General features: G+C 44.7%; 2 protein-coding genes across 5 annotated transcripts; both read left to right on the top strand.

The window, feature by feature from the left end:
* The first annotated feature begins 2,066 nt into the window (after positions 1 to 2,066).
* Positions 2,067 to 102,115, top strand: LOC117354585 (oocyte zinc finger protein XlCOF6-like). 3 transcript variants are annotated; one of them, XM_033932357.1, is made up of 5 exons: positions 2,067 to 2,222; positions 2,679 to 2,805; positions 14,484 to 14,603; positions 56,312 to 57,658; positions 101,174 to 102,115. In XM_033932357.1, exons 4-5 carry the CDS (start codon positions 56,331 to 56,333, stop codon positions 102,030 to 102,032), a joined length of 2,187 nt encoding a protein of 728 aa, XP_033788248.1. In that variant the 5' UTR covers positions 2,067 to 2,222; positions 2,679 to 2,805; positions 14,484 to 14,603; positions 56,312 to 56,330; the 3' UTR covers positions 102,033 to 102,115. The 3 variants fall into 3 exon arrangements, with proteins under 3 accessions (XP_033788248.1, XP_033788246.1, XP_033788247.1); XM_033932355.1 differs by lacking the exon at positions 101,174 to 102,115 and adding an exon at positions 62,806 to 63,916 and having other exon boundaries at positions 56,312 to 57,747; XM_033932356.1 differs by lacking the exon at positions 101,174 to 102,115 and adding an exon at positions 62,806 to 63,916 and having other exon boundaries at positions 14,487 to 14,603; positions 56,312 to 57,747.
* On the top strand, positions 71,669 to 93,060 carry LOC117354586 (protein ZNF783-like). Of its 2 annotated transcripts, none has more exons than XM_033932359.1 (4): positions 71,669 to 72,074; positions 72,530 to 72,656; positions 84,361 to 84,477; positions 92,281 to 93,060. In XM_033932359.1, exons 1-4 carry the CDS (start codon positions 72,051 to 72,053, stop codon positions 92,382 to 92,384), a joined length of 372 nt encoding a protein of 123 aa, XP_033788250.1. In that variant the 5' UTR covers positions 71,669 to 72,050; the 3' UTR covers positions 92,385 to 93,060. The 2 variants fall into 2 exon arrangements, with proteins under 2 accessions (XP_033788250.1, XP_033788249.1); XM_033932358.1 differs by having other exon boundaries at positions 71,673 to 72,074; positions 84,358 to 84,477.
* Positions 102,116 to 123,319: the final 21,204 nt, after the last annotated feature.

The following is a 123,319-nucleotide window of genomic DNA, read 5'->3' on the forward strand; positions in this document are numbered from 1 at the left end:
CATACACAAGGCATACTTGCAAATAAGAGCATGCACATGTGTATCATACAAATCACAACGTATGGGTGAACCTGGGTATCAAAGAGCAACCCAAGGAGCATTGAACCGCTCCACACCAACAGCAGAAATCAACATCAATTATTCCCTAGAAATAAAAAGAGCCAGGGAAAATGCAGACATCTCAGGTCATAGCATTTTGAATGGAGTCCAAAAAAGATTTCAGGTCCGCGGTTCCAAGTAAGAAGTAGTGTGGTTATTGTAGGTCACCTTCATTTTAGCTGGATATAGAAGTCCATATTTGGCCCCGAGATCTTTCAGTTGTTGACGGTAAGATAAAAACTCTTTCCGTTTCAGTGCAGTAGATTTAGCGACATCAGGAGCTATGAAAAATTTCTTACCCTGAAAGAGCAGTTGAGGATGCGTTTTCGCTGCATTTATTATTTGTAATGCATGTTGGAATCTTAATATTTTCGCCACAATGGGCCGTGGCTTGGTGAGATGCATCGAGGTGTGTGAGGGGACACGATGGGCCCGTTCTATTTCTAGCGGACTGCAAACGACAAGCCAAGCGATTTCGGTAGAAACTCTGTTAGAAAGGAAATGGTATCTGACCCCTCCGCTGCCTCCGGTATCCCAATGATACGAATATTGCTGCGTCTGCCTCGATTCGACAGGTCTTCCAAGTCGCGCTGCAGCGTGGTCAGCAGCTTGTCATGTTTTTCCAGCAGCGTGCATTTCATAGTTAAGGAAGATGTTTGCTCTTCAAGGGCGTCTAATCGGTGTCTGGCATCAACGAACTGATCATTTAAGGCCTCAATTTTTGCTCGTACCGATTTTGTTGCATCTACCTGTTCCTGCATGATTTTCTTGAAGGAGCGCATTTCTTTAATGAGAATGTCTATTTGCGTCTCCTCGTGTTTCGCCGCCATTTTGTCAGGAGAGCCGGTTTCAGTTTTAGGCCGCTTACCGCTGGGCGGGATCGGGGTCGCGTCTCCTTTAATAAGTTTTGGCGGAGTCATGTAGGGCTGAAGCAGGACCGAATAAAGAAATTTTAAAACCAGCGTGTTAGGGAATGGTCACAATAAACTTGTAATCTGGTGTCAGTGTGGAGGAGCTACTACTCCATGCGACTACTCTCCGTGATCGGCAGGCTCCGCCTCCTCACTCCTCCTACTTTCTATAGCAGGTTCACAGTCTAAAGTCCCTCTTTGAGGGCTGCAATCCAGTTGGGTTTTCAGGATTTCCCCAATGAACATGCATTGAAAGCAGTGCATGCACATAGATCTCATGCATATTCATTGGGGAAATCCTGAAAACCCGATTGGATTGTGGCCTTCAAGGAGGGACTTGTAGATCTTCTCAGCTGCAGGGGTCTCAAACACCAGAGAGAATCTGAACACTCAGACTGACAATCAAATCCCACAGGAGCCCCTGAGAGGAGCCAGGGCTGGGAATGGAGCTCTGGAGATGGGCAGGAGAATGGCTGGAAAGATAAGAACATCATGATCCATCAAGCCCAGTAGCCCGTTCTCACCTGGCCAAAACCCTTACAGCTGATGAGACATTGGCAGGGAATAACCAGCAGGGGTCAGTCTCCACCATCCCTTCTCTAGAGCAGAGCTTACAGGCTGACTTGGTTCTTCCCCTCCCTCCTTAAAATCTCCTCCCCCATCCCAGGATTATTCTGACCAATAAGTGCCAGAATGAGCTACAACTCCTCCCTCCTCTCAGTGTTAGTGGACGGATCCCTTTAAACTAGTCTTCTACACCAGCTCTTTTCTGACCAATCAGCACTGAAAGGGGTGGAGCCGAGTAGAAAACACCGGGACCCAGATGCTGCAAAGGATTCCCTCCCAGTAAGACTCTTAAAGCAGCCTCAGTGGTACAGAAACTTCTCTGCATACGCCTTCGTATTCTAATGAGCTTTCCTTGTGACGCACGAAAGAGAACGCCCCGCCCCCATTTGCCATGAAGTGCCTCCTGCGCTGGGTGTTGAACATTACACGCGTCTCTCGATCAGTGTGAAGCCCCGCCTCCCTTTGTGATGTCATCAGACTGCGCCCAACAGGAAACTAACCTCAGTGCTGCAAATCTCACTTCCTGTCCTTTTGTTCCTTCTGCAAGAGACAAACCCTCATGCAGAGAAAGAGCCCCACCTTCATTTCTAATCCTGAAAACTACAAAAGCAGAGAAAAAAAATGCCTGCAGGAGCTTCTGCCCAGGTGGGAGAGTCCCCCAACTCTTTCTGCCCTGGGATGTTGCAGAGTCAGGACCCTGAGCAGAGCTGGGGCTGAGGAAAAGCACTTTGGGATCCTCCTGAGGGGAAGGAGAGAGATCAGGAGTCTCACAAAGGGAGATTTTGGCTGTAACTGGTTTCTAATGCTATAGTCCTTCTCTGGGACTGTGAATTATGTGCCTGCAAATTATATATACAGAGAAATCTCATTCTGCCCTAATGAGAGCTCTTCTGAAATCTATAGAAGCATCTTTTTGTCATGCTCAGCCCCAGCACTGGGAGGTCTCCTGAAATAGAACACTGTTCTGGGACTCTGTGTTATGTCATTGTAAATCTTGTATACCTGACATATTTTCCTCCACCCCAAGAGAGCCAACAGTGGGAAGCCTCTTCCTGGAAGTGCTGCAGAAGATGCTGAGTATGTTTCTGATTTGTATTTCAGATGCAGGTGACATTTGAGGAGGTCGCTGTCTCTTTCTCCCAGGAGGAATGGGAGTATTTAGATGAAGAGCAGAAGGAGCTCTACAGGGAGGTGATGAAGGAGAATTATCAGACCGTGATCTCTCTAGGTAAGAGATAAATTTATATGTTTATTAGCAGTAGTGTGCCATCATTATAAGGACAATTTTGATTTATGTTTCTCTCGTGTGATGAAAACAAATGAAACCATGAGGCCTTGTTGTCCTGCACTTAGAGGGCTGTAACTGGGTGGCATCACTCCAAGCAGTTGTAGCCTATTGCACTGAAGGTGAGGAAAAAGTTCAGTGTCTAATTATAACAGGAAATGTTAGTAGAAGTTGCTTTAGAGCAGTGGTCTCAAACTCGTGGCCCACCAGGTACTATTTTGAGGCACTCAGTATGTTTATCATAATTACTAAAGTAAAATAAAACATTTTCTTGACCATACGTCTCTTTAGCTATAAATTACAATATTATTATGATGACAGCCAAATGGAAAGATTTATAAACTATAGAGTTTTACCTTATGCAAAATTGTCATTTCTTTAATAACACATTAACTATTTTTTTCCTGAGGCCCTCTAAGTACCTACAAATCCAAAATGTGGCCCTGCAAAGGGTTTGGGATTGAGACCAGTGCTTTAGAGCAGTGGTTTCCAACCCTGTCCTGGAAGACCACCAGGCCAATTGGGTTTTCAGGCTAGCCCTAATGAATATGCATGAGAGCCATTTGCATATAATGGCCGTGAAAGGCATGCAAATCTGCTCCATGCATATTCATTAGGGCTAGCCTGAAAACCCGATTGGCCTGGTGGTCTTCCAGGACAGGGTTGGGAACCACTGCTTTAGAGCAGTGGTTCCCAACCCTGTCCTGGAGGAACACCAGGCCAATTGTGGGCTGCTCGCCCCTTTCAGAGGAGTGAAAGTAGCAAACCAATCACCCAATTAACGCTGGATTTCTGGGACAAAGTGGGGATACACTATTAGATAACAATTGTTATTCTGGATTGATGACCATTAGACATAATCCAAAATTTGTGCTTGGGATTATGTTTAGGGAGTTTAACAGTTGGGAAGCAAAGAGGTCAAATGACTACAGACAAGGGAACTGCGAGGAAATTTGGAATTTGAGGGAACAGTATAGTCTGAAACTGCTGCTTTGTATCCTCTCTTTACAAGTGAGTAGTTATATAAAGAGTCTAAGTTCTAAGTGGTCTTTTTTTTTCAAATAATGCATTTCCAAGTACCTCTACGGTCTTCAGTTCCAGTCAACCACCAGCCAAATTATTTGAAGGTTTATTTCTCTTTCTGGCTTTTATTCATCATCAGACCTTAATTTTTTTTAAAGTGCTTGTGCTCTATATTCTATGATAAACTTTTCTTATACAACTTTAAAACTTTTGTACTTAGCTTTAGTTATTTGGCTGGTGGTTGGCTGGAACTGAAGACCATAGAGGTACTTAGAAATGCATTATTTGAAAAAAAAGACCACTTAGAACTTAGACACTTTGAAGTTTATTATATGCCGTTGTGGATTGATGGTGTATATTACATAGACAACGTCATAAACAATATTGGGCTATTTCAATACATCAGTTATATAAAGAGTGACATGTTTAGGAAGCCACTAAAATTGAGGAAATCATGGGAAGGGAAGATGGGATAAAGGGATGAAGAAATGGACTATAAGGTATTCTAGAGAACTTATGTTACCATTTCTGAAGCTGTATCAGAGGAGAGATGGAAGATGTTGGAAGGACTACAAAGGTAATGGGGATTTTTATCATTTGAAGTGAACATGTAGTAAAGCCTGCAATTATTGGTCTTCAGTAGTTAAAACGGGTACAAGAAATTGCGAATGAAGTTCTGGAACTGAACCCATGATTTGCCTGTTGAGTGGGAAACGGGGCACAGACCGAGAAGACCAACTAAATATTGCAGGTTATTATCTTGTGGAAGCTAGAGCTGGAGAGGGAACAAGTTTCCCGTTTAGGAGGGAATGTTGAGGAAACTGCAGATCTCATGGATGGCTAAAATTGCAGCTGTGAAGCAACAGATCTAATTGAATCCTTAATTTAGGGACAGCACTATGTCTATATAAGTTTAAGGCAATTTACAATGTAAAGAGGCCATGTAGAACATAGGGAGCTTATAGTGGTCAGTTAAAATCTGCTAAAGACACGAATGCTCATGTAATAACAAGGGGCCTTGCTCTTTTCAGCCGGTGTTAGAGTTATACAAGATATACAATACACTCATTTATTCAGTATAATGCCATCCTTACAGTAATGCCAGTTCTTGATATAGTCAGTTGTACAGTATGAGGATGTTGTTGCGTGGATGATCCTGACGGTTTATGGTACAGAAATGTTATCAGTTTTCTTCTGAATTTTAAGATGAGAAACTACAGGGATAGTATGAAGAGTGGAAACAGGTGAAGAGAAAGGAAAAGTTAAATTTAGGTTGCAGTGTGATTCCTTTCATGCATTCTCAGGGCACACAGCGAGTACAGCCTGATTCAGAGATTTTGGAGGTCTCCAAAAGTGGGTTTTGAACAGTTTTGGAGTAAGACATAGTACCCACACCCCTAAAATAACTTAAATTGCTGCTTGGATTTTTCTCCAGATTTGAATTTAAAGATATTTTTATGCCTTTATAAGCTTAGTTTTGGCAAGGTAACCACTCAGATGGACTCCCCAGGGCAGGGTACTTCAAATTCATGCCTTATTTGCAGCGGATGTCTGTCCGGTGAGGGAACGTGTTCAGGTGTCATGCGGAAGGGGGATGAAATTTCATCAGCCAATGTTCCCTCGACCCCTCAAAGGGGTCCTGATGCCATTCCAGACAAGGGGCTCACAAAAAAAAAGTCAAAATTGGGCTCTGAGGTCAGAGCACATGCGTCTTCTGCTAAATGCTGTCGCTATTTGGCATCTAAGTCTTCTAAGTTCTCAAAGGTTCCAAAAAAGAATCGCGCAAGATGCTCCCTCTCTGGATGATGGATTTTCACCTGAATTTGTCAACATGATGTATCAGGTTTAACTGGCCAAGAAAAAGGTGCCTTCCGCTCCATTGCCAGTGTCTGTGCTGCCTGTGTGAATCCCTCTATTGCAGGATATAGGTCTAAAACCTAGTCTTCCCATGGCTTCTCCGTCAATTGCTCTGTTGTTTTGGCGCGGATGCATGTGATACTCTGACCATGTCTTTACTGATGCAGGCTGGTACTTCTACCACAGGGGACATTGCCGTGATCAGGATCCTAGTGGTCTCCAGGATCTCAGGGAGGATCCCGAAGTGTGCCGTTCAGCCCACACACCTGGTTGATCTAATCTTGGAATCTGTTCAGGAATTGAAGTTGGCCTGTGACTAGTCTGCTGTGGCGTCCTGTTCTCTCATGGGTGACGAGAAGCCGCAGACTGTTTCTTTTCCGGACCATCCTGATATTGTTGAGATGCTCACGGGCATCTGGGAAGTACCGGATTATCCCTGAACTGTGCTAGGGCCATGTCCAGACTTTATCCAATGGCAGCCACCTTCAACTCACGTTTTGCGTCCCCGTAGGTAGGTTCCTTGGTGACACAGGTCAGTAAGCACACTTCTCTGTCCAGCGATGGTGGCGTTATGCTCAAGGATACACAGGACTGCAGGGTAGATTTTATCCTTAAGCGTCTATCCGACTCAAGAGTGGCCTCTTCCTTTGTGGCCAGAGCATGTCATTCTAAGCTCCGCCATGATCCAGATACTATTGTGATCCAGGATCTTGTTATTCTGACCTCTGGTGTGGATTATATGCTCTGTACAACATTTTCAAGGTCTTCATTAAGCTCTCCACCTACTCCATTTTGGTGCATAGGATGTTTTGGAGCCGGCAGTGGTCCGGGGTAGTGCTGCCTGATTCACGATTCGAATCGATTCAATTTAAAAAAAAAAAAAAAAATCGGCATCTCGATTCAATGGCCGACCCTTCCCCCGTGCCTTCCTAAAGCAGGAGCTGCAGCACTGCCTCTTGCTGGCCGTCCGCTTCTGCTCCTGCTTGAGGGGGGAGGGTCGGTCAGAAAGGTTTCCTCTAGCTTTCCCACTCTTGCCTCCCCCAGCTTTCCCGCTCTTACCTCCCCCAGCTTTCCCGCTCTTGCCTCCCCCAGCTTTTCCGCTCTTGCCTCCCTCAGCATTCCCTCTCTTGCCTCGCCCAGCTTTCCCGCTCTTGCCTCGCCCAGCTTCGCTGCTCTTACCTCCTGTAGGCTAATAGGGCAGCCTGCAGGCTCGCTAGTGTTTTAGCGATCCCTGTAGCTGCCCATGGTCCTCAGCGGCACATTCTCTCTGCCGCGATCCTGCCACTGCTGTGACGTCAGGGGTAGGATCGCGGGAGAGAGAACGTGCTGCTGAGGTCCACGGGCAGCTGCAGGGATCGCTATAACACCAGCGAGCCTGAAGGCTGCCCTATTAGCGTTAAGGAGGTAAGAGCAGGGAAGGTGCAGGCTGCATGGGGAGCAGGTGTTCGTTTGCGGCGGAGAGGAGGAAAAGAGTGCCTTCGCCGGTGGGGAGCAGGCCTTCATGGAGGGAGCAGGCCTTCGCGGCGGGGAGGAAGAGAGAAAGTGCCTTAGTGGGGGGAGCAGGCCTTCGTGGGGGGAACTAGTCTTCACGGCGGCGACAGGCATTCAGGGTAGGAAGGCAGGCCTGTGCAGAGGGAGGAGGAAGAAGAGTTCCTTTGGCGGCGGGGAGGCAGGCCTGTGCAGAGGGAGGAGGAGAAAGGAGTAAAAGAGGGGAGGGGAGATGCCAGACCTGGGGTGGGGGTGAAGTGAAGGGAAGAAAGAGATCAAACCAAAAAGAGGTGGGAGGAAAGCAGAGGAGAGGTGCTGGACTAATGGGGAAAGAGGGAGAGAGAAATGCAAGACCACAAGGGGAAGGGTACAAGAGGGACAGATACTGCTCCAAAGTAGGTGGGCAGGGTGCAGGATGGCAGGAGAGATAGTAGGAGAAAGCAAACAAAGGGGAAGGGGATACAGGAGGTAAGGAAGAGAGAAAGAAGAAGCTGGATATGGGGAGAGATAAGATGCTGGGCATGGAGGGAGCATAGGAACAGGGACACAAGGGGGACAGTACTGGAGAGGAGAATAGGGGCACAGAAGAGAGATGCTGGATGAAAGGGTAGATGAGAAAAGGAGAGATGGTGCATCTGTGGATGGTGTGGTCTATCGCTGCAGCTGCGGGGGGGATGGAGATAAACAAAAGGAAAGATGCCAGAACTCCGAGGGAGGAAAGGGAAACAGAAGGGGAGGACAGAGATGGAAAATGGATGGTAGCACGGAGAAATGAGAGCCTGATCAGAAGACAACCAGACCAATATGGGACCAACAAGATTTGAAAAATGACCAGACAACAAAAGGTAGGAAAATAATTTTATTTTCTATTTTGTGATTACAATATGTCATATTTGAAATGTGTATCCTTCCAGAGCTGGTGTTGGACCGCAAACATGAGCTAGGATTTAATAGAGAGAGGAAAAATTATTTTTGGTTTGTTTATTTTGTTTACACCACAGGACCAGTGTGGGTTGGAGAGGGCAAAGGGAATGAAGAGACTATAAAATAAATCCACCAGGATGTTTGGAAAAAAAATCTACCCAATTGGGCAGGAAAATCGAATCGAAAAATCGATACAATAGGCTGAATTGAATTGAAATTTTTTTTCCTGAATCGGGCAGCACTAGTCCGGGGATTCCTCTTCTGAGGTGACCCTGAGAAGGTTACCCTTCAGAGGGCAATTGATGTTTGGCAAAGGTGTAGATGACCTGATGGCAAGTGTGCAGAATCATAAGCCCAAGGCCTTGCTGGATAATTGACCCCTGTCTTCTAGGGTTCAGGGGCGCTTTAGCTTTTGTCACCCCAGATGCTCATGTTACTACTTTGGGGGATCCACAGGGCAGTGCTCTGCCCCATCATGCAGTCAAAGATTCAGGGGTTCCCATCATCAGCAGCCATCAGGGAGCTGTCCCGCATTGCCTTTCAAGAAGCAATTCTGACGCCAGGCTTCTTGCCGAACCCCCAAGGATCGGGCGTCAGTTTTCAGAATTTCTAGTGGAATGGCAGCCATTACCTCAGACTACTGGATTCTGGATTCCTCCGGGATGGCTACAAGCTGGAATTCTGCCATCCTCTGCCTGAGTTTTTCCTGGATTCCCCGACCTGGCAGTATCTCCAGGTCCATTGTGGAAACGATCGATGTGATTCCTAGGTCCAGAGCCTACCTGTGCCTGCTGTAGAGCATCCTGATTGCCTGCTGGATCCACAGTGGGATTCACTGCAGGTTTACCTCCCATTCACGGTGAAGGCTTGGAGCACTCTAGCCTGGTGGTTGCGCCCATCTTCTCCTTCCAGGGAGCTCCCACTTCAGATCTCCGAGTGGGTAATCCTGACGACGGACGCCAGCCGGTTCAGGGTTGTTGGTCACTCTCTGAAGTGTCCATCAGTCACTTGGAGCTTCAGGCGCATAGACTGGCTCTCCTTCGCTTCGAGCAGTGCCTCCGGGATCGAGCTATGAGAGTCTTTCCGGACAATGTCGCTGCAGTGGCTTACATCGGTCATCAAGAGGAGATGCACCTGAAGTGAGGGCTTAGATGCACTACCTTCCCGCCCTGGCCCATGATTGGCTGTCTGCTGAGATGGTTTGCGGTCCACCTAGGCCAGGTAGTCCTTGCGGCGCCCATCTGGCTGAGACGCCTGTGGTATGCCATCAATCTGGTCCAGGGACTCTGGCTCCCCTGTCATCAATAACTACTCACACAGGGCCCGATTGTGCTTCAGGAGCCGGACTGCTTACGGTTTGGCTATTGAACAAATGATTGTAGTTTGCTGGGGATATTCTTTGGCCATGATTCCTACACTTCTGGGGAGCTGACGGAAATCTACCTTGGTGGTCTATGGAAAGGCTTGGAGATGCTGTTAAACGTGGTACACCCAGGGAAGATGGACCCCTCCGTTCCGTCGATCCCTCAGATACTGAAGTTTCTTCAGGTCGGACTGACTAAAGAGCTGGCTGTGGCTTCCCTTTGGGTCCAGCTTCCTGGTCTCTCCTGCATCGGTCTGCAGCTTCTGCGGGTCGCCCTGGCCGCCCATCCAGACATCGTCCATTTTTTGCGTGGTGCACTGTGGCTTCAGCCTCTGCTTTGTTTGCTCTGTCTGACCTCAAATCTCAGCCTGGCCCATCGGTCTCTAACGCATCCACCCTTTGAGCCCCTAGACCAGGGGTGGGCAACTCCGGTCCTTGAGGGCCGGAATCCAGTCAGCTTTTCAGGATTTCCTCAATGAATATGCATGAGGATCTATTTGCATGCACTGCTTTCAATGCATATTCATTGGGGAAATCCTGAAAAGCTGACTGGATTCTGGCCCTCGAGGACCGGAGTTGCCCACCTCTATCCTAGACCATTCCTCCTGATGTATCTCGCCATCAAGACAGTTTTACTGGTTGCCATTACTTCACATCGCCAGGTGTTTGAACTTCAGGCTCAATCTTTGCCATGATCCTTTTCTTAAGATCATGGATTCTGGTGTGTTTCTGCGCACTGTTCCCTCGTTTCTTCCGAAGGCGGAATCAGCCTTTCACATCAACCAGGAGGTTTGGCTCCCATCCTTTACCTCCTCTGGGTCTCAGGAGCAGGTCCGGGTGTTGCAGTCCCTTGACGTGTGCAGGGTTTTGTTAGGCTACCTGGAGGTCACAAATTATTTGGGTCTCCAATTATTTGTTTGCTCTGGTGGGTCTGGCCCGCAGGGGCAGGTCAGCAGTCTTAAGGCTTTTATTTCCAGATGGATTCTTAGGGCTATTTCATCTGCCTACATTGCAGCCGGCAAGAAGCCCCTTTCTTTCTGTGCAGGCTTATTCTACTAGAGGCACGTCCTCGTCTTTTACTGAATTGTCGGTGATTTCTTTGGAGGATATTATGGACTGCTACCTGGTCTTCGCTGCAAACTTTCACCATGTTTTATAGGATCGATGTGGCTGTTTTTGGTTCCTTTGTTTTGGCAGCGGTCTCATCAGTCCCACCCTGATTTTATGGGACTGCTCTGTTACAACCTGCTTGTCCAGGAATAAAGTGGAATTTTACAAGAACGAAAGTTGAGGTTCTTACCTTTACTAATCTTCTTTCTTGTAAATCTACACTTTATTCCTGGAGCCTGCCCAGGGCATTGCTGATTCACCAATCATCTGCCTTGACCAGTACTGGTAAGCTGAATTTCTGACCAGCCTTTTGAAGAATGCCATCTGACTATGTTTAGCACTTTGCCCTGGGGTTTCTAGTGCCCCTTTCATCAGTGCAGGGGAGGGGCTGAAGACTCTGAATAATTGAGGCTTCCTATAAGTTGTCTGGTGAGTATAGATAAACAAAACCACTTGTCCAGGAATAAAGTGTGGATTTACAAGAAAGAAGAATAGCAAAGGTAAGAACCTAATCTTTCATTGCAATCGCACCTGTGAGTCTATCTTAATAACAGAAAACTCAGCTTTAGACACTCTGACATTAGGTTCTGCTAGCTTTACTGAAGACTGATTAACAAAGCATACTGCTAGACACCTCTAGCGGCGGAAGGGCATAGTATGTCCAGTTTGCTCATGCTGTTCACATTCCCCAAACTTTTGGGTAGCACCTCGTATTAAAAATCTCTGAAGCATCCACAGGTTATAGAGGCAGACAGGAGCCCAGGACAAAGATACGGTAGATACTGGTATTTTCCACACTAGCAGACTATTCACATCTCAGATTCCGATTGGTGGTGATTTTTCACTTTGTATCTGATGAAAGTCTCATCTACAGTATTGATAGGATCCAGGGCCGGATGGCTTTACGGCAGAATTTTATAAACTGCTCTCAGGGCAGCTTAGTCCTTTTTTGAGGGACTATTACTCCCAGGTAATCCAGGATGAACATTTCCCTGGAGAAGCGAATGAGGCTTTAATCACGTCGATATTGAAGCCTGGCAAAGACAGTTCTGCTCCCGAGTCCTATCGCCCAATTTCTTTGCTGAATGTAGACATCAAAATTCTGTCTAACATCTTAGCTGATAGATTAGCGACCCTTCTCCCCGATGTGATTACATCCACACAAGTCGGCTTTGTACAGGGTAGACAAGCAGTACACAACGTACGTAAAGCATTGATAGCCTTGGCGCACACGCAATTCCATCACACTCCTATGCTTCTACTCAGTTTGGATGCGGCACAGGCGTTCGACCAGGTCAATTGGACGTACCTGTTTGAAGTGTTAAATTGTATGGGAATATCTGGCTGGTTCGCCTCAGCATTACGCACTTTATATTCCACTCCAACAGCAAGACTACTTGTCAATGACATTATTATTGACCCAATACCTATTGAGAGGGGAACTCGACAGGGCTGTCCCCTGTCACCCCTCTTATTTCTATTGTACCTCGAACCCTTTCTTCGCACAGTGGCTCAGGACCCCGACATAGTGGGTGTGGACTTCGGGACTCATTCACTCAAAGTGTTGGCCTTTGCAGATGACCTATTATTTTTGCTAACTGACCCCGCTCATTCTGTTCGATATTTATTGCAAGCGCTTGACGAATTCAAATTTTATTTGGGATTTACGTTGAACTACCAGGAATCTATGGCCCTAGCTAGCCCCCTGATACTACAACAGACCTGGAGCGGTCACTTCCCATTTACGTGGGCTCAGACTTCAATTCGCTATTTGGGGGTACAGATCCCCCGAGACCTTACGACCCTGTACACCAGCAATATCACCCCATTGCTTCAAGACACCTCACAACATCTACAGAATTGGTCCACTTTTCCCTTATCGGTGGCGGGCCGGGTAGCCCTTTTTAATATGGTGCTCTTTCCCAAATGATTATATCGCTTTCAGGTTTTACCTCTGCTGCTGTCCCATGCCCATAACATTCGTTTAACGAAAGAGCTACAACGTTTTCTATTGGGTGGTAAGCGACCACGTATGCCCTTGCTACGGATGTGTCTGCCCAGGGATAGGGGGGGCTATGGCTTATTAAATGTACGTTGGTATGCTATGGCTTGTCAGATGAGACACATTAATGATTGGTTTAGAGGAACATCTGATTTTTCTGCTACACCACTGGAGTTATCTTTGCTGGCTCCGTTCCATGTGAGCTATTTTCTACATGTGGCGGATCTGAGGATGCATCCATTGGAGTCTCACTACCCCATTTTTACGCCGGCCAGAAGGACATGGAGATGGGTCTGTAAAACAGCCAAATTGTCTTCTAGGGTGTCTTTATATTTGCCTATACAGGGCAATGGAGCTTTCCAGCCGGGCATGCAAAATGCCACCTTTCTTAGGTTGCAAGCACAAGGTCTACAATATCTTTTTCACCTGTTTTCGGAGGAGGGGAGCCTGGTCACATTTGCCGAGCTGCAACGAACTTTTGACCTACAGGCTAATGATCTCTTCGCCTATTACCAGATCCGTCACTATGTTCAGTCCCTCCCAGTGGCTGCTCTTACTGAAGTCTGCAGGGAGGCGCTTTTGGAACTCTTCAGCCTTTCAGCCAAACAGAGGATTCCTCTACGATTTCATATTGTGGGGATCTGGGATTGCCAACTAAGTACGAATCTGGATATATTAGCGACAGCGTGGGCTGAGGACTTGCATTGCCAGTTGACTGCTCAACAGTTACAACGGGTCCTGAAGAACATTCAGAAGGTGTCACCCAATATTACTCACTGGTAAATGCAATTGAAAATTGTTCTTAGACTTTACATTCCACCGGAACGTGCAGCCCGGATGGGGATTACTGCTTCGCATTCTTGCCCGAAATGCAATCAGGCTCACGCATCTTTGAGTCACATGTTTTGGGCCTGCCCCGCAATCCAACAGTTTTGGAGACATCTTGGTCTATATACCACATCGCTTTGGGGAAGGCGATGGCTTCCGCAACCGAGGGTGTTATTTGGATTTTATAATATAGCCTCGCCCAAACCCAGGGGAATGTCAGCATTTATCTCCAGAACCCTTTTGATGGGAAAAAAAGCCATCCTCACCAACTGGCTCTCCTGTGATCCCCCGTCATATGCACAATGGAGATCCCTAATGATAGTGCACGCAACACTGGAGAGACGCATGGTGGGAGACTTGACTCTTGGCCCGGGTCGCAAATTTTGTCAGGTGTGGGAGCATTTCTGGCAGGACCTCACACCGCATGTTCGCAGTAGACTTTTGAATCTTTAAGATTTTATTCCCACTCTCAGCTGTTGGACTGGCCATGGATTCTTGGGGAGGGGAGGGGAGGGGAGGGGAACTGATTATATTGTTGAAAATGTTATTTCCTGAATGGTACTACTGTTTGTATTTGCTTCTTACTGCTGGAATAATAAAAATCATTTATACAGTATTGATAGGATACAGGCTGCAGAAAGATGCCAAGAAATAACCTAATTAAAATGGAAAAGTAATCCTTACTGCACTAATTGAAGATAATCTCTGAAATTCTGATTCTTTGCTGGAAAGATTTCTTTGGAGAAGGATGTGGGAAAATGATTTTAGCTTCCTGCCCTTTCTCTATGCTCATATCAGTCTGAGTATTCTCAGAGAGTTTGTTTTACCTTATTCTAGATGTTCTGGTGTGAACAAGGAGACCTGCATGTTGTATAAGTGTTGAAGAAGTTTGCATATATTGAAATGAGGTGATAATACATTGAACTATTTAGAGTGGGATTAAAGATGAGTAAAGAGGTTTATGTTACTTTTTATGAGGTATAATAATTTTGAGAAAATTAATTGAATGCAATTTTCTTACCCCAGCAGCAGGTTCTCTATCCGTCACCCCTAAGATTATATCCCACATCGAACGAGGGGAAGAGCCGTACATCAGGGGTGAGCCTGGATCAGAGGAAAGAGAAATTGGGAAAAGCAGCTCCCCAGGTGAGTGGAGTAATAAGATGGACCGGGGTAAAAATGTCTAATCTAATCTAAACTTCCATTTGTGCGTCACACATACTTATACAGGCTCAAGGCGACAGATCAAGGAGGAAGGGGGAAAGTTGTAGGGAAGGGGGGTATGGAGAAATAAGAGAGGAAACCCAGAAGTAGGGGGGAGTTATGCAGAAACTAAGACAGTTAGTTGTCAAAGAGGTGAGTCTTCAGTTTTTTTCTGAATGTAGTGCAGTTTGTCTCTGTCCTAATAACTTCCAGTAGGTCTTTCCAGATAAGTTAGCATAGAGTGGAAAATTTGCTTGTAGTGGAGGTTTTTTGTGAATGGTAGATTTAGTTGGATTCTGTTAAGGATTCTTTTTGAAGTCGAAAAAACATTAGAGAATAATTGAATGAGAGGGGCAGTTGAGTTTCCGTATAGAATCTGGTGTAGGATACAAGACGATTTGAAAATTATTTGGCTAGCTGCTCACGCTGGCATTGGCTTGACCTCTGATGTCACTTCTGGTCCCGCAACCCGGAAAGTGATTTCAGATGGAGCCTGGCTGGCGTGAGCAGCAGGCTAGAGTAGTTGCTCGGCCTGGCGAAGATTTTAGGTTCAAACAATTTTTATTGATGCAAACAACAAGAACACAGTAGCAAGGCACCCCGAAGGTGCACAATACCAAACAAATATGCATCATATAAATAGTATAACATACAAGGACAAAATAAGAGGAATATCAACAAACTCCACCCCCCCTCCCCCCGCACACACCACTGAGAGCATGCAGTGGAAGGAGAGCAGAAAAGCATTCCGAGGCCCTGGACTCTGATGAGCCCCGAAGATGCCACACCACTCCCCCCCCCCCACTGAATCCCCTGTACCCTGTCCATAGCAAAAGCCCAGAACCTACCCATACCCCTCAATCCCACCCCAACCCCCTCACCCTCCCAAAGGTACTCCCCACCAATACTCATCAGTACTCTCCCAGCCCAACTTTCCGAGCACCCACTTTAGGACACCCATCTCAATACCGCGCTACGGCCCTTTGGATGCAAATCTTGCAAATATGGTTCCCAAATATTCAGAAACAACAACTTACGCTTTCTGGCCCCTCCCGCATCTCGCGCCTCCCAGATGGCCAACTGATGCAACTGGTTCCACCAATGCCAAAACGCTGGAGGGTCAGGGACCGTCCAGCATTGAAGAATACATTTCCTGGCCAGTAAACTCATCTTCCTGCACAGAGCCCGATTCCCCCTAGGCAAGTGGCCAAAAGCCTCTGGCAAATCCAAGACAAAGTGAGCCAGGGTACTGTGCAGGGCTCTCCCAATCAACCCGGACATGTAAGAAATTATACGCCTCCAAAAGCACTGGATGATAGGGCAGGTCCAGAAGGCATGTCCCAAAGTGTGGCCCCCTGACCCACATTTATGACACAGTGGTGTAGGGAGACCCCCACTATAATACAACTGTGTGCGAGTTTAATGTGCGCGTAATGTCACCCTATAGTGCGTTTCCCTCAACCAAGCACACGGGGTAACCCCTGGCGTCGCCCTCAAGGTACGGGCTACATCCCATTGTCCCAAATTAATTTGCAATTCCCCCTCCCATTTACCCCGGATGTTCTGGTAATCTTTGGCTGGTTGTAACTCTTGCAAGCTAGCATGAATGCTAGACACTGAGAGGGACCCCCCTTCCTCCCGAGCAAACAATTCCCATAGCCTGGCCCACATATGTAATCGCAATTGTGCTCTATTGAGGGATCCCACTTGATGACACGCAAACTGCGCGCCCCAGGTCTCCCCCACCTTAGCTAGCAAAGCAGCACGTGCCAACAACTCCCCATCATCCCCCAAAATATGTTCTAAACGAGAAACCCCTTTCGTTCCCCAGGACAGGAACTCTCTGGAGTCCCGTCCCGGAGGGAAGGCTGGGTTACCCCGCAAGGGCAAGAGATCTGTAACCGTCGAAACCCCACCCAGGGCTTGCACAAGCCACCGCCAGGCCGCTTGCAATGCTCTAAATAATATACTGGGTCGGAGAGAAGAGGGCAAGGCCCTCCGTGGACAATGCAAAAGCGCAAACACGTCATAAAGGTGCAAAAAATTCACGTTCCATCCAAAGAGGGGTGTAATTACTGGTCATATTCACCCAGTCTCCCAAATGGCGAAGCAAACACGCATAATTATAAACCCTCATATCCGGCAAGCCCAATCCCCCCCTCTGCCAATTCCCCAGCAATTGAGATATCTGCAATTTTGGTTTCTTGGCCGTCCAGCAAAAGCAAGAAATTCCTTTATAAAGAATGCGTAGATCTGTCTTCAGCAAACAGAGCGGCAAAGTCTGGAGTACATATAGCCATTTGGGAAAAATAAACATCCTAACCATTCAAATGCGCCCCATCAAAGATGGCAAGGCACTCCAGGTATCCAGCAGGAGATCCGTCTGTTGCTGAAGCTTATCCACATTAAGGCGATACAAACGGTGAACCGACATAGTCATCAAAGTCCCCAAATATACAAACTGGCCCTGCGCCCATGTCAGAGAGAACCCATTCCCCCACTGAGCCTGAACCGCCGCAGAGGATGCTAACGCCTCCGATTTATCCAAATTCAAGCGGAACCCAGCAAAGTCTCCATATTCTTTTATCAAGTCCAACAAAGCCGTCAAGGAGGGCAAAGGATCCGTTAAGTGAACTAAGATATCATCTGCAAATGCCGATAATTTAAAAGATGATGCACCAATATCAATCCCCCGTATAGATGGCATCGCATGGATATCCCGGATTAGGGGATATCCATGTTGCACAAACAACAACGGAGATAAGGGGCATCCCTGTCTCGTCCCCGTAGAGATAGGGAACCGGTCCGTTTCAAAATCCTTCAACACTATTCTAGCCTGAGGAAGAGCATACAATGTACGCACCGCTGATACAAAATAACCATCAAAACCATAGGCCGCCAATGTGTCATAGAGAAAATCCCACTGCACCCGATCAAATGCCTTCTCGGCATCAAAGCTAACCAGTACAGATGGGAGATCGCCCGCCGCCCGCTGTTCCAAAGACAGCAACAATTTTCATACATTTTTAGCTATGGTTCGACCCTTCACAAAGCCCACTTGAGCTTCGTGGATAAGGGAGGGTAGCACAGCAGCCAGTCGCTTTGCCAAGATTTTCGCTAACAATTTCACCTCCATATTCAATAAGGAAATGGGACGGTAGAAGCCTGCTATTTCAGGGTCTTTATGCGGTTTAGGTAACAGCAATATACGTGCCGTATTCATACCCTCCGGCAAAGCCTCCGCTCCAACCATAACATTAAACATCCGAGCGAGGGGCAGGACAATCTCCTCACCCAAAAGCTTATAAAATTTGATGCGCATGCCATCTTCACCTGGTGCCTTTAGCAGAGGACTATTCCCTATTGCCCAGTACACTTCCTCCGATGTTATTGGAGCGTTCAAACGCTCCCTGTCCCTCTCAGAGATACGGGACAATGTTATCCCATCCAAATAGGGGCCGGCCGCCACTCCCTCCTCTGACGGGGGGGGGGGGGCATATAGGTTCTTAAAATAGCGAAAAAATACATCACCAATCTCTGGGTCAGTAGTAACTCTCGCCCCCTGCTCATTCCTCAGGGCCTGAATCCTTCGGGGACCCGTTCTGGTAGAAACTAGGCGGGCCAGCAATATCCCCCCCTTATTCCCATATTTGTAAAGCTGATACTTATAATAAGCAAGGGATTTGCGGGCCCGCTGATGGAGAAAGGAATTGAGGGCCACCTGATATTCCATCAATTCCTGTTTGTGCCTGGGGTCACCAGTCTGGCCTCACCATCTCTGGGCTCTAGCTACTTCTCTCTCTAGACGCAAAATTTCCCTATCACGAGCTTTTCTCACGTGACTACTGTAACTCAGGGTATCCCCCCTTAACACCGCCTTCGCCGCTTCCCAGAATAAGACAGGGTCCCCTTCCGCATGTGCATTATGCCTCTTGTATTTGGCCCAGGTACCCAGCAACCGTTCCCTATAGTTCGGATCCCTATACAACGCTAGTGGAAAAACCCAACGCCACTTCCTCTGAGGCCCCCTTCCAGCTTGCCACGACACCTGAACCCAGGCATGATCAGAAATTGTATAGGGACCGATCTCCGCCCGCTCCAACTTCCGAAACATCTGTTCCGTTACCCAAATATAATCAATGTGAGACTGCGTGCCGTGCGCCCATGACATATGGGTGTAATCCCTTTTGGAGCCATGCAGTACCCTCCAGGGGTCGATTAAATCCAAGTTATCACTAAATTTTGGAGCTCCCTCTCCCCAGCCCGACGTTGAGCACCCCCCGGTCCCGTGCAATCCAGACTAGAGTCTCGAACAGCGTTGAAGTCCCCCCCAACAACCAGGGAGACCTGGGCATAGGGCAGCAACAAGTGGGTCAAGTTAGCATAGAAATCCGGATCACAATCATTAGGAGCATAGACACAGCAAAACACCATGCCCTGCCGTGCAATCACCCCTCGACAGAGCACATACCTACCCTCCCCATCCCTAGCCAAAATTTGTAGATTCTCTAGTAAGCCCTTACGGAACAAAATCGCTACCCCCCTGTGTTTCCCCGTAGCAGATGCCGCAACACACTCTCCCACCCACCATTGCTTCAATTTCATGTGTTCAAGAGCATTCAAATGGGTCTCCTGGAGAAAGGCCACATCCACCCTATGATGCTGTAAATGTTGTAGAATTTTTGAGCGCTTGATGGGGGAAATTTATCCCCCCCACATTCCATGTAACAAAATTAACCAGGATCCACTACCACTAACCACGCCACATACTCCACCCTCAAAATCATAAGGACCTGGCCACCCCAGCCCCTGACCAGGCCCCACCAGTGCATCAATGGACCATCCCAATCCAATACTGGGCCGAGAGTACCCTGTCCCCCCCACCACAACCCAAAGCCCAACCCCTTCCCCATCACGCACAACCCCCAAAACCCAACCCAAAACTACATCTCGAGACCATCCAAACAGATCTCAAGATCCCTGAGAAGGAAGCAACTCCACCATCCTAGCCACCCCAATACACTCCCCCAGCATCTCAGTAACACATCATGTACATGCAATGTATTGCCCACAACAGCTCTCCCAGATCCCGATGATTCGGCCTCCCACAGACCCTCCAAACTATCCCGCACCCATACAAGAACTTATTCCCCCCGCCCACCTCTAAACCAAAATCCACAACAATGATACTACAAAGATCAACCCAACCAACAACAATGTCCAGCAGACTTCTCATGGGGGCGGACCTGGAGGCTTATGGCCCCCTGCCATCCTGGCAGTTGCTCCTCTAGTTTACCGCTACCATCCAGAAGGGCCAGCCAGCTCCTCCGCTCGCTCCCTGGGAGGATCCCCTTCAGGAAGGTTAGGAGCGCCGAGTTCCCGCAACACCGACCAGGCCTCTGCCACCGTACGGACTCATCTCGTCACAGTCCCCACCGTCAGCGCCATGACAAATGGATACAGCCATTGATATCTGAGGCCCTCTCTGCGAAGATAGGTGGTCACCGCTTGCAGATCCCTCCGCTTGCGCAAGGTTGCTGCCGCCACATCCTGATAAATGTCCACCCGCAAGTTATTCCATTTGTAATCCCTTTACTTCCGCGCAGCATGAAATATATCCTCTTTCACTCGATAGCTGCTTAAGCACAAAACAATGTCTCGGGGCAAGTTAGATCTCGGACGTCCCAAAGACCGATGAGCTCGTTCTATTTCAATTTCCGGCACTCGCCCTTCACCCGCCAGAGCACTGGTGAGGATATCTGTACAAATGTCCAAAGCCGTCTGGTGGGCTTCCTGATAGGCCCCTTCTTCCGGGACCCCTCGGATTTGGAGGTTGCACCGTCAAAATCTATTCTCCAAATCTTCCAGCTTCATCCATATCGCCACCTCCTCTGTTTGGACCCCGGCCACCGCCTGCTGCACGGCAATAATGTCCTCAGTCATGGTGTTGACAAGGGCTTCCACCACATCCTGCCGCTTCGCCTGCTCCACCAGATCTCGTTTTAAATCCGCTACGGCCGTGGTAACATCGTGACGCAGGGACTGCAGTTCTCTACGAATGTCCAATAGCAATTCCCTAAGGCTGTCCTGCGTCTCCACGGAGCCTCCCTGCACATCACCGCCAGGTCGATACGGAAAAGCCATGCCACCCCCTACAGCAGCCTCCGACACCGCCATCCTGGTCGCCTGTGATGGACTGGCTCCCGCTGCTTTTAGGGCACTCTGCTTTTTCCCCGTAAATCCGTAGCTGTCCAACTTCTTCCTGGTGGACATCCTTTGCGCCCAGCTGCTGTCGGTGGGAATACAGGGGTTGGCTCACAGGGTGGGCGAGGCAGCAATCCCCTCCACTGGGGCAATCTCCCAGGCACTCGGGACGCTCACGGGCAAATAGGGGTGGCTAGGTCCGCCCGCCAGCAGAAAGGCGGGACGCTCGGGGCCCCAAGCTCACAACCAGCCCTACCGGTCTGGGCCATACCCCTGCCCCTCCAAAGACTGAGCCCTTCACTGTCAGAGCTCTTTGTGCCGGCTGCCGAGGCAGGGGTCCTCCAGGTCCTCCAATCTGGAGTCAGCAATCCCTTTGATGTATGAGGTAGTGAAATGTGGAACTTGCTTCATGTCAAGCCTCGCCTAGATCACTACAAAGGCAGGCTCCCTGCTGGTTCCCAGTTGCTCTTCCTCCTCTCCACTGTAGCACCAGGTCAAAACAAAGCGCGCTGGGGTGCTCTGCAGTGGACATGCACAGGCCGGTCCAGACCTCGGCGCCCACTTCCGCTCCTCCGCCAGCCAGGAAACCCAGACAGCCGGCACCATGCGCGCCACATGCGGTGGAGGCAGGCCGGCAAACCGCGCTCCGACAAGGGAGAGGCAGGATCCCGGCTTGATCAGCCGCTCAGGCGCCGACTGCCTGCACTACTCCGGTGCCGCACGCTGGAGGGAGATCGGGGCGGCCTTCGGGGAAGAAGGATCCTCTGGTTTAGGCTGCCATCTTCCCGGGTGACGTCACTTCCTCTTCCTGGCGAAGATTTTAAAGAAAGACGTGGGGGCGGAGAGGTGCCGGTGCCCCCCCCCAAGACAGCGCTTAGGGTGGTACGCCCCCCCCCTCCACTTACTTCTGTGCCCCAAAGAACTTGAATGGTGGCGGGAGCGACGAGGGGAGTGTAGCAGTAATTAGTTGGGTGTAATAAAATTGTCAGACAGTCAGTTAAGCATCTGTAACTCGTGTCTAGGGAAAGGGTCGACCCAAGCTACTAGCCAGGTTCAGATTTATGCAATCTTATTAGAAGTCGACCAAACATTAGAGAATAATTGGATGTGAGGGGCTGCTGGGTTTCCGTATAGAATCTGGTGTAGGATACAAGACGATTTGAAAATTATTCAGGATGACATTGGAAGCCAATGTAATTGCCTGATGAAGGTTGTGATTGAGTCAAATTTCTTTAATTTGTAGATTAGTCTAACTGCTGTGTTCTGGATGAGTTGTAGTTTGTGGATGAAAGAGGTGTTGATGCCAAGGTAGGCGGATTTGCAATAGTCCAATTGAGCTAGGACCATTATCTGAACGATCAGAGCCAAGTGGTGTGGGTGTAAGTATGATCTTGTGAGTCGCAGTTGACGCATAGTATAGATGGTCTTTTTCCGAAGGTTAGATATTCGTGGTTCCATTGGAAGAGTGAGTTTAAGTATGGCATTCTGTTGTGTGGTGCGGAAACCAATGGCTTTGGTCTTAGTGGCGTTCAGTTTCAGCTTGTTGTTCGTTGTCCAGGTTTGAAATTTATCTATATTGTTTGAGATTTTCTTGGCAATATTAGGATGGTTATGGGAATGAGGAGGAGGATGTTGTCGGCATACAACAGTACCGTTTCATCTTCCATTTTGATGTGACCCAGCGAGCTCATGAATAAATTGAATAGGATTGGGGATAATGGGGAGCTTGTGGGACGCCACAGAACGCCTTCCAAGGGTTGGAGTATGATTCTTGCCTTTTGACTACGTATTCACGATTTTGTAGGAAGTCGGCGAACCAATTCAGTACAGTTCCTGTTATATCGATTGCCTTCTATAGACACCTTTTGTAGGGAAAGCATTGGGGGTTCTGCCCCTTTATAGATAAGGATCAGTCACTTGACCTGTAAGGGAAGGCTTAACCTATGGGCCACACAATGTAAGCTCTGGAAAGGTGGAGGGAAGGTGTTTATCTTTAACTTCACATGTCAGAAATCTTGAAGCTCAAAACTGTGTTGTGAGGGAATCAGAAGGAAAGGTGTGTTTTGTGGTGCCAGATCCTGGGTTGTGACTGTTGTAAGCTTTGCTGTGTAATGGGTCTGTGTGCAGAAGCCTGGGAAACAGAAGGGTCTCTGGATGTCCAGCTGGCTGGCATAAATGCGAAGACCTAAATGTGTCACTTTAAGACATCACTTAGCGTAATATTTGCCTCTTTTTCCTCAGTGTGACTTAGATGCCCTTTCTTCACTTAATTGACTTATACAAAGTTAACCTTATTATGCTCAGTAAACCTTTCCATATCAATATTCCATACAGATCCCAGATCACGACCAGGATAAAGTTAGCAGAGCCTTTTTGCTGTCAGTAGGTGGTCACCTAGATCGCTTCTGAATATTGCTGGTAAATCCCAGTTCCACTCAAACTCCTACAGCCTGGACTATTCCTGCCATATCCAGATAATGCTGAGGTGGTATGCCCATATTTTTAGTGGCACTAGCGGGATAAGTACTGCTGGAAATCAAGTTTCATGTTTAATAATATATCACCCAGTGAGAGACCTTTCTGAGCAGTTTACAATAGAACTTTAAAATCACTCAGAAAGTTGGAAGAAAATATATCTGGGGATAGAAAAGAGCAGAATGCATTTTAGATTACTTGGCAACAGGACTTGGTTTTCAGTAGGCAGCATAGAGGCATGTTTTTGGTCAAAGGCATCCTCAAATAAGAAGATGTCGAGACCTCGTTTGAATCTAATCTTTGATTCTTCAGTGAAAAAGTTGAGGGAAATGTGTTCCAAAGAGTAGGGCCGTAACATTGAAGATTCGTGACCGTATACAGTTATTGATGTTGCAGAATGAGGGTATAACGAGTAGATTTGAGTAGGCCAAGCAAAGAGTCCTAGGACTGTTGGGAATTGGGAATTGGACGTCAAGAAAGGTATGGCCCGGTGAGAGGGACTTGTCTGGGTAGGAGCTTTGTTAACGTAACGAAGGGACACATTAACCAGCCTATACACACACACATACATATCAAAAACAGGTCGCACTCCAGAGATGATCATCGGATGGCACCCATAGACTTCTCAGCTTCCAAGTATGTAGTCCAAAGTTGCTCAAACTGTGTCCCCTTCGCTTTCCTCTCCGCTCCCCTCTTTCCTTCCCCACCCCCATCCCTCTCTTTTGCATCTTTAAATCTTCACCAGCACGAGCAGCTTCTCCGGCCAGCTGCTCATGCTGGCATTGGCTTGACCTCTGATGTCAATTCCGTGGTCCCACAACCCGGAAGTGATTTCAGAGGAAGCCAGGCTGGCGCGAGCAGCAGGCTAGAGTAGTTGCTCGGCCTGGCGAAGATTTTAAAGAAAGATGTGGGGGCAGAGAGGTGCCGGTGCCCCCACCAAGACAGCGCCTAGGGTGGTACGCCTCCCCACTTACTTCTCTACTGTGCCCCACAGAGCTTGAATGGTGGTGGGAGCGATGAAGGGAGTGTAGCAGTAATTAGTTGGGTGTAATAAGCATCTGTAACTCGTGTTTAGGGAAAAGGGTCCACCCAAGCTACTAGCCAGGTTCAGATTTATGCAATCTTATTAGAATGATGAGACCAGAATAGCTGAAACTGACTTTTTGACATTTTTAATTGATAAAGTGAGTAAAATAGCTGCAGTGTTTAGAGATAAGACGCCACCTTTGAGAGAGGATCACTTGCTGAGCGATGGTCTGAGTTCGACTCTGAGAGACAATCGATACATATTATTCAACAGCTGAATAAGACAGCATGCCCTTTAGACCCTTGTCCGGTTGGGGTTTTTTCAACAATCAGTGAAGCTATTTATTGAAATTAGTGACAAAGTTTCCGCAGAAAGGCATTGGGTCTAAGTCACTAAAGGAGCAGTGGATTGGCCACTCTTGAAGGATAGAGTAGATGGTAGCCTGTTGCAACATTTTCGTCTGATTTCATCTTTACCCTTTCTATTGAAAGTCCTTGAAAAGATTGTATTCACCAACTTCAGGATTTCTTGGAGAAGTCAGACCTTTTGGATAATGGTCAATTTGGATTTCAAATACATCATTCAACAGAATTATTATTGATTTCAACCTTAGATGTGATCTACAGGGGGCTTGATCAGGGTAAATCATTTTATAGTTTTCCTGGATGTCTCTGCTGCTTTCGACATAATTGCGCATCAGATTCTTTTACGGAGATTACCGGTATTGGGCATTAGAGGTACTGTATTACAGTGGTTTGCATCCTATTTGTCAGGGAGAATGTTTTGTGTGGAGATGGAATGGGCACTGGTGACCTGTAGAGTACCTCAGGGATCAGCAATATCGGCTGTATTGTTTAATATTTATCTGCTCCCATTATGTCAAGAAGTGCAGGTTCTTGGGGTAAGCTATAAGTTGTATGCCGACGACATTCAATTCCTGGTCCCGGTCGAGAATTCAATGCAAGACGCGATTACACGGTTAGAAAAATGTTTTGATGTAATCAAAGTGGATGGACACTAATCATTTGAAATTGACTACGTGTAAAACCGAGATACTCTGTGTAGATCGCCAGAAACTAGTAGAATTATTTCCATCTGTACGTAGAATTATTTCCATCTGTATGTAATCTTAACTGTTATCTTGAAGTAGGAGCGACAATGGAAGCAGTGGGAAACCAGAAGATGAGCTTTCCAGTGTTCTGCACAGGCTGTCATATGTTTGACTACTTCCCCTCGGGAGACAGTCATATGTATGCGGTCGGTGTCAAGAGCTGGAAAGCTTGAAGAAGGAAGTCAAGCGACTAGAGGACAAGATACAGGAGCTAGAAGGACTTTATACCACGGAGGACCCAATCAGGAAAGCTGATGACTTCATGAATGAGAGACACATCGAGGAGGAAGTCAGGGAACTCAAGAAATTCATTGAGGAAGCATACAGGAGGAGGGTGGAAGAAAACGAACCTCAGAGGAAAGATGAAGTTATACCAACACCAGCATGGAAGGGCGAACAAGTAACAGATGACCTCAAAGAAGACACCCACAGAGGAACACCACACGAGGGGAAGGAATCGGCTAGTCGATGCCCAGAAGAAGGAGTGAAGCACACGGAGGACATTGACCTGAGACCAAAGCGAAATTTGAAGAAGGGAAAGTCAGCGATCCTAGTGGGAGATTCGATCCTGAGGCATGTGGACAGCCACATAGAAGGAGGGAGAGAGGATCGACTGGTGACCTGCCTGCCAGGAGCGAGAACCAAGGACATCGTGGACAAAATTGGAAAGATCCTGGAAGGAACGGAGACGGAAGAGACTGCAGTAACGATCCACATCGGGACGAACGATGTCAGCAGAAGGGACTACAGAAGAAGCATGCTGATAGAACAGTTCAAGATGCTGGGAAGGAAGTTGAAGATGAGGACCCAGAAGATAGCGTTTTCAGAGATCCTACCAGTACCGAGGGCAGATGTGAAAAGGCAGGAGGAACTACAATCAATAAATGCGTGGATGAGGAGATGGTGTGAGGAAGAAGGGTTCTACTTCATGAGGAACTGGACAACATTCTGGGGCAAGAGCAAGCTCTACAGGAGAGATGGACTGCATCTGAGCACGGCGGGAACAAGACTTCTAGCAAACAACGTCAGGAGGGGAATAGAACAGGCTTTAAACTAAGAAGAAGGGGAAAGCCTACAGTCGACCAAGCATCGACGATTCGGAAGAAGGTATCCCATGAAGATACCGAGGGGAAAAAAGGCTGGGAAGAAACAATAGACAAATTACAGGAGTCGACTAACCCAGAAGAGGAGGTTAGAAGGAATATAATAAAAGAGAAGAAACTAAAGACCGAAGCACAGGGAAAGGAAATGAAGGCAACAAAATACCAGGAGCTAAATTGCACATATACTAATGCAAGGAGCCTAAGAAACAAAATGGGCGAATTAGAAGCCATGGCCAATGTAGAGGACATAGACATCATTGGAAATCTCTGAAACATGGTGGAATGAGGAAAGCATATGGGATACAGCACTGCCAGGGTACAAGCTCTATCGCCAGGACAGGTCAGGACAGAAAGGCGGTGGAATAGCACTATACATAAAATAAAGCATACAATCGACAAGAATGGACACAACAGAGACAACCAACAAGCTAGAATCGCTATGGGTTAAAATATCGGGAGGGAAAGGGCCCGAAATAAAGATAGGCCTATACTATCGTCCTCCCGACAAACCAGAGATATCGATGAGGAAATGGAAGCCGAGATAAAGTGAGAATGCAAAAGTGGTAACACGGTTATTATGGGGGACTTCAACTACCCCGGGATAGACTGGAGCTCAAGATACGCTAGGGAGACTGAATTCCTGGAGGCTACACAAGATTGCTTCATGGAGCAACTTGTTAGGGAACCGACAAGAGGAAATGCCACTCTGGATCTAATCCTAAATGGACTAAGAGGACCTGCAAAGGAAGTGGAAGTAGTGGGACCAGTAGGGAAACAGCGATCATAATATGATCAAGTTCAAGGTTGAGGTAGGAATGCCAAAAGGAAAGAGAACCATAGCAACAACTTTTAATTTCAGGAAAGGAAACTACGAAGCAATGAGGGGAATGGTAAAGAAGAAACTTAGGAACACTTCCAAGAAATGGCAAACGGTAGAACATGCCTGCTCTTTTTTCAAGGACACGGTGAGCGAGGCACAAAATCTGTATATCCCCAGATTCAGAAAAGGGTGCAAAGAGAGTCGAACAGCGTGGATAACTAAAATAGTGAAGGAAGCGATAGGCAATAAGAGAAATTCATTCAGAAAATGGAAAAAAGACAAAACTGAGGAAAACTGGAAAGAGCACAGGAGGTATCAAAAAGAATGTCACCGTGTGGTTTGAAAAGCCAAGAAAGAATATGAAGAGAGACTAGCCAGGGAAGCACGAAAATTTCAAACCGTTCTTTAGATATGTTAAAGGGAAGCAGCCGGCTAGGGAGGAGGTGGGATCGCTAGACGACGGAGACAGGAAGGGAATGGTGAAGGAGGAAAAAGAGATCGCAGAAAGACTTAACATGTTCTTTTCGTCTGTATTTACAAGCGAGGACACAACCAACATACCGGAACCTGAGCAAATCTTCAATGGAAATCAAGCACAAAAGTTAACATCCATGTAAGTGAGCCTTGAAGATGTGCGCAGGCAGATAGAAAAACTAAAAACTGACAAATCCCCGGGTCCGGACGGAATCCATCCAAGGGTTCTGAAGGAACTAAAGGAGGAAATAGCGGAACTACTACAGCAAATTTGCAATCTATCCCTGAAAACAGGCGAGTATACCTAGATTTCCAGAAAGCCTTTGACAAGGTGCCTCATGAACATCTACTCTGGAAACTGAAGAGCCATGGGGTGGACGGAGACGTGCATAGATGGATCAGAAACTGGTTAGAGGGTAGGAAACAGAGGGTAGGGGTGAAGGGCCACTACTCGGACTGGAGGAAGGTCACGAGTGGTGTTCTGCAGGGCTCGGTGCTCGAGCCGATGCTATTTAATATATTCATAAATGATCTAGAAACAGGGAGGAAGTGTGAGATAATAAAATTTGCAGATGACACTAAACTATTTAATGGAGCTCGGACGAAGGAGGACTGCGAAGAATTGCAAAGGGACTTGGACAAATTAGGGGAATGGGCGACGAGATGGCAGATGAAGTTCAATGTTGAGAAGTGTAAAGTATTGCATGTAGGAAGCAGAAAGCCGAGGTTCAATTACACGATAGGAGGGATGTTATTGAACGAGAGTACCCAAGAAAGGGACTTGGGGGTAATGGTGGACATGACAATGAAGCCGACGGCACAGTGCGCAGCGGCTGCTAAGAGAGCGAATAGAATGCTAGGTATAATCAAGAAGGGTATTACAACCAGGACGAAAGAAGTCATCCTGCCGTTGTATCGGGCGATGGTGCGTCTGCATCTGAAGTACTGCGTCCAATATTGGTCGCCGTACCTTAAGAAGGACATGGCATTACTCGAGAGAGTTCAGAGGAGAGCGACATGTCTGATTAAAGGGATGGAAAACCTTTCATATGCTGAGAGATTGGAGAAACTGGGTCTCTTTTCCCTGGAGAAGAGGAGACTTAGAGGGGAAATGATAGAGACTTACAAGATCATCAAGGGCATAGAGAGAGTAGAGAGGGACAGATTCTTCAAACTTTCAAATAATAAAAGAACAAGAGGGCATTCAGAAAAATTTAAAGGGGACAGATTCAAAACGAATGCTAGGAAGTTCTTCTTTACCCAATGTGTGGTGGACACCTGGAGTGCGCTTCCAGAGGATGTAATAGGGCAGAGTACGGTACCGGGGTTTAAGAAAGGATTGGACAATTTCCTACTGAAAAAGGGGATAGAAGGTTATAGATAGAGGATTACTACACAGGTCCTGGACCTGTTGGGCTGCCGCGTGAGCGGGCTGCTGGGCATGATGGACCCCAGGTCTGACCCAGCGGAGGCATTGCTTATGTTCTTATGTACTGACTGAGTTTGGATAATAGTTTTTCCGGTATCTAATGAATGCAAATACCTGGGGGTGATATTGGATTCCACTTTGTCTTTTAAGCCACAGATACATGAGTCAGTGGTGTCTAAAGCTCTTTTAAAATTCGCTGCTTCGTAAAATAAGAGATTTTCTTGATAAGTGCAATTTTGATTCCTACAGTTGATTATTGTAACGCTGTTTACTTCGGTTTACCGAAAAATTAAATTTGAGCATTACAATTGATAACAGAATGCAGCGGCCCACTTAATTGAGGGGCTTCAAGATTTGACCATATTACACCAATCTTAATTAAGCTTCACTTGTTACCAGTAGCTGCTCGAATTGAGTTTAAAGTACTTTGTACGATTTAAGCTAAGACAGAGTAAATAGTCATTAGAGATAAGTAATCTTCTTCGTCAATATTTTCCCAGTCGTACATTGCGCTCCAGTGAACAGCAGTGCTTTGAGGTCCCACCTTTGAAGGAGGTGAGACTAGTGTGTCACTAATTGCTCTGATTGCTATGCAGGGCGCCCAGTGGTGGAACGCCTTGCCGCTTGAAGTTAAAGAGGCACCATCTTTATTAAATATTCCGAAATTAATCAAAATAGTATTGTTTGAATGATATTATGATTAATATGAGTATGATTAATATGAGGTATTGCTAGTTCTTATGTCCTCCTCCCCTACTTAGACTACTGTAACTCCCTCTACTGCCGCATCACATAGAAAGACTATAAGAAACTGCAACTACTCAAAAACACAGTAGCAAGGCTGATCCTGCACAAGACAAAATATGAGAGGGCAAGTCCACTACTTAAGGAATTACACTGGCTGCCAGTCAAGGGCAGGGTTCATTTCAAAATTGCATGTATGGTCGATTGTTTAACAAATTCTAAATTCCCAACCTACCTCATCCTCTCTACAGCCCTTTTCTCTACCTCGCCACCATCCCAATTCAAGATTTGAGACTAACTTATACTCTCTTTCCACCTTGTATCCCATGTACTGACAAAATGTATCTTTATTGTAAACCGCTTGTATCCCATATTCCCAATGAATGTACTGATAAAATGTATCTTTATTGTAAACCGCTTTGAACTTCACGGTATAGCGGTATATAAGAAATAAAATTATTATTATTATTAAAGCTATACAGTATATGGAGAAAACCTAGCTTGGCTCATTTCTGCTCGCCAGGTCACACAGTCCTTCAATTATTCGAGCACAATTCAACGCTGCAAGCTACCACTTCCTTCCCCGCACCAGGTACAGAGGAAAGCTCTTTTCGAGACCACTTTTGAGTTCCAAAGACCCAAAATCTGGAACAAACTCCCTGGAATGAACTCCCAAGCAGCTTACGCCAACTTCCCACATACTTCCAATTCAGGAAGGCACTGAAGACGCATTTATTATCTTTACTGCACTGACTTACAATAACGTACCCATCTGTGTGAAGTCTATACCTCTGAATCAATTCTAATATAATGCAAGCCCCAATGATTCCTAGCCAACATTTGCAGGATACAAGAATAAGTATGGTTTGGTATTTCAGTATTATAGGTTATTTGAGATGTTATTGGATTGTAATTGTCTATGTCTGCATTATGAATGTTTCTCTGTAACTCGCCGAAAATTGCAGGATGTGCGAGCAAGAAATATTTAAAATAAATAAATATTATGAAGATAGAAAAAGATATATTTATGTAGCCAGCTGTAAATAATAAATTAATAATTATTCACAAATATCTCTTAGATAAGTCAGCATACAACTAGTACATAATGTATTTTTCTCTCCAAAAGACATAGCTGACCATAAGACTCACCCACCTGTAGAGGAGGAAAAACTAAGAAAAAAAATTCTGAACCAAATGGTGGGCCCTGTACCTTGTCCCCCCTCTGGTGGTCTAGTAGTAGGCTGGGACAGGGTACAGGTCACGTCTAGTGGTGGACACGTCTAATGGTAGGCACGTCTAGTGGCAGCCAGCTAGTCCCCAGCCAGTGCCAAGCCAGCCAGCAAGTCCCAAGACAACCAGCCAACCCACCCACCCCCAAGCCAGCCAACCCCAAGCCAGCCAGCCAGCCCAAAGGCAACCTGCCCACCCACCCCAAGCCAGCCAGCCCCCAGTCAACCCAGCCAGCCAGTCCCAAGCCAGCCAGCCCAAAGGCAGGCAGGCACCCCCCCGCCCCGTACCTTTTTTGGGATCCCAGCGGTCCAGCGTGCTTTCCTCGCTCCTGCCAGGTTTCCCTGCTCTCTTCCGGCAGCGTTTATTATTTATTTCTATTATTCAACAAAATTTACAAGAATACATCTTGTTACAATAAACACAGGGAAGAAAAACAATACAGAAGTATTACAGATTCATACTTATAGAAATAAATAAATTATTTCTTTTTTCCCTTTCTTAGACCACTATAATAGGGGGATGGTCAATCAAAAATTTTTTGAGAGAAAATTAAAGAGGAATTTAATTGACAATTAGGCTTTATGTTCTAAGCACCAGCTATTAATTTCTATTTTCCCTCAGTCCTTGATGATTTTCTTTACATCCAAGAATTCCTTCAGATGATTAGGAGAGAAAAATGTATATTTAACTCCCAAATACCTAACTAAACATTTGCAGGGGTATACTAGCAAGAAAGTTGCTCCCAATTTAATAGTATCTTGACGCATAGAAAGAAATTCTTTCCTCCGTTCTTGTGTAGTCTTTGCAACATCAGGATATATCCAAATTTTTTGTTCCCCAAATAGTTTCGGTGAATTTTTAAAGAATAATTTCATAATCATATTCACGTCTTGCTCAAAAACAAATGATACTAAGAGCGTAGCTCTAGCAGTATCAGCAGTAATTGTTTGTTCAAGAAGAACAGTCACATTAACAAATTCTGTTTCATTATTTTTTCTCCTTATCTCTTTCTCAATCTCTTTTTCTCCTTCTTCTTTTCCGGATATCTTCTTATTTGGTAAATAGTAGATTTTATTTATAGGGGGAATACAGTTTGACGAAATCTTTAAATTTTCAATCAGGTATCTTTTCAATAGATCAAAAGGCAATATACCCGGAATTTAAGGAAAATTTAAAATACAGAGGTTCAGACGTCTATTGAAATTTTCAAATTGCTCCAATTTCTTGTTTATAAGGGAACTATCCTTAATTGAAGCCATCTTGAATTGTTGTAAATGCAATATATCCTCCTGCATCTGCTTAGTTTGAGCAATAGAATCCATTTTCATTGTTTCCACAGTTTTAGTCAATGAGTCCAAATTTTCCACTATTTTTGTTACCTCTTCAGATGATTTTTCCACTTTTGTCTCCATCCGCTGAAGTAAAGACCAGATGCTTTGAAGGGAAACCTCCGTCGGAGAGGACAAATTCCCCCCACTCTTGCTGGCTTCCATCAGCTGACTAGCCCCAGACGCTGTGCCCTCGTCAGGAGACCCCGCACCTCCACTTCCGGGATCGCGTGTCTCTCGCCCCAGCGTTCCGGCAGTCGCTGGACACGGAGGAGTGAGGGAAACCGGAGGAGACAAAGATGTTTCAATGCCCGAAAGGGCAAGCGACTCCTTCTCTTCGCCGCCCAGCGCTGGGCTCTCTACTCCGGAACCTAGAATTAAATGCATTAAGATGAAGAAATGTCGGGGGTCACGTGATGGCCGGCACCTGATTGGACGCCTGAACGCGGAGCTCCGTCCTCCCTGCACCATTTGGCTCCCCTATCGCCTGCCGGCGGCGGTAATTTTGTGATTATCTCGGCTCCTGCACTTCCGGGATCACTCCCGCTGGGCTGGGGAGCATCTGGTGCGTGACTCACGGTGGCGGCGCGGGGGATGCCGACTCGAGCCCCGAAGGCCCCAAGAAACAGCGTAGCACCGGCTCTCAAAATGGCGGGGACGCAAACGGAGGCGCCGGTGGACCGCACCTCGGATAAGGTGCTCCAGGTATCCATGCGGAACCTCTCTCAACTATTAGACGATAAACTGGCCAAGCTGCATGCTTCCATGGACGAAATCAAAGATGTGCTGGCTGGCCATGCGACGCAGATCCACCAGGTGGAGGAACGGGTTTCGGCACAAGAAGACCGAGCGGTGGTTGCCGACGGCAGGCTTGACTCCTTGGAGACCCGAGTATGCCAACTGCTCGAGAAAGTGGAGGACCAGGAGAACAGGGCCCGCAGAAAGAACCTCCGTCTGATAGGGCTCCCGGAGTCAGTTAAAGATTCTGAGCTTCTCCACGTGGTGGAAAGATGGCTGCCGAAGGAGCTGGGCCTGGCGGAGCAGGCTGGCCCGGTGGTGGTAGAGCGGGTCCATCGTGTTGGTCAACGTCGCGATGGAGACGGACCGGGCCGTCCGAGGCCGGTGCTGGCCAGATTCCATAGTTATGCAATCAAAGCGCGCCTATTGGACCTGTTCAAGAAAAACAGATCTCTGTCCTATGAAGGGGCTAAGATTATGATATTTCAAGATTTCTCCACCAAAGTTGCGAAGCAGCGCAGAGCCCTTTCGCCGTATTGCTCGCAGTTGGTCACGAGGGGAATAAGATTTGCATTTCTTTACCTCGCTAAGGTGAGACTAACTCATGAAAATTGGACTTTCACCATGAGCACGGCGGATGAGCTGAAAAAGTTTCTTGAGAAGCTGCCGGCACCTTAGGAGTGCTGATGGGCGTCTGTCGTGTGATTTCTGGTGGTGTTTTTTCTATCAAGTCGTTTTGGTCATCCGACAGTGTGGTGTTGACTCTGTCCTGATCACTGCTGCTGGGGGCCTATGTTTTGCTGCCGCCTGTGTGACCTGCTTGCGTGGCACGACTCCAGTCTATACAGTCTCCTTGAGCTATTGGAAGCCATACCGCCTCGACACCCATCGGGAGAGGGGGACCTGCACTGCAAGGACTTCTTGGACACTTGGTTTGAGATTATGTTGAGTGCCTGTTTGAGAGATTTGCCAGTTTGTTGTTTATGCAGCTCTCTTTGCACTGTTTTGATGTGTTTTTTCATATACCTAGGTGTTTTAGCCCTTTAGAGTTTTTGTGGGGGTTTTCACTTTAGTTTTCAGTCGGGGGGCTGGGTGGTGGATGGGGGGACGAGAGTGTTCGTGTGAGAAGGGAGAGGGGAATGGAGGTAGTGCTGGGGTGTTGGATGTGTGTGTGGGGATTGTTTGGTGTGAGAATGGTTGAGATGTGTGGGGGACCTGGGGGCAGGGTTGAGGGGATGAGAGAAGTTGGGATTGGGATGGAAGGGGGGTTTTGGTGGGGCAGGGTGGGGGGTGGGATGCACCTGGGGTCTCTGATCAGTAATGTAATGATAATTCAGTGGGTGGCGTGCGGGTTTGGCTTGGAGGCCGGCGCTGCTGCCCCACAGGCCTGTTGTCTCTGGGGGGACTTACTTCTTACCAACTGCTATTGTGAGTTCTGTTAAGATTGCCAGCTTCAACATTGATGGCTTGCACTCCCCAGTGAAGCGCAGAAAATACTTCAATACTGTAAGAAATTAAGAGTAGATGTTTTAATGCTTCAGGAGACTCACCTCAGCGTGACAGAACATGTTAAACTGAAGAGGGATTGGGTAGGGGAAGTAGCTTTTGCTTCATATAACTCCAGACAGCGAGGTGTTGCTCTCCTCTTTCATAAAAAGCATCCTTGTACTATGCACAAGGTAATACAGGACCCTGAGGGGCGGTATGTGATCTGGGCAGGAGTTTTCTTGGGGAAGAAATATGTGTTTTGTTCTCTTTATGCACCTAATGTATACTCTCATAGATTTTTTTCTGTATTAGTAGCGGCTCTGACGCCTTTTTCTGAATACCAATTGGTACTGGGTGGGGACTTTAACATCACTGCAGACCCACTTGTTGATTGCAAGCCGCCTAAGCCTCGATTGAAAGGAGGCGATCACAAGGGGGTGAACTTTGTGATGCACCAACTGGGTCTGATTGATGTCTGGCGCACACTGCATCCTACTGAATCTGACTTCACTTTTCACTCTCAAGTGCATGATGTTCATAGTCGCTTAGACTACCTGCTGGTGGCTCCTTCTCTGCTGGCGGGTATTCCACGAGTGATGATTGAAGATGGTGTTTTGTCAGATCACCACTTGGTTTGGCTGGAGCTCATTGATAGGCCGGGGTCCCAGGGGTCGACTACTAGTTGGCGTATGAATCCCACGTTATACGAAGATGATGAGTTTAAGGATTTCCTGGAACAACAATGGGATTTCTTTGTGAACGAAAATCCCTGCTTCTGATGTATCAGAGGTGGTGTTTTGGGAGGCGAGCAGGGCGATCTTGCGTGGTAAAATTATTGAGTATACTACCTGCAAGCGCAGAGCCCAAGATAAGACACTGTTAGACTTGACACAACGTTCGGCCGTGCTGCATGGGAGTTTACATGCTCCGGGTGTCACGACAGCTCGATCTCAGTATTCTGATCTAAATAGGCAAATTAATGACTTATTGGCAGAAAGAGCCCTTAGAGATATCAGATTGTATAAATATCGCCTCCATCGCTGGGTAACAAAGCGGGGAAACTGCTTGCATCTTTGGTTACCTCAAGGGCTCCGAAGCGCATTATTTCAAGGATTCGGGTGCCTGATGGTAGAGAGGTAACTGCCCAAGCTAGGATACAGCAGAGTTTTGTTAACTACTATAGGGCTCTATATGATAAGGGGACCTGTGACACAGGACAGCGGACGACTTTCTTTCAAGACCCACAGCTTCCGTCCCTGGGACATGAGCAGCAGGAGGTGTTAAATGCCCCGGTGCGAGGGTTGGAAATCCAACAAGCTATTCGGGCCTTAAAATTGGCTAAAGCCCCTGGGCCTGACGGACTGGGTTCTGAATATTATAAGCTGTTGGGGGTACGAGTGGTGGGCCCATTTCAAGCCCTATGTGGGGCTCTTAGTAGAGGTGAACTGCCTCCGCATAGACTAACTCACGCCAATATTGTGGTTCTACCGAAACTGGGTCGAGCGGAAGATCAGCTGGGATCCTATAGACCTATTTCTCTGCTCAATCAAGATATCAAGTTGTTTGCTTGCTATTATGGCGGCTCGCCTGGGTCGGATTTTGCCCAATTTAATTCATTCGGACCAGGCAGGTTTTGTGCCAGGGCCGCTATTCATCTGCTAATGTGCTGAGGGCGCTTTCGGTGCTTCAGAATCCTGGACTTGTTGGGCAACACCCGGGACAGCAGAACGCTCTTATAGTTAGTTTAGACGCGGAAAAAGCGTTCGATAAAGTGTTATGGGATTATCTTTTTTGGGTTCTTCCTCAGTTCGGTATTATGGGGAGCTTTCTGACTGGGATTCGATCATTATACGCTCATCCTACGGCTCAAATCCTGATTAACAGGGGAGCTTACCTCTTCTTTTGAACTCGAGAGGGGGACGTGCCAGGGCTGTCCCCTCTCCCCGATGCTTTTTGTCTTGGCTCTGGAGCCTCTTGCGGCTAAGCTCCGTCAGAGTACCGACTTGCGTGGTATTTGGTTGGGTTCCCAGGAATTTAAAATTAATTTGTTTGCAGATGACATGCTCATCTTTCTGGGAGATGCTGAAGAGGGGGTTCCTCGATTAATAGATCTTATACAGAGATTTGGAGCCTTTTCTGGGTTGCGAATTAACTTTGATAAGTTAGAGGCTCTGGCGGTCCGCCCCCCGTGTGCTCTTTGGCATGATCCTTCCTTTCCGCTGCAATGGTCTAAGGGTACGCTCAAATATTTGGGACTATATCTGCATGCAGATCCGGGGGTGGTCTATCGGAAGAACGTACTTGATAAATTAGATGCAGTCCGAGCTCTGTTTAAGAGATGGATGGAGTTTCCCCTTTCGCTCCTGGGACGCGTTGCCCTTATTAAAATGGTCCTATTGCCGAAGCTCCTGTATCCACTACAAATGGTGCCCATTTGGATCAAACAGAAAGATGTGCAGGCTTATAGGGGGGTCGTTTCGTCCTTTATATGGCGCTCCCGCCGGGTGAAAATTGGCTATAACAAACTGATTAGGGGGCACGAGCACGGTGGTGTGAACTTGCCCGATTTGCGTCTTTATAATGTTGCTGCTTTGTTGAGATGGGTACATGAATTATATACAGGAGTTGCCAGGTTTGCCCCGGTTGGATTCTGGTACCTTTTGTCAGCTCCGGTGTCAGTTTTTAACCTCCTGTGGCATGGGGCGGGACCCTGCCCTTCTATGCTTCGACCCTTACGAATGGCCTGGTGCTGGTGGCGGTCTTCCTTGGGGGGCGTGGTGGGTCCTTCGCCTTTTACGGAATTGGTGGGTAACCCTAAGTTTCCTGCTGGTTCGTTACATGCATTTTTTTGCCTCAGTTAGGACGTCTGGGTGTCGTTTTGTGGGGCAGGTTGCTGAAGTGGGGTCGGGATCGGTTCCCTCTTTTCTGGCATGTCGGGACTGCTGGGGTTGGACCGCAGGGTCTATGTTTGCATACCTGCAGATGCGTAGCTATTGTTTGGCGCTCCGTTCGCTGGAGGGCAGCTTGCCCACTTTCACTTCCTTGGATCAACAGTTTTTGTCCGCCCCATCTGAATTTAACACACTCTCGGAGTGGTATAAAGTGGGGAGAGAAAGACGGTCTGATAGGTTTCTTGATGCTATGGCAATGGATTGGACTTCAGCTTTGGGAGAGCAGGTCACTGCTGATGAATTAGTTCTGTGTTTTCAGGAATGTGCCTCTGCCTCCCCTAATGTGAGTTTGCGGGAAGTACACCTGCAGATTTTGCACCAATCTTATTTAACGAGATGTAAGGGACGAACGATGGGGTTATGGCCTGATGATTGCTGCCCCTGTTGTCCGGCTCGTCGGGACTCCTTGGTACATCACTTTTTGGAGTGTTCACATGTAGGGCCCCTGTGGATTTTTGTGCTTCGGGAGCTGGAGAACGTTATAGGATTATCTATAGACTGGTCTTATAAGACGTTGCTGTTGGGTGTCACAGGTCCCCTGGTGGAAGCGGGTGTTAGCGATCCTGGAAGGCGCTTTCTTTTAGTGGCCTTAGGAATCACAAAGAAACTAATTCTTCGCCACTGGATTGATACCACGCGGCCAACAGTGCAACAATGGAGGGCTAATATGTCTCTGATGGCTGGATGGGAGCGGCAGCACCGCCGAGGGGCTGCGAGCTGGAAATCTAGGACCTATTTGGATTATTGGAGTTCCTTTTAGGGCTGGTTAGAGATCATGGGTGCACAGGGTGGGGGGGGAGGGGTTGGAGGGGAGGGTTTCATTCAAAAATTGGATCTGCACGGGGGATGATATGCTGTGGATTTATCTATGTTTGATTATTCTTTACCTGCACCCTTGATTATTGTACATGATGTCATTCTTGTATGGTCATAACTTGTATTTTCTCGTATGCATTGATCCTTTAATAAACATATTTAAAAAAAAAAAAAAAAAGATGAAGAAATGTCCAGTGCAAACCCAAAAAACCCAAATATATGCATAATATGTACAGTTAACTCATGTGAAGGTGATACAAGCAATGAATATGCACAAGACAGATTTTGTCTTCTTTGAGTGTGGTGCAAGGGCCAAGTTCTCAAATTAAATTTAAATTGTTAAAAGAACTTGTGATGTGTCAGCAAATAATCAAAAATATAAATCACTGCCACATGTGGGACAGGCCTATTACCTGCGACAGGTATTACAGTAGATAAAAATATGGGATAAACAAATAGTTATTTTCCGAGAACAATGCATGAGACAATAATAAAGAAATAATACAACAGCTAACAGAATATCATAATGGGCCTATTAGATTACGTAATAACACATAATTATATTTCAGAAGTACAATTCAAAGAAGGTAAATTAAGGTATAATGGCAATAAATGTAGAGGATCCTCTGAAGATCTGCAGCGCTACTATAAATAGCTTGCATGGTGTAGGTGTATTTTTTTTTCTTTTTTTTTGCAGAAAGGTAATCATAACCCAAGTGATTTTAAACCATAGTTCAGGTTTGTTAAATTTAAAAAAAAAGGAAAAGCACAACAGTTACACACTTAAGAGAACAATGTGAAAATCCAGATAAATTACATAACTAACATTAACACCTAAACAAAGTAAAACTTCTGGACAATAAAGCATCATAGAACATATGAAAACAAGTGTAAAGGAAGGTGTGGACAGGCTGGTAACTTGTGCAAACTCTTCTGACAGTAGATTCTCAACAGTCTCAATGCTTCTCAAATTATCAACCATAGGAATGAACACGATCAAAATCAGTAGTTAACCACAGTTATTATTTTGATGTCTTGTGAAGCTTTAAAAGTAAGTGTATATCCTTTAGATTGGAGTCACAAAAGGTCAGAGAAATATGACTGTCCATTGATTTCATGTATGCAGTCTGGATAGGTCCCCTGTCTGCCTGTTGCAAGCTGCAGTCTTCAGCTTCTACCATCTACAATATAATCAGAGACAAAACCACATAAATACAATTCACAAATGACCAAAAGGTATGGGGCATTCATCTTCCAGGGATACTGTAAAATTGAGTCATAGTAGTTCTAGGTAGTACAGCTGGCACATATTGCTGTCTGATACTCAGACTCCAATGGCATAACGTTTATACAAAGCCAGCATTTTTCTTTATAAATCAGCAATTCGTTCTTCCATCAAATTACCAAAATACAATTAATATCCAAATTTTAATTTGTGCCCACTCAATGAGGAGTCTATTCTTGTAAGAACATGATTCGGAAATAGTTTACCTTAATTGTGATTATCTTGGAAGGCTTTCCATATCTGGGGACAGTTCATCCAGTGACATTGTAATCACTTACCCGCTATTTTCTGTAAATCATTTTTCTTTTCACAAATAAAAGACATGAAATACAACAGCTATTAAATTGTAAGTTCATTAATATTTAAAGGAGAATAGTAGACTTTCCATTTACATGAATAAACGACTATTACTGTAAAGGTTCCTATAACTTAGCACTCTTCTCAGTGTCAGCTCTGCAATGCAGTTAATAATTGTCAGCATGTTCTGTTGGCTTAACCAGAGTGAGCAAACGCAAGATGGTAGAAGCACTGATAAAGGACAGCATCTGTGAGCACACTGAAAAAAATGGGCTGATGAAAGCGAGCCAACATGGCTTCTGCAAGGGAAGATTGTGCCAAACAAACTTACTGCACTTTCTTTGAGAGGGTAAACAGTCAGTTGGACAAAGGGGAACCCGTAGACATCATTTACCTCAACTTCAAAAAGGCCTTTGACAAGGTACCCCATGAGCGGCTACTTAGGAAGCTGTGGAACCACGGGGTGGAAGGGGACGTGCACAGATGGGTCAAACACTGGTTGGCAGGCAGAAGACAGAGGGTTGGAGTGAAGGGTCACTACTCAGGCTGGAGGAAAGTCACGAGCGGAGTTCCGCAGGGGTCTGTACTTGGACCGCTGCTGTTCAATGTATTTATAAATGACCTGAAAACGGGGACGAAGTGTGAAGTTATCAAATTTGCGGATGACACTAAACTCTGTAGAAAGGGTTAGAAATGCGGAAGAGTGTGAGGACCTACAAAGGGACCAAAACAAACTGGAGGAGTGGGCGAATAAATGGCAGATGAACTTCAATGTAGGGAAATGCAAGGTCATGCCTATAGGGAGAAAGAACCCGATGTTCAGCTACCAAATGGGGGGATTAGTATTAGAGGGAAGTAACCTTGAAAGAGATTTGGGTGTACTGGTGGACACAACAATGAAGTCAACAGCACAATGTGCAGCAGCCGCGAAGAAGGCAAACAGAATGTTGGGTATTATTAAGAAGTGTATTACGACCAGAACGAGAGAAGTCATTCTGCCGTTGTATCGGGCAATGGTGCGCCCGCACCTGGAGTACTGTGTTCAGTATTGGTCACCGTACCTTAAGAAGGATATGGCAATACTTGAGAGGGTCCAGAGGAGAGCGACACGAATGATTAAGGGCATGGAAAACCTTTCATACACTGAAAGATTGGAGAGATTGGGACTCTTCTCCCTGGAAAAGCGGAGACTCAGAGGAGACATGATAGAGACCTACAAGATCATGAAGGGCATAGAGAGGGACAGATTTTTCAAACTTTCAAAACATAAAAGAACAAGAGGACATTCGGAAAAGTTGGAAGGAGACAGATTCAAAATGAATGCTAGGAAGTTTTTCTTTACCCAGTGTGTGGTGGACACCTGGAATGCGCTTCCAGAGGACGTAATAGAACAGAGTACGGTACTGGAGTTCAAGAAAGGATTGGACAATTTCCTGCTGGAAAAAGGGATAGAGGGGTATAGATAGAGGGCTACTGCACAGGTCCTGGACCTGTTGGGCCGCTGCGTGAGCAGACTGCTGGGCGCGATGGACCTCGGGTCTGACCCAGTGGAGGCATTGCTTATGTTCTTAAGGTTACATCCTTCATACCTAATCTTGGACAAACCTAGATAACATCAAAGTTATCAGTATTGAAGAGTCGCAACCAAAAGACCTGGGCTGAAGCCTGTCAACAGCTTGATAAGATGTGCAAAGGTCAGGTAGTTGGGAAGAAAATGACCCTTGCCACAGTGTCAGCATGAATCTAATCTAATCTAATCTAAACCTTAAGTTTATATACCTCCTTAATAAAAACATTTGAACTAAAAAAAAAAAAGTTTATATACCGCATCATCTCCATCTAAAATTTAACAGTGACTCCAATTTATGAGGGATAATTAACACGCCACATCTTAGTCACCAGTATTTCAACCCATATACAAAAATATAATTTGCTGAACCAAGTCTCAAATTTATAAAGTTAAGAGGTTAAAATCCTTATCTTCTCTCTAGAGCTTTTGACCAACTTCTGTGGCTAATTTCTCCACAGACCCATCTTATCAGTCACACAACAAAAACACACATTCATAGAAACATAGAAAAAAGCAGCAGAAAAGGGCTATAGCCCACCAAGTCTGCCCATTCCAAGTATCCCCTCCCCTGAATTTACTCCCTTAAAGATCCCACGTGAGTATCCCATTTTCTCTTAAAATCCATCACGCTGCTGGCCTTTATCACCTGGAGTGGGAGTCTGTTCCAATGATCCACTACTCTTTCGGTGAAGAAGTACTTCCTGGAGTCGCCATGAAACTTCCCTCCCCTGATTTTCAGCGGATGCCCTCTGGTGGTCGAGGGTCCCATGAGCCAGAAAATATCATCTTCTGACTCGATGCGTCCCGTGATGTACTTATATGTTTCAATCATATCTCCCCGTTCTCTTCTTTCCTCAGGCCTGTCTTTCTTATACACAGAAGTGGTCTCTAAATCCACTCGGTATTTTATTATTTCTCTGTTCTATTAAGCTAATTCCTGCACCTATAACCTTAACCTCATCTCCTGCTTCCACATACGTGTTTGTAGAATTAAGTTTCAAAATAATAATGGTAGGAGCTGCATACGATTGTAGTAATTTATGACCCAAATAGATTGACTATGATTGACAGGCACAGTGAACGCAAATTTTCCTTTATCATCTGGATGTAGAGGAATGGTAAAAAATAAACCCTCTTTTAGATCTATTACCAAAACCTCCCATTTTATCGGGATTATGTTACTGCAGCTGCTAAAATGCCCATTTAGTATGTTTAAATGCCAATACCAGCACAGACTCGCAGCATATTGACTAATGCAATATCTGTCCTGTTTCCTAAGCCCTGTAATGCTTCACGACAATCCAAATTAGCATTTTGAGCCTCCTTATTATCTACTTGTCTAATATTATCTACTTGTCTAATAGTGGAGAAATTTCCTATTCCATATAACTGATCTGGGGTATAAAGCCCTCCAGATTGTAAAGCTCTCCGTTGAGCCTCCCATTGGTACTCACTATCCCATAGTAGATGACGGCAGATAAAGACCCGAATGGTCCATCCAGTCTGCCCAACCTGATTCAATTTAAAAAAATTTTTTTTTATTTTTTTTTTCTTCTTAGCTATTTCTGGGCGAGAATCCAAAGCTTTACCCGGTACTGTGCTTGGGTTCCAACTGCCGAAATCTCTGTTAAGACTTACTCCAGCCCATCTACACCCTCCCAGCCATTGAAGCCCTACCCTGCCCATCCTCCTCCAAACGGCCATACACAGACACAGACCGTACAAGTCTGCCCAGTAACTGGCCTAGTTCAATCTTTAATGTTATTTTCTGATTCTAAATCTTCTGTGTTCATCCCACGCTTCTTTGAACTCAGTCACAGTTTTACTCTCCACCACCTCTCTCGGGAGCGCATTCCAGGCATCCACCACCCTCTCCGTAAAGTAGAATTTCCTAACATTGCCCCTGAATCTACCACCCCTCAACCTCAAATTATGTCCTCTGGTTTTACCATTTTCCTTTCTCTGGAAAAGATTTTGTTCTACGTTAATACCCTTTAAGTATTTGAACGTCTGAATCATATCTCCCCTGTCTCTCCTTTCCTCTAGGGTATACATATTCAGGGCTTCCAGTCTCTCCTCATATGTCTTCTGGTGCAAGCCTCCTATCATTTTCGTCGCCCTCCTCTGGACCGCCTCAAGTCTTCTTACGTCTTTCGCCAGATACGGTCTCCAAAACTGAACACAATACTCCAAGTGGGGCCTCACCAATGACCTGTACAGGGGCATCAACACCTTCTTCCTTCTACTGACTACGCCTCTCTTTATACAGCCCAGAATCCTTCTGGCAGCAGCCACTGCTTTGTCACACTGTTTTTTCGCCTTTAGATCTTCGGACATTATCACCCCAAGGTCCCTCTCCCCGTCCGTGCATATCAGCTTCTCTCCTCCCAGCATATACGGTTCCTTCCTATTATTAATCCCCAAATGCATTACTCTGCATTTCTTTGCATTGAATTTTAGTTGCCAGGCATTAGACCATTCCTCTAACTTTTGCAGATCCTTTTTCATATTTTCCACTCCCTCTTCGGTGTCTACTCTGTTACAAATCTTGGTATCATCTGCAAAAAGGCACACTTTTCCTTCTAACCCTTCAGCAATGTCACTTACATACATATTGAACAGGATTGGCCCCAGCACCGAACCCTGAGGGACTCCACTAGTCACCTTTCCTTCCTTCGAGCGACTTCCATTAACCACCTCCCTCTGGTGTCTGTCCGACAGCCAGTTTCTGACCCAGTTCACCACTTTGGGTCCTAACTTCAGCCCTTCAAGTTTGTTCAACAGCCTCCTATGAGGAACTGTATCAAAGGCTTTGCTGAAATCCAAATAAATTACATCTAGCATATGTCCTCGATCCAGCTCTCTGGTCACCCAATCAAAAAATTCAATCAGGTTCGTTTGGCACGATTTACCTTTTGTAAAGCCATGTTGCCTCGGATCCTGTAACCCATTAGTTTCAAGGAAATACACTATCCTTTCTTTCAGCAACACTTCCATTATTTTTCCAACAACTGAAGTGAGGCTCACCGGCCTGTAGTTTCCTGCTTCATCCCTGTGACCACTTTTATGAATAGGGACCACATCCGCTCTCCTCCAATCCCCAGGAATCACTCCCGTCTCCAGAGATTTGTTGAACAAGTCTTTAATAGGACTCGCCAGAACCTCTCTGAGTTCCCTTAGTATCCTGGGATGGATCCCGTCTGGTCCCATCGCTTTGTCCACCTTCAGTTTTTCAAGTTGCTCATAAACACCCTCCTCCGTGAACAGCGCAGAATCTACTCCATTTTCTCGTGTAACTTTGCCGGACAATCTCGGTCCTTCTCCAGGATTTTCTTCTGTGAAAACACAGAACAGAAGTATTTGTTTAGCACATTTGCTTTCTCCTCATCACTCTCCATATATTTGTTCCCAGCATCTTTTAGCCTAGCAATTCCATTTTTTATCTTCCTCCTTTCACTAATATATCTGAAAAAATTTTTATCTCCCTTTTTTACATTTTTAGCCATTTGTTCTTCCGCCTGTGCCTTCGCCATACGTATCTCTCTCTTGGCTTCTTTCAGTTTCACCCTGTAGTCCTTTCTGCTCTCCTCTTCTTGGGTTTTTTTATATTTCATGAACGCCAACTCTTTCGCCTTTATTTTCTCAGCCACTAGGTTGGAGAACCATATCGGCTTCCTTTTTCTTTTGTTTTTATTGATTTTCTTCACATAAAGGTCCGTAGCCATTTTTATCGCTCCTTTCAGCTTAGACCACTGTCTTTCCACTTCTCTTATGTCCTCCCATCCTAACAGCTCTTTCTTCAGGTACTTTCCCATTGCATTAAAGTCCGTACGTTTGAAATCTAGGACTTTAAGTATCGTGCGGCCGCTCTCCACTTTAGCCGTTATATCAAACCAAACCGTTTGATGATCGCTACTACCCAGGTGAGCACCCACTCGAACATTAGAGATACTCTCTCCATTTGTGAGGACCAGATCCAATATCGCTTTTTCCCTTGTGGGTTCCGTCACCATTTGTCTGAGCAGAGCCTCTTGAAAGGCATCCACAATCTCCCTACTTCTTTCCGATTCCGCAGACGGAACATTCCAGTCCGCATCCGGCAGGTTGAAATCTCCCAACAGCAGAACCTCCTCTTTCCTTCCAAACTTTTGGATATCCACAATCAGATCCTTATCAATTTGCTGCGATTGAGTCGGAGGTCTGTAGATTACACCCACGTAGATAGAAGTTCCATCTTCTCTTTTCAGAGCAATCCATATCGCTTCTTCCTCTCCCCAGGTCCCTTGCATTTCGGTCGCTTGGATATTGATCTTTACATAGAGAGCTACTCCTCCACCTTTATGACCATCTCTGTCCTTCCTAAAAAGATTATATCCCGGTATGTTTGCATCCCATCCATGTGATTCACTGAACCATGTCTCTGTGATAGCAACAATATCTAGATCTGCCTCTAATATCAGGGCTTGCAGATCATGAACTTTGTTGCTTAGACTGCGAGCATTTGTGGTCATCGCTTTCCAGCTATTTTTCAGCAATAATCTCCTTTTTCGTATGGATTTTTGTGTCGTTTCACTTTCCGTTGCAATACTAAGAAATGAGTTGCTGATACTGCTTATTTTGCAGCCTTTACTACTATCACATCTTTTCTTTTGCCGGGGGTGGTCTCTATAATTGTCCTTCGTACATACACCACCCCCACCTTCTAGTTTAAATGCCTGGAAAAATATTGTCTAAATTTCTCTGCAAGGTTTCTTTTTCCTGCTGTAGTAATATGTAGCCCATCAGTGCAATATAGCTTCTTGTCCTTCCATGTATTTCCCCATCCTCCTATGTACCTGAAGCCTTCTTGATGACACCAGGCTCTGAGCCATCTATTAAAGTCCTCTGTGTTTTTCATTCTTTGCTCTCCTTTTCTATATGCAGGCAGTATTTCAGAAAAAGCTAAAGTCTTTACAAAAGGTTTCACGCCCTCACCAAGCTCCCGAAAAGCTTTCTGTGCTGCAAGTCCCATAGTCAATACCATGCGCATAATGTTTTTCCAATCTTGTGGTATTAAGGTATCCGCCCTAGCCAGGGTTTCAAATAACCCGGCTGTGAAATTACTTCTTAAACCTGTCTCTGAAATAGATTTATGAATTTCTCGCAATATTGCAAAGGATAATGGTAAGTGCGCTAATGTTTCTTCCTTTTTTCCACTTAAAGGTACTGGAGTTAACTGTGTGGGAAGCATGATTTTTGGATATATGTTCTGACTGGAATAGTCAGGGGGGGAATGGTTAATCAGACGCCGCCTCAGTCCCAACCTTTTCCAAGGCACACTTACACTTCTGCCATACAATTAAGATGGCTGCTGACGCCCTAGGCTCAGCATATAAAACTTTCCCGACTCTTATCCAATCTTCTATTTTTAGGGATCCCTTTTCTGGATACCAGGAGCAGTGCTCTCCTATCTCTTCTACTAAACATTTTAACTGTGAATCAGGAGGCCTCAATATCTGTATGTCTCAGAATATACTTCAATTCTTTCACATGAGCACGCTGCAAATCTGACAGGGAATTTCCCATACATACTCGAGAGGATCCCGTAGGATACGGTGCACCTAGCCTTATCGTCAGACGTAGGGTCCCTGTTCCTGACGCCACTTGTAGGAATGGAAATCGGCAAACACACACACAGGATACAAGCCGGGAAGAAGGCGTTGCCAGTGGCTAGCTCCAAGTCCCTTGTATTATGCTTCTAAGCTAATGACACCATAGTAACTCCCTCGTTTACACATCTAATGATTGGTGGATACAAAGGTACATGCTTTTACATTGGTTGAAACGCAGGTACATGCTTTTACATCGTGATCACCCTCCCTTTATCTCGTGCTTTACCTCGTGATCACCCTACAACTCAGCACTTAGACAATACCTGTGTTTTTGCACGTCCTCAATGCCTGTCAGCTAATGTCCTTTCCAAATATGGACAGCTTAAATAAGATAAGGGTTAATGTGTGACAGGTAAGGGGGAGAGAGGGAATGATTCAGTATTCATTCACAGGGGCTTAGATTCTTTCACAGGGCCTTAGATCAGTGTGCTGGCCTTGCCTGTGTGCTGACCTTGCCCTGGTTCAGAACTGCATCCCTTCACAAATGCAAAGTGATTGCGCATTGGGAAGAATAAACCAAATCCCAGTTACCAGATGCTAAGGTCCACCTTGGGGGTTAGCGCCCCAAAAAAGGATCTGGGTGTCAATGTAGACCTTCCATCCATTATGGGGTGGTGGCCAAAAATGCAAACAAGATTCTAGGAATTATTAAAAAAGGGATGATTAACAAGACTAAAGATATTATAATGCTGCTGTATCGCTCCATGATGCGACCTCACCTGGAGTATTGCGTTCAATTCTAGTCTCCTTATCTCAAGAAAATATAGCGGCACTAAAAAAGTCAAAGAAGAGTGAGCAACTTGGTAAAGGGGATGGAACTCCTCTCGTACGAGGAAAGACTAAAAAGGTTTGGACTCTTCAGCTTGGAAAAGAGATAATTGAGGGGAGGTATGATTCATGTCTACAAAATCCTGAGTGGAGTAGAACGGGTACAAGTGTATCGATTTTTCACGCCTTCAAAAATTATAAAGACTAAGGCAGTGTTCTTCAACATTTTTACACCTATGGACTTGCGGAAATAAAAGAATTATTTTGTGGACCGGCAGTTGAAGAACACTGGGCTAAGTCGTGGCCAGACCCCACCCCTCTCCGCCCCACCCTCATAATAGTACTAATTGTAACACTATTTTTTCCATTCATTTTTCATATATACAAACCACAAAATTAAACTACACAAAGCACACTGTATGCTTCTCAACATTCATTCCTACCAGAACACAGATAACCCCTATGCAAATACAGGGACCAAAAACTAAAAGTACTAATATATACAAACAAACCCTAAGATTCAAGACTCTGTATGTTGTACAACCCCAGAGAAAAAGAAACAAATGCATTTCTTCCTGAACAGTGCAAAATACAGACTGCAGATGTAAACTCTCAAAATTGACACTATTCAATCACTAAATTCAAAAATAAAGTCATTCCCCCTACCTTTGTTGCTTCCCTCCATCCATGCAGCAAAATATATTATATCTTACCACCAGGCTGGAAACGTAAGTTAACAAGAGACAAAATGACCCAGGGCCAGCAAAGGAACATCAGCTTCAAGTTAGTCAAGAAAATCAAATCATATCATTCTGCCTCCTGTTGCCATTTAGAAACATAGAAAGATGACGGCAGAAAAGGGTATAGCCCATCAAGTCTGCCCACTCTACTGACCCACCCCATTAAGTCAGAGTGCTGCTCGACCCACGTAGAGATCCAACGTGGATATCCCATTTATTCTTAAAGTCGAGCACGCTAGTGGCCTTGATCACCTGCACCGGTAGTTTGTTCCATGTGATCCACCACCCTTTCTGTGAAGAAATACTTCCTGGTGTCACCACCAAATCTCCCTCCTCTGAGTTTGAGCGGGTGCCCCCTTGTGACTGAAGGTCCCTTAGGAAAGAATATGTCGTTTTCCACCTCGACACGACCTGTGACGTACTTAAATGTCTCAATCATGTCACCCCTCTCCCTGTGCTCCTCTAGAGAGTAGAGCTGCAACTTGCCCAGTCTTTCCTCGTATGAGAGACCCTTGAGTCCGGAGGCCATCCTAGTGGCCATTCTCTGGACTGACTCAGCTCGAAGTACATCTTTACGTTAATGTGGACTCCAGAATTGCACACAGTACTCCAGATGAGGTCTCACCATGGCTCTGTACAGTGGCATTATGACTTCGGGTTTACGGCTGACGAAGCTTCTATTGATACATCCCATCATTCGCCTTGCCTTGGAGGAGTGTGTGGCGCAGTGGTTGAAGCTACAGCCTCAGCACCCTGGGGTTGTGGGTTCAAACCCCACGCTGCTCCTTGTGATCCTGGGCAAGTCACTTAATCCTCCATAGCCCCAGGTACGTTAGATAGATTGTGAGCCCACCGGGACAGATAGGGAAAATGCTTGAGTACCTGATTGTAAAACCGCTTAGATGGTCTTGATAGGCGGTATATAAAATCCTAATAAAACTTGAAACTTGAAACTTCTCTACTTGTTTGGCAGCCTTCTTGTCTGAACTGATGATTACTCCCAAGTCCCGTTCTTCTGAAGTCGTAGCTAGTGTTTCTCCATTCAAGGTGTATGTTCTGCATGGATTTCTGCTGCCGAGATGCATCACCTTACACTTCTTTGCGTTGAAGCCCAGCTGCCATGTTGAGGACCAGTTTTCCAACTTGATCAGATCCTGCGTCATACCATCCGTGAGATCGCTTTCACCTACTATATTACACAGTTTGGCGTCGTCGGCAAACAGCGCTACTTTTCCCTGAAGCCCTCGGGTCAAGTCCCTTATGAATATGTTAAAAAGGGATGGTCCCAGGACTGAGCCCTGCGGCACTCCACTAGTCACCTCCGATGTCTTAGAGAGGGTGCCATTGACCATCACCCTCTGAAGTCTTCCACTCAGCTAATCATTGACCCATGCAGTTAGTTTCTCACCTAACCCCATCGATTTCATCTTGTTTAATAGTCTACGGTGTGGGACACTGTCAAACGCTTTACTGAAATCCAAGTACACTATGTCCAGAGACTCTCCTGAGTCTAGCTTTCCTGTCACCCAGTCAAAGAAGCTGATAAGATTGGATTGGCATGACCTGCCATGTTGACAGGGATCCCTCAGATTCCCCTCATCCAATATCGTGTAGCAAATAACGTTTACTTTCCTACCATCATTCTGTTTCTTCTCACCATTTCAATTTCTTGGAACACACCTATTTTGGGATCTATTAATCGCCTTCCTACAAAAAAGTCCTATAAAACTTTGACAGTTAAGTATAAACTAACTTAAGTAGGAAAGCCCACAGGTACTATAGCAGCAATCCTCCTACAATGTGCTGCCCAAGTCTCAAAGGCCGTGCTCACTATACCACTTCTGTGTTTACAATCCTCTCCTCTTCCTTCCAGTTCCCATCCGCATTATAATCCCCCTGCATCAGCCAGTTACCAGTCAGCTCAATGCCTATTGGTCTGCAACACGGAAAACTCAGCTATCCCATAGGTCGGCATTCGGTTTTCGAACATCCCCGGGAGCTAATTGGCCAACATGCCCTGTCAATCAAGTCACAATACAGTCCGTTTGTTCTATGAATCATAACGTCTTGGGCCCGATGCACGTGTTGGCCCTGGAGACCGGCAGGAAATTTCTACGCACTGGTCCGCGGGCCAGGGGCTAAAGAACACTGGACTAGGGGACACTCAGTGAGGTTACAGGAAAATACTTTGAAATACTTTTAAAACCAATAGGAGGAAATATGTTTTCACTCAGGCCCAGATTCTCAAAACTTTAATGCTCTTGCTAAATTGTTTACCGACGGATTAGCCTGTATGCATTTTAGCAGTAGATTAAAACGGTTTATCTCTGTCAAGAGTGAGCTTTCTAGCAGTCTCCAACAAGGACATGCAAAGGGAATTCTTAAAAAATACCAAGCCATTTTGCGACAAAAATAAGCAATTGGTCTAGGGGTCCGGTCAGTGTCAGAGACTGCTAGAAAGCCTGTGTTGTGATGCAATGAGAGAGATGACCATTCTCTCTCCCACTGCATCACAACACCCCTCCACTGCAGTAGCAGCGAACACCCCCCCCCCTATAGCGGGAGAGATGCCCACTCTCCCCGCTGCTAAGACACCTGCCACCACTCAGCCACGTGCACTGCCCACAGTGAGAGAGATGCCCACTCTCCCCGCTGCCATGCCTACCACTGGCTCTGATGCCCACTCGCCCGCCACCCCCTCCCACTTACCTCCACATAGATGCACGGAGGATGGACTCCCTCCTCCCAGCAGGCCTGCCTGTGTCGTCCAAAATGGTCCTTCTCCTCCCCGGTGCATCTTGGGATGCACTGGAGAGGGGACTGAGGCTCTGATTGGCTCATGTTGTATGAAGCCCCTCCCATGGACAACTTGGGCCAATCAGAGCCTCCTGCCCCATGGGAAGGGCTTTATACACCTTGGGCCAATCAGAGCCTCAAGCCCCTCCCCGGTCCATCCCAAGATGCACCAGGAAGGGGAAGGCCCATTTTAGACGATGCAGGCAGGCCAGCTGGGAGGAGGAAGTCTGCCCTCTATGTATCTATGTGGAGTTAAGGGGATGGCGTGTTGTAGGGGGTTTTTAAACGCATATTGTTTATGCATGTGCCCATCATTGTCACCAGTGATGGGCATGTACACATTTAGCGAATCTTCGCTGCTGTCCACCGACCGCATCTGCATGTGTAATTTTTTTTTTTTTTAAATGTCTCACTTTTTTCAATTCACTATCAAAATGGCTGCGTTAGCAGACCGTTGCTTTTTAACGCGGTTTTTTGAGAAGCCTGGCCTCATAGAATAGTTAAGCTCCGGAACGGATTGCCAGAGGTTGTGTTAAGAGTGGACAGCGTAGCTGGTTTTAAGAAAAGTGTGGACAGGTTCCTGGAAGAAAAGTCCATAGTCTGTTATTGAGAAAGACATGGGAGAAGTTTTGGCCAGGTACTAGTGACCTGGTTTGGCCACTGGTCTGACCCAGTAAGGCTATTCTTATGTTATGCAGAAAATAAATGCAAGTAATACACGTATATTAAAAATGCATAAGAACATAAGAATAACCTGAGTGGGTCAGACCAAAGGTCCATCAAACTCAGTAGTCCGTCCTCACGGTGGCCAATCCAGGTCACTAGTAGCTGGTCAAACCCCAAAGAGTAGCAACATTCCATTCTACCAATCCAGGGCAAGCAGAGGTTTTCCCCCTTGTCTCTCAAATGACATCTTCTCCGCTCTGCAACAAACAATGAACGGATGGTGCCGTGAGCTGGCAGCGGGTGGGAAGGCACCTGTGTATGCATGGCACGGGCAGTCTTTTGATTTCTTAAAGTGACAGTTCACTTTGACGGTCCATGCCGCGTTCCATGGATGATGTCACCCACATGTGAGAATATCTGCCTGCTTGTCCTAGGATATTATAATATATTCTCTTTCTTCGGGGATCTTCTCTATAATTCTATAATTTTTTAAGTTAATGCCTGAGAGCTATTCCATATAGGTAGGAGGGGATGGTGTGCAAATAATAATAATAATAATAACAACAAATTTTTCTATACTGTCATAGTCAGGCGACTTCTAGGCGGTTCACATTGAAAGAAGGCTGGTCAGTCAGCGAATGATAAGGAGCCTAAAATAGAAAAGTTACATAAACAAGGTACATACTAATTTAAGTTCCATGGGTAAAGAATACATGAAAATTGGAGCTTCCTGAGAGATTGAATAGCGTTTACGGGGTCTGTTTTAGTCAATGAATTTATCGAATAGGGCGGTTTTTATTGCTTTTCGGAATGCATTGTAAGTCAGTTTGGGTTCATTTATGCAGTTTCGCAACCAGACTTGTCTATTCGCTTGGAACATGAAGGTTCTATCCAGGAAGGATTTGTATCTGCAGCCTGAGATCTTTGGGTAGGCAAAGATGTTTCTGTTTCTGGTTGTTCGTGTGGGGTTGTGCTGAACGAAGTGAGTTTGCAGGTAGGAAGGTGCTAGTCCCCAGACTTGTTTGAAACAGATACATGCAGATTTGAATAGTATTCGCACTTCTATTGGTAACCAGTGTAGTTTTTTGTAGTAGGGGCTGATGTGGTCTTTTTTTCTCAGTCCGAAGATTAAGCGAACAGCGGTGTTTTGTACTAATCTCAATTTTTTTTACTGTTTTTTGGTGGGATACCCAGGTAGATGATGTTACAGTAGTCAAGGAGGGATAGGATCAGCGATTGCACCAGCAACCTGAAGGATGTTGGGTTGAAGTATTTTTTTTATGGTCCTTAGCTTCCACAGTGTGTGAAAACATTTTTTCACCAGTAAGTTTGTGTGGTCAGCCATGGTTAGATGTGTATCTAGAGCAGTGGTTCCCAAACCCTGTCCTGGGGGACCCCCAGCCAGTCGGGTTTTCAAGATATCCCTAATGAATATGCATGAGAGAGATTTGCATACCTGTCACTTCCATTATATGCAAATCTCTCTCATGCATATTCATTAGGGATATCTTGAAAACCCGACTGGCTGGGGGTCCCCCAGGACAGGGTTTGGGAACCACTGATCTAGAGTGATACCCAGTATTTTTATGGTATTGGATATTGGGTATTCGTGGTTGTTGATTTTTAGCGATGTTCTCGTAATTTTATCATTGGGGCTTGCCAAAAAGACTTTTGTTTTTGCTGTGTTTAATTTCAGTTTGAAGGTGGTGGTCCATTTTTCAATTTCTGTCATTATGTTTGAGAGGTTGTCGGTAATTTCATTTGTGATGTCGGTTAGAGGGATTAAGATGGATATATCATCTGCGTATATGTAGTGTTTTAAGTTTAGTTTTTGTAGGAGGTGACCTAAGGATGCGACGTAGATGTTGAACAGAGTGGGCAATAGGGGGGAGCCTTGGGGCACGCCCGATGGGTTATTCCATGGTTTGGAGTGATGTCCATTGCTGGTTACTCGGTAGGATCTGTTTGTTAGGAATTCTTGAAACCATTTCTTTACCTTTCCCGAAATTCCCATTGCATCAAGGCACAGTAGCATGATCTTATGGTCTATCAGGTCGAATGTACTGCTGAGGTCTAGTTGTAGGATCAGTGTGCTTTTACCTTTGCTAAAAAGATTATAAAGGTGGTTTAGTATGGAGGCTATGACGGTTTCTGTGTTGTATCCTTTTCTGAATCCTGATTGGTGTTCACTAAGGATGTTAAATTTGTCTAGGTAGTTTACTAGTTGTAGGTTGACCAAGCCTTCCTGTATCTTTGTGAAAAGAGGAATACTTGCTATGGGTCTGTAGTTGGATGTCAGCGCTGTAGAGGTATTCAGGTCTTTGGGGATAGGAGTGATCAGTATGTGTCCCATGTTCTTGTTTAATGTTTTGTTTATAAGGGCGGTTGTTAGCCATGTGAATAGTTCCTTTTTGAAGTCTAGTGGGGCAACTGTCATGATTTTGGGGGGACATGCATCAAGTAGACAGTTTGATTTGGTGTATTTGTTGAATAATTTTAGGAACTGGTGCCAGTCTGGGAACTCGAAGTGGTCCCAGATCATGTCTGCTCTGGAGTCTTGGTCATGGTGTTCCAGGTAGTGAATTGTGTTTATTGTGGGTGTGGGTAGGGTTACTCTTAGGTCTGTGATTTTATTTTTTTTAAAGTTGGCTAGGGTCTGGGCAGATGGGGTACACTCATTGTCCTTTTTCAGGATTTGTGTTGTATCTGTTAACCTTTTTACTAGTTTGAACAATTCTTTACTGTTTATTTTTGTAGTACCTATTTTATGTGCATAGTGCTTTGTGCGTTTTTCTTTGATCAAATTTTTGTATATTTTCATTTATCCCAGGACAAGCAGGCAGCATATTCTTAACACATGGGTGACGTCACCGACGGAGCCCTCGGTACGGACCTTTTTAACTAGAAGTTTCTAGTTGGCCGCACCGTTTGTATATTTTCATTTTTTGTTTCCAGTTTGTCTAGTCTATTTCTCTGTTTGTTTTTTGCCAGATTCTTTCGAGTTTTCTTAGTTCTTGTTTGGTGGTTAGTAATTCTGAGTCAAACCATTCATTTGGTGGTCTATCTGTTTTTATGTATGTTCGGTATGGGGCTATTTGGTCTAGGAGTCCTTTGCTGAAATTTTCCCATCTTGTTGGGAAGTCCTGAATTTCTTTGGTTGTGGGACTTAGCTCATAATGAGTCCTGAATTCGGTAGGGTTTATAATACCATGAATGGTTATTGTTTTCGTGTTGTCGCTTTTGTGTTTTGGTTGAGTGCTCTGTATTTGCCAGCGTAGGCTGACCTTGCCGATATGGTAATCTGACCAGATGCATTTATCCCAGGACTCTGGGTAGCATTGTATTTTAGGGTCTATTGTATCTTTGTGGGAGAAGGTGATTATGTCTAGTTTGTGTCCTTTTTCATGAGTTATTTCTGTGTCTGAATTTGGAAAGTTGAGTGACATTAGGAAGTTGGCGATTTTGGTTACTTCTGGTTTTGTCTTTTGTTCTAGGTGCATGTTTATGTCCCCCAAAAGTAAGTTGTATGATCCTTTTAGGGTAGTTACGGTTAGGAATTCAAAGAATTCTTCTTTTGCGTTTGAATATTTTTTGGTCAAACGCAAAAGAAGAAAGGGGGGTACAAGTGGATTATATGCGATTTCTATACCTATATGCAAAACCTATAGATTACTGTCAGAGCACTCAGAGTTTTACATAATTGACTCCCTTAACTCTCCACACTGCCATTTCCAAGGAGCATCTCACAAACTTGCACTGTGTGGACATAGATGCTTGAAAAAAATGGTTTGCAAATAGGAAACTGACTAATTCTCAATCCATACATAGGTAACACCTGGTGTGATACAACCTATCTTTCTCTCATTATGTACAGGTTTTATCATATAAAGCACTGCTATTTTCTAACTCATGAGAAATACCTTCTGTTTATATCCAACAGATCATAAGATCCAACACACATGGAAGAGAATAAAGAATCAAGGAGAAAATCCGGTAAAAATGGAACAAATACAAATACAGTCAGAAAATGTCAGTATGAATATTTCCAGAGACCTGAGAAGATTAATGCAAAGAATTGCAAGCAAGAATCAAAGAAACAGAGACACCCTGAAGGAGACACAACGGATGGAGTCATTAAGTGTGAGAGAAATGACAGAAAGCTCAGTAACATCCCTGAGGACAAGATACACCTAGCAGAGAGACCCTTCCAAATTAATAATAGTGATAAAGTGACTTCTGCCTTCCTCCAGGGCAAGAGTAAAGGAGAAAAACACCAGAAAGAACTCCGTATGCACAAAAGGGATCATAAAAATGAGAAAATATTTACATGTCCTGAGTGTAACAAAAGCTTCACTCGGCTTATAGGTCTAAAAATTCACCAGAGGAACCACACAGGAGATAAACCATATAAATGTACTGTGTGTAATAAAAGCTTCACTCAGCTTTCAACTCTAAAAGTACATCAGAGGATCCACACAGGAGATAAACCATATAAATGTACTTTGTGTAATAAAAGCTTCACTCAACTTTCAAATCTAAAAGCACACCAGAGAATCCACACAGGAGACAAGTCATTTACATGTACTGAACCATATAAATGTACTGTATGTAATAAAAGTTTCACTCAGCTTTCAAATCTAAAAGCACACCAGAGGATCCACACAGGAGATAAACCATATAAATGTACTGTGTGTAATAAAAGCTTCACTCGGCTTTCAAATCTAAAAGCACACCAGAGGATCCACACAGGAGACAAGCCATTTACATGTACTGAACCATATAAATGTACTGTATGTAATAAAAGCTTCACTCAGCTTTCAAATCTAAAAGCACACCAGAGGATCCACACAGGAGACAAGCCATTTACATGTACTGAGTGCAATAAAAGCTTCACTCAGCATTCATATCTAAAAAGACACCAGAGAATCCACACAGAAGACAAACCATTTACATGTACTGAGTGTAAGAAAAGCTTCAATTGGCATATATGTCTAAAACTTCACCAGAGGATCCACACAGGAGACAAACCATTTACATGTACTGAGTGTAATAAAAGCTTCACTCAGCATTCATATCTAAAAGGACACCAGAGGATCCACACAGGAGACAAACCATATACATGTTCTGAGTGTAATAAAACTTTCATTCAGCTTTCAGGTCTAAAAAGACACCAGAGAATCCACACAGGAGACAAACCATTTACATGTACTGAGTGTAATAAAAGCTTCACTCAGCATTCATCTCTAAAAGGACACCAGAGGATCCACACAGGAGACAAACCATTTACATGTACTGTGTGTAATAAAAGTTTCACTATGCTTTCAGGTCTAAAAAGACACCAAGGAATTCACACACATCACAAACCGTTCACATCTAGTGAGTATAATAAAAACTTCACTCAATCCCTGAGCGCTTGCAAGTCTTATTTCTTGATTTGCACCTTAGTTGGATAGACCAGATTTCGGGTGTCAAAATGTTACTACCTAAATTATTGTATGTTTTTATGGCCCTTCCTTTTGCTTTGCCGGATGGTTTTTTTCCATCTTCTATCTCGTAAGGTTTTTGCTTATATTTGGCTAAAGAAATCCCCACGGGTTCACCGGACTATTTTATATAGATCTAAACTGGAAGGGGGTATGGGGATTCCCTCTTTTCGTTTGTATTATCAAGCTGCCCTCGTACAGGAAATAGTGATGTGGCTTAACTTATGAAGACCCCCCTCCCCCCCTGTGGATTCAATATCAAACAATATTTTAGCCCCCAGGTGTCTGTTTGGATGTTCCCGGAACATATGTTTTTCTGTCAAATGGCAATTGTGGCATTGCCTGCTACTTCACCAGGTAGAAAGAGGGTGATTCGCAGTAAGTGGATTCCTGCGGGCCTCTGGACCTTGGGTCAACTTTGGGAAGATGGGCAGATGCGTCCCTTTCAGGAATTGCAGGAGGAATTTGGCTTGGAGATTAGAGATTCTTTTCTCTATACACGCTTGTGTATCTTCCTATTTCAGCGGGCTTTTTGGGAGTTGTCTTTGAGGGAGATTTGGCTTCAACAGGCTTTTCGGGCGGGAGAGGGGGAGTTTCTAGAGTATACCAGGCCTTATTAAAAAGTGAATCACCGCTAGATCCCTACAAAGCATGATGGAAGAAGGATGTTCCAGAGGGGAGAGGGCTGCCTAGTTGGGACCATATCTATAAAAGATTATTTAAATCTACATTGTCCCTTAACTATATAGAAAATGGTTTTAAAATATATTAGTGGGAGGGTCACGTGATGCTATGAGCGAGTGAGGACGCTGCCTTGCTTGCTCCGGGGCTGCCCTGATCAATTTGCTAATTTGCGGGACGAATTTCCCCTCCGATGCCGGTGCAGTGTCTTTCGAGGTATTATTAATATATGGACAGATATATTACGCGATCGCAGAACTCCATGACTACTAAATCGGTAAGAAAAGAACGCGAACGTGTGAGGCCTGCCGAGAGCAAGATGGCGACGAGCCCTGCGGCGGCGGTTTCCCATCTTACCGAAACTGCATTGGGAGACATTAAAGAGGCAGTTGCGCAGGTGCTGGGTCTGAAAATGGAACTTTTATCCACACAGATTTCAAACATCGAGAGTCTGCTGTCGGCTGCAGCGGCCCGTACCGCAGAACTGGAGCAGCGGGTCTCGACGCTGGAAGATTCCTCAAAGGCTCGAGAGACAACTTTGAGCACGCTACAGGCCCAGGTGCGTTTGCAGTCAGAGAAGCTTGACGATTTGGAGAATCGCTCGCGCCGCTCTAACCTGCGCCTCATGGGCATCCCGGAAACAATTGCGGATCGACTTTTATTAGATGTAATGGAACGTTGGCTGCAAGATGAACTGCCCCTCCCGCCCTCTTTGGGCCCCTTAAGATTGGAACGCGCTCATCGTTTGGACCCCCGCGCGGGTTTGGAAACGCGTCTACGGGTGGTGATTCTAAAGATTCCTAATTATCGTCACAAGGTGGAACTCTTACAACAATATCGGGCCAAACGGGATGAGCTTAAATATAATGGATCTCCGGTCCGCATCAGCCAGGACTTTTCGGTGACCTTACAAGAGAAGAGGAAACCCTACTATCCACTTTGTGCTCAACTTGCTGAGCTCAAACGGAGGTTTCAATTTAACTATCCGGCTGTACTCAAGATCCAAAACAATGGAGTGTGGAAGACTTTCCAATCCCCAGAAACTGCTGCAGATTTCATCAAACTCCTTGGCAGCCCGAAACATGGGGCGGATTGACTGTTTTGCTTTGCTTTGGACCTGTGTCTGTGCTGATTCTAGTTTGTTCTGGTTGATCACTGGTACGGAGGGGCTTCTAGTCCCGCTGGCTCCTTAGGGGCTAAGTTTCATTGCTTGTTAGGGCAGCCCTGGACTGGGTGTCTATCGTGATCTATTTTCCCTCTTGGTAGGGATTTTTGGGATTGTTGGATGGGGGTGGGGGTGGGGGGAGGGGGGTTATTGGGTGGTGGCAGCGGCATTGATTTGGTATTTCCTGATACTTTTTGCTCTTTGTTTGGGGTTTCTTTTTGCGCAAATGAATGTATGGATTGAATGGAGTATGCATGTGGGGTCTTGGGGCGAGGCTGGGTGCCCTAGGGCACTTATTATTTGGTGGTTAACTTGCTGTGGGCTTGCTGGGAGGGTCCCCTGTGGGTGAGCGAACACTACGAATATTATCTTGGAACGTGTCGGGAATAACCTCCCCTGTTAAACGCTCGAAAATCTTGTCCCAATTGAAACATCATCATGCAGATATAGCCTGTCTCCAGGAGACTAGGCTCACTGATTTAGAACATCAGAAACTTCGGAGAGGCTGGGTTGGGGAGTTACACTATGCTTCATCACCGGGGAAGAGGGCTGGGGTGGCCATACTTATACGAAAGGGCTTACCATGCACGGTTCAGATCCTGCGGCGTGATTCACAGGGCCGTTACCTTTTGGTGAAGGTGGTTGGACCTGGAGGACCCTTTCGGTTATTAGCAGGTTATGGCCCTAATGGTTACCAACATTCTTTCTTTCAAAATTTGATTAATATTTGTTTACAAGATTTTGATTGCCCATTAGTTCTGGTGGGTGACTTGAATCAAGTATTAGACTCGGGTATGGACCGCTCTGGGTCATCGGGAGTGGCAATTTTGAGGCAAACTAAGGGTGTCCCTTATCTTTGTCGAGCTTTGGGGTTGGTGGATCCCTGGAGATTACTTCATCCCACTGAGCGGGATTATACCCACCAGTCTAGAGCACATGGTTCTTTTTCTAGAATTGATTACACCTTACTTTCAGAAACCTTGTTTGCTCGGGTCTCTGAGGCGACAATAGGCCCCCTCGAAGTGTCGGATCACAATATGATTTGGATTGATGTTGCGGTGGGTGGTCCGGTGGGTCCTGGGTCAGGATGGAGATTTCCCTCTTATTTACACCATGATGCCCATTTTCAGAAGTTTTTGTCTGAAAAGTGGGAGGCCTATTGCTCTTTCAACGCCCCACATGTAGATCAACCTGTATTATTCTGGGACGCAGCTAAGGCAGTATTACGTGGGGACATCATTGCCTATGTTACTACTAGAGCTCGTCGCATAGCACATCGTATAGTGCAGCTTGAACGGCAGTTGGTGCTGTTGAAACGTGATTTATTGTGTAATCCCACAGAGGCTAATAGGGAGGCGTTCAAGGCTGTGTTGGTAGCGTTAAATTCCCTCATTCATGAACGTACGAAGAAATTGTTGTTTTTTCGTAAATTTCATTTTCACAAATATGGCAAAAAAGCAGGGAAACTATTAGCGTCTATAACTAAGAGTTGGAAAGGATCTCGATACGTTTCCATGATACAGGAGAGCTCGGGGAGGATATTGACATCCTCGATGGATATCTCAGCTAGCTTTCATAGTTATTTTGAGGCCTTTTATGCATCCCCGGGTCCTTACACCGGTCCAGACGTGTGTGATTACCTGGAAGATGCCGTGATGCCTCGATTGACAGCTGCTCAGATATCCATGTTAGATAGGCCTTTACACCTGCAGGAGGTGCTGCAGGCGATACAGAAATTGAAACCTTGTACGGCACCGGGGCCGGACGGTTATTCCTCTGAGTTCTTTAAGATCTTATCTTCATCCATAGGGGGCTCTCTTTTAGATTACTACACGGCCATTCAAGAACAGGGTGCGTTCCCTCGTTATTCTAATGAAGCCCTGATTACATTAATTCCGAAACCATCTAAACCGTCAACAGACGTAGAATCATATCGACCGATATCATTACTGAATGTTGATATTAAAATATTTGCTCGTGTTTTGGCTGATCGGTTGGCTCCCCTGTTGCCTTCTATTATTGTACCTGAGCAGGTGGGTTTTGTTCGGACTCGCCATTCAGTACGTAATTTTCGCCGGGTTCTCCTCGCCTTTTTTCGCACTCAACAGACACATTATCCTGGTTTACTTGTTGGGTTAGATGCGGCGAAAGCCTTTGATAAGGTTCATTGGCATTATCTGTTTCAGGTGTTACACTATATAGGGATTCCCAACAGTTATTTTGCGTCGATACAGGCGCTTTATTCAGGACCAACTGCCTCGGTGTTGGTCAGTGGCGTGAGATCCCCCTCCTTTTCCATCGGTAGGGGGACACAACAAGGCTGTCCGCTATCCCCCCTTCTTTTTCTTTTATATCTAGATCCCTTGCTACGCACGCTCCAGAGAGATGATGAGATCACGGGTTTGCCTGAGGGTACTTCGCAGTTGCGGGTGTTAGCCTTTGCAGACGATCTTTTGCTTACTTTGGGCAACCCTCATAGCTCGTTATTTCGAGCATTAGAACTTCTGGATGAGTTTAATCTTTATTTGGGTTTGGTCCTAAATAGGCAAAAGTCTTTGGCACTTCCTACTCTAGCTGAAGTACGACAGACTTGGCCTGGAGAATTTCCTCTGCAATGGGCTTCCTCTCATTTGATTTATCTAGGGGTGGTCATTCCTCTAAATTTGGACGGGCTCTATAAAGCTAATGTCTTGCCCTTGCTCCGTCGTACTGCGGCTAAAGTACGACGAAAGTGGCAAAAGTATCCTCTCTCTCTCTCTGGCCGCATTGCTCTCTATAATATGATGATACTGCCCCAATGGCTCTATATATTGCAAATGCTTCCCATTATGTTAACTACACAACATTTATCTCAACATAGGTCTCATCTTTCTGCATACTTGTGGCAGGGTAAACGGGCTAGGATTTCTTTATCTAAGCTAATGCTACCAATCGCTCAAGGGGGGTTGGGTCTCTTGTGTGTATCTAGGTTTAACCTTGCATGTCAATTACGTCATATTCATGATTGGTTTTGTAATACTACTTGTTTTTCATTGCCTGAGATTGAATGTTTTCATTTTCAGCCTTACCATTTTAGTTATCTTCTTCATGCTCTCCATTTGCCAGATTTGCCTCTGTTACAGTCACACCCATTCTTACCTGCTATGCGCAAGGCTTGGAGGATGTTGTGTAGGATGTTGAAGATCTCTCCCTGCAGAACACCTTGCCTTCCTATAGTTGGCAATGGAGACTTTTTACCTGGCTTGGATTCTGCAGTGTTCCAGCGTTGGTCCAGTGTGGGCCTTCAATACGTGTCTCAGGCTGTGATGCGCACTGGTTTTCCTGTCTCCTTTGCTGAGCTACAGACGATGTTTTGTCTTCTGCCTGCTGATTGGTTTGCTTATCGACAACTTCAACATTATTTACAGACCTTGACTCCGGCGGTGGTGCGGGAAGATGTTCAGGACAGGTTACAGGAGGCTCTTTGCCTCACAGCTCAGGTGCCTATACCATTAAAATTCTATCATAAGTTGTTGCAAGAACTCTCCGGCGAATTGGACTTTCTCACCTTGGCCCAGAAGTGGTCGACTGATCTCCAGATACCTATTTTGGATGACATGATTTGTAAGGGTATCCGTCTGGGGATTGCTTCTACCCAGTCCTCTATGGAAAGGGAGCAAAACTACAAGTTTTGGTTACGTGCTTTCTACCCACCCAAGAGAGCTCATGTGATGGGGATCAGTACGGGACATTGCTGTGGTAAATGTGCACACCCTATGGCATCTTTTGGACACATGTTTTGGACTTGTCCCTTGGTGTCTTCCTCTTGGATACAATTGGTGTCCTCTGTGAGACGGCTTTGGAGTTGTTCTTGGAGGTTGCATCCAAGCTTTCTCTTCACTTTACAGATTCGTTTTCACCCACCTAGACCAGGCTGTGCGGCCTCCCTTCGGAAAACTGTGTTGCTGGGGCAGAAATGTATCTTATTACAGTGGCTCTCGCCACAGCCCCCCTCTATCCCCCAGTGGAGAGCATTAATGTTACAGCAAATGTTACTGGAACACAAAGATATTGTGGACATGTCTGCTAAAGCGGACCGGTTGTTCTGTCAATGTTGGCAACCTTTTAGTTTAACCTTTACTCCTTATGTTCAAAGTCAAATTTGAAATATTTAGTTTGTTTACTCCTTGCTTTTTCTTTGTTATTCATTTTGAATTGATTGCCGCTGCTGCTGCCCGGGTGGGGTGGGTGGTGGGAGGGGGGGGGTTGGGAGGGTAGGGGATTGGAGTTGAATTCTGTTTAAAACTCTGTTTTCTATTGTGTTTTGTATTGCTATTTGTGGTGTTTAATAAAAATGATTTAAATATAAAATATATTATCAGTGGTATTATACCCCTGAGCGTCTTTTTTCCATTTATGTGGGTTCTAATCGTTGTTGGCGAAACTGTGGGGGAGGGGGGAGATTTTATACATATCTAGTGGACCTGTTCTGGAGTGCGACCTTATTGGCAACGTGTGGGTTGCTTTTTAGTTCAGATTTTTCATAAGCATTGTTGCCTGTTGCTAGAACGTTGTTTACTTAATGTGGGAGTTCCTGGTTTGTCAACTCCTGAACAGAAATTGGCAGCCTTTGTTTTTACAACTGCCAGACTTGCTTTGGCGCAGTGTTGGCGTACTCCTAGGTTGACTCCTCTTCCAAAGGTTTATTCTCGTTTGGATTAATGTCCCACCTTACTGCATTGAAGCATAATATACTCTTAGCTTATCATAAGATTTGGGACTCATATCTCCAATGGCGGCAACACTCTACCTAGTTTTGCTTTGTGATATCGGGTTTTGGAGGGAGATGGGGAAGTTCTGTATCTTTCATTGATTTGATTTTTGCATTTTGTATTGCCTTTGATTGTGTTCTGTTGTGAAAATTTCCTAAATAAAGTTATGAAAAAAACAAAATAAAAGCTTCACTCAACATTCACATCTAAAAGGACACCAGAGGATCCGCACAGGAGACAAACCATTTACATGTACTGAGTGTAATAAAAGCTTCACTCAGCATTCATCTCTAAAAGGACACCAGAGGATCCACACAGGAGACAAACCATTTACATGTACTGAGTGTAATAAAAGCTTCACTCAGGATTCACATATAAAAGGACACCAAAGGATCCACACAGGATAGAAAACATTTACATGTACTGAGTGAAATAAAAGCTTCACTCATTTTCAAATCTAAAAAAACCCCAGCGGATCCATAGAAGAGACTAATCAAATACCTGTACTGAGTGTAATAGAAGCTTAAATCAACATTCAATCTAAAAATTTACTTCATGGAATAAGCCAGTGGCTGTGAATCAACAGGTTCTTTCTGCACTCTCAAATAGCTTTGGTATTGTAGACTCGCTCTTGTCTGTGCTGCCTTAAATCCATAAATTGCGTCTGGATGTCACAGGAGGTTGTTGTAATAGCGGATAGCGTAACTGGTTTTTAGAAAGGGTTGGACAATTTCCTGGAGGGGGAAGCCACTGGTTGCCCTGAATCAGTAACATGGAATGTTGCTACGCCTTGGTTTTTGGCCAGGTACTAGGGACCTGGATTGGCCACAATGAGAATGGGCTACTGGGCTTGATGGACCATTGGTCTGGCCCAGTAAGGCTATTCATATGCTCTTATTCTTTGTTTTATGCTATGTACATGCTACAATCTTGGCACCAGGGACTTTCTCTGCATCAGATTTACCTATAAAGCACTGAATTCCTCATTTGCCTTCTGTCTCTCATCACTGAGAACATAATTCATCTATCTGCCACATGATAGTGAATTTCTGATTGGCTCTACCAATGTCAGTGTGCTATAAGTCCTCCAAGCAGAGAGGCAGTTTAAAGTGTGCAGAGATTTGCATACAAGCTGCTTGACCAATTGAGTTTTGTAGTTGGTCAGGGCTTGGTTGAGTAATGTTAACTATTTGATGGAAAAAAATTGATCACTCTGTAGCATGATATATTAATTGTGCTGGAGTTTCAATATGTAACTGTTCTTCCCAAGGTAGTATATATTCAACCACCCAAATATGCCCTCATGCATAAATATTTCAATCACTGCTCTTCAGGATCCTCAGCGGTACCACTTGGGGCTTAATACCAATGCTCAATGCTCAATACCAATGCTCTATAGGCAGAGTGGTCGTGTTTGCTGGCGTTTTAATATATGGGGATTATCCTTGATAAAGCTAGTTCATAGCGAAACATGTCGGTATGACAATCCCTGGGCCAGAGACCACATGACAAAAGCTAAGTATAGCTTTTTAAAAATATTGAAATAAATATATATAAAAATTATAAAAACAAAAGTATAAAAGTAAAAAAGTGATTGAATTAAGTTAAGATAGGACCCGATGAAGACTTTGACACGTAAAGCTTGGGGCAATGAGATGGTATTGAGCCCCAAGTGGTGCCGCTGAGGATCCTGAAGAGCAGTGATTGAAATATTTATGCATGAGGGCATATCAGGGTGGTTGAATATATGCTACCTTGGGAAGAACGGTTATTGATTTGAGACCCTTGTGGAATGTGTTAGTTGTGTTATAGTATGGAGTTTCAATATGTAGCATGATATGATTTTTAGAATTCTGCTTGGAGTTAAAATATGTTGCAGGATGTATTTAGTTTTGTTGGAGGTAAAATAAAGCTTGCTGGAATTATTGCCTAACCCAAGACAGGATGTGATTTTAAATTATGGATTTATAGTAAAGTGAATTTCTATTTGAATTTAAGTTAAATGAGTAATTTTGAAAGTGAATTCTAACTTGGAAAGACTGAGCCAGCTGTTCAGAATGTGTTAAGTACACCTATTCAAATAAGACAAAGACATGGCCAGGGTGGATACCAGAGCTGAACAGAACTTTATCAGTGGAACAGGATGTAGGCTAGTATCTCTTCACACCAAATTCATCTCTGGATTACCCCAGTCTGCAAGAACAATAGAATCGCATCAGATCCTCCATTTTAAGCCACTCAGAAACTCTTCACACCACATTCGGCCAGGACAGTAACAATACTCTATATTGGAACACCTTTTTAAGTCACTCAAAGAAGATTCAATCAGATGACATCATCTGCCTTGAAATAGAAGGAATTGAAAGACTGCTCTATGATTAGATGTGATGCCAGCCTCAGGGACTGCTCTCCAGCCTCAGAGATGGGACAATTGCTATGCATCATGGGTCCAGCTTTCAACCCAGACACATCTATAAAGCCAGACACATGTCCCGCCCTCTCTCTCTTTTGCTCTTCCTTGGATCACAGGCCTGGATCAAGTTGCAACATTTCTCTCTCTCTCTCTGCAACCTTGTGCTTAGCTCTTCAATTAGGCCATTTGGTCTTCTAAGGACTTTTTAACCAGTATTTGTGAGTAAATTTAATTTGACCTTAGCAAAATTTTGTCTAGTGTAGCCTATTATCTTTACTTAACGATCCTACTTGCTTTACTTGCTTGATTTTAATGTTTTTATCATTAATTCTGCTCTAAAAGTAATAAAGTTTCAGTTTGCTTATAAAAATGTTCTGAGTCTTACTTCTTGATATTACAGAGCTAAGTTTTAATCAAGTGAGCTATATTTCTCTCTCTTTGCGAGTGATATAGCTTCTTGGTGGGGTTCCATCCATTTAATAATAATTTTGTAACAACTCCATCTGAGTTAATGCTCTTTTAGTCTGGACTCTTTTTAACCTGCTTTCCATTACAAATGGCGACAACCCCTCTATTTCAACAGCCTCAAAACTAGCTAACTATTTTAAAACAATGATTCAATCCACACAAGACCACCAACTCCACTAGACCCACTGCAACAAAACTACCTATGGAAATACCAACAGATAGATCTGGGAATGCGTTTGAAGAGATTAAATTCAAAAACACAAAACGGCTTCGCCTAAAATACCCCAGTAGTCCTAAAAAGGACAATTATGTTCCATATGCATCATTAAATAATCAAGTTTTACATTTTGACTTGAAGTGATTTAATGTTGATTCAAGAAGCTGTCGTGAAGTCAACTACATAAGCAGCTCCTCACTGGCCTTGACCATGGGAGCTACATGCGGGGTGGATGATGTTGTGTGGACCACTGAGACAAAAGAGTCTCCTGTAGGGGCTGTATATGTTCCCTGGCCCAGGGCACAACCTCCAGGGAAGGAGAAAAATGTTACCTGCATAGGAAAAAATGTGGACCTGTGGGAAGGACAACTGCTTACCCAAGGTGCTTATATATACATTAAATAAGGATGGTGAAAGTGGAGAGCCTTGTGGAACCCTGCAAAAGGCTTTTCACGTTATGAACTTCCTACGATCCTTTCTCACTTCATATATTCTCTTGCCTAAGAATTCTGTGAACCATTTCATTATTATTTCATACGCACTTAGCTCTTCCAATTTTAGATGTAATGTGGTCAACTGCACTGAAAGTGGCTGAGATATCAAACTGCAACAACGGCTTGCTTGCCTTTGCTTAGATAGGACTTTGCCTTAGATGTTAATTCTAGGAGTAGGGATTCAGTGCTGTGCATTGACCTGAAGCTATATTGTGAGTTATGGAATCCATTAACAAGGTTTAGAAATTTAGGTAGTTGCGTATTGATGCAGAAGTCCACCATTTTAGCAAGCCACGGTATACCTCCTACCAGCCTAAAGTTTTCTACCATGGTTAGGTCCAGACCCATGGCTTTGGGTATGGAGGTCAGTGAGCTGGCCGATAAACGTTGGATAGATCCCTTTTGCCAGGGAGATGTTGACGAGGTCTGTCAGCCAAAACAAAAACTTGGCAGGTGCTCGATCCAGCATGCTAGCAGGACAGATATCAAAATGGCAATGATTTTTTTTTTTTTAGAGCCTTTTCAGTAAGCTAGAGGTCTCATTTGTTCTAATAGTGGAAAACTGTTTCTAGGGTAGCAAGCCACGGTATACCTCCTACCAGCCTAAAGTTTTCTATCATGGTTAGGTCCAGACCCATGGCTTTGGGTATGGAGGTCAGTGAGCTGGCTGATAAACGTTGGATAGATCCCTTTTGCCAGGGAGATGTTGACGAGGTCTGTCAGCCAAAACAAAAACTTGGCAGGTGCTCGATCCAGCATGCTAGCAGGACAGATATCAAAATGGCAATGATTTTTTTTTTTTTTAGAGCCTTTTCAGTAAGCTAGAGGTCTCATTTGTTCTAATAGTGGAAAACTGTTTCTAGCACCTATCTGTAGGTATTCCTTCTCTCTCATCGACATGTACAGTACTCATCTCTATGCAATCTTCTAATGTATGGGTAAATGATTCCCTTTTGTTCCTGATCTTGCCCTGGAAATGGCTGGCTAGGCTGTCTTCATTAGGGTGTTGTGAGGAGGAGTCTGGTAATATCTCTAGTGAATATTAGAGTATTAAAGATCCTGAAAATAAATTTGGATGAGTTTCTTGACTGATTTAATCAAGCTACTATCAGTTTGTATTCTTTTATAGCTCTTCTCCAATTGACATAATGTTCTTCTTTTTTTTCCTCCAGGCCCACTCTAGTCATCTTATTCCTATCTGTAGGGCTAATGGTCTGTGAACCAGGGATTATTTTTCTGTTTCACTTTTGTAAGTTTAGTTGGTGCTATCCTGTCTAGGACTGATGTAGTGAGATACGGCCAGGAGGTTATGGTCTGATCTTTATCATAATTCATGGGTTTTAGCTGGTCCATAACTTCATTTCAGAACATCTCTACTGATATCTTACTCCACAGTTCCCTTTATACCCCTTCTGTGGTTGCTTGCTATTACTTAAGATCAGGGCCTTAGTACAGACTGAACATGCATTAAAATAAATACAGGAAGCAAAAAAACAAAATGGAGAGGAGGCCTACTAAACACGAGATCAATGAACAAGAAGGGGATTCAGATTGCAGACCTAATAGAAGAACACAAACTGTACTTCCTAATGATAACAGAATTTTGGCTCACAGAGAACAGTGGGGTCATCATAAGCGAAGCGTGCCTACCAGACTACTGCATCATGCTCCAACATATAATAGGTAAGAGAGAAGGGGGTGTAGCAGTCGTACACAAATCAAATTCCAGCAAATGAAAACAACCCAACCAATAGGAGCAGAATGTTACTTCTTAAAGTAGGAAACGCAAACACGATGAGCATAATGGTGTTATACGTCATTCCTGACCTAGGCAGAGATGTTTGCCAGATCCAGTGGCTTACAAGATTTTCTCCATTGTGTGATTCTTCTGGGGAAAAAATGTATCCTGCAATGTTGGTTGGCACCAACTGCGCCTACCTTACCACAGTGGCATTCCCTGACGATTACACAAGCTTCATTCGAATGAAAAACAATTAAGGATATGGATTCCAAACTGGGACAGTGGTTCACCACTATATGGGAACCTTATTGGACTGGCTTGCAGTCACTTATTGAATGGCTGATTCTTTTCTATTTTCCTTAGAGTTTGCTACCATATATAATTGTTATCCATCTGGCAGAAACAGAGGGGGAGGGGAGGGGAGTGGAGGGAAGTTGGGAATGAGGCAGGGAGCATTTTTCAAATATGGTGACCTGATACCTTTTCCACCTTTATTGTTATTGGTCTTGTATCAACCTATGTTCTTGATATCTTTGCAATATTGCTGACTATTGTTTTGCTTTGTCACTGGTCGAAAATGAATAAAGATGATTACAAAAAAACACAACACAGAGGACATCAATAGTTGGCTCAAAGCATGGTGCCATCAAGGCTTTGGGTACATAGGAGGATGGGGAAATTCATGGAAACAGGAAGTTCCATCAGAGGAGAAGTTTAGGTGCAGCTACACGTGCAACTTGTGAAAAGGCTCAAGCCGCTTGGAGGGAGAAAACTGAAAATACCAGCGAAGGTGAGGGGATGGGAGGGAATGAGAGATGCCCTAACAATAGGAAGCGATGCCCAGACTGCAGTAATCAGAATAGAGGGAGCTGCTGGACTGCACAAAGGGTGCTGAAGGGAAGTTGAGAAAGAGGGGGAGGGGAGAGAGTTACAGACGCTGAAGAGAAATGGGGAGGAAAGGGTGGGGAGCAGATGCTGCATGGAAGTGGGTAGGAGAGAGGGGAAAGAAGAGGGGAGCAGATGCTGAAGGGAACTGGAGAGAAAGGGATGCACAGACATTAGATGGAAATGTAGAGGAGAGACGGTGGGGAAAAATAAAAAAGACACTTGTTGGATTGGGGGAGACATATACCAGATCTGAAGGGAAGAAAGTTGAAGAGAGATAGGGAAAATTATTGAAATACATGTAAAAGATATGTAAACCACTGAGATTTCTGTACGATTCAGCAGTATATCAAATTTGAATAAACATAAACATGCTAAAAAGCACCTGGGAGAGGGAGTGAGAGATGGAAGGGAGAGGCAGAGTTTCTGGTACAGCAGATGCCATATGGAAGAGGCAAAGAGAATGCAGGCAGTGAATGGCAAGAAGAGGAGGAAAGCAGAAACCAGACAACAAAAGGTAGAAAAAAAAAATTATTTTTATTTTTTTGCTTTAGGATAAAATAGTATTGTAGCTGTGTTGATTAACATTTATAAACAAAGTCCTGCCAACTCAAGATCTCCTCTAGTTCAGCAGAATATTGTACAGAATATTAAACTAAGCTAAGCCTTAAGTTTATATACCGCATTTTCTCCATAAAGATATTGTTTCTTTTTATACTTTAATAAAATAAGTTCAGTATGAAACTATTTGAGGATTGTGGGGATGGAATCAGATGGTTTACAGGGCCTGAGCTTGCACGGATGGAGATGGGAACAAATTTTCCGTCCCCTGACATTCTCTGTCTTCCTCTCCCTGCCCCAGAATTATTCTGACCAATAAGAGCCAGAATGAGATAAAACTCCTCCCCCTATCAGTGTTAGTGGGCGGATCCCTTTAACTACACCAGCTCTTTTCTGACCAATCAGCACTGAAAGGGGTGGAGCTGAGTAGAAAACACCGGGACCCAGATGCTGCAAAGGATTCCCTCCCAGTAAGACTCTTAAAGCAGCCTCAGTGGCACAGAAACTTCTCTGCAAACGCCTTCGTATTCTAATGAACTTTCCTTGTGACGCACGAAAGAGAATGTCTCGCCCCCATCTGCCATGAAATGCTTCCTGCGCTGGGTGTTGTACAGTACTCGCGTCTCTCGATCAGTGTGAAGCCCCGCCTCCTTTTGTGACCTCATCAGCCTGCGCCCAAAAGGAAACGAGCTTCAAAGCTCCAAATCTCACTTCCTGTCCTCTTGTTCCTTTTTCCGACACTGCAAGAAATAAACCCTCGACCAGAGAAAGAGCCCCACATTCATTTCTAATCCTGCAAACTACAAAAGCAGAGAGCAAAATGCCTGCAGGAACTTCTGCCCAGGTGGGAGACTCCCCCAACTCCTTCTGCCCTGGGATGTTGCAGAGTCAGTCCTGGGGCTGAGGAAAATCACTTTGGGACCCCCCTGAGGGGAAGGAGAGAGATCAGGAGTCTCAAAGGGAGATTTTGGCTGTAACTGGTTTTTCCTGCTATAGTCCTGCTTTGGGACTGTCAATTATGTGGCTGCAAATTATATACACAGAGAAATCTCTTCCTCTGCCCTAATGAGAGCTCTCCTGAAATCTAACCCTCCTCTGGGGTTGTGTTACAAATATGTCCCTCTGTAATGCTCAGCCCCAGCACTGGGAGGTCTCCTGAAATGTAACCCTGTTCTGGGACTCTGTGTTATGTAATTGCAAATTATGTATACCCGGCATAATTTCCTCCTCCCCAATGAGCGCCAGCCCTGGGAGGCCTCTTTCTGAAAGTGCTGAGTGTGTTTCTGATTTGTATTTCAGATGCAGGTGACATTTGAGGAGGTCGCTGTCTCTTTCTCCCAGGAGGAGTGGGAGTATTTAGATGAAGAGCAGAAGGAGCTCTACAGGGAGGTGATGAAGGAGAATTATCAGACCCTGATCTCTTTAGGTAAGAGATAAAAATCACATGTTTATTAGCAGTAGTGGGCCATCATTATAAGGATAATTTTGATTATGTTTCTCTCGTGTGATGAAAACAAATGAGACCATGAGATCTTGTTGTCCTTCATGTTGAGGGCTATAACTGGGCAGTGGTAGCATGTTGCACGGAAGGTGAGAAAAAGTTCAGTGTCTAATTATAACAGGAAATGGTAGTAGAAGTTGCTTTAGAGCAGTGGTCTCAAACTCGCGGCCCGCCAGGTACTATTTCGAGGCCCTCGGTATGTTTATCATAATCACAAAAGTAAAATAAAACAGTTTCTTGATCATACAACTCTTTAGCTATAAATTACAATATTATTATTACAACAGCCAAATGGAAAGATTTTTAAACTATAGAGTTTTACCTCATGCAAAATTGTCATTTCTTTAATAAGACATTAACTATTTTTTTTTCTGAGGCCCTCCAAGTACCTACAAATCCAAAATGTGGCCCTGCAAAGGGTTTGAGTTTGAGACCACTGCTTTAGAGTAAATTTGTGGGCTGCTCGCCCCTTACAGAGGAGTGAAAGTAGGAAGCCAGTCACCCAATTAACGCTAGATTTCTGGGACAAAGTGGGGGATGCACTGTTAGATGACAACTGCTATTCTGGATTGATGACCATTAGACGTAATCCAAAATTTGTGCTTGGGATTATGTTTAGGGAGTTTAACAGTTGGGAAGCAAAGTGGTCAAATGAATACAGACAAGGGAACTCCAAGGAAATTTGGAACTTGAGGGAACAGTATGGTCTGAAACTGCTACTTTGTATCCTCTCTTTACAAGTGAGTATTATATAAAGAGTGACATGTTTAGAAAGCCACTAAAATTGAGGAAATCATGGAAAGGGAAGATGGGATAAAGGGATGAAGAATGGACTATAAGATACTCTAGAGCAGTGTTTTTCAACCTTTTTTGGGCAAAGGCACACTTGTTTCATGAAAAAAATCACGAGGCACACCACCATTAGAAAATGTTAAAAAATTTAACTCTGTGCCTATATTGACTATATATAAAGTAATTCTCTTGAATAGGAATCAAATAAACACAAATAAAGTATTTTATAATTACTTTATTATGAAATATTTAGTAAACAGAATAGTGAAAAATTATAAAATACTTTATTCAGTGCGAAACCTGGGCCTGTTTGGCTGAACACAAAGCTGATATTCTGGCTGGAATCGAAGAAAGACACACACGTAGCTCTTCGTCAACAGCTCTCAGTCTCTCTCTGTATTTGGTTTTTATAGCATACAAAAATAGACAAATATACCCTCCATCCTTTTTATTAAACCACAATAGCAGTTTTTAGCGCAGGGAGCTGCGCTGAATGCCCAGCGCTGCTCTTGATGCTCATAGGCTCCCTGCGCTAAAAACCACTATTGTGGTTTAGTAAAAGGTGACCATATTGTAAAATATAGACAGCAGATATAAATTCAGAACTGTGCATAGTAAGTGAAGGGAAGTTTTCATCTCTGGGAATTTACCCAGTTAACTATTAAGTTATTTGGGCAAATTCCTTTGAAAACTGTGGTAATACTGCCTCCACTTTGCTAAATTTAAAATAAAATCATTTTTCCTACCTTATCTGGTGATTTCTGGTTGCACTTTCTTCTTCTGACTGTGCATCCAATCTTTCTTCCCTTCTATCAGCCTGTATGCTTTCTCTCCTCCACACCTCATTCCCTCCCCCAACTTTTTCTTCCTCTCTCCCTGACCTTTCTTTCTTTTTTTCTGTTTCTCTTCTTTCCTTCAGTTTCCCTGCCTGCCCCCTTTCTTTCTTTCTCCCTGCCGTTCCCCAAGCCACTGCCACTGCCGCTGCCATCGGGGAACAGGACCCACCAATGGATAACAGGCCCCAAAGCCGACGCCGACGCATGCTCTCCCTGACGTCAATTCTGCAATCGGAGAGGAAGTTCCGCCCAGCCAGGCAGCGATTGGCTGGCCCGAACTTCCTCTCCGACTGCAGAAGTGACGTCGGGGAGAAGAAGACTTATCGGCTCGATAGATTAGATCGCCAAGACAAAGTGAGTCCTGGGTGATCGACTCACTTTGCCTTGGCGAGCTACTGGCGCCCCTGCCTCGGGCCCCCTGTCAGCTCCGGGCCCCTGAATGCAGGACTGGTAGTACTGCCCTGATGGCGGCCCTGTGGCACACCAGGCAACATCTCGCGGCACACTAGTGTGCCGCGGAACAGCGGTTGAAAAACACTGCTCTAGAGAACTTATGTTACCATTTCTGAAGCTGTATCAGAGGGCAGATGGAAGATGTTGGAAGGACTACAAAGGTAATGGGGATTTTTATCATTTGTAGTGAACATGTAGTAAAGCATGCAAGTATTGGTCTTCAGTAGTTAAAACGGGTTCAAGAGTGGGAAACGGGGCACAGACTGAGAAGACCAACTAAATATTGCAGGTTATTATCTTGTGGAAGCTAGAGCTGAGAAGGAACAAGTTCCCCTTTTAGGAGGGAGTGTTGAGGAAACTGCAGATCTCATGGATGGCTAAAATTGCAGCTGTGAAGCAACAGATCTAATTGAATCTTTAATTTAGGGACAGCACTATATATATATAGGTTTAAGGTGATTTACAATGTAAAGAGACCATGTAGAACATAGGGAGCTTATAGTGGTCAGTTAAAATCTGCTAAACAAGACACGAATGCTCATGTCATAACACGGGGCCTTGCTCTTTTCTGCCGGTGTTAGCAATTACATACTGTATAGAGTTATACAAGATATACAATACACTCAGTTATTCAATACAATGCCAGTTCTTGATATAGTCAGTTGTACAGTATGAGGATGTTGTTGCGTGGATGATCCTGACGGTTTATGGCACAGAAATGTTATCAGTTTTTTTCTGAATTTTAAGATGAGAAACCGGGGATAGTATGAAGAGTGGAAACAGGTGAAGAGAAAGGAAAAGTTAAATTTCTCAGGGCACACAGCGAGTACAGCCTGATTCAGAGATTTTGGAGGTCTCCAAAAGTGGGTTTTGAACAGTTTTGGAGTAAGACCTAGTACCCACACCCCTAAAAAACTTAAATTACTGCTTGGATTTTTCTCCAGATTTGAATTTAAAGATATTTTATGCCTTTATAAGCTTAGTTTTGGCAAGGACTCCCCAGGGCAGGGTACTTCAAATTTATGCCTTATTTGCGACGGATGTCTGTCCGGTGAGAGACCGTGTTCAGGTGCGATGTGGAAAGGGGATGAAATTTCATCAGCCAATGTTCCCTCAACCCCTCAAAGGGGTTCTGATACCATTCCAGACAAGAAAGAGATGCCTTCTGCTCCATTGCCAGTGTTTGTGCCGCCTGTGTGAATCCCTCTGTTGCAGGATATAGGTCTAAAGCCTGGTCTTCCCATGGCTTCTCCATCAATTGCTCTGTTTTGGCGCAGATGCCTATGATACTCTGACCATGTCTTTACCGATGCAGGCTGGTATTTCTTCCACGGGGGACATTGTCTCTCTCACAGATAGCTGTGATCAGGATCCTAGTGGTCTCCAGGATCTCAGGGAGGATCCTGCAGTGTGCCCACACACCTGGTTGATCTAATCTTGGAATCTGTCCAGGAGAAGTTGGCCTGTGACTAGTCTGCTGTGGCGTCCTGTTCTCTCATGAGTGACGAGAAGCCGCAGACTGTTTCTTTTCCGGACCATCCTGATATTGTCGAGATGCTCACAGGTATCTGGAAAGTGTCGGAGAGTCCCTGAACTGTGCTAGGACCATGTCCAGACTTTATCCATTGGCAGACACCTTCAACTCACGTTTTGCGTCCCTGAAGGTTGGTTCCTTGGTGGCACAGGTCAGTAAGCACACTTCTCTGTCCGGGACTGCAGGGTAGATTTTATCCTTAAGCGTCTATCCGACTCAAGAGTGGCCTCTTCCTTTGTGGCCAGAGCATGTCATACTAAGCTCCGCCATGATCCAGATACTATTGTGATCCAGGATCTTGTTTTTCTCACCTCTGGTGTGGATTATATACTCTGTACAAAATCTTCAAGGTCTTCATTAAGCTCTCCGCCTACTCCATTTTGGTGCATAGGATGTTTTGGAGTCGGCAGTGGTCCGGTGTAGTGCTGCCCGATTCACGATTCGAATCAGGTGAATCGATTCAAATCGATTCAATTTAAAAGAAAACCAGCCTCCCGATTCAATGGCCGACCCTTCCTCCGTGTCTTCCTAAAGCAGGAGCTGCAGAGCTGCCTTTTGCTGGCCATCCACTGCGGCTCCTGCTTGAGGGGGGAGGGTCAGTCAGAAAGGCCTCCCCCAGTTTTCTGCTCTTGCCTTCCCCAGTTTCTCCACTCTTACCTCCCCCAGCTTCCCTGCTCTTGCCTCCACCAGCTTCCCCACTCTTACCTCCTGTAGACTAATAGGGCAGCCTGCAGGCTCGCTAGTGTTTTAGAGATCCCTGCAGCTGCCCATGATCCTCAGCAGCACATTCTCTCTGCCGCGATCCTGCCCCTGCTCTGATGCAAGACCATAAGGTGGATTCAGCCTTTCACATCAACCAGGAGGTGTGGCTCCCATCTTTTACCTCCTCTGGGTCTCAGGAGCAGGACCGGGTGTTGCAGTCCCTGGACGTGCACAGGGTTTTGTTAGGCTACCTGGAGGTCACAAATAATTTGGGTCTCCAAATATTTGTTTGCTGTTGTGGGTCTGGCCTGCAGGGGCAGGTCGGCGTCTAAGGCTATTATTTATAGATGGATTTGTAGAGCTATTTCTTCTGCCTACATTGCAGCCGGCAAGAAGCCCCCTCTTTCTGTGCAGGCTTATTCTACTAGAGGCACGTCCTCGTCTTTTACTGAATCATCAGGTGATTTCTTTGGAGGATATTGCGGACTGTTACCTGGTCTTCGCTGCAAACCTTTATAGGATTGATGTGGCAGCCAAGCAGGATGCTGTTTTTGGTTCCTCTGTTTTGGCAGCGGTCTCATCAGTCCCACCCTGATTTTATGGGACTGCGCTGTTACAACCTGCTTGTCCAGGAATAAAGTGGGATTTTACAAGAACGAAAGATTAGGTTCTTACCTTTACTAATCTTCTTTCTTGTAAATCCTACACTTTATTCCTGGAGCCTGCCCAGGACATTGCTGATTCACCAATCATCTGCCTTGACCAGTACTGGTAAGCTGAATTTCTGACCAGCCTTTTGAAGAATGCTATCTGACTATGTTTAGCACTTTGCCCTGGGGTTTCTAGTGCCCCTTTCATCAGTGCAGGGGAGGGGCTGAAGACTCTGAATAATTGAGGCTTCCTATAAGCTGTCTGGTGAGTATGGATAAACAAAACCACTTGTCAAAGAATAAAATGTGGATTTAAAAAGAAAGAAGATTAATAAAGGTAAGAACCTAATCTTTCATTGCAATCGCACCTGTGAGTCTATATTAATAACAGAAAACTCAGCTTTAGACACTCTGACATTAGGTTCTGCTAGCTTTACTGGAGACTGATTAACAAAGCATACTGCTAGACACCTCTAGAGGTGGAAGGGCATAGTATGTCCAGTTTGCTCATGCTATTCACATTCCCCAAACTTTTGGGTAGCATCTCGTATTAAAAATCTCTGAAGCATCCACAGGTTATAGAGGCAGACAGGAGCCCAGGACAAAGATACGGTAGATTCTGGTATTTTCCACACTAGCAGACTATTCACATCTCAGGTTCCGATTGGTGGTGATTTTTCACTTTGTATCTGATGAAAGTCTCATCTACAGTATTGATAGGATACAGGCTGCAAAAAGATGCCAAGAAATAACCTAATTAAAATGGAAAAGTAATCCTTATCCCAGGACAAGCAGGCAGCTATTCTTGACTGATGGGTGACGGCACCGACGGAGCCCCGGTACGGACACTTTTAGAGTGATTGCACTCTAAGAACTTGGAAAGTTCTGGATACCGCACCGCGCATGCGCGAGTGCCTTCCCGCCCGACCCCGGCGCGTGGTCCCTCAGTTTTCTAGTTTCCGCGGAGCTAAGAAGACGCGTTCACTTCAACGGCCGTTGAAGAGATTTTTTCACGCCTTCCCGCTCGCGTAAACCCCCCTTTTTATAATATAGTTTTCTTTATTTCTTTATTTCTTTTCTTATTTTCTTAAAATAAAATAAAAATAATAATTTTTTCTCCTCTTTTTCGTTTCGGCCCGGCGGGGCCTGTTGCCACGATCGAAGCCTCGGCTTTCGATTTGGCAGAGGCTGTTTTCCCGTTCATGCCCCCTCAGCCCGGTTTTAAAAAGTGCCAGCGGTGCGCTAGACCAATTTCGCTGACAGACCCCCATAACTGGTGTCTGCAGTGTCTTGGTCCTGACCATCGAGCATCTTCTTGCTCCCGCTGTGCAACTTTAAAAAAGAGGACCCTCAAAAACCGCCAAATCCAGCAGCGGATCCTTTTCGGTGCCGAGATGTCCGACTCCGCAACTCCGGCACCGACATCTGTTCCACAGTCGGCTCCGACTTCGTCGACACCGCGTGATTCGACGCCGGTATCGCATCCCACAGGTAAGCCGGCTAAGAAGCCTTCCCCGTTGGAGCGTCCTCCGGTCTCTACAGCAGTGAGCCCAATCCTGCCGACCTCGAGGCGCCCACGGAAGCGCTCCGCTCCGATCGAAGTTAGTCCCTCGACATCGGGCTCTTCTTCGGAGTGTCGAGCGGCACCCAAGGCACCGCAGAAGAAAAAAGCGGTGCCGGTGCCATCCTTGGACGAGCGCATCGCCGCCGTTCTGCAGGTTCAGCTTAAGGATCAACTTCAAAAGCTGTTTCCTGCTCTCTTGACCCCGAACCTTCCAGTTCCAGTTCGGTCGGAGCCTCCGGTACCGATAGAGGAACGCCCTCTCTTATCGGCATCCAATTTATCGGTACCGGCACTTACCACATCGTCATCGATGCCGGTTCTAGCTCCTGAACCTAGGTCTCAGCACCAGGCGGTACAGACCACGGTACCGATACATCAGGTTGCATCGCCTGGTACCGTCTCTATGAGATCGGGCAAATCTACACATAAATCCCGACACGTAGAGCCCTCCACACCTGAGTCTCGACACCACTCTCAGGTTAGAGACCCTGATTTGTGGGGAGATTCAGAAGAGCCCTTCCTATCTGAAGGAGAATGCTCTTCCGATGAGGAGGAACACCTGGTGGCAGACCCTCCTTCTAAACAGGATTCCACCTCTTTTACCTCCTTTTTGAAGGAGATGTGTGAATCCCTGTCAATTCCCTTGGAGGCTGAATCCAAGAAGTCCAAAGCATTCCTTGATGCTCTGGATTTTGACCAGCCTCCAAGGGAATTCCTTAAACTTCCTCTCCATGATATTTTACGAGAGACATTTTATAAAAACCTTGAAACTCCCCTGACTGTGCCAGGAGCTCCTCGTAAGCTGGACTCTCTATACAGGGTAATCCCCATTCCTGGGTTTGACAAGCCCCAGCTCCCACATGAATCTCTTTTGGTAGAGTCTACATTAAAGAAATCAACGGGGGCTAATGTGTATGCTTCAGTCCCTCCTGGCAGAGAAGGGAAATCTATGGACAAATTTGGCAAACGGCTTTATCAAAATGCCATGTTGGCCAATAGATCAGGAAACTATGCTTTTCATTTTTCTTTTTATTTAAAGCATTTGGTCCAGCAGTTGTCTTCATTTGAACAATTCCTTCCTGATCGTAGAAAACCTTCTTTTCATTCCTGTGCTTCCTCTCTCCTTCAGTTGAGGAAATTTCTTGTCAGGTCAATTTATGACACCTTCGAATTGACTTCTAGAGCCACGGCTATGTCAGTGGCTATGCGCAGGTTGGCATGGCTCAGGGTCTCAGAGCTAGAGGTGAACCACCAAGACCGTCTAGCAAATGCTCCTTGTCTGGGGGATGAGCTGTTTGGAGAATCCATGGATTCAACAACACAAAAACTGTCGGCTCATGAAACCAGATGGGATACTCTTTTAAAGAATAAAAAGAAGACTCCCCCTGCTAGACCGTTTCGCCAACAATCGGCATACCAACGCCGATTTGCTGCTCGGCCTTTACCTCAGCATTCCCAACAACCTAGGCGTCAGCGACAGCAGCAACAACGTCAACCACCTAGGCAAAATCAGCAACAACAGGTGAAACCTCCTCCACCTCAAAAGTCTACTCAACCCTTTTGACGTGTTTCTCCAGAACATAGCCATTTTGCCTCCGTCAGTTCAACTTCCCCTACCCATTGGAGGCCGTCTCACTTATTATCTCAGCCGTTGGGAGAACATAACATCCGATCAATGGGTTCTCAACATCATCCGCCACGGCTACTCTCTCAACTTCCAAACACTTCCATCTCAAAGTCTACCAAGAGAGTCTGCTTTGAACACTCCCCAGGCTTCTCTCCTTATTCAAGAGGTTCAATCTCTTCTTCTTCTAAACGCTATCGAAGAGGTTCCTCTGGACCAGAAGGGGCAGGGGTTTTACTCCCGTTATTTTCTGGTTCCAAAGAAGACAGGAGATCTCAGACCCATCTTAGATCTTCGAGATCTCAACAAATGTCTGGTCAAGGAAAAATTCAAGATGCTCTCTCTGGCCACTCTTTACCCTCTTCTCAATCAAGACGACTGGCTATGTTCCCTCGACCTCAAAGAGGCATACACTCATATTCCAATCCATCTAGCCTCCAGGCAATACCTCCGCTTCATGATCAACAACTGTCATTACCAGTACAAAGTTCTCCCCTTCGGTCTTGCCTCATCTCCACGAGTATTCACCAAGTGTCTAATTGTGGTAGCTGCTTACCTACGCTCCCATCACCTTCAGGTGTTTCCTTACCTGGACGATTGGTTGATAAAGGCCGACTCATCTCAAACAGTTCTCCTGGCCACCAATCAAACCATCTTGTTCTTACAGCTTCTGGGGTTCGAGATCAATTTTCCCAAATCTCATCTACTCCCCACTCAACGACTTCAATTCATTGGAGCGGTGCTGGACACAGTCCTCATGAGAGCATTCCTACCGTCCAACCGTCTTCAAACCCTCCAATCTCTGTGTCAGCAGGTACTTCCACGACGTTCCATCTCTGCCAAACAAATGATGATACTCTTGGGTCACATGGCATCCACAGTCCATGTCACCCCCCTCGCACGTCTTCACCTGCGCATTCCTCAGTGGACCCTTGCTACCCAGTGGTCACAAGCGACGGATCCTTGCTCACGGCACATATCTGTGACATCATCTCTTCGTCAGTCTCTACAATGGTGGTTGATATCCTCAAATCTCTCCAGAGGTCTTCTATTCCATCTACCTCCTCATCAACTGATCATCACCACAGATGCCTCCCCTTATGCCTGGGGAGCTCATTTGAACGAATTCCAAACTCAAGGTCTTTGGACAGTGCAGGAAATGACACATCACATCAATTTCCTAGAACTCAGAGCGATGTTTTATGCCCTCAAGGCTTTCCAACATCTTCTCTATCCTCAGGTCCTTCTGTTGTGCACAGACAATCAAGTGGCCATGTACTACATCAACAAACAGGGTGGGACAGGCTCTCGCCTCTTGTGCCAGGAAGCCCAGAAGATTTGGACTTGGGCCACAGATCACCATCTCTTTCTGAAAGCGATTTACATTCAGGGAGAGCAGAATTACTTAGCGGACAAGCTGAGCAGAATTCTCCAACCTCACGAATGGACACTCGATCCCTTAACTCTTCAGTCCATCTTTGCTCAGTGGGGCACTCCTCAGATCGACCTTTTCGCAGCTCCTCAAAATTACCAGCTGCCTCTCTTCTGCTCCAGACTATACACTCCTCACCGTCTGGCAGCGGATGCATTTCTCCTCGATTGGTCCAATCTATTCCTGTATGCCTTTCCTCCGCTGCCTCTCATGTTACGAACATTGTTCAAGCTCAAGAGGGAAGGAGCCACCATGATTCTGATTGCCCCACGGTGGCCCAGACAGCATTGGTTCTCCCTTCTACTTCAACTCAGTTCCAGGGAACCTTTTCTGCTTCCACTGTTTCCTTCTCTGCTTACGCAACAACAGGAGACTCTTCTACATCCCAACCTCCAGTCTCTGCACCTGACAGCTTGGTATCTCTCGGGCTGACTTCACAGGATTCTCTTCTATCTCAGCCCGTTCGTTCTATTCTGGATGCTTCCAGGAAACCAGCCACTCTGCAATGTTACCATCAAAAGTGGACACGGTTTTCATCCTGGTGTCTTCTTCATCATCATGATCCCACGTCCCTTGCAGTGGAGACCCTTTTGGACTATCTACTTTCTTTGTCTAACTCTGGTCTCAAAACTACCTCCATCAGAGTCCATCTCAGTGCTATTGCTGCATTTCATGAGCCCATCCAGGGAAAACTCCTTTCAGCTCATCCCCTAGTCTCTAGATTCATGCGAGGTCTTTTTAATGTGAAACCACCTCTAAAAGCTCCTCCTGTGGTCTGGGATCTTAATGTGGTTCTCTCTGCTTTGATGAAGCCTCCTTTTGAACCCTTAGCTACTGCCGCTTTCAAGTTTCTCACTTGGAAGGTACTTTTCCTCATTGCTATCACCTCTGCCAGGAGGGTCAGTGAGCTCCATGCACTGGTTTCTGACCCACCTTTTACAGTCTTTCATCACGATAAGGTGGTTATGCGTACACATCCAAAGTTTCTCCCAAAGGTTGTCTCTGAATTCCATCTCAACCAATCTATTGTACTGCCTGTTTTCTTTCCAAGACCTCACACTCACTCTGGTGAACAGGCTCTTCACACTTTGGACTGTAAGAGGGCTTTAGCTTACTATTTAGACCGTACTAAACCCCACAGATCTTCGCCCCAACTTTTCTTATCTTTTGATCCTAATAAGTTGGGACGCCCTGTTTCTAAACGTACGCTATCTAATTGGCTCGCAGCGTGCATTTCATTCTGCTACTCTCAATCCGGACTGGCACTGGAAGGTTCTGTCACGGCCCATAGAGTTAGAGCTATGGCAGCATCTGTAGCTTTCCTCCGCTCCACGCCTATTGAGGAAATCTGCAAAGCTGCTACTTGGTCCTCAGTTCACACTTTTACATCACATTATTGTCTGGATACATTCTCCAGACGGGATGGTCACTTCGGCCAATCTGTTTTGCAAAATTTGTTTTCCTAATGGCCAACCTTCCCACCATCCCTCCTTTTGTTAGCTTGGAGGTCACCCATCAGTCAAGAATAGCTGCCTGCTTGTCCTGGGATAAAGCACAGTTACTTACCGTAACAGGTGTTATCCAGGGACAGCAGGCAGATATTCTTGCGTCCCACCCACCTCCCCGGGTTGGCTTCTTAGCTGGCTTATACTAACTGAGGGACCGCGCGCCGGGGTCGGGCGGGAAGGCACTCGCGCATGCGCGGTGCGGTATCCAGAACTTTCCAAGTTCTTAGAGTGCAATCACTCTAAAAGTGTCCGTACCGGGGCTCCGTCGGTGCCGTCACCCATCAGTCAAGAATATCTGCCTGCTGTCCCTGGATAACACCTGTTACGGTAAGTAACTGTGCTTTACTGCACTAGTTGAAGATAATCTCTGAAATTCTGATTCTTTGCTGAAGTTTGCATATATTGAAATGAGGTGATAATACATTGAACTATTTAGAGTGGGATTAAAGATGAGTAAAGAGGATTTATGTTACTTTTTATGAGGTATAATAATTTTGAGAAAATTAATTGAATGCAATTTTCTTACCCCAGCAGCAGGTTCTCTAACCGTCACCCCTAAGATTATATCCCACATCGAACGAGGGGAAGAGCCATACATCAGGGGTGAGCCTGGATCAGAGGAAAGAGAAATTGGGAAAAGCAGCTCCCCAGGTGAGTGGAGTAATAAGAGGGACTGGGGTAAAAATGTCTAATCTAATCTAAACTTCCATTTGTGCGTCGCACATACTTATACAGGCTCAAGGCGACAGATCAAGGAGGAAGGGGGAAAGTTGTAGGGAAGGGGGGTATGGAGAAATAAGAGAGGGGACCCAGAAGTAGGGGGGAGTTATACAGAAACTAAGACAGTTAGTTGTCAAAGAGGTGAGTCTTCAGTTTTTTTCTGAATGTAGTGCAGTTTGTCTCTGTCCTAATAACTTCCGGTAGGTCATTCCAGGTTTTTACACCCAGATAAGTTAGCATAGAGTTGAAAATTTGCTCGTAGTGGAGGTTTTTTGTGAATGGTAGATTTAGTTGGATTCTGTTAAGGATTCTTTTTGAAGTTGACCAAACATTAGAGAATAATTGGATATGAGGGGCTGCTGAGTTTCCGTATGGAATCTGGTGTAGGATACAAGACGATTTGAAAATTATTCAAGATGTTATTGCAAGCCAATGTAATTGCCTGATGAAGGTTGTGATTGAGTCAAATTTCTTTAATTTGTAGATTAGTCTAACTGCTGTGTTCTGGATGAGTTGTAGTTCGTGGATGAAAAAGGTGTTGATGCCAAGGTAGGCAGATTTGCAATAGTCCAATTGAGCAAGGACCATTATCTGAACGATCAGAGCCAAGTGGTGTGGGTGAAAGTATGATCTTGTGAGTCGCAGTTGACGCATAGTATAGATGGTCTTTTTCCGAAGGTTAGATATTTTCCGAAGGTTAGATATTTATGGTTCCATTGGAAGAGTGAGTTTAGGTATGACATTCTGTTGTGCGGTGTGGAAACCAATGGTTTTGGTCTTAGTGGCGTTCAGTTTCAGCTTGTTGTTCGTTGTCCAGGTTTGAAATTTATCTATATTGTTTGAGATTTTTTTGGCAATATTAGGATGGTTATGGGAATGAGGAGGAGGATGTTGTCGGCATACAACAGTACCGTTTCATCTTCCATTTTGATGTGACCCAGCGAGCTCATGAATAAATTGAATAGGATTGGGGATAATGGGGAGCTTGTGGGACGCCACAGAACGCCTTCCAAGGGTTGGAGTATGATTCTTACCTTTTGACTATATATTCACGATTTTGTAGGAAGTCGGCAAACCAATTCAGTACAGTTCCTGTTATACCGATTTCCGATTGCCTTCTATAGACACCTTTTGTAGGGAAAGCACTGGGGGTTCTGCCCCTTTATAGATAAGGATCAGTCACTTGACCTGTAAGGGAAGGCTTAACCTATGGGCCACACAATGTAAGCTCTGGAAAGGTGGAGGGAAGGTGTTTATCTTTAACTTCACATGTCAGAAATCTTGAAGCTCAAAACCGTGTTGTGAGGGAGTCAGAAGGAAGGTGTGTTTTGTGGTGCCAGATCCTGGGTTGTGACTGGGTCTCTGTGTGCAGAAGCTTGGGAAACAGTAGGGTCTCTGGATGTCCAGCTGGCTGGCATAAATGCGAAGACCTAAATGTGTCACTTTAATACATCACTTAGCGTAATATTTGCCTCTTTTTCCTCAGTGTGACTTAGATGCCCTTTCTTCACTTAATTGACTTATACAAAGTTAATCTTATTATGCTCAGTAAACCTTTCCATATCAATATTCCATACAGATCCCAGATTACGACCAGGATAATGTTAGCAGAGCCTTTTTGCTGTCAGTAGGTGGTCACCCAGATCTCTTCTGAATATTGCTGGTAAATCCCAGTTCCACTCAGCCTGGACTATTCCTGCCATAACCAGATAATGCTGAGGTGGTATGTCCATATTTTTAGTGGCACTAGCGGGATAAGTACTGCTGGAAATCAAGTTTCAAGTTTAATAAGTCTTGATATATCACCCAGTGAGAGACCTTTCTGAGCAGTTTACAATAGAACTTTAAAATCACTCAGAAAATTGGAAGAAAATATATCTGGGGATAGAAAAGAGTAGAATGCATTTTAGATTACTTGGCAACAGGACTTGGTTTTCAGTAGGCAGCATAGAGGCATGTTTTTGGTCAAAGGCATCCTCAGATAAGATGATGTCGAGACCTCGTTTGAATCTAATCTTTGATTCTTCAGTGAAAAAGTTGAGGGAAGTGTGTTCCAAAGAGTAGGGCCGTTACATTGAAGATTCGTGACCGTATACAGTCATTGATGTTGCAGAATGAGGGTATAACGAGTAGATTTGAGTAGGCCAAGCAACGAGTCCTAGGACTGTTGGGAATTGGGAATCGGAAGTCAAGAAAGATATGGCCCGGTGAGAGGGACTTGTCTGGGTAAGAGCTTTGTTAACGTAACGAAGGGACGCATTAACCAGCCTATACACACACACACGCATATCAAAAACAGGTCGCACTCCAGAGATGATCATCGGATGGCACCCATAGACCTCTCGGCTTCCAAGTATGTAGTCCAAAGTTGCTCAAACTGTGTCCCCTTTGCTTTCCTCTCCGCTCCCCTCTTTCCTTCCCCACTCCCATCCCTCTCTTTTGCATCTTAAAATCTTCACCAGCACGAGCAGCTTCTCCGGCTGACTGCTCATGCTGCCATTGGCTTGACCTCTGATGTCAATTCCTGGTCCCGCAACCCGGAAGTGATTTCAGAGGGAGCCAGGCTGGGGCGAGCAGCAGGCTAGAGTAATTGCTCGGGCTGGTGAAGATTTTAAAGAAAGATGTGGGGCAGAGAGGTGCCGGTGCCCCCACCAAGACAGCACCTAGGGTGGTACGCCCCCCCCCCCCACATACACTTACTTCTCTACTATGCCCCACAGAACTTGAATGGTGGTGGGCGCGATGAGGGGAGTGTAGCAGTAATTAATTGGGTGTAATAAGCATCTGTAACATGTCTAGGGAAAGGGTCGACCCAAGCTACTAGCCAGGTTCAGATTTATGCAATCTTTTTTTTTTGTTTGTTTTTCAATTTTTATTAGAATTTTATAATGAATACAAAACAATATAATCACCACAAGTACACCACTGCAGAATACTACAGCCACTCAATATAGCATACAAAGTAAATATTTCACTATTATACCCCAATCCCACAACCCATCATATTATAAAATAAAAAGAAAACAAGAAAAACAAAAGAATACATCAACAATATAAAAACTATGTGGAAGTCCCATTGTTGTTTCTTCAAAAAGACTCCCAAACAACCACCCTGCCCCTCCCCCCCAAACCCACCCTCCCACTCAACAGAAAGATAGGATCCAGATTTATGCAATCTTATTAGAATAATGAGACCAGAATAGCTGAAACTGACTTTTTGACATTTTTCATTGATAAAGTGAGTAAAATAGCTGCAGAGTTTAGAGATAAGACGCCACCTTTGAGAGAGGATCACTTGCTGAACGATGGTCTGAGTTCGACTCTGAGAGACAATCGAAACATATTATTTAACAGCTGAATAAGATAGCATGCCCTTTAGACCCTTGTCCGGTTGAGGTTTTTTCAACAATCAGTGAAGCTATTTATTGAACTTAGTGACGAAGTTTCCGCAGAAAGGCATTGTGTCTAAGTCACTAAAGGAACGGTGGTTTGGCCACTCTTGAAGGAAAGAGTAGATGGTAGCCTGTTGCAACATTTTTGTCTGATTTCATCTTTACCCTTTTTATCAAAAGTCTTTGAAAAGATTTTGCTTCACCAACTTCAGGATTTCTTGGAGAAGTCAAACCTTTTGGATAATGGTCAATTTGGATTGCAGATACATCGTTCAACAGAATTATTATTGATTTCAACCTTAGATGTGATCTACAGGGGGCTTGATCAGGGTAAATCATTTTTTATAGTTTTCCTGGATGTCTCCGCTGCTCTCATCAGATTCTTTTACGGAGATTACCGGTATTGGGCATTAGAGGTACTGTATTACAGTGGTTTGCATCCTATTTGTCAGGGAGAATGTTTTGTGTGGAGTTGGAATGGGCACTGGTGACCTGTGGAGTACCTCAGGGATCGGCATTATCGGCTATATTGTTTAATATTTATCTGCTCCCATTAGAAACATAGAAACATAGAAGATGACGGCAGAAAAGGGCCATAGCCCATCAAGTCTGCCCACTCCATTAACCCTCCCCTAAAACCTCCTAAGGGGTCGCTCACAGGTGGTATCACCTCTACACTGCCCTCGTAAAGATCTGACGTGGGCATCCCATTTATTCTTAAAATCTTGTATGCTGCTGGCCGCGATCACCTGCTCTGGGAGTTTGTTCCAATGGTCTACCACTCTTTCTGTGAAGAAGTATTTCCTGGTATCCCCATGAAATTTCCCGCCCCTGATTCTCAGCGGATGTCCTCTCGTGGCTGACGGACCCTTGAAAGAGAAAATGTTGTCTTCCACCTCTATGCGGCCAGTGATGTACTTAAATGTCTCAACCATGTCTCCCCTTTCCCTACGCTCTTCGAGAGAGTATAGCCGCAATCTGTGCAGCCTGTCCTCGTATGAGAAATCCTTAAGCCCCAAGATCATCCTAGTGGCCATGCGCTGAACCGACTCAACTCTCAGTACGTCCTTACGGTAGTGTGGCCTCCAGAATTGCCCACAGTTCTCCAGATGAGGTCTCACCATGGTTCTGTACAATGGCATTATGACCTCCGGCTTCAGGCTAACAAAGCTTCTATGGATACAACCCAGCATTTGTCTAGCCTTGGATGTAGCCTTTTCCACTTGGATGGCTGCTTTCATGTCTTTACTAATGACCACCCCTAAGTCCCGCTCTGCTGCCGTCCTAGCCAAGGTCTCGCCGTTCAGTGTGTATGTTCTGCACGGATTATTGTTGCCAAGGTGCATGATCTTGCATTTTTTCACGTTGAAGCCCAGCTGCCAGGTCGTGGACCAATGTTCCAGTAAAAGTAGGTCTTGCTTCATGCTGTCGGACAAATCATTTCTACTTACAGTGTTACATAGTTTGGCGTCGTCAGCAAACAATGCTATCTTACCTTGAAGCCCCTGGGTCAGGTCTCCTATGAATATATTGAAAAGGATCGGTCCCAGGACCGAACCCTGCGGCACTCCACTGGACACCCTCGACGTTTTGGAGAGGGCACCGTTAACCAACACTCTCTGAAGTCTACCACTTAGCCAGTCAGTGACCCATTGAGTTAGTGTTGCACCTAATCCCATCGATTTCATTTTGTTCAATAATCTACGGTGGGGGACGCTGTCGAAAGTTTTACTGAAGTCCAAATACACGACGTCCAGGGACTCTCCCTGGTCCAGCTTTCTAGTTACCCAGTCAAAGAAGCTGATAAGATTGGATTGGCATGACCTACCCTTGGTGAAACCGTGTTGGTGGGGGTTGCGTAGATTCTCCTCGTTCAGGAAAGTGTATAATTCACGTTTGATTAGTGTTTTCATGAGCTTACTCACAATTGAAGGGAGACTCACCGGTCTGTAATTCTCAGCCTCTGCCCTGCAACCTTTTTTGTGCAGAGGAATGACGTTAGCTGTTTTCCAGTCCAAAGGGACTTTTCCTGTACTCAGGGAGAGGTTGAAGAGTATGGATAATGGTTCCACTAGGATATCACACAGCTCTCTGAGCACCCTGGGGTGCAGATTGTCCGGTCCCATAGCCTTGTTCACCTTGAGTTTTGATAGCTCGCTGTAGACGTCACTGGGTGTAAACTTGTGGTTCAGGAACTGGTCTCCCGAGTTGTGCTTCTCCTGCAACTGTGGGCCGGACCCTGGCCCCTCGCAGGTGAAGACTGAGCAGAAGTACTCATTTAGTAGTTCGGCTTTATCTGTGTCTGACTCTGTATAACTCTCATCAGGTTTTCTGAGGCGTACTATCCCATCCGTGTTTCTTTTTCTGTCACTAATATACCTGAAGAAAGATTTGTCCCCCTTTTTGAGTTCTTTGCTAAGTTTTCTTCTATTCGAAGCTTGGCCTCTTTGACTGCCAGTTTGACAGCTGCTGACTTGGCCGTATATTTTGTTCTAGCCTCTTTTTCCCCCGAGCTTTTGTAGGATATGAATGCACGCTTCTTGTCTTTGACTAGATCTGATATCTCTGTGGTGAACCATTGAGGTCTGTTGTTTCTTCTCCGTTTACTTACTGATCTTATGTAGTGGTTTGTTGCTGTGTGTAAGGTAGATTTCAAGGTTGACCACATATCCTCCACATCATTGGTCATCGCTTGGTATTGCAGTGCTTGATGGACAAAATCTCCCATGCGTTTAAAGTCCGTGCCTCGAAAGTTGAGTACTTTTGTTGTCGTACTTGATCTGGAGAAACCCTTTTTGAGGTTGAACCATATCATATTGTGGTCGCTGGTGGCTAGCTTATCGCCTACCGAGATCTCCGAGACGCTTTCTCCATTGGTGAGCACCAGATCCAGTATCACTTGGGCCCTAGTAGGCTCCAGCACCAATTGCTTGAGTCGTGCTCCCCTTATGGAGGAGAGCAGCCTTCTGCTGCCGCTGGTCGAGAAGTGCAGGCTCTTGAGATAAGCTATAAGTTTTATGCCGACGACCTTCAATTCCTGGTCCCGGTTGAGAATTCAATGCAAGACGCGATTTCACGGTTAGAAAGATGTTTTGATGTAATCAAAGTGGATGGACACTAATCATTAAAATTGACTATGTGTAAAACCGAGACACTTTGTGTAGGTCGCCAGAAACTAGTAGAATTATTTCCATCTGTACTGATTGAGTTTGGATAATAGTTTTTCCGGTATCTAATGAATGCAAATACCTGGAGGTGATATTGGATTCCACTTTGTCTTTTAAGCCACAGATACATGAGCAGTGGTGTCTAAAGCTCTTTTAAAACTTCACTGCTTCGTAAATTAAGAGATTTTCTTGATAAGTGCAATTTTGATTCCTACAGTTGATTATTGTAACGCTGTTTACTTCGGTTTACCAAAAAATTAAATTTGAGCATTACAATTGATAACAGAATGCAGCGGCCCATTTAATTGAGGGGGCTTCAAGATTTGACCATATTACACCAATCTTAATTAAGCTTCACTTGTTACCAGTAGCTGCTCAAATTGAGTTTAAAGTACTTTGTACAATTTCAAACTAAGACAGAGTAAACAGTCATTAGAGATAAGTAATCTTCTTCGTCAATATTTGCTCAGTCGTATATTGCGCTCCAGTGAACAGCAGTGCTTTGAGGTCCCACCTTTGAGGAGACTAGTGTGTCACTAATTGCTCTGATTGCTATGCAGGGCGCCCAGTGGTGGAACGCCTTGCCGCTTGAAGTTAAAGAGGCACCATCTTTATTAAATATTCCGAAATTAATCAAAATAGTATTGTTTGAATGATATTATTCATGCAAGTGAGTATGATTAATATGAGGTATTGCTAGTTCTTATGTCCTCCTCCCCTACTTAGACTACTGTAACTCCCTCTACTGCCGCATCACATAGAAAGACTATAAGAAACTGCAACTACTCAAAAACACAGTAGCAAAGCTGATCCTGCACAAGACAAAATATGAGAGGGCAAGTCCACTACTTAAGGAATTACACTGGCTGCCAGTCAAGGGCAGGGTTCATTTCAAAATTGCATGTATGGTCGATTGTTTAACAAATTCTAAATTCCCAACCTACTTCATCCTCTCTACGGCCCTCTTCTCTACCTTGCCACCATCCCAATTCAAGATTTGAGACTAACTTATACTCTCTTTCCACCTTGTATCCCATGTACTGACAAAATGTATCTTTATTGTAAACCGCTTTGAACTTCACGGTATAGCAGTATATAAGAAATAAAATTATTATTATTATTAAAGCTATACAGTATACGGAGAAAACTTAGCTTGGCTCATTTCTGCTCGCCAGGTCACACAGTCCTTCAATTATTCGAGCACAATTCAACGCTGCAAGCTACCACTTCCTTCCCCGCGCCAGGTACAGAGGAAAGCTCTTTTCGAGACCACTTTTGAGTTCCAAAGACCCAAAATCTGGAACATACTCCCTGGAATGAACTCCCAAGCAGCTTACGCCAACTTCCCACATACTTCCAATTCAGGAAGGCACTGAAGACACATTTATTATCTTTACTGCACTGACTTACAATAACGTACCCATCTGTGTGAAGTCTAATATAATGCAAGCCCCAATGATTCCTAGCCAACATTTGCAGGATACAAGAATAAGTACGGTTTGGTATTTCAGGATTATAGGTTATTCGAGATGTTATTGGATTGTAATTCTCTATGTCTGCATTATGAATGTTTCTCTGTAACTCGCCGAAAATTGCAGGATGTGCGAGCAAGAAATATTTTAAATAAATAAATAATATGAAGATAGAAAAAGATATATTTATGTAGCCAGCTGTAAATAATAAATTAATAATTATTCACAAATATCTCTGTAGATATGTCAGCAAACAACTAGTACATACTGTATTTTTCTCTCCATAAGACACAGCTGACCATAAGACGCACCCACCTGTAGAGGAGGAAAAACTAAGAAAAAAAATTCTGAACCAAATAGTGTGCCCTGTACCTTGTCCCCCCTCTGGTGGTCTAGTAGTAGGCTGGGACAGGGTACAGGTCACGTCTAGTGGTGGGCACGTCTAATGGTAGGCACGTCTAGTGGCAGCCAGCTAGTCCCCAGCCATTGCCAAGCCAGCCAGCCAGTCCCAAGGCAACCAGCCAACCCACCCACCCCAAACCAGCCAGTCCCAAGCCAGCCAGCCCAAAGGCAACCAGCCCACCCACCCCAAGCCAGCCAGCCCTCAGTCAACCCAGCCAGCCCCCAGTCAAACCAGCCAGCCAGTCCCAAGCCAGCCAGCCCAAAGGCAGGCAGGCACCCCCTCCCCCGTACCTTTTTTTGGCATCCTGGTAGTCCAGCGTGCTTTCCTCGCTCCTGCCTGGTTTCCCTGCTCTCTTCCGGCAGCGTTAGCGGCACAGCGGTGCACGAGGCAGATGTGTGCTTTTTGCGTGCCTGCTTGGTCCCTCCCTGCATTCCGAATGGCTGTCTATTAAATTCTATTGCCTACTATTCAAGGCTATTAATGAAGAAAGCCCAACCTACTGGAATAACTGACTAACTCAATCCTCCTCAACCAGGCAAAGGAGAACCCACTCACTATTCACACACCCACTATCCAAAAATGTCAAACGAAAAAAACTATATGACAACCTAATAGCCACCAAAGCAGCTAAACTGGTCAGACAAATCACCATTCTGCTTTCCTCGACCACAGACTATAAAACCTTCAAGAAAGAAACTAAAACCCTACTCTTCAAAAAATACATAAAACCTATTTAACACGACGACTTCCTACCCAAACCCCACCTACCCAAATATGCTTCTAATTACCCAACATTTATCACCTAAAGATCTCGACAACTCGTTGGTAATTCTTATGTAACTCTTATGACATTAATTAGCATTCCCTAGTAGATAGGTGAGGCATATCAAAAGAACCCTAAATGTCCCTAAAATAAGAACCTCAAGATTATTTTCCCTATACCCAGAAGTGCCGGGCATAGTAACCTAGAATTAAATGCATTAAGATGAAGAAGAAATGTCCAGTGCAAACCCAAAAACCCAAATATATGCATAATATGTACAGTTAACTCATGTGAAGGTGATACAAGCAATGAATATGCACAAAACAGATTTTGTCTTCTTTGAGTGTGGTGCAAGGGCCAAGTTCTTAAATTAAATTTAAATCGTTAAAAGAACTTGTGATGTGTCAGCAAATAATCAAAAATATAAATCACTGCCACATGTGGGACAGGCCTATTACCTGCGGCAGGTGTTACAGTACATAAAAATATGGGATAAACAAATAGTTCTTTTCCGAGAACAATGCATGAGACAATAATAAAGAAATAATACAACAGCTAACAGAATATCATAATGGGCCTATTAGATTACGTAATAACACATAATTATATTTCAGAAGTACAATTCAAAGAAGGTAAATTAAGGTATAATGGCAATAAATGTAGAGGATCTTCTGAAGATCTGCAGCGCTACTATAAATAGCTTGCATGGTGTAGGTGTATTTTTTTTTCTTTTTTTGCAGAAAGGTAATCATAACCCAAGTGTTTCTAAACCATAGTTCAGGTTTGTTAAATTTAAAAAAAAAAAAATGGAAAAGCACAACAGTTGCACACTTAAGAGAAAAATGTGAAAATCCAGATAAATTATATAATTAACATTAACACCTAAACAAAGTAAAACCTCTGGACAATAAAGCATCATAGAACATATGAAAACAAGTGTAAAGGAAGGTGTGGACAGGCTGGTAACTTGTGCAAACTCTTCTGACAGTAGATTCTCAACAGTCTCAATGTTTCTCAAATTATCAACCATAGGAATGAACACGATTAAAATCAGTAGTTAACCACAGTTATTATCTTGATGTCTTGTGAAGCTTTAAAAATAAGTGTATATCCTTTAGATTGGAGTCACAAAAGGTCAGAGAAATATGACTGTCCATTGATTTCATGTATGCAGTCTGGATAGGTCCCCTGTCTGACTGTTACAAGCTGCAGTCTTCAGCTTCTACCATCTATAATATAATCAGAGACAAAACAACATAAATACAATTCCCAAATGACCAAAAGGTAAGGGGCATTCATCTTCCAGGGATACTGTAAAATTGAGTCATAGTAGTTCTAGGCAGTACAGCTGGCACATATTGCTGTCTGATACTCAGACTCCAATGGCATAACGTTTATACAAAGCCAGCATTTTTCTTTATGAATCAGCAATTCGTTCTTCCATCAAATTACCAAAATACAATTAATATCCAAATTTTAATTTGTGCCCACTCAATGAGGAGTCTATTTATTCTTGTAAGAACATGATTCAGAAATAGCTTACCTTAATTGTGATTATCTTGGTAGGCTTTCCATATCTGAGGACAGTTCATTCAGTGACATTGTAATCACTTACCCGCTATTTTCTGTAAATCATTTTTCTTTTCACAAATAAAAGACATGAAATACAACAACTGTTAAATTGTAAGTTCATTAATATTTAAAGGAGAATAGTAGACTTTCCATTTACATGAATAAACGACTATTACTGTAAAGGTTCCTATAACTTAGCACTCTTCTCAGTGTCAGCTCTGCAATGCAGTTAATAATTGTCAGCATGTTCTGTTTGCTTAACCAGAGTGAGCAAACGCTATGGAAGGTTACATCCTTCATATCTAATCTTGGACAAACCTAGATAACATCACAGTTATCAGTATTGAAGAGTTGCAAACAAAAGACCTGGGCTGAAGCCTGTCAACAGCTTGATAAGATGTGCAAAGGTCAGGTAGTTGGGGAAGAAAATGACTCTTGCTACAGTGTCAGCGTGAATCTAGAAATTTAACAGTGACTCCAATTTATGAGGGATAATTAACACCCCACATCTTAGTCACCAGTATTTCAACCCATATACAAAAATATAATTTGCTGAACCAAGTCTCAAATTTATAAAGTTAAGAGGTTAAAATCCTTATCATCTCTCTAGAGCTTTTGACCAACTCCTGTGCTAATTTCTCACAGAAGTGGTCTCTAAATCCACTCGGTATTTTATTATTTCTCTGTTCTATTAAGCTAATTCCTGCACCTATAAACCTTAACCTCATCTCCTGCTTCCAAATACGTGTTTGTAGAATTAAGTTTCAAAATAATAATGGTAAAAGCTGCATACGATTGTTGTGATTTGTGACCCAAATAGATTGACTATGATTAAGAACAGGCACAGTGAACGCAAATTTTCCTTTATCATCTGGATGTAGAGGAATGGAAAAAAAAAAACCCTCTTTAAGGTCTATTACCAAAACCTCCCATTTTATCGGGATAAAATGCCCATTTAGTATGTTTAAATGCCAATACCAGCACAGGCTCGCAGCATATTGACTAATGCAATATCTGTCCTATTTCCTAAGCCATGTAATGCTTCACGAAAATCCAAATTAGCATTGTCTTTGGCTAGTTTCATCATTAAATCACTTTGAGCCTCCTTATTATCTACTTGTCTAATAGTGGAGAAATTTATTGTTCCATATAACTGATCTGGGGTATAAAGCCGCCCAGAGTGTAAAGCTCTCCGTTCACTATCTCACATAACATATTTACCCATAGTCAATACCATGCGCATAATGTTTTTCCAATCTTGTGGTATTAAGGTATGCGCCCTAGCCAGGGTTTCAAATAACCCGGCTGTGAAATTACTTCTTAAACCTGTCTCTGAAATAGATTTACGAATTTCTCGCAATATTGCAAAGGATAATGGTAAGTGCGCTAATGTTTCTTCCTTTTTTCCACTTAAAGGTACTGGAGTTAACTGTGCGGGAAGTATGATTTTTGGATATATGTTCTGACTGGAATAGTCAGGGGGGGGAATGGTTAATGAGACTGTTGACACCTTGGACGACGCCTCAGTCCCAACCTTTTCCAAGGAACATTTACACTTCTGCCATACGATTAAGATGGCTGCTGATGCCCTAGGCTCAGCATACAAAACTTTCCCGACTCTTATCCAATCTTCTGTTTTTAGGGATCCTTTTTCTGGATACCGGGAGCAGTGCTCTCCTATCTCTTGTACTAAACATTTTAACTGTGAATCAGAGGCCTCTCTATCTGTATGTCTCAGAATATACTTAAATTCTTTCACATGAGCACGCTGCAAATCTGACAGGGAATTTCCCATACTTACTCGAGAGGATCCCGGAGGACGCAGTGCACTTAGCCTTATCGTAAGATGGAACAAGCAGGGCGTAGGGTCCCTGTTCCTGGCGCCACTGTAGGAATGGAAATCAGCAAACACACACACAGGATACAAGCCAGGAAGGAGGCATTGCTAGTGGCTAGCTCCTAGTCCCTTTATTATGTTCTAAGCTAATGACACCATAGTAACTCCCTCGTTTACACATCTAATGATTGGTGGATACAAAGGTACATGCTTTTACATCGTCATCACCCTCCTTTTACCTCGTGCTTTACCTCGTGATCACCCTCCAACTCAGCGCTTAGACAATACCTGTGTTTTTGCACGTCCTCAAAGCCTGTCAGCTGATGTCTTTTCCAAATATGGACAGCTTAAATAACATAAGGGTTAATATGTGAAAGGTAATGGGGAGAGAGGGAATGATTCAGTATTCATTCACAGGGGCTTAGATTCTTTCACAGGGCCTTAGATCAGTGTGCTGACCTTGCCTGTGTGCTGACCTTGCTGTGTGCTGACCTTGCCCTGGTTCAGAACTGCATCTCTTCACAAATGCAAAGTGATTGCGCATTGGGAAGAATAAACCAAATCCCATTTACCGGATGCTAGGGTCCACCTTGGGGGTTAGCGCCCAAGAAAAGGATCTGGGTGTCAATGTAGACAATACGATGAAACCTTCCATCCAGTGTGGGGTGGTGGCCAAAAAAGCAAACAAGATTCTAGGAATTATTAAAAAAGGGATTATTAACAAGACTAAAGATATTATAATGCTGCTGAATCGCTCCATGGTGCGACCTCACCTGGAGTATTGCGTTCAATTCTGGTCTCCTTATCTCAAGAAAATATAGTGGCACTAAAAAGGTTCAAAGAAGAGTGAGCAACTTGGTAAAGGGAATGGAACTCCTCTCGTACGAGGAAAGACTAAAAAGGTTTGGACTCTTCAGCTTGAAAAAGAGATAATTGAGGGGAAGTATGATTCATGTCTACAAAATCCTGAGTGGAGTAGAACGGGTACAAGTGGATCGATTTTTCACGCCTTCAAAAATTATAAAGACTAAGGCAGTGTTCTTCAACCTTTTTACACCTATGGACTTGCAGAAATAAAAGAATTAGTTTGTGGACCGGCAGTTGAAGAACACTGGGCTAAATCGTGGCCAGACCCCGCCCCTCTCCGCCCCACCCCCATAACAGTACTAATTGTAACACTATTTTTTCCATTCATTTTTCATATATACAAACCACAAAATTAAACTACACAAAGCACACTGTATGCTTCTCAACATTCATTCCTAGCAGAACAAAGATAACCCCCTATGCAAATACGGGACCAAAAACTAAAAGTACTAATATATACAAACAAACCCTTAGATGTTGTACAACCCCAGAGAAAAAGAAACAAATGCATTTCTTCCTGAACAGTGCAAAATACAGACTGCAGATGTAAACTCTCAAAATTGACACTATTCAATCACTAAATTCAAAAATAAAGTCATTCCCCCTACCTCCATGCAGCAAAATATATTATATCTTACCATCAGGCTGGAAATGTAAGATAACAAGAGAGAAAATGACCCAGGGCCAGCACAGGAACATCAGCTTCAAGTTAGTCAAGAAAATCAAATCATATCATTCTGTCTCCTGTTGCCATTTCTGTAGCAAATTACGTTTACTTTCCTACCATCATTCTGTTTCTCACCATTTCAATTTCTTGGAACACACCTATTTTGGGATCTATTAACCGCCTTCCTACAAAAAAGTCCTATAAAACTTTGACAGTTAAGTATAAACTAACTTGAGTAGGAAACCCACAGGTACTATAGCGGCAATCCTCCCACAAGTCTCAAAGGCCGTGCTCGCCACATCACTTCCTTGTTTACAATCCTCTCCTCTTCCTTCCAGTTCCCATCCACATTGTAATCCCCCTGCATCAGCCAGTTACCAGTCAGCTCAACGCCTATTGGTCCGCAACACGGAAGACTCAGCTATCCCATAGGTCGGCATTCGATTTTCGAATGTCCCCGTGAGCTAATTGGCCAACATGCCCTGCCAATCAAGTCACAATACAGTCTGTTTGTTCTATGAATCATAACGTCTTGGGCCCGATGCACGTGTTGGCCCTGGAGACCGGCAGGAAATTTCTACGCACCGGTCCACAGACCGGCGGCTGAAGAACACTGGACTAAGGGACACTCAATGAGGTTACAGGGAAATACTTTGAAATACTTTTAAAACCAATAGGAGGAAATATGTTTTCACTCAGGCCCAGATTTTCAAACTGTAACTCCCTTGCTAAACTGTTTACCTTGCATTTTCGCAGTGGATCAAAACAGTTTATCTCTGTCAATAGCGAGCTTTCTAGCAGTCTCCAACAAGGACATGCAAAGGGGCTCTTTAACATTGAAATGAGCCCTCCAGTGGATTCTTAAAAATACCAAGCCATTTTACGGCAAAAATAAGCAACTGATCTAGGAGTGCCGGTCAGTGTTGGAGACTGCTAGAAAGTCTGTGTTGTGATGCAATGGAAGAGATGACCATTCTCTCTCCCACTGCATCACAACACCCCTCTACTGCAATGACAGCGAACACCTCCCCCCCCCCCGTAGCGGGAGAGATGCCCACTCTCCCCGCTGCCATGCCTACCACTGCCTCTGATACCCACTCGGCCGCCACCCTCTCCCCTTTACCTGCACATAGATGCACGGAGTGTGGACTCCCTCCTCCCAGCAGGCATGTCTGTTTCGTCTAAAATGGTCCTTCTCCTCCCCGGTGCATCTTGGGATGCACTGGAGAGGGGACTAAGCTCTGATTGGCTCAAGTTGTATGAAGCCCCTCCACCGACCGCATCTTTTGATTTCTTAAAGTGACAGTTCACTTTGAAGGTCCATGCCGCGTTCCATGGATGATGTCACCCACATGTGAGAATATCTGCCTGCTTGTCCTAGGATATTATAATATATTCTCTTTCTTCAGGGATCTTCTCTATAATTCTATACAGTATGCCATATGTTAATTGTCACTCTGGCATGTAAGTTTCATTCTAAAATGGCAGTTACATGCCACAGTGGAGGTGACATGGCAGGAGTCCTTGTAAATGCTCTTAAGTGCTATTTTTTAAATTAATGCCTGAGAGCTATTCCACATAGGTAGGAGGGGATGGTGTGCAAATAGGTGGGAACAAGTGGATTATATGCGATTCCTATACCTATATGCAAAACCTATAGATTACTGTCAGAGCACTCAGAGTTTTACAGAATTGACTCCCTTAACTCTCAACACTGCCATTTCCAAGAAGCATCTCACAAACTTGCACTGTGTGGACATAGATGCTTGAAAAAAATGGTTTACAAATAGGAAACTGACTAATTCACAATCCACACATGGTAACACCTGGTGTGATACAATCTATCTTTCTCTTATTATATACAGATTTTATCGTATAAAGCACTGCTATTTTCTAACTCATGAGAAAAACCTTCTGTTTATATCCAGCAGATCATCAGATCCAACACACATGGAAGAGAATAAAAAATCAAGGAGAAGATCCGGGAAAAATGGAACAAATCCAAACACAGTCAGAAAATGTTGGTGTGAATATTTCCCAGAGACCTGAGAAGATTAATGCAAAGAATTGCAAGCAGGAATCAAAGAAACAGAGACACCTTGAAGGAGACACTAAGGATGGAGTCATTAAGTGTGAGAGAAATGACAGAGAGCTCAGTAACATCCCTGAGGACAAGAAACACCTAGCAAAGAGACCCTTCCAAATTAATAATAGTGATAAAGTGACTTCTGCCTTCCTCCAGGGCAAGAGTAAAGGAGAAAAACACCAGAAAGAACTCAGTATGCACAAAAGGGATCATAAAAATGAGAAAATATTTACATGTCCTGAGTGTAATAAAAGCTTCACTCAGCTTTCATGTCTAAAAATTCACCAGAGGATCCACACAGGAGACAAACCATTTACATGTACTGAGTGTAATAAAAGCTTCACTCAGCATTCACATCTAAAAGGACACCAGAGGATCCACACAGGAAACAAACCATTTACATGTACTGAGTGTAAGAAAAGCTTCAATTGGCGAATATGTCTAAAAATTCACCAGAGGATCCACACAGGAGACAAACCATTTACATGTACTGAGTGTAAAAAAAGCTTCACTCAGCTTTCAGATCTAAAAATTCACCAGAGGATCCACACAGGAGACAAACCATTTACATGTACTGAATGTAATAAAAGCTTCACTCAGCTTTCAGTTCTAAAAATTCACCAGAGGATCCACACAGGAGACAAACCATTTACATGTACTGAGTGTAATAAAAGCTTCACTCGGCTTTCAGTTCTAAAAATTCACCAGAGGATCCACACAGGAGATAAACCATATAAATGTACTGTGTGTAATAAAAGCTTCACTCGGCTTACAAATCTAAAAATTCACCAGAGGATCCACACAGGAGATAAACCATATAAATGTACTGTGTGTAATAAAAGCTTCACTCAGCTTTCAGATCTAAAAGCACACCAGAGGATCCACACAGGAGACAAACCATTTACATGTACTGAGTGTAATAAAAGCTTCACTCAGCATTCAACTCTAAAAGTACACCACAGGATCCACACAGGAGACAAACCATTTACATGTACTGAGTGTAATAAAAGCTTCATTCAGCATTCAAATCTAAAAATTCACCAGAGGAACCACACAGGAGATAAACCATATAAATGTACTGTGTGTAATAAAAGCTTCACTCAGCTTTCAAATCTAAAAGCACACCAGAGGATCCACACAGGAGACAAGCCATTTACATGTACTGAGTGTAAGAAAAGCTTCAATTGGCATATATGTCTAAAAAGACACCAGAAGATCCATACAGGAGACAAACCATTTACCGTATTTTCACGTAGATAACGTGCACTCGTGTAAAACGCGCACACGAGTATAGCGCGCGGTAAACCGAAATATATGTAAAAAAATTTGTATACCGCGCACACCCATATACCGCGCATGCTGCCCGACTCTCCCGTCGCCGCCCGACTCTCCTTTCGCCCGCCCCGACTCTCCTCTCCCCCTTGAAGTCCTGTCCCCACCCTGAAAGCCTGATGCCCCCCCCCCGATGTCCGATTCACCCCGCCGCAGGACTGCTCGCACCCCCAACCCGAAGGACCGCTCTCACGCACTCCCACCCACACCCCCACCCTGAAGGACCGCTCGCACCCCCACAACCTTCCGACACCCCCCCTCCGCTAGTTGTTCATGCCTGGAGGGAGCCCAAGTCCTTCTGACCCTAGCGACCCCCCCCGCGCTAGTTCGGGCCAGTAGGGAGCCCAAACCCTCCTGTCCACGGCGACCCCCCCCCCCCGCTAGTTGGGCCGGGAGGGAGCCCAAACCCTCCTGGCCACGGCGATCCCTACCCCCACCCCACACTACATTATGGGCAGGAGGGATCCCAGGCCCTCCTGCTCTCGACGCAAACCCCCCCCAAAGACCGCCCCTTCCCAAGAACCTCTGACCACCCCCTCAGCCGACCCGCGACCCCCCTGGCCGACCCCCATGACACCCCCACCCCCCTTCCCCGTACCTTTGTGTAGTTGGCCGGACAGACGGGAGCCAAACCCGCCTGTCCGGCAGGCAGCCAACGACGGAATGAGGCCGGATTGGCCCATCCGTCCCAAAGCTCCGCCTACTGGTGGGGCCTAAGGCGCCTGGGCCAATCAGAATAGGCCCTGGAGCCTTAGGTCCCTTCTTGGGGTGGGGCCTGAGGCACATGGGCCCAACCCGACCATGTACCTAAGGCTCCCGGGCCTATTCTGATTGGCCCAGGCGCCTTAGGCCCCACCAGTAGGCGGAGCTTTGGGACGGATGGGCCAATCCGGCCTCATTCCATCGTTGGCTGCCTGCCGGACAGGCGGGTTTGGCTCCCGTCTGTCCGGCCAACTACACAAAGGTACGGGGAAGGGGGGTGGGGGTGTCGGGGTCGGCCAGGGGGGTCGCGGGTCGGCTGGGGGGGCGGTCGGAGGTTCTTGGGGGGGATTTGCGTCGAGGGCAGGAGGGCCTGGGATCCCACCTGCCCGTAATGTAGTGCGGGGTGGGGGTAGGGGGTAGCCCTGGCCAGGAGGGTTTGGGCTCCCTCCTGGCCCGAACAACTAGCGAGGGGGGGGGGGGTTCGCCGTGGCCAGGAGGGTTTGGGCTCCCTCCTGGCCCGAACAACTTGCGGGGGGGGGGGTCGCCAAGGCCAGGAGGACTTGGGCTCCCTCCTGGCCCGAACAACTAGCGGGGGGGTTCGGGAGGCTGTGGGGGTGCGAGCGGTCCTTCAGGGTGGGGGTGCGGGTGGGAGTGCATGCGAGCGGTCCTTCGGGGTGGGGGTGCGGGTGCGTGCGAGCGGTCCTTCGGGGTGGGGGTGCGAGCGGTCCTGTGGGTGTGGGGGGGGGTGAATCGGACATCGGGGGGGGGGGGAATATGTAAAAAAAATTTTGTACAACACGCAAGGTTATGCACGGTTTGTAAAATCGTGTATAACGCGCGCGTTATATGCGTGAAAATACGGTACATGTACTGAGTGTAATAAAAGCTTCACTCAGCATTCACTTCTAAAAGGACACCAGTAGATCTACACAGGAGACAAACTATTTACATGTACTGAGTGTAATAAAAGCTTCACTCAGGATTCACATATAAAAGATTTGGCTTGAACAGGCTTTTCGGGCAGGAGAGGGGGAGTTTCTAGAGTATACCAGGCCTTATTAAAAAGAAAATCACCGCTAGATTCCTACAAAGCACGATCGAAGAAGGATGTTCCAGAGGGGAGAGGGCTACCTAGTTGGGACCATATCTATAAGAGATTATTTAAATCTACATTGTCCCTTAACTATGTAGAAAATGGTTTTAAAATATATTATCAGTGGTATTATACCCCTGAGCGTCTTTTTTCCATATATGTGGGTTCTAATCGTTGTTGGCGAAACTGTGGGGAGTGGGGAGATTTTATACATATCCAGTGGACCTGGCCTGGAGTGAGACCTTTATTGGCAACGCGTGGGTTGCTTTTTAGTTCAGATTTTTCATAAGCATTGTTGCCTGTTGCTAGAATGTTGTTTACTTAATGTGGGAGTTCCTGGTTTGTCAACTCCTGAACAGAAATTGGCAGCCTTTGTTTTTACAGCTGCCAGACTTGCTTTGGTGCAGTGTTGGCGTACTCCTAGAGTGCCTCCTCTTCCAAAGGTTTACTCTCGTTTGGATTATTTACATTTAATGTCCCACCTTACTGCATTGAAGCATAATATACTCTTAGCTTATCATAAGATTTGGGACTCATATCTCCAATGGCAGCAACACTCTACCTAGTTTTGCTTTGTGATATCGGGGTTTTGGAGGGGGGAGGGGAAGTTCTGTATCTTTCATTGATTTGATTTTTGCATTTTGTATTGCCTTTGATTATGTTCTGTTGTGAAAATTTTCTAAATAAAGTTATGAAAAAACAAAATAAAAGCTTCACTCAGCATTCACATCTAAAAGGACACCAGTGGATCCACACAGGAGACAAACCATTTACATGTACTGAGTGTAATAAAAGCTTCACTCAGGATTCACATATAAAAGGACACAAAGGATTCACACAGGATAGAAAACATTTACATGTACTGAGTGAAATAAAATCTTCACTCGGCTTTCAAATCGAAAAAAAACCCCAGCGGATCCATAGAAGAGACTAATCAAATACCTGTACTGAGTGTAATAGAAGCTTAAATCAACATTCAATCTAAAAATTTACTTCATGGAATAAGCCAGTGCCTGTGAATCAACAGGTTCTTTCTGCACTCTCAAATAGCTTTAGTATTGTAGACTCGCTCTTGTCTGTGCTGCCTTAAATCCCTAAATTGCATCTGGATGTCACAGGAGGTTGTAAGAGTAGATAGCGTAACTGGTTTTTAGAAAGGCTTGGACAATTTTCTGGAGGGGGAAGCCACTGGTTGCTCAGTACCATATGAAGATGAAAGTGAGGTTATTCAAACCTTAACAAGTCAAAACTCCACCTCACTCTATGAGAAGAGGAATTAAAAAAAGTTTTTACGGCTAACTCTCAAAAAATTAGATATGCCACACCATCCATATTTGATATGTTGTGTCTTTTTAACACTTGCTATGATCTGTCATCCTCCAATCTTTCCCAAAGTAAGACAAATCAGCGACATCAGATATTTCAATCATTTATTTATCCTTAATAGTGCAGAGTTATGCATGCTAGTAACTAATAAATAAATGATTGAAATATCAGATGTCGCTGATTTGTCTTACTTCTGGAAAGATTGGAGAATGACAGATCATAGCAAGTGTTAAAAAGACACAACATATCAAATATGGATGGTGTGGCATATCTCAATTTTTGAGAGTTAGCCATAAAAACTTTTTTGAATTCCTTTTCTCATAGAGTGAGGTGGAGTTTTGACTTGTTAAGGAAGCCACTGGTTGCCCTGAATCGGTAGCATGGAATGTTGCTACGCCTTGGTTTTTGGCCAGGTACTAGGGACCTGGATTGGCCACAATGAGAATGGGCTACTGGGATTGATGGACCATTGGTCTGACCCAGTAAGGCTGTTCATATGCTCTTATTCTTTGTTTTATGTTATATACATGCTACAATCTTGGCACCAGGGACTTTCTCGGCATCAGATTTACCCATGAAGCAATGAATTCCTCATTTGCCTTCTGTCTTATCACTGAGAACATGATTCATCTATCTGCCACGTGATAGTGAATGTCTGATTGGCTCTACCAATGTCAGTGTGCTCTAAGTCCTCCAAGCAGAGAGGTAGTTTAAAGTGTGCAGAGATTTGCATACAGGCTGCTTGACCAATTGAGTTTTGTAGTTGGGCAGGGCTTGGTTGAGTAATGTTAACTGTTTGATACAAAAAAATTGATCACTCTGTAGCATGATATATTAATTGTGCTGGAGTGTAAATATGTGGCATGGTATGATTTTTAGAATTCTGCTTGGAGTTAAAATATGTTGCAGGATGTATTTAGTTTTGTTGGAGGTAAAATATAGTTTGCTGGAATTATTGCCTGACCCAAGACAGGATGTGATTTTATGTTCAAATATATTTTATTAGTTTTCAACCAGAAAATCCAGAAACAAACGAGTTGAATAGGCAGAGTCAACTACTAATACAGAACTTCAACCTCACCCCCTCCAAATCCTACCCCCCTCAAGAGTCCAGTGCCACGGTGAAGCTGAGGGTCCATTGTTAAAGGTTCAACAATCTACTACGGGCATATGGAGGATGTGATTTTAAATTATGGATTTATAGTAAAGTGAATTTCTATTTGAATTTAAGTTAAATGAGTAATTTTGAAAGTGAATTCTAACTTGGAAAGACTGAGCCAGCTGTTCAGAATGTGTTAAGTACACCTATTCAGATAAGACAAAGACATGGCCAGGGTGGATACCAGAGCTGAACAGAACTTTATCAGTGGAACAGGATGTAGGCTAGTATCTTTTCACACCAAATTCATCTCTGGACTACCCTAGTCTGCAAGAACAATAGAATCTCATCAGATCCTCCATTTTAAGCCACTCAGAAACTCTTCACACCACATTCGGCCAGGACAGTAACAATACTCTATATTGGAACACCGTTTTAAGTCACTCAAAGAAGATTCAATCAGATGACATCATCTGCCTTGAAACAGAGGAAATTGAAAGACTGCTCTATGATTGGATGCGATGCCAGCCTCAGGGACTGTTCTCCAGCCTTAGAGATGGGAGAATTGCTATGCATCATGGGTCCAGCTTTCAAGCCAGACACATCTATAAAGCCAGACACATGTCCCGCCCTCTCTCTCTTTTGCTCTTCCTTGGATCACAGGCCTGGATCAAGTTGCAACATTTCTCTCTCTGCAACCTTGTGCTTAGCTCTTCAACTAGGCCATCCGGTCTTCTAAGGACTTTTTAACAAGTATTTGTGAGTAAATTTAATAATTTGACCTTAGCAAAATTTTATCTAGTGTAGCCTATTATCTTTGCTTAACGATACTACTTGCTTTACTTGCTTGATTTTAATGTTTTTATCATTAATTCTGCTCTAAAAGAAATAAAGTTTCAGTTTGCTTATAAAAATGTTCTGAGTCTTAGTTCTTGATATTACAGAGCTAAGTTTTAATCAAGTGAGCTATATTCCTCTCTCTTTGAGAGTGATATAGCTTATTGGTGGGGTTCCATCCATTTAATAATAATTTTGTAACAACTCCATCTGAGATAATGCTCTTTTATTCTGGACTTTTTTTAACCTGCTTTCCATCACAAATGGCGACAACCTCTCTATTCCAACAGCCTCAAAACAAGCTAACTATTTTAAAACAATGATTCAATCCACACAAGACCACCAACTCCACTAGATCCACTGCAACAAAACTACCTATGGAAATACCAACAGATAGATCTGGGAATGCATTTGAAGAGATTAAATTCAAAAACACAAAACGGCTTCGTCTAAAATACTCCAGTTGTCCTAAAAAGGACAGTTATGTTCCATATGCATCATTAAATAATAAAGTTTTATATATTGACTTGAAGTGATTTAATGTTGATTCAAGAAGCAGTCGTGAAGTCACCTACATAAGCAGCTCCTCACTGGCCTTGACCATGGGAGCTACATGCGGGGTGGATGATGTGTGGACCACTGAGACAAAAGAGTCTCCTGTAGGGGCTGTATATGTTTCCTGGCCCAGGGCACAACCTCCAGGGAAGTAGAAAAATGTTACCTGCATAGGAAAAAATGTGGACCTGTGGGAAGGACAACTGCTTACCCAAGGTGCTTATATATACATTAAATAAGGATGGTGAAAGTGGAGAGCCTTGTGGAACCCTGCAAAAGGCTTTTCACGTTTGGAACTTCCTACGATCCTTTCTCACTTCATATATTCTCTTGCCTAAGAATTCTGTGAACCATTTCATTACTATTTCATACGCATCTAGCTCATCCAATTTTAGATGTAATGTGGTCAACTGCACTGAAAGTGGCTGAGATATCAAACTGCAACAATGGCTTGCTTGCCTTTGCTTAGATAGGACTTTGCCTTAGATGTTAATTCTAGGAGTAGGGATTCAGTGCGTGCATTGACTTGAAGCTATGTTGTGAGTTATGGAATCTGTTAACAAGGTTTAGAAATTCAGGTAGTTGACTTCCGGTGACGTCATCCGTGTGATGGCGGTGTGAGAGACGAGCTCCTCTTCAACCAGCTTTAATTTGCTATAATTGGCGCTTTTGTGACCTATTTTGGGCAGTTTTTACCTTTCCGATTTTGTTCAGCGGATCGGAGATGGCTGCGGCGGCAAAAAAATTGCAGACTGATCTGCGTACTTTTGCCTTTCAAGCAACGACGCCTGGGGATGCGGCCTGCTCATCCCGTCTCTGCAGTGAGCCGTTGCCAGTGCAGGGAGAGCTCTGTTCCCGATCACCTACAGGGTCCCCAGAGGTGGACTTGCCAGTGTCCCGAGTGGAATTGTAAGGTTGGTTTGCTGACCTCAAAAATACTATGATGGTGATGCAGAAGGAATTGCACTCTGATGTTTCTGCTTTGCGGAAGACGGTGGTGGATATGGGCCAAAAATTAAGCGATTTTGAGGAGCGTGTTATCGATCATGATGGTGACATTTTACATCTACAGCAGCACTGTAAGGGACTGGAGGACAAGTACGAAGAGCTTTTATTGAAGACTGAGGACATGGAAAATAGGGCCCATCGTAACAACTTGCGGACCCGGGGAGTGCCGGAGCGTAGTGGTTCGCTAAAGCTGGAAGATACCATGCGCGCTATCTGTGAAAAATTTTTACAACTTGATGATCCTACAGTAATTCCCCCTATTATGGTGTTTGAGAGAGTGCATCGGGCTATAGGGACTACTCTGATGAATCGTCCGCGAGATCTTATAGCCTGTTTTCACAGGTTTCCTTTGAAAGAACAGGTATTGGCGGCGGCACGGAGAGTGGGACATATTGACTGGGAAGGAGCTAAAGTTGAATTGTATGCTGATATGTCTGCCCTCACTCTCAGGAAGCGGAGGGATTTTCGGGACATTACCAAGTGTTTGATGGCTCATCAAATTCGATATAAATGGAACTATCCGTTTGGATTAACTTTCCCTTTGCAAAATCAAGTCCATAAAGTCACGACCCCTGAGGAGGCCAAGCTATTGCTGCAACAAGCCACATTGTGGTCGGCGGAGGAGACTCGCCTGGCAGTGGCCCTACCACAGCGCAGTGGCAGCGTGAGTCAGTCCCGATGGCGACGAGGAGAAAAGAGTGGACAGCGTCTTCAGCGTCATTCTGATGTGGCTGCAGTGACTTTACCCACTTGAAGTGTTCTGTATGATTCAGGGTTTTCTGTTTGTGGTGGGGGTCACTTTTTAGTGATCTAGTCAGGTTTACCCTTCGCATAGGGGTTAGGTATATTGTGGGGTTTTTGGTGGGTTGGGGTTTGTCAGCTGAGATTGAGTGTTGGTGTGTGGTTGGATTTGCTTGGTTGGCATGTGTATGAGGGGCAGGGGGTGTGGCTATGTATGCTTGTGGGGGTCCTTGACGGTAGCTGGGTGAGGAGGGGAGGGGGGTGTATTTTGGAAGTTCCTTGCTGGTGTGGTTTTTGGGGGGAGGGGGGTGGGTTGGGTTTGGAGTTGGGATTGGGTAAGGTTATTGAAGGGGATGGGGTTGGGGTTCTGGACATTGTTTTTCAGTGGTTGTATCAGCAGTGGATAATGTGGACATGGGATTTCTGTTTGTGTACTGGGGGGGTTTCTGGAGGTATATCAGTTGGCTTATATAGTTGAGTTCTACCATGGTACGATGGATGACTTTTAATGTGCGGGGATTAAATATTCCCAGGAAGCGTCAATTATTATTTAAGGAAGCTGTTCGTCTAAAGGTGGGAGTGGGATTTATACAGGAGACACATTTCCGACCGATGCATGAACATTATCTTCATCATAAGAAATACCCACATGTGTATCTGGCCTCTAATTCGGTAGCAGGAAGAAAAAATGGGGTGGGAATTTTTATAGCGCAGGAATTGGCTCCTGTAGTGCACAAAGTAGTTCGGGATAAATTGGGGCGTTATATTATTGTAAAAGTTACTATTCAGGAGGAACTTTTTACATGTGTTAATATTTATGCTCCTAATAAGGAGCAGGGCTCTTTTTTTGAGACTTTGGGACAGGTGATGCAGGACTTGGTAGAAGGTCATGTGGTGATGGGGGGGATTTTAATTTAACTTGGGACCCATCTTTGGACAATTCTGCGGGTGGGGTGTCGTATGGTCATCAGGACAGGAAAAAATTAATGGACCTTTTTAGTCACTGGGGGTTGACTGATCCCTGGCGTCATCGCAATCCTGGAGAGCGGGATTATTCTTATTTCTCTGAGGTGCATAATTCCTACTCAAGGATTGATTTTTGGGGGGTTTCTGCGGAAGTGTTATTAAGGGTGGATGAGGTGGATATGGCTTCTCGGGTATGGTCTGATCATTCCCCGGTCTGGTTTTCGTTGTTGCGCAAGGAGGTGAGTCATATTAAACACTTTTGGCGTATGAATGAAGGACTTCTGTTGGATCCGGTTAATGTGTCTCAGCTCGTGGATAATCTTAAAGAATATATTCAATTTAATCTTACAGAAGGGATTTCTCCAGTTATGTTTTGGGAGAGACTTAAATGTGTCATGAGGGGTAGGATTATATCCTTGGCGGCATTTCGTAGGAAGGAGAGACTTCAACAAGAGTGTGATCTTAGGGTTCAGCTGCGGGATTTGGAGACTCAACATAAGAGGACTGGGGGGAATGGTGATGTGATGCGTCAGATCCGGACGGTGAAGGGGACTCTTCAGGAGCTGGAGTTGAAGGACATTTTGCAGCGTCTTGAACTTTTGAAGCAAAGGTATTTTGAATCGGGTAATAAGGCAGGACGTCTTTTGGCTCATAAGCTTCGTAAACAGCATCAACAAAATTTTATTTTTCAATTAAAGGGTCTGGATGATAAGTTGTATAATTCCTCTGGCGACATTGGGGATATCCTAACACAATATTTTACTGAGTTGTACAGGGAGGAGGATTTGGTACAGGACCAGGTGGTGGATGATTATTTGGCTCCCGTGTCGCTTTCTAAACTCTCTTTGGAACAGGCGAATTGGTTATCTAGGCCTATAGAGGAAGAGGAAACGCTTCTAGTTATTAAGGCCTTGCCTCTAGGAAAGGCGCCTGGTTTGGACGGTTTTTCCAATAAATTTTATAAATGTTTTAGCTCACTTTTGGTCAAGCCGCTTACGGAATTCTTTAATAGTCTGACGGGGGGTGAGGCATTGCCTTAGTCGTGGAGATTGGCTGGGGTGACGTTATTGTTGAAACCTGGAAAGGACCCTACTGATAGAGCGTCGTATCGTCCTATATCACTACTCGGAACGGATTATAAAATCTTTACGGGAGTGCTGGCTCATCGTCTACAGCATTATTTGGGAGAATTGGTACAGGATGATCAGGCGGGCTTTGTTCAAGGACGACAGACATTTGATAATCTTCGCAGGGTGTTTCATATTATTAATTCTGCGACAGCACGGAAGGACCCCGCTCTGATTTTAGGAATAGACGCAGAAAAGGCTTTTGATAGGGTATCATGGCCTTTTCTGTTTCGGACGTTATCATCTATGGGAATATCGGGTCAATATCTGGATTGGGTTCGTTCTTTGTATGTTAGGCCTTTAGCTTCTCTTAAGGTGAATGGTGCCTATTGTGCTGAATTTGAGCTTGCTAGAGGTACGAGACAGGGGTGTGCTCTATCGCCTCTCCTCTTTGTGCTAGCTATGGAACCGTTTGCACAGAGGGTGCGAGAGTATCCTAATATAGAGGGTATTGTTAGTGGAGGACAAGAACAGAAAATACTTTTTTTGCGGATGATATTCTTCTTACGCTTCGCAATCCAGGGGAGTCCCTTCAGGGGATAGTGACAGCTTTGGCTGAGTATGGACGGGTATCTGGCCTTAAAATTAATATGGCTAAATCGGAGATTCTTAATCTTACCATTGGGGAACGGGACTGTGGATTTGCAACACCTTTTTCCTTTTCAGTGGACAACTTTATCATTGAAGTATTTGGGTATACACCTTAAGGCAAATTTGTCTTCTTTATATGATGCCAATTATCCCTGTTTATTGCAACAGGTGAGGGAGGATCTAGGTCGGTGGGAAAAACTTTCTATCTCTTGGCTAGGGAGGGTTCATGTGATTAAAATGATGGTTTTGCCACGTTTCCTTTATTTTTTCACGGCGCTGCCAATTTTTCTTCCCAGGGCATTCTTTGATCACTTACACCGAATGCTTTTCTCTTATATTTGGAAACGGAGACCTCCACGGGTTCGCCGTCAAATGTTGTTTCAGCCGCGGGATAGGGGAGGTACGGCGGTTCCCAATTTTTATTATTATTTTTTGGCAGCTCAGTTACGGTACTTATTAGCCTGGCAGCAAGAGCCCCATAGGACTTGGGTACAACTGGATGCCTGGTTTTTGGGTGATATTTCATTGCGCTCAGTGCCGTGGTATGCTTTGGATAAGCTTCGGGTACTGGTTCGCAAGGCAAACCCGGTGGTAGGGGTTATTTTGCGTGTGTGGCTGTTATTTCGGGAGAAACTGTTCCCTGGTAGGGTGTATTTTTCTCAAACACCAGTGCGGATAGCAGAGGGGTTTTTGCCCGGCCATTTTGATTCTCGTTTTAAGTCTTGGGAAGCTGGGGGGTTGTGTACTTTGGGACAGTTTGTGGTTGATAGGGCCCTAATTCCGACATCTCAAATGCAGGAGGAATATGGTTTAAAGGGAGCGGATTTGTTACAATATAATCAGGTGGTTGATTTTCTCAGGCGACGGGCTTTGCCAGATCTTCTTTTGGATTCGGAAGCTTGGAATAAAGTGTGGGAGGCCTCGAGTGGGAGAGGATGTATTTCTAGACTGTATGGGTTACTTCTTTCGCATGATGTTCCGCCTATGCACTATTTTGCATATTGGGAAGGTCTTTTGGGCCGAACCTTTACTCCTGTACAGTGGAAACGTATTCTCCACTCTCTCCTTAAACCTTCTATTGCTAGCAATATGGTGGAAAATGGCTATAAAATGCTATATCGATGGTATTACACGCCTGAAAGATTGCATAGGATTAATCCTGCTCTCCCGGATGATTGTTGGCGTAGCTGTGGGGCCCCTGGAACGTTTGAACATATTTGGTGGGCATGTCCAAAGGTGGGTCCCTTTTAGGATATGGTATTTTCTGTTATATCTGACATTTGTGGGGTACTCATGGTTAAAGATCTGGGGTGTGCACTGTTAAATATGTTGCCACAGGGTGTCCCTTCTCGATTTTCCTCTCTCATTGCCCCACTGGTTACTGCTGCACGGTTGGCTTTGGCTGCGGCTTGGCGTCAAGATATTATACCGTCTAAATTACTTGTGATTACCAAAATGGATTACATATTTCGTATGTCTCAGTTGACTGCACTGCGCCAGCACACATTGGGTATGTTCATGCATCGGTGGAAACCCTATCTTGACTGGAAGACTAGACGGGATGGTTAAACAACTTTAATACCTTTTTTGTTCCTCTATACCCCATGTTATGATCCATTTTCTTTGGGCTTCTTTCCACTGTTGATTATGTCTGCTGTTTGGGAGTTGGGGGAGGGGTTGCTCGGGAGGTTTAGAGTAGGGGGTTGAGCTCATGGTACTGCTCTGTTTTCTTGCTCTTGATTGGCCTTGTTACGAAGAGTGCTGTTTCAACTGTTTGCTATGTACCAGTGATTTTGGTGTGTTTTCTATTTTGTATGATTCTTTGAATTTTTCCAATAAAAAGTTTAATAAAAATTAAAAAAAACCAAAAAGAAATTCAGGTAATTGCGTATTGATGCAGAATTACACCATTTTAGCAAGCCACGGTATACCTAGCCTAAAGTTTTCTACCTTGGTTAGGTCCAGACCCATGGCTTTGGGTATGGAGGTCAGTGAGATGGCCGATAACGTTGGATAGATCCCTTTTGCCAGGGAGCTGTTGATGAGGTCTGTCAGCCAAAACAAAAACTTGGCAGGTGCTCGATCCAGCATGCTAGCAGGACAGATATCAAAATGGCAATGGTTTTTGGTTGTTTTTTTTAGAGCCTTTTCAGTAAGCCAGAGATCTCATTTGTGCTAATAGTGGAGAACTGTTTCTAGCACCTATCTGTAGGTATTCCTTCTCTCTCATCGGCATGTACAGTACTCATCTCTATGCAGTCTTCTAATGTATGGGTAAATGATTCCCTTTTGGTCCTGATCTTGCCCTGGAAATGGCTGGCTAGGCTGTCTTCATTAGGGTGTTGAGAGGAGGAGTCTGGTAATATCTCTAGTGGATATTAGAGTATTAAAGATCCTGAAAATAAATTTGGATGAGTTTCTTGACTGATTTAATCAAGCTACTATCAGTTTGTATTCTTTTATAGCTCTTTTCCAATTGACATAATGTTCCTCTTTTTTTTACTCCAGGCCCACTCTAGTCATCTTATTCCTATCTGTAGGGCTAATAGTCTATGAACCAGGGATTATTTTTCTGTTTCACTTTTGTAAGTTTAGTTGGGGCTATCCTGTCTAGGACTGATGTAGTGAGATACGGCCAGGAGGTTATGGTCTGATCTTTATCATAATTCATAGGTTTTAGCTGGTCCATAACTTCATTTCAGAACATCTCCACTGATATCCTACTCCACAGTTCCCTTTATACCCCTTCTGTGGTTGCTTGCTATTACTTAAAATCAGGGCCTTAGTACAGACTGAACATGCATTAAAATAAATACAGGAAGCAAAAAACCAAAATGGAGAGGAGGCCTACTAAACACGAGATCAATGAACAAGAAGGGGATTCAGATTGCAGACCTAATAGAAGAACACAAACTGGACTTCCTAATGATAACAGAATTTTGGCTCACAGAGAACAGTGGGGTCATCATAAGCGAAGCGTGCCTACCAGACTACTACATCATGCTCCAACATATAATAGGTAAGAGAGAAGGGGGTGTAGCAGTCGTACACAAATCAAATTCCAGCAAATGAAAACAACCCAACCAATAGGAGCAGAATGTTACTTCTTAAAGTAGGAAACGCAAACACGATGAGCATAATGGTGTTATACGTCATTCCTGACCTAGGCAGAGATGTTTGCCAAAATTGAGTGAAACTCATCGCAGTCGTCAACCTAAAATTCTCCTCTATCTGGGTATGCGGTGACTATAACCTTCTTGTAGACGATTCTGCACGCCAAAGAGCCCAACTAGGACTACATAAAACAGTGAAGGAAATAAACCACACTAAAGGACACACTTTAGATGTACTGTTTTGCGATATGGGGGACTGCAACCCCAGAGCTATAAAAGTGTTATGGACAGACCAACACTTAATACACTTCGGGATAGGACAACCAGAAAGTAGGAAATGATCAAAACCTCCGGAATGAGACTGAGAATTGGGAGAGGCTTCATAGACCGCACCAAATTCAAAAACAGACTGGAGATACACCTCAGAAATGTAGAAACCAAAACCACAGACCATACAGAACGAGTGAGACTCGGACAAAGCATTGGACTGGTCCAGGGGTCTCAAAGTCCCTCCTTGAAGGCTGCAATCCAGTCAGGTTTTCAGGATTTCCTCAATGAATATGCATGAGATCTATGTGCATGCACTACTTTCAATGCATATTCATTGGGGAAATCCTGAAAACCCGACTGGATTGCAGCCCTAAAGGAGGGACTTTTACACCCCTGGACTGGTCTGAGGTAGCCCTATTAAAAATACAAATAAACAAATTAAAGATAGATTCACCCCCATCAGAAGAAAGCATGAAGCTAAAAAGAGAGAAAAGGAAAATTGAAAGAAAATGGAGGAAATCTAACGAAAGGAGAGACAGGGGAGATATGATTCAGACGTTCAAATACTTTAAGGGTATTAAAGTAGAACATAATCTTTTCCAGAAAAAGGAAAATGCTAAATCAAAGGACATAATTTGAGGTTGAAGGGTGGTAGATTCAAAGGCAATGTTAGAAAATTCTATTTTACGGAGAGGGTGGTGGATGCCTGGAATGCGCTCCCGAGAGAGGTGGTGGAGAGTAAAACTGTGACTGAATTCAAAGAAGCGTGGGATGAACACAGAGGATCTAGAATCATAAAATAATATTAAAAATTGAACTAAGGCCAGTACTGGGCAGACTTGCACGGTCTGTGTCTGTATATGGCCTTTTGGTGGAGGATGGGCTGGGGAGGGCTTCAATGGCTGGGAGGGTGTAGATGGGCTGGAGTAGGTTTTAACAGAGATTTTGGTAGTAGGAACCCAAGCACAGTACCGGGTAGAGCTTTGGATTCTTGCTCAGAAATAGCTAAGAAGAAAAAATTTAAATTGAAACAGTTTGGGCACACTGGTGAGCACGACTCAAACAAATGGTATTGGAACCCACTAGGGCCCAGACGATCCTGGACCTGGTACTCACCAACGGGGATAGTGTCTCAAAGGTCTCGGTAGGAGATACGCTAGCCTCCAGCGACCACAACATGGTATGGTTCTACCTCAGAAAAGGTTTCCCTAGATCAAACACGAAAACAAAAGTACTCAACTTCCGAGGCACTGACTTCGAACGCATGGGAGATTTCGTCCACCGGACACTGCAGAACCAAGCTACGACCGATGATGTGGAAGCTATGTGGTCATCCCTGAAATCTACCATACATGAAGCGACAAGCCTCTACATTAAATCAGTACACAAGCGGTGGAGAAACAACAAACCCCAATGGTACTCCACAGAAATCTCGCACCTCGTCAAGGAGAAGAAAAAAGCATTTATTTCCTACAAACGAACGGAGACTAGGGAAGCTAAACTAGAACATAGGGCGAGATCTGCAGCGGTCAAAACGGCAGTCAGGGAGGCCAAACTTCGAGTGGAAGAGACTCTGGCAAAGAACGTGAATCACGTCAAGCTGTATGAGAACATTGTATTAGAGAGCTGCACGGGAACGGGGACGATGGGAATCCGACGGGTTCCTCCTTCAGGTCACGGGGATCCCGTGGGGACGCCCCCTAAGGTCGCAGGGATCCCGTGGGGACGCCCCCTAAAGTCGCAGGGATCCCGTGGGGATGCCCCCTAGGGTCGCAGGGATCCCATGGGGACGCCCCCTAGGATCGCGGGGTTCCTGAGGGTTGGATGCACTCGAGCCGCGAGGCTCGTCTTCATTTCCCTACCTGCCCTGCCACAGCACAAACCGACCCGGAAGTCTTCCACGATGTTAGTGCTGATGTCGGAGGGAGGGCTTAAGCATAGCCCTCCCTCCCTCCGACGTCAGCGCTGACATTGGGAAGACTTCTGGGTCGGCTGTGTGCTGCGGCAGGGCAGGTAGGGAAAATTCAAGGCAGTGATGTACCAAGGGGGGGGGCAGTCCACCCCGGGGAAGCCTTAGAGGGGGGGTGCAGAGCCGGCTAGATCCCCTTACCTTCGTGGCGCTTTCCCTCGACCGACCGACAACAGGCCCGGTCCGACAAACCTCCCTGCCCTGTAGCCGCAAATCTAAATTACCTTCTTACAGCAGCTGGATTCAGGGCAGGGAGGTTTGTTGGACCGGGCCTGTTCTGTTGGGCGGGGAAGCACCACGAAGGTAAGGGGCAGAGAGGGAGAAAGGGAGGAAAGGTGGAGTGGAGAGGAAAAGACGCTTAAGGGAAATGGGTAAAACTGAGAGGGAGAAGGACGCTAAAAGGACATGGGGAAGAAGGACACTGAAAGGACATGGGGAAGACAGAGGGAGAGAAGGATACTGAAAGCACATGGGGAAGACAGAGGGAGGAGAAGGTCGCTGACAGGACATGGGGAAGATGGGGGGAGAAGGACGCTGAAAGGACATGGGGAAGACATGGGGGGATAAGGATACTGGAAGCACATGGGGAAAACAGAGGGAGGAGAAGGACGCTGACATGACATGGGGAAGATGGGGGAGAAGGACGCTGAAAGGAAATGGGGAAAAGAGAGTGGGGAGAAGACGCTGAAGGGAAATGGGGAAGAGAGAGTGGGGCGAAGATGCTGGGAAGAAGACAGAGATGCCTGACTATGGGGGGAGCGGAGGGAAGAAGATGGTTGCCAGACCAATTTGGAAGGGGGGAGAAAGGGAGAGGCACAGTAACAGAGCAAATGGAAGACGCAGAGAGAAGAGAGATAGTGGATGGAAGGAACTGAATGAGAACATGAGGAAAGCAGAAACCAGGCAACAAAGGTAGGAAAAAAATTCTTTTTTTTGCTTCAGGATAAAGTAGTATATTAGTTGTGTTGATAAAAATTTATATCTAATTAAGCTGAAAGAACTTATCAAACAGCCTTAATTTACTTCATTCAATAAGTTTTTCATCAATATTCACTGGTCCTCAGCGGGCCACCACACACTCAAAAACTTTCATAGTGAATGGCTTTATGCTCCCACTCGTCATGGAACCAGCCCGATTTTATATTAAATTTGGCTTACATTAATAACGGTGATATATAAATATTTAAAGTACTTAGCTTCTAGTAGTAAGCTGTGTAGGGAGGACGTGTTCCAAATATCAACATGTTTCGCCCATTAAACTCATTAGGCTTCATCAAGATATATACTCCCTTTCAATGAACTTGTGGCCACCATAGCATAAATACCACATTTATGCTATGGTGGCCACAAGTTCATTGAAAGGGAGTATATATCTTGATGAAGCCTAATGAGTTTAATGGGCGAAACATGTTGATATTTGGAACACGTCCTCCCTACACAGCTTACTACTAGAAGCTAAGTACTTTAAATATTTATATATCACCGTTATTAATGTAAGCCAAATTTAATATAAAATCGGGCTGGTTCCATGACGAGTGGGAGCATAAAGCCATTCACTATGAAAGTTTTTGAGTGTGTGGTGGCCCGCTGAGGACCAGTGAATATTGATGAAAAACTTATTGAATGAAGTAAATTAAGGCTGTTTGATAAGTTCTTTCAGCTTAATTAGATATTTGTCTACATCTTCATTTGGAAAGTGGATTATTTGAGTGCTGGAGTACACATTTTATGATAAAAATTTATAAACATTAGAGGCTCTGGTAGAAACCTGTTTACAAAGTATGTATTCTTCCCAATTAATATTTCCAAATTAATAAAGTCTCTTTGCTTATTTGTAAATGGGTTTCTACCAAAGCCTTTAATTCAGTAGCATGATTAAATTAAATAACTATTTCTGAAGTTTATAGGGACGGGCGGGGCTGGAGGGGATTCCTCGCGGGGACGAGTGCGGACGGAGGGGATTCCTCGCAGGGACGGGTGGGGATGGAGGGATTCCTCACGGTGACGGGTGGGGACAGGTGGGACTTTGACGGGGACGGGTGGGATTTCTGTCCCCGCACAACTCTCTACATTGTATGTGTGTGAACTGGACATCACTGAAGATCAACAGGATAAATGCAATTGAAGCAAATTATGAACATTTATGAGTGAGAACTTTGAATCCAAGCATTTTGTATGCTGGTTGTTGGATATTGGAGCAATTTGATTGCTGCTATACCTAGGTGATGGGTGAACATTTCTTGAGATCTTTTTAGGGGGATATTTCTAGTAAATGCATGAACTGGGGGGCTCTAGATGTATGGTTTATGTTATATGAGGTATATTTAAGAGTATTTAATACAATTATTTCATATTAAGTTAATAGTTAATGATGAATATTATGAATTGAGTGATTAAATAGTTTTTTTTAATTGATGATTTATGCATATTCATTAGGGATATCCTGAAAACCCGACTGGCTGGTGGTCCCCCATGACAGGGTTTGGAACCACTGCTCTATACCAAGTAATATATATTGTTTGCTAGGGAAAACCCAGAAAGAAATTGCTACCTAATGCTCCCTAACTAGTAAAGAATTGAGCAACTTCTTCACAGAGAAAATAAAGAAGATACACAGAGACAACATCCTAAATAACAACATATCAATAGACAAACATACAAGGGAATCAGGAGACACAATGGAAGAGTTATAATCAATCACAGAGTTACAGGTAAAGAAATTACTAAGAAGAGTGAAACTGGGCCCACCATCCAATACACCTGATGAGAGAGCTTGAAGGCCTGGGACTTGCCTACTTCACAGATCTTATCAATAAATCATTACAGTCAGGAGAGGCCTCACTGAAATGGAAACTCTGTCATCAAGCCCATTCTGAAGAACAAAGAAAAAGACCTAGAAGATCTGTACAACTACAGACTAATAGCCAACCAAGCATGGGTATTTAAACTAAGAGACAAACTTGCCAAATATCAGACTTCTAGAAAACTCATGAAAGCTAGACCAGGCCCAATCACGGTTCAGGAGATACCTGAGTATGGAAACAGTACTAGTAGCCAGGGGTCACCCTATAATGAGGCCAACTGAGGCGGTGGCCTCAGGCAGCACTGTTGAGGGAGTGGCATCTTGCTGCTGGCCAGCCTACTTTGCTGGTCGGCTCTCTCTGCTGCTGCCCTTCCCGGCATCTAACCCTTTCACCTTTCTTCCCCAATCAGCATTTTACCCATCCCACATCTACCTTCAACTTCCTGTTTCTGCTGGGGCGGGCCACAGTGGAGAGAAGACACCGGGACCGGCACAGGGTAGCCATGTGACTCACTAGCACTGCCTGGCAACAATTTTTAGGACAAATTGAAGGTAGATGCCGGGGGTGGGGGAGGATGGAAAAAAATGCAGATTAGGGGGAGATGAAGGGAAGCAGCAGCCCTTGTCCCACCCCTATGTTGGATGTTTGGGGGAGCACCAGCTCATCCGTTGTCTTGGGTGGCATATTGCCTTGAGCCACTCCTGCTAGTAGCGGTATAGGACTTGGTCCTCAAACACCATGCTAGAGGAGATGTGTTGCTGTGATTCCTGGACCTTTCGGCGGCATTCGACCTAGTCCAACACACACTGCTTAAATTAAGATGCGGAGAATTAGTCCTCAAAGGAAAAGTCATGGAATGGACATAATTTGTCAGCTGCTAAATTTCAGTAATGTTTAGGTTCACACAGAATTCAGTGTGAATGCTCTCAATATGAACAGCATTCCAAATTTTTGTTTCGTATGTATATTTTGCCTCATAGAGCTTTTCTGGTGACCTTGTGTCCTTCTGGTAATTGTCCTAAATGCACAGGTTCTGATGCCTCTCTTGGACATATGTTTTGGACCAAGCTCTCGATGAGTCTGCGGGGAGATGGAAACCCTATGGATTTCTCATCACCAAAGGGGAGTGCTCGAGGCTTGAGAGAAGACACTGATGCATTGAGCAGAGTTTGAGCTCCCCTTGGAGTCTGAAGGTGTTTTGGGCGGTGCATGGTCCCAATAGAATGCCAGGTCTGTGAAACAGGATCAGCAGCAGAATACTGGTGAGCACAGCATATCTCCAATGGTAAAACCTGCTCATGTCACTCTTTCCTTTTGGACACCTATAATTTATTTTATGTGGCGCTCTTGGAACTGTTTTTGGCGTCTCCAGCCTTTGATGCTGTTTGGTTATTATCAAGTGGCTCATCCCAGACGCAGGGGCTCACAAGATTTTCTCCATTGTGTGATTCTTCTGGGGAAAAAATGTATCCTGCAATGTTGGTTGGCACCAACTGCACCTACCTTACCACAGTGGCGTTCCCTGACAATTACACAAGCTTCATTCAAATGAAAAACAATTAAGGATATGGATTCCAAACTGGGACAGTGGTTCACCACTATATGGGAACCTTATTGGACTGGCTTGCAGTCACTTATTGAATGGCTGATTCTTTTCTATTTTCCTTAGAGTTTGCTACCATATATAATTGTTATCCATCTGGCAGAAACAGAGGGGGAGGGGAGTGGAGGGAAGTTGGGAATGAGGCAGGGAGCATTTTTCAAATATGGTGACCTGATACCTTTTCCACCTTTATTGTTATTGGTCTTGTATCGACCTATGTTCTTGATATCTTTGCAATATTTCTGACTATTGTTTTGCTTTGTCACTGGTCAAAAATGAATAAAGATGATTACAAAAAAAACACAACACAGAGGACATCAATAGTTGGCTCAAAGCATGGTGCAATCAAGGCTTTGGGTACATAGGATGATGGGGAAATTCATGGAAACAGGAAGTTCCATCAGAGGAGAAGTTTAGGTGCAGCTGCACGTGTAACTTGTGAAAAGGCTCAAGCCGCTTGGAGGGAGAAAACTGAAAATACCAGCGATGGTGAGGGGAAGGGAGGGAATGAGATGCCCTGACAAGAGGAAGCGATGCCCAGACTGCAGTGATCGGAAGAGAAGGAGCTGCTGGACCGCACAAAGGGTGCTGAAGGGAAGTTGAGAAAGAGGGGGAGGGGAGAGAGGAATAGACGCTGAAGAGAAATGGGGAGGAGAGGGTGGGGAACAGATGCTGCATGGAAGTGAGTAGGAGAGAGGGGAAAGTAGAGGGGAGCAAATGCTGAAGGGAACTGGAAAGGGAGGCACAGATATTAGATGGAAATGGAGAGGAGACGGTGGGGATAAAGAAAAAAAGACACATGTTGGATTGGGGAGACATATACCAGATCTGAAGGGTAGAAAGTTGGAGAGAGATAGGGAAAATTATTTAAATACCTGTAAAAGATATGTAAACCGCTGAGCTTTCTGTACGATTCAGCGGTATATCAAATTTGAATAAAAATAAACATGCTAAAAAGCACCTGGGAGAGGGAGTGAGAGATGGAAGGGAGAGGCAGAGTTTCTGGTACAGCAGATGCCATATAGAAGAGGCAAAGAGAATGCAGACAGTGAATGGCAAGAAGAGGAGGAAAGCAGAAACCAGACAACAAAAGGTAGAAAAAAAAGTTATTTTTATATTTTTGCTTTAGGATAAAATAGTATTGTAGCTGTGTTGATTAACATTTATAAACAAAGCCCTGCCAACTCAAGATCTCCTCTAGTTCAGCAGTCAGAACTCTGATTGTACAGAATATTAAACTAAGCCTTAAGTTTATATACCGCATTTTCTCCATAAAGATATTGTTTCTTTTTATACTTTAATAAAATAAGTTCAGTATGAAACTATTTGAGGATTGTGGGGATGGAATCAGATGGTTTACAGGACCTGAGCTTGCACGGATGGAGATGGGAACAAATTTTCCGTCCCCTGA

Source organism: Geotrypetes seraphini, chromosome 2 (assembly GCF_902459505.1).
Source record: "Geotrypetes seraphini chromosome 2, aGeoSer1.1, whole genome shotgun sequence".
Lineage (NCBI taxonomy): Eukaryota > Metazoa > Chordata > Amphibia > Gymnophiona > Dermophiidae > Geotrypetes > Geotrypetes seraphini.

What these genes read in the sequence shown, in the direction of transcription:
- LOC117354585 (XM_033932355.1), top strand. Translation starts at nt 56,331, where the DNA reads ATGGAAGAGAATAAAGAATCAAGGAGAAAATCCGGTAAAAATGGAACA. An exon ending in TCACAAACCGTTCACATCTA is followed by an intron (nt 57,748 to 62,805) that starts GTGAGTATAATA and finishes TCCATTTGCCAG; the next exon opens with ATTTGCCTCTGTTACAGTCA.
- LOC117354586 (XM_033932358.1), top strand. Translation starts at nt 72,051, where the DNA reads ATGCCTGCAGGAACTTCTGCCCAG. An exon ending in CTGCAGGAACTTCTGCCCAG is followed by an intron (nt 72,075 to 72,529) that starts GTGGGAGACTCC and finishes TTTGTATTTCAG; the next exon opens with ATGCAGGTGACATTTGAGGA. An exon ending in TGGGAAAAGCAGCTCCCCAG is followed by an intron (nt 84,478 to 92,280) that starts GTGAGTGGAGTA and finishes TCTGCTCGCCAG; the next exon opens with GTCACACAGTCCTTCAATTA.